This window comes from Onychomys torridus, chromosome 3, assembly GCF_903995425.1.
Source record: "Onychomys torridus chromosome 3, mOncTor1.1, whole genome shotgun sequence".
In the NCBI taxonomy this organism is placed as follows: Eukaryota; Metazoa; Chordata; class Mammalia; order Rodentia; family Cricetidae; genus Onychomys; species Onychomys torridus.
In genome coordinates, this window is record NC_050445.1 from 139,255,213 (window position 1) to 139,368,646 (window position 113,434).

The 113,434-nt window shown below is 50.3% G+C and overlaps 4 protein-coding genes, 1 long non-coding RNA gene and 1 other non-coding gene across 6 annotated transcripts; 3 read left to right on the forward strand and 3 right to left on the reverse strand.

The window, feature by feature from the left end:
* Positions 1-4,265: 4,265 nt before the first annotated feature.
* Ltbr (lymphotoxin beta receptor) lies at positions 4,266-11,298 on the reverse strand. Its single transcript, XM_036181357.1, has 10 exons — positions 10,926-11,298; positions 10,702-10,798; positions 10,310-10,435; positions 10,081-10,233; positions 9,629-9,725; positions 9,383-9,462; positions 7,157-7,264; positions 6,868-6,893; positions 5,975-6,179; positions 4,266-5,170 (listed from the first exon to the last, which is right to left on the reverse strand). Exons 1-10 carry the CDS (start codon positions 11,016-11,018, stop codon positions 4,929-4,931), a joined length of 1,227 nt encoding a protein of 408 aa, XP_036037250.1. The 5' UTR covers positions 11,019-11,298; the 3' UTR covers positions 4,266-4,928.
* A 7,669-nt stretch (positions 11,299-18,967) lies between these two features.
* Positions 18,968-40,552, forward strand: Scnn1a (sodium channel epithelial 1 subunit alpha). The gene is made up of 12 exons (XM_036182573.1): positions 18,968-19,410; positions 27,396-27,669; positions 28,745-28,935; positions 33,727-33,830; positions 34,169-34,332; positions 34,751-34,849; positions 35,047-35,164; positions 38,953-39,031; positions 39,141-39,198; positions 39,379-39,434; positions 39,577-39,652; positions 40,031-40,552. Exons 1-12 carry the CDS (start codon positions 18,995-18,997, stop codon positions 40,412-40,414), a joined length of 2,019 nt encoding a protein of 672 aa, XP_036038466.1. The 5' UTR covers positions 18,968-18,994; the 3' UTR covers positions 40,415-40,552.
* Positions 40,553-45,935: 5,383 nt separating this feature from the next.
* On the forward strand, positions 45,936-60,317 carry Tnfrsf1a (TNF receptor superfamily member 1A). Its single transcript, XM_036182683.1, is given in 11 exon segments — positions 45,936-46,269; positions 53,458-53,611; positions 54,671-54,799; positions 55,066-55,215; positions 55,439-55,517; positions 58,252-58,328; positions 58,448-58,561; positions 58,823-58,851; positions 59,029-59,088; positions 59,090-59,345; positions 59,457-60,317. Coding segments are annotated over 11 exon segments (1,395 nt in total). The 5' UTR covers positions 45,936-46,230; the 3' UTR covers positions 59,765-60,317.
* LOC118580747 lies at positions 54,727-57,127 on the reverse strand. The gene is made up of 2 exons (XR_004944556.1): positions 55,882-57,127; positions 54,727-55,592 (listed from the first exon to the last, which is right to left on the reverse strand). It is a non-coding gene; the product is annotated as an uncharacterized LOC118580747 (long non-coding RNA).
* Positions 60,318-60,494: 177 nt separating the features above from the next.
* Positions 60,495-77,454, reverse strand: Plekhg6 (pleckstrin homology and RhoGEF domain containing G6). The gene is made up of 17 exons (XM_036182480.1): positions 77,300-77,454; positions 76,733-76,950; positions 75,665-75,870; positions 74,327-74,482; positions 72,947-73,111; positions 72,518-72,613; positions 72,243-72,293; positions 71,781-71,930; positions 70,412-70,522; positions 70,126-70,275; positions 69,780-69,917; positions 69,367-69,486; positions 67,600-67,732; positions 67,398-67,513; positions 62,364-62,509; positions 60,836-61,510; positions 60,495-60,706 (listed from the first exon to the last, which is right to left on the reverse strand). The coding sequence occupies exons 3-17, from the start codon at positions 75,800-75,802 to the stop codon at positions 60,697-60,699; spliced, it is 2,355 nt and encodes a 784-aa protein (XP_036038373.1). The 5' UTR covers positions 75,803-75,870; positions 76,733-76,950; positions 77,300-77,454; the 3' UTR covers positions 60,495-60,696.
* Positions 61,689-61,793, forward strand: LOC118580955. Its single transcript, XR_004944605.1, has one exon. It is a non-coding gene; the product is annotated as a U6 spliceosomal RNA (small nuclear RNA).
* Positions 77,455-113,434: the final 35,980 nt, after the last annotated feature.

Here is a 113,434-nt window from a genome sequence, read left to right on the forward strand (position 1 = left end):
CACAAATTTGAAACTAGTCTGGGTATATATTAAATTATTTACTATATAAATTATAATATTAAAACTTTAAAAAATCACTAAGTTAGCGTTGTAACTCAGTGGTAGAATGTTTGTTTAGCATGCACCCTGGATTCCATCCTCAGTGCCAGATGAGGAGAAAAAGTGGACCTCTCTGTGGAATACCCTAGATCCCAGATATCACATGTCTCCTAGAATATAAACTGGGGTTCCAGCAATGAGAGTTACTGAGTGCTGGGGCTGGAGAGACGGCTCAGAAGTTAAGAGCACTGGCTGCTTTTCCAGAGGACCCAGGTTTGGTTCCCAGTACCCATGTCGGGCAGCTCCCAACCACTTGTAGCTCCAACGCAGGGAATCAATCTAATGCCTCTGGCCTAAGTGGGTACCTGCAATTGCATGCACATACTCACATGCAGACACATACACCTACACATAATTAAAAATAATCATGTTTTTTAATCTTAAAAGAATTATTGAGCCAGGTGGTGGTGGCACACACCTTTAATCCCTAAGCAGAGGCAGGCAGATCTCTGTGAGCTTGAGGCCAGCCTGGTCTATGAAGTGAGTTCTAGGACAGCCAGAGCTATTACACAGAAAAACTGTCTTGGGGTTTGGGGGAGGGAATTACTGAGTGTTGGGGGCATGAAATCATATCTTTTAGAATACTTACATGAGTATAACTTTGTAATAGTCTTTATAATTTTTTTACATTAAAACTCTCTGGCCGAGTGGTGGTGGTGCACGCCTTTAATCTCAGCACTCAGGAAGCAGAGGCATGCGGATCCCTGCAAGTTCAAGGATAGCCTGGTCTACAGAGGGAGTTCCAGGATAGGCTCCAAAAGCTACACAGAGAAACCCTGTCTCAAAAAACAAACAAACAAAGAAAATGTATTTTATGAGGGGCTTGAGAAACGGCTCAGCAGCAAAGCGTATACAACAGGGCGAGGTTTGTTTGTTTGTTTGGTTTGTTTGGTTTTTTGTTGTTTGTTTCCCGAGACAGGGTTTCTCTGTGTAGCTTTGTGCCTTTCCTGGAACTTGTTTTGGAGACCAGGCTGGCCTTGAACTCACAGAGATCCACCTGCCTCTGCCTCCCGAGTGCTGGGATTACAGGCGTGTGCCACCACCGCCCGCAGGATGAGTGTTTTAACCACTAAGCTATTATTAGCAGCCATTTGGTCTCTAACTTGAACGTTGGTACACTTTATACATTTTACTGCGTTGGAAAAAAGTTTAGTGGCTTCTGACTGCTCCCAGGGTAAAGTTCCAAATTCTTATTACAGTTTGTATGTCTGAACAACCTGCTTCCTGTTTACCTTTCCTGCATCAGCTCCCTGGAGCCAAGCTCTCCAGCACCAGGCAAATCGTCCCTTCCATCACAGGCCTTTTATAAAGCATGCACAACTCTTCTTCATGTCTCTCCCTGGGGAAACCTTTCATTATTCCTCAGCTTGTGCGATAATGCTCCTCTGGGAGACGTCTCCTGACCTTCAAGCCTCCATCTAATCCCAGTTCTGAGCTTATCTCTGCAGTTATTACACAAGCTCCAGGAAGTCCTGAGCCAAGTTTGTTTTGTTTGCTCTTTTATCTTAAAATGACGGTTACATAGCAAATACTTAATGTTTTCCAAATGTGAACTTTGAAAGTGCAGCCCCGATTAATTTAACAAACCACCAGGCGTGAATGAGAGCTGGGATGCTAGCTCACCAGCATATCCTGCCGACTCACTCTGCACAGACCACCCCTCCCATCCCCTCTCACCATCGCCTGCCCCGTCACTTCTGCCCAGCCTCTCCACTTTCTTCATTTGCTGGCCATCTGATTATCTGGGTTAAATTCCCACTGAATGAGAATATGCGAAATGCAAGGGACAGTAGTGGTGGAACCAACGTGAACAAGGTATGATGTTGTGTGTGTGCTTGCCCTTTTAAAACTATTTTTATTTATGGATATGCTTGAGTCTTGTCTGTGTGTGCCCCGTGTGGGTGCAGTGTCCATGGAGGCCAACAGAAGGCATCCGATCCACTAGAGTCGGAGTGACAAACAGTGTGAGCGGCCCGATGGAGGTGCTTGGAATTAAACCTAGGTTTTCTGCAAGAGTAGCAAGTGTTCTCAACATCAAGCCATCTCTGTAGCCCCAAAGTGTATGCTTTTTGTTTGTTGGTTTTGGTTTATTGTTGTTGTTATTTGTCCCAGTTAGGATTCTGTTGCTTTGATAAAACATCATGAACAAAAGCAAATTGGGGAGGAAAAGGCTTATTTCAGCTCACAGCTCATAAATCCGTCACTGAGGGAAACCAGGGCAGGAACTCAGGGCAGTAGAGGCAGGATCTGAAGCCAGGCCATGGAGGAATGCTGTTTTACTGCCTTGTTTCCACGGCTTGTGCAGCCTGCTTTCTTATCCTCCCTAGGACCACCTACTCAAAGATGGCACCGCCCACGGTGGGTTGGGTCCTCCCACATCAGTTACTAATTAAGAAAATATCACACAGACTTGCCTACAGACCAATCTTATGGAGGCATTTTCTCAATTAAGATTCCCTCTTCCCAAGCCGAGTAGGATGTCGCACATCTTTAATCCCATTACTCAGGAGGCAGAGGCAGGTGGATCTCTGAGTTCGAGGCCAGCCTGGTCTACAGGGTGAGTTACAGGACAGCCAAGGGCTACACAGAGAAACCCTGTCTTGAAAATAAGATAAAACAACGAAAAATTGAATGGTCTCATTTCTATAGCACTTAATAAAGAAGAACACATCTAGGAATAAACTAGATGAGAAAAGGTGAGAAAACGCTGGGGTGCTACTGTTGGATGCAAACAGAAAAGTACCAACAGACAGACCTGCTACCTTTCTGACAGGAAGAGCCAGCACCAGGAGGATGTCAGCTTTCCCTAATTAATCTGTGTACTCAACTCGGATACCAACAGGCGTTTGTTTGGTACTAGTACAGTGCAGGCTGGTGGACACAACCTCAGTTGGAACAGTGTCACACAGGGCTGTGCCTGAACAGTGTGTGTGTGTGTGTGTGTGTGTGTGTGTGTGTGTGTGTGAGAGAGAGAGAGAGAGAGAGAGAGAGAGAGAGAGAGAGAGAGAGAGAGAGAGGGGGGGGGGAGAACGCTCACATATGGAGGTTAGAGAAGTTTCTAGGAGTCAGTTCTCTACTTTTACCACGTGGGTTCTGTAGATCAAAGTCGATTGTCAGGCTTGGCATCCGGTGCTCTTACCTGCTGAGCCATCCTGATGACCCCAGAACACCATTTCTTTGAGTCCCCCCACCCCTTTATTTACTGAACATAATGTAGTAATTAAAACTCTAACACATTGGAATAATTATTAAGGATTCGTGTCATTTGGCTCCAGCCTGACGAAGATTTGTTTTTGTGGAGATGCAACATTACTTTGTGCCCAAGGAAGTTGAATCCAATTTTTATAGTCAACCTTAAATAACCCATCCACTCAGACTTCTGGGATATGTGTTTTCTTGCCATACCGTCTTGATGAAGGCCAGCTACTGAGCTCCTAACACTTGGATCCATAAGAGTTGCCTTTTATGGAAGGAACAGCAAGCCCTGAGCAATCCTTCAAGCTCTGGGTCGCCTCTGCTGGGCAGTATGGTGGATACATGCATGAGCGGCAAACATTTACCAATGAAGGAGCAAGAGACATTTAAAGTGGTTTTTTGTTTTTGTTTTTTTAAATAAAGATAACAACACACACACACACACACACACACACACACACACACACACACACACACTGACTGCTCCTTCTGAGCTGAGAGGATTCAGCTAGCCCAGATTTCTGCTCCCCAATAGTGCTGAATATGGCCTCTCCCATGGTAGGTATTGAGCACCTCACTATTCCTTTCAGTCAACCCTGCTTTCCACTGTGCAGGGCACTTAATGCCTGTAAAGGACAAGAGCCTTGGAAGACATGTATGCAGGGTTAACGGGGCACAGACCCCTTGCCATCTGAAGCTCACTTGAACAAATGACTCGCTCTGTCTGTTCTTTGCTTTGTTGAGAGAGTGTGGGCTTCCTGGGTTGTTGAGAGGACCGAGTCAGTCCATTGCAGGTGTGTTGAATACTTCTCCAGAAATACTTAGATATTGTTGCTTAATACAGACACTGTCTGAACCAATCCTAGGAACCCCTTCCAGGAGGACCTTTGAAGGATTATATTTTTGTGTCTTCACCTTTGCCTTTGATTTTGTCCTAATGGTCTGGTGTTTCTATATAAAACCCAAGAAAATAAAGGATCTCAATCCTGTCTTTATTTGCATATGGTTACAATTTATGAATTCACTTGCTGTGTTTCTTCTGTTCCTACACTCTCCTGGATACCTGGTAACGATACAACCCCGACTCTCACTGTCTCACTACCCTCTCCCCAGGAACAAGGGAGGGACGCTCTTCCATGTGGCTTCAGCTTCACCCAGGGTCTATCTTGGTCCACGTGGTATGAGCCCTCAAGGCCTCTGAAGGTTGGGGATGAGCACCACGAAGCTTTGCAAGGTCCCTGTCATGTCCTTGCAAGTGACCCTGTGACCAGTTCCCTCCTTTGCCATGGTTAGGGTGCACAAAGGCATGGTGGGCAGCAGCTAGGGTCACAAGCCTTGCCCGTGTCTGAGGCTGAATGTGTGCCCTCTGGGGCTGGTGGGTCTGCAACAAGGTCTCGGGCTTGCTCAGACAGCAGTAAGAGTCCTGGGCAGGCACTGTGCCCTGCTAGTGTCCCGCTCTGCTCTGAAGAGTGTCTGAGGCCAGTCTCTTAGGGCTCTGCTTCTCAGAGCCTACCCAGACCCTGTGAGTCCTGGTGGGTAGAGCAGCCTCAAGGAGAAGGTGCTGGACCCTCTTCCCTCCTCGCCTTTCTCAGATACCATCAGGCATCAGGTGGCAAATAAGTCCCTTGGCCTTGTCAGAGGGCATGGCACCCTAGTGTCTCTGTCTCAGCCAGATGCCAAGCTTTGCCATCCTCCTGGTAAGGTGTAGAGAGCACAGAAGGGTCAGGGGCTCCCTCTTCAGGGATGGGGTATGGAGGCTCAGGGGATGCTGGGGGATCTCCAGGGCCCCGTGTCCCCCCTAGCACTGGTCCATTGTATATATAGATATTGCCAGTGACAGTCACAGAGCCTCCGGCCACATGAATGCCATTTGCACCTGCGGGAGAGAAGGCCAGATGAGAGGGGATGCTTCCAGAAGTCTCTTCTTTCCTCCCAGCCCCACCTCTCATTTGCTCTTCCTTAGCCTAGGCTGGCCTAAAACTGCTCTGATATCCTGATCCTCCTGTCTCCAGTTCTGATTACAGGTGCGCCCCCTCTCCCAGCTTCACTAGAGTTTCCTTCCTTTCTCTCTCTCTCTCTCTCTCTCTCTCTCTCTCTCTCTCTCTTTCCTTTCCTTTCCTTTCCTTTCAAGATTTACTTATTTATTATGTATACAGTGTTCTGTCTGCATGTGTCCCTACAGAAGAGGGCACCAGATCTCATTACAGATGGTTGTGAGCCACCATGGGGTTGCTGGGAATTGAACTCAGGACCTCTAGAAGAACAGCCAGTGTTCTTAACCTCTGAGCCGTCTCTCCAGCCCCCACTATAGCTTTCTTAAGTGCTGGGATTACAGGTGTGCCTACACCTCCAGCTTCGCTGATAGCTTTTCTAAGTGCTGAACACACTCCTCTGTTTCTTTCAGACTCGGGATCTTTTTATTTTTTTATTTTTTGAGACAGAGTTCCTCTGTGTAGCTTTGCGCCTTTCCTGGAACTCACTTGGTAGCCCAGGCTGGCCTCGAACTCACAGAGATCTGCCTGGCTCTGCCTCCCGAGTGCTGGGATCAAAGGCATGCGCCACCACCGCCCGACTCGGGATCTTTTTATTTCATCTGGGCCTTATTCTGTCTCCCTCCCAACCTACCCACATCCCTCCCTTCCTCCCGCACCCACTTCTCCCTACGGCCTGCCCAGCTTACCGTGGGCCACCTGGCTGTGCCCCTCTAGCTCCTTGGCCTGGACCAGGGGACTCTGCTGTTGTAGTACCACTTTCTCCAAGACTGGGGTCACTGGGGGTCCAGCAGAGGACGGGGACAAGTCCACAGGCACGGGCAGAAGTGGTTCTGCCAGGTCACGGAAATGTGGGTTGGCTCTTGGAGTGGGGCAGGGGGGAGACTCTTCTCCCTGAGGAGGAGAAATAGAGAGAACCAGCCAATGTCAGAGGCTAGACTTCACCACAACTTAGTTCCCAGGCCCTAGTCCTTGTATCCTGGCAGCTCACTGTCTGTCTCCACACCTCACCATGCTTCCTGCCTCAGGGCCTTTGCACTTGACGCTCCTCTAATTTCCAGAGCACTTTCTTCAAAGAGTTCCCTGCTCACCTGTCACTCACTGTCCACCTCACTTTTATTATGGTTGCCACCTGATATACAATTATTATTTATATACCATTATTGTTGTGGTTTGGCTGTGTTAGAGACAGGCTCTTATTCTAGCCCAGGCTGCTCCGGGTCTCACTACGTAGCCCCAGGCTGGCCACGACTCATGGTGAGGCTTCTGTCTCAGCCTCCCAAGTGCTGGGAAGACAGGATGGAGCCACCGCCCTGGATACAACTTTCCCCCACCCTGTGGCACTGGCAATGGAGCCCAGGTCCTTGTACATGCTAGCTAAGTGCTCTAGCATCCGGGCCTTTGAATTTCATTTCTGTTCCACACTCGTGCAAACTCCAGGACAGGAGGCACTTTCTCAGGCTGTATGTCAGGTACCAAAACGGTGGCTGAACCTGGACACCCAGCAAGCAATCAGCGGAATGCATGGAGGCTAAAGTCTACCTCCCCTGACCTCACAGCCCCACCCCCCTTGCTCCTTTACCTCTGGATGCCTCTTGAGCAGAGTACCTGAAATGAAAAACAAAACGGGGGGGTGAGGCCTCTAGTTCCCAACCTTTCAACCTTCACCCCCACCCCCCCACTATGTGCTGCCAACCTTAGTGTCCCAGAGGAAGACAATACAGTTACCCTTATCCCTCAGAACGAGGGCTGGGAGAAACTGGTATCCAGCACCCTGACAGTCTTGTGCACCACCAGGGTTTGTCCATGACTATCCCCCCCCCACTCCACTGCCACTTCCATGTGCAGGTATGAAGTGGTGTCCTTCCTACCCAGCTTTCTGCAGAGAGAGGGGTGCCTCGTCCAGGTGCAGGCCAGGGTGGTGGTGAAGAGCAGAAGACAGACCAGCGGCAGTAGGGTGGCCAACAGCAGCATTGTCCCTGGCAGGGAGGCAGACAAGAGTGAGGAAACCAAAGGGCGGGCGGGAGGAGCCTCTCCCACAAATCAGCCTTTTCCCCCTTTGGGGCCATTTCCCTTGGGCTGTGGACGAGGGGCTGCGGCTGGCTTTGGGAAGGGTCTCTTGACCACGTGAGAGTCTGCCCTGAGTGGTGATGTCTAGACCTCTTGCAGTCAGTGGGTGAGGGATGCTTTGACAGCTGGTTTTCAAGGCTGGGAGTAGGTGAAAGGCAGCGGGGAGGGGAGGTGGTGTTTGAGCCCCATTTCTGTGACTGGACGTTAGATTGGCCTGTGTGCCTCTGAGAACCTCACTTCTGAGCCTGGTCTATGGCTCTCAGGGAGAGCAGTTGCAAGCTGCCCACCCCCTTGCTCATAGTAGGACTCAGGAAGGAAAGAGGCAGAGAGATGGGCGTTTGGTTTCCCAGGCTTGCCCACACTGGTTCACCACAGCTGTGGCCTTAGGGAGTGAAGCATGCAGGGCATGGGAAGAAACTGGACCAGGAGACTGGACACCCAGGTGCCTGTCTTTATTCGAGCATTGCTTTGTCATATATAAAACAAGCAGGTTAACAGACCTACTGGCTAATGCTAGTTACTAATTATCACTATTGAAATGCTAGTGATAGCTGGTACATAGTTGAAAATTTCTGAGAGGTCATGGGAAAATATTTATGATCCACTGTTAACTGAAAAGCATCTACTCAGCATGTGCCAACACCTCCCCCTCAAAAAGTGTCAAGTTATAAAACACTTTAATCACTTCACTTAAAGTAAAAAGTTTTATGAGTAGAATGCATAAGGATGTATGGAAGAGGCAGACTAAGACAGTAAGAGCAGAAGGTTCTAAGTTCAGTGGGTGAATTTTAGCTAAATTTTTAATCTCTCTTTCCCTTCTCCCTCTCTGAGACAAGGTCTCATGCAGCACAACTTCAAAGTCCTGCCTCCACCTCCCAAATGCAGGGATGACAGACATGTGCCACCATACCCGGTGTAAATTCTTAAAAAGTTCTACAGCATGTGTACCTTACAAGTGGGTCCCCAGTAAGACTTAGATACATACACTAATAACATGATTTACACCCTCCTCCAACCCCCACCCCTGAAAAATCTCAGGTAAATCATGTCTCAGTTTTCTCTTCCCATCGGTGAGGATGAATAACTCCACTTTATAGAATCATTAAGCAGATTAAGTGGGATCTCTGAGGGGTTCAGAGTAGTTCTCAATACTCGGAAGCTGTAATTACAAATATCTGCTCATTCAAAAATGTTACTACATTCTGCCAATTAGTAATGATTATAGTCATCAGAAACAACCTACAGTCAACCACCAGGCTGGAAAGCTGGTGAGTTTCCTAGAAGACAGAAACCAAGAAACCAGAAAACCTAGAAAGAGTCAAATGGAAGAGCATGACTCCAACAGAAGTGTGGGACTGAACAATGAGGTATTCGATGGAAGTGCATCCAAAATCATTATTTGTCTGTTAACCTGCTTGTTTTATATATGACAAAGCAATGCTCGGATAAAGACAGGCACCTGGGTGTCCAGTCTCCTGGTCCAGTTTCTCCCCATCTATGATGGAAGTGCATACAAAATCATTGTAATTCAAAGTCTGTTAGAATTACATCTCAGCACAGGAGCGTTTCCTGGCATAAGGTGTATAATTTTTAAAGCCTGTAAGAATATAGTCTAGGATGTTCTAATTCCCACCCCCTCCTTTGAGATATTCTCAGTCGGTAGCCCAGGCTGGCCTCAAACTCTTGATTCTCATGCCTCAGCCTTCTAAGTGCTGGGGATGACATGGGTATGCCACCACACCCAGCTTTCCAAGATTTTCTTTCTTCTTTTGGTGGTACTTGTTCAAACCCAGGGCCTTGTGCATCCCAGACAAGTACTCTGCTTCTGAACTATATGCCAGCCCCTTCCAATTTCTTTAGAAGGAATGTTTCTTTCTTTTTTTTTTTAAATTTTTTTTCTTTCTTTCTTCCTTCCTTCCTTTCTTTTTTTGGTCTAATCCTGGGAGGAAAGATGCACATGTCTTTGTTTTCTTGTTTTCTGGCATTTCCCCAGATTCTGCCTTGTGAACCTCAGCCCAGCCTCTTACCTGGCTCTGATTGATTTCTACAGACAGTGTCAGAGCTGGCAGTACCTGGAGCTGCCTCCACCAGGCCCTGGTTCTCACATCTGTGGAGGAACAGGAGTGTGAGCTGTTGCTGCTCTCCTTGGTACCTGGTGCTCCAGGAACACATGGTGGGGAATGGCCAGGGGACTACTTGGAGTCAAGGATGAAGGGAATGTCAACTGTTGGGCTTCCTGGAGTTGGGGGAAGTGTGGGGAGGGGCACTCTCACCTGGTATGGGGTTGGCAGCGGGCTGTAGGGGAGGAAGTATTCTGGAAGTATCCTGACTTGCAGGGCACACAGGTGATGTCAGTCTCCATATCTTCATCTGGCAAAGAAAGGGCAGGGCCGGTCAGGGTGAGTGGACAAGTGTGAGCCCAGCTGTGGGCTTCCTTTATGCCTCCTCGCCAATCAGATCTACAGCTGTCACCTTGCCCAGCTTGGTTTTTCAGCCTGCCTTTCCCCCAGGCTTCCCCAGGACTGACAGGAGCCACATTCTAAGCTCCTCACACCTGTCCCAATTCATGTCTTGGCAGACCCCCTCCTGTGAGCCCTTTGCAAGGAATGATGGATATTTTAGGCCCAAAGAGAACTCCAGTGGGGGGCCACCAATGGACGCAGTCCAGTGCTCCTTGCCCTTGACACCAGCCTCCTTTCACCGGCTGCCCTCGGTGACCTCTGACCTGTAACCTCAGCTTCCGTGCCAGGCTTGCATATTACAATTTGCTCGCAGTGCACACACTCATTGTCCAGATACACACAGGCCATCCCTGGCTTGCAGCGGCACTCAGGTTTGCGATCGCTGGCGCAAGGGGCAACCTCCTCGAAGCCCAGCACTGGCAGGGAGAGAAGAGAGTCAGAGAGGAGCTGGGGTCCCAGCAGTACCCCTCCTCCAGGTGGACCCCTTCTCACCAGAGTCACAGGAGCGGCACATCTGGCAGATGGAGAGATGGTTCCAGTGTTCATTGTAGGACCCATCGAGGCAAGGCTTGCAAACGGTGTCTTGGCTCTGGTTGCATACGGCATAGGCGAACTTGCCTGTGAGGCAAGTGGGGCAAGAGGGGTATCAGGAGACAGGAGTCTTCTCCCATCTCCACGGCTTGCTGCATGCACAGAGAGAGCCTCTCCCTGGCCTCTTTGTCTCCATCCTGTCTTCATGGCGACGCGGCTATCTCTTCAAATCTCGGTGGCCGTGGGACAATGGCTAATGCTTCTGGGTCTCTCTCTACCAGCTAGCTTTACCAGCGTTGGTCTGGCTCTGACCTACCCTAGCCACCCAGGCTTCCCGGGGCCACTGTTCTCACCTGGGGGGCAGCGGGAGCAGCAGACCTGATGCTTGGACTCGAAGTATTCCTTGTCCCGGTCCCAGCAAGTTTGGTTTTCTATGCGATATGGGGGCACCTTCCACGGGGAGGCGGAGACAGAGGAGAACAAGGCAGGGTCAGCTCTGGTGGGCAGAAGGGCCGGAGAGAAGCCTGCCCAGGCCCCCCTTTCCCACCTGGCCCACCCCACCTAGCCCCTCCCTCACCAGCTGGAGCTCAGATGCCGTCAGGATCCCGCAGAGTCCCAGCAGAAGTGGCCCCCAGGCCAGGCCGCAGGGAGAGGCCCCAGGCAGGCGCATGGCGGCCTTTCGGGTCTGCTGACCAGACCGGGTGGAGGCCTGGGAGGAAGGTGGGAAGCCCGGACGTCCTGAGCAGCAGCGTTGGCCACGACTTCCCAAGCCTGGCGGCTGGGCCGACGTGCCCCCGGGGGCCGGGAGCGGCCGGGCCTGGCCTCCAGGGCTCCAGCGCCGGGCTCAGGAAGTGGGAGTGGAGAGAGCCGGCCGGGGGCGGGGGCAGGGAGCTCTGGGAGCAGAGGCCGGCCTGTCGCAATCGCGACCGGGGAAGAGGAACAGGCTTGGCGGCCTCGACGCAGGGCGGGAGGGGGTGGCCGGGAAAGCACGTGAGAGCTGCAGGCCCGGAACCGGCCTCCACCTTTCTTCTGAAGCCCGGCCCTCAGAGGGGCTGCGGATCAGGACCACCCGCTGGCGGAAAAGGGGGCGGCAGAGTCAGTAGCTAGCCATCAGTCAAGCTGACCTCCAAGAGCCTGGGGCAGAGCTGACCTGGGTACACATGGATGTTGAGGCAGAGCAGTGGGCAGCCGAGTGCCAGATTTGCAAAGCCGATGCACCAGGAATTGACAGTGCATCCGGCTGAGACACCCAGAGGTGGCTAGCAGATGCAGAGTCTGGCCAGTCACCCCACTTGGCAGAAACTGAGGGCCTGCCTCTGTGACTTTTTAAAGAAATGCTACCACAGTAACAAGCCACAGGCCTCCACCCTGCTGGCCCACCCACGCCACACATTATTGGCCACACCACAAGACACTGGAGAGCATGCAGCTGGCCTTGAACCTGTCCTTCTGTCCTCTAGAGATCTCTCTCAAAGGGAGAGTAGGGGAAGATGTGAAAACCTAGGTTCTGGTGAGTTGGGGACCTCTGGGCTGGGGCTGGGTAGCCCAGTTCCAGCTTGTGTGCCCATAAGCCTGTGACTCTCTTGGAACAGAAGGACCTGAGAGCCCAGCCAGTGTGGGTACGTTATCTCTGGAGCAGACCTGCTCAGGGTGCCAGGCAGAGGAGTCCAAGGCCAAGCTTGTTCAGCCTGGTGGCCCTTTTCTTCCCACCACTGATAAACAGCTCAGATCTGCTTGCATTTGCGTGCCAACCCCTCTTTCCACCTTCCACTGGCTGCCCCCCAAACCCCCTCACCCAAACCACTCTCCAAAGTTTAGTCCATGCCTCCAGGAAGCAGCTACAGAGGCCCCAAGGAAGACCAATGTCTGCTTTGGGCTGCCTGTCTGGTCCCTACTAAGCTGTGGGCTGGCCTATTGCCTGGTTTGGATATTAAGTCTGGGCTCATCCGGCTTATGCCACAGGCCAGGTACACACTGGTGGAATAAACGAAGGCCATCCACACTGCTTAGCCTCTCTGGCAGAGCCGTCTGTTTTTCGGGTCCCAGTTCATGTCAGCATCTGTCCTGCCTTCCCTGTGACTCAGGGGAGCCTCCTTTGGGATGAGGGGAAGTCTTGAGATAGCTCACCTGAGAACTGGCCTTCTTCACGGTGGATCAGATATCCAGACAGGCCTTCCGTGGAGATGTGAAATGCTGCTGCCAGGGCTTAGATATGTCACTCTGTCTCCTCACTGGTGTAGGCCCAGCAGCCACACTCTGCTGGCGACTGTCTGCATCAATAGTCTCAGGCCTGGCAAGGGAAGAGATACTTGAATAGCAGACTAGCTCTGGCTTCTCTTCCTTCTAGGCCCATGGAGTTGGGGCAGGGACTAGACTCACTTGGGTCTCTTAGGAACATAAAGGAATAGGTGTGTTGGCAGCCTAAGATAATTTCCACTCTTCTTTTTGTATTTTTTTTTAAAGATTTATTTATTTATTATGTACACAGAAGAGGGCGCCAGATCTCATTACAGATGGTAGTGAGCCACCATGTGGTTGCTGGGAACTCAGGACCTCTGGAAGAGGAGTCGGTGCTCTTAACCTCTGAGCCAGCCCTTCTTTTTATATTTTATTAGGGAAACTTCACATGTACTATCCCCAAAGAGACAAAATAGTATTGAGATCCACCATGTTGTCACTACCTAGCTTTAACTCGTGGCCAGTCTCTTTTCTTCATATAGTATGTATATCTTAAAGCTTGCCAGTCTTCACATGTAGATTAGTGGATTCTCACTTCATTTTTCTCACTTGTTTATTTGTATATGTATGTAGTATGTGAGTGTGAATACTTTCTCAATCAGGACTCAGGTGAGGAGATGCAACCAACCTCCTGGTAGCCTATAGGGACTGCAGACAGACAACTCTTAATGCAAAAACGGTTATTATAATGGCCCTCCACCCTACTTTATGAGTGTGGAGACTGAGGGGTAAGAAAAATCTTCCAGTTCTTAGTGAGCACTGTATCATCTTTTTTTTTTTCCTCTTGTGCTTTTTTTTTAGCTTCCAGAAACTTTTATCAATGTTCACTGGGCAATACCAGACGGGAAGACTCACAGAAGGTGTGAAGGGCTCTTCTCCCAGGCCTCCTTCAGAGAGGCTTGCTGAAATACCCTCCTCCCTGCAGCCCATGAGTACTCCCCAAAGAGAGTTGGCGTGAGTGGGTCCCTTTAAATCCTGTCTTTTTCCTCATGTTTCCCTTAGCCAGCTGATGGCCTTAGCCAGCCCAACCAGGCTGGTAGACACCGAGAAATGAGCCTATCAGATGAGAAGTGGGCTTCTCCAGTGTTTGGAATGTCACTGGGAATAAAGCCTTACCCAGTTATTCTCAGTCTTGGTTAACTTTGCTCCCCAGAAGACATTTGGCAATATCTTAAGACATTTTAGGTTGCAACTGCTTGGAATTCCCACTGTCGCCTAGTGCACAGCGGCCAGGGATATTGCTATGACCTACAGTGCAAGACAGGCCCAGACAAGGAGGAATTGCCTGGCTGGGAATGCCAGCAGTGCTGAGCTTGTTAAGCCCCGGACTAACCGGAGGACTAAGTCTCTAACAGGGAACTCCTTAGCATCTTTGCAGGTCACTGAGGATGGCAGAGAGAAATCTTCTAGTCCATCAGGTAGATTTATACTACGGAAAGGAACATCAAAGGATGCTGTTTGCATAGTAGGCAGCCCTGTAGGTATCACTAAATCTAAGAGTAAAGGGGTTCATTTAAGTGGGTGACTCATTTTTATCCTAGAAAGCATAAAAGCCGACAAGGGAAGAAGTGAAGGCAATTTCGATAAACGAAGAACATACCACAAATCAACAAATCAACGTGCTGTCTGAGAAGTTAAGATGTCTGATGTGTGTGTGTCCCCCCCCCCCCCCCCCCCCCCCCCCGTGCACACCCCTCTCTGTCAAAGATAAACCTTGGATCTCAGCCAGGACGTGAAATTCTGCTGTCTGCAGAGCGGGTCAGCAAGCAGTGACCATTAAGTTAGGCATGGTGGCATACATTTGCAACTATAGCACTTGGAGGATGAGGCAGGAGGATTGGGAACTTGAGAGCAGTGTGGGCACAGAGTGAGTGTCTCGGAAACAAAAGGAAACAAAAATAATAATTCCTAGTCACTGAAGTCACTGAAATTAGCCTGGCACTTGTCCTCAGAGAACTCATAATAGGATCTACACATATGTAGGCATGTGCATGTAAACACAGGTGCGTGTGTGGGCCAGTTCATTAAGAGTAAAGAGCAGGAGGTGCTGAGGTAGGCTTTCCTTGGGAGTGTGGAGGAGAAAGTGCTTCCTTCCAATCATCTACCTCTGGGATGCAGAGGCAAGAAGACTGTCAGTCCTAACGCTCAGCCCACTGCAAATCCTGAAGGGTTCCTTCTTTCCCGATAGCCACCACACAGTTTACGGCCATACTAACTGTTGGCAGGTGGCTGGTATGGGGCAGGGAAGGCAGGCTCTTATTTAAGCAATGGTTTGGGGCTTTGGGAGAGGCAACAGGAAGCCCTGGGAAGGGGATCTTTCTCGGGCAAGGTAAAAAATGCCCCTGACATGCCATGTAAGACTCTACTATTCTGGAGGGCAGGAAAGCAGCATCAGACTTGGGAAACAGCTCGCCCTAACCCTGGGTGGCCCTGAGGCCTTGGATTCCCTCAGGTACTGAACAAGTGGATAGGTGTAGTCAGCTAGCAGGCCTTTGTCACTAGGCAGCCTGACACGCCACTTCCCGCTCCTTCTTTTTTTCAAATGAGAGCCCTGGGGCCTGCAGAGGTGAAAATGTCCTTCCTTCCGTCCTTCCTTCCTTCCTTCCTTCCTTCCTTCCCTTTTTCTTCTTTTTCCATTTTGAGACAGAGCCTCATTATGTAGCCCTGGCTGCCCTAGCACTCACTTGGTAGACCAGGCTGGCCTTGAACTCATAGAGATCCACCTGCCTCTGCCTCTCAAGTGCTGTGACTAAAGGATGCACCACTATGCTTGGCTTAAAAATGTCTTTTCAAAGACAGTTTAAAAATAAAAATGGAGCTGAGCAGTGGTGGCACAGGCCTTTAATCCCAGCACTTGGGAGGCAGAATCAGGTGGATCTCTGTGAGTTCAAGGCCAGCCTGATCTACAGAGTGAGTTCCAGGACAGCCAGAGCTGTTACACAAAGAAACCTTGTCTAGAAAAAAAAACCAACAACAACAACAACAAAATCAAAAAAACAAAAACAAAAACAATAAATAAACGAAAATGGGAGTCATAGAGTGATACCTATGATATGGTCCCACTTATAATTTTTTCTTTTTTTACTTTTTAGAAATGCATGTGAATTGGCATAGTGTACATATGTGTAATTGTAGTACTGGAGAGGCTGAGGCAGGAGGATCATGAATTCAAGGCCAGCCTGGACTATAAAGCAAGTTTAGGTCAGTTATACACTGAAACCCTGTCTCAATATATAACACCACAAAACATGTAAATATGAAAGACACACAGAAATAGATAGATGAACAAGTCATAGTGGGTCCCTTTGGGCTGTTGGAAGGAGAGAAATAGGAAGCTTTTTGTTGTTTTATGTACTGCATTGCTGGGGAAAATATACTATGACAAAAAATGAGTCTGCAGTCCCAGCACTTGGAAAGCTGAGGCAGGAGCATAACTGTGAGTTCCAGGCCAGCGTGGGCTACAGAAAGATCCCCTGGTTTGGGGGGGCAAGTGTGTGTGTGTGTGTGTAATATTTGAAATGGGGCTCTGGCCAAAGTTCAGAACTCAAATATCTGTTCTCACAACAGGCTTGCACTGGCCCGTTCCGGATCTCTAACACCGTAGTCTCCAGCCAAGCCACTCTTGTACCCTGTCAGGACACGCCAGAGTCACCACACTCTTCAGAGCAGACATTTCTCACGGAGTCCTTGAGATGAAAACTATTTGTCACACTGCCTGAAGCCAGTACTTGGGTTTCAGGCCCAGTTAGCAAACAGAAGAGGCAAGGAGGAGGAGCTGGCTTCTCAGAACCTCACAGATCAAATAGCCGGGGAACCAACCGGGCACCTTGCCTGTGGGACACTAGTTTTAAGGACTCGGTTCAAGGAAGAATGGAGTTTCTAAGGGTGGCTAGGGCTATGGAGGGGTGGGAACAGTTCAAAGTCATACAGCCAAGGAGATATAACTGGAGAGCTGACAAATCCATGGGCTTTGTCTGGGAATGACTAAGCCCCTCCTGGTGGTCTGGTTCTCCAGAGTCTATTGCTGGTCTGTCTCAGAAGGTAGATGGCAACCTCAGAGGAGAAGGTTTCTGAATTCTGTTTATAACTGCTGCTATTTTGCTCTGTGACTTCAGAGAGCTGGCTTGTTGTTTGGGAGAGTCAGTTTCTTCATCTGGAAAATGAAGAAAGAGCCAGCCTCCCTCTTCTGACAGGAGGTTTCAGGAGGGCACCTGTCCAACAACTTAGTCAGCAGGTGGAACCCTGGTGGCCCACAGGCTCTCCTTTTAAGAACGAGGTGAGGGGGGCCCTCTTCTTTACCTGGTAAATGCCAGTCTCCAGGGTGTCACTCCAAATGGGTCCCTCCTCCAGCCTCCCGCAGGCTCCCCCTGGACTTGCTTCTTATCTCTCCAGAATCCTTATCTCACTATATTTCAACTGCTTGTTATGCAGAACTAGTTCTTCCCATGGGCCTCTATGGGTGAGCAGGTCTGTGTCCGCAGGTCTAGGGATACAGAGATCACTTGTGTCCGTTGCTGCTGGAGAGAGCCTGTATGGTAGGAGGAACCAGTGAACATACTGGGGCACTGGGGCTGCCCTCCTCAGGGCTCAAGTGTGGATATCCCGGGCCAACTGTGCAGGGCCTGGGCTGTGTGAATGGAGTTCCTGTGGCTGCTCTTGCCGTCATTTCTGGGTCTGAGCCTCTGAGGCCTCCAAACCTGTATACTCACTACTTGAGCATACATCTCTCTTCTCTTGCTGGGGTGGGTTGAGAGGGAGACTCGGGAGAAGAGCACATCCCTGATGTCAGACATCTTTTCCCTTCTAGGACAGTGTACTCGGCCTCCTTGTCCCAGATACCAGCATGGACACAGTTCTCGTTCTCTCCGAGTGTCTGCCATCCCTGTCGGTCCCTGGGCTCTGGTCTTTGCCCACAGAGCTCTGCCGGGAGGGGGGCCCCCACACTCACATTGCCTCTGATGCCCACATTCCTGCAACCTCGTGATCACAACAGGGGGCATTACACATTCCTGGCCTAGCAGCCAATGGTGTCAAAAAGAACAGAATGTCCTAGGACCTGGCCCAGCCCCCTGCTTCACCTGGGCCCCTCCCAGGTCTGGCCAGAGCCAGGTAGGTGGGGTGAAGAGTTCAGAGGGAAGAGGATGGGGAAGAGGATGGTGGGGCCAGCAGGCGCTCCCAGTTCCTGGAGGACCCTTCTCCTTTTCCTCCAGGGTCCTGGGTGTGAGGCTGACTTGGGATGACCTTGAGGGACCCAATCAGAAGGGACCCTGGTTTCTGGAAGTTCACTTAAGTTTCTTTCCCCTGGCTGTCTGGCCTGACAGGAGAGTCCTTTTGGGGCAGGCTGCCTCCTCTTCCTCCTCCTCCATCCTCCGTCAGCTCTGTGCCCAGTCCTGTCTGTCTCCTCTTTCTGCCTTCCCTGTTCCTGGGTTTCCCCACCTAGTCTCAGTCCCTCCTTCCGCCTTGCCTTCTGGCTTTTGTGTGTAGAATCCTTTCTCCCCGCTCAGGTTCTCCCTCAGGTTCTCCAAGCCTCGCCAATCTTCTGTTCCTAGTCTCCCTGCCGGTCTTTCCCCATCAATCCATCGCTGGCCCAAACTCTTCAGCAGGTACCTGCTTCACCTGCCCCGGCCAGCCCTCCTCACTGGGGAGCAACCGGACCAGACTCCTCCTTTGACCCTCCCCCTGCACGCTCACCTTTAATTGAGATGCTAATGAGGCTCCTGTGGCTCCCATCCCCAGGCCCTGCACCTGTCAGGTGAGAGGGTGGAGAGGCTCCGCTGCCAGCTTCAACTGGAAAGGAACCAGTCACTGCCCAGCCACACCTGGGAGCTGGAGTCAGGAGGCAGCTCAGGTCTCCTGCAGCCCTGCGGTTCCTGAGGGAGAGGAGGAGATAGCAGGGGGCCCGAGGCCAGGGCTCCAGCCCAGAGAAGAGGGCCCAGGAGGAGACAGGGAAGGCAGGGGAGGAAGTGAGGCAGGATCAGAGAGCCTGGCACAGACGGGGAGACCCAAAGAGAAGCAGGAGGCTGCTGGGCCAAGAGGGCGTGAAAGCTGGAGCCGGTCACACCGTCAGGGAGGAAAAGGGCAAGAAGGGGAGGCTGTTAAGTAAGGCACAGTATCTGCTGTGGAGAACCAGGAGGCGCTAGCGGGCAGGTGAAGGTGGCTGGGAAGCTCTGTGGCTACTCCAGAGAAGCTCAGTGCTGCCTGGCTGGCCCCCCAACTCCAGAAGGTCAGCTGGCTCCTGGAAAGCAGGAGGAGGGTGGGAGGACAGGGGGAGAGTGGACTCAGCCTAGGATGCGGGCACGGTCAGGGGCAGCCCCGTTCTGCCTTCATGCTGATGATGCCGGAGCGCACCAGGGCCCCGAGCTCAACCTTGACCTAGACCCTCACCTCTCCAACTCACCTAAGGGCTCCATGAAGGGCGGCAAGTTCAAGGAACAAGACCCTTGTCCTCCTCAGCCCATGCAAAGGCTGGCGAAGGGAGACAAGCGAGAAGAGCAGGGGCTGGGTCCCGAACCCTCAGTGCCCCCGCAGCCCACCGAGGAGGAGGAGGCGCTGATCGAGTTCCACCGCTCCTACCGAGAGCTCTTCCAGTTCTTCTGCAACAACACCACCATCCACGGCGCCATCCGCCTGGTATGCTCCAAGCACAACCGCATGAAGACGGCCTTCTGGGCCGTGCTGTGGCTCTGCACCTTCGGCGTGATGTACTGGCAGTTCGCCTTGCTGTTCCAAGAGTACTTCAGCTACCCTGTCAGCCTCAACATCAACCTCAACTCAGACAAGCTGGTCTTCCCTGCGGTCACTGTCTGCACCCTTAATCCCTACAGGTCAGTCAGTCCTGTGCTGTTTCCCAGGTGTGTGTGTGTGTGTGTGTGTGTGTGTGTGTGTGTGTAGGGGTGGCTCAGTGGTATAGCATGTGCTTAGCATGCTCGAGGCATGCTCGAGGCCCAGAGTTCCACCCTCAGCAAAAGCAAGCAAGCCCCAAAGTAAACAAGTGTGGGGATGGAGCTGTGAGGCCAGTGAGCTGGTTGAGGTCAAGGCCTTGCAGGTGCTGTGGAGGTAGATAAGATCTTTGTACAGAAGGGAAGTTGGCTGTGCTGTGGAAGAGGTAACACGGGGTTGGGGGGGGTGGGGGGGGATGCAGGGTAGGAGAGTGGGGTGGGAGAGTCTCCTTGTCACATGTCCCCAAAGTCCCAGGCTGATGCGTGCAGGTGAGCCAGACGGCTGCCTTAATCACCTGCCCTTGCCACCTGCCCAGGTCGCTGACCCTTGAGGGCTTTGGTGTGTTCTGAGGTTTTGGGTTTCATCAGTGCTCTTGGGCAGTTTGGGTCTGGAAACTGAACTGTTGCTATGGAGAAGAGAGGAGGGCAGGGCTGGGTGTTTGTACACAGCATTTGTCTTCAGTCAGTTAACCAGACACAGTAGTGCTAGGCACCCAGCAGAAGAGGCTGGTTGATAATCCAGCGGCCTTTATCGAGGGCCAGGTGCTTTACTAGGTACTGGATGGAAAGGCTAAAACAGGGTGGGAGAGGTAGGCGTGTAAACAAATACTGTAGCATACCGTGATTAGTACAATAAAAACCGAGCTGGTCTGCCTTCAAGGAGTGTGAGGTCTCTTATGAGTGTTTGAATGAGGGCGAATGTGTGAGTACACGCATCAGGAATGCAGGCAATTATGGAAGGCTGGGGTTGGTCATACACTGCGGGCGGAGGTTCCCTCAGGTAGCCTGTCAGGTCCAAAGATGTGTCATGGATTAACAAAGGTTGGGAAGTCCTGTCCTGGAAAGGAAAACCTGCCCCCCCCCTCAATGAACACAGCAGGAGTCACTAAGCTGAACACAAGAGGCTCCTAGAAGTCCTCTACAGTTGCCTTGTGTCGTTCTCAAAGACGTGGGACATGGGACCAGTGGTATCCTCATTTTACATATAGGAAAACGAGGCCAAGGGAGACAAGTCAACAGTCATCCATTCTAACCGAATCCTGATTCATCCTGTTTGTTTGGTCCCCAAACTCGGCCTTGCTTTATACTCAAGAGATGGGACTTGAGATAAGTGAAGTTTCCAATCACTGGTTTACCTTCATTTCAAGGCCTGGGCTGTTCCCTTCCTTAGCCTCATTTTTCCCAGCAGGCTTTCTTAGCTCTTTTTCACCTTAGGCCAGGCAGGGTGGGGGACATAACAGGCAGAGAGTGCTGGAGGGGAGGGGCCAGGGCCTGGAAGTAGGTTGTAGACACTCAATAAATATTTGTGGTCACAAAGAGGAGGAGATATGGGGAAGGCTGGGGTGAGTGTGTTGAGGCCTGCATGTTTTCTAAGGTTCTACTGGGTGCATGGCCCTGGACAGGCCAGGCTAGAACCCCCGGGAGTGGACACCACACTGCCCCCAGCAGGGAGCAGCTGCCCACACAGGAACTCTCCCTCTTCCTGGAATATGACTGCGGGCTGGGGAGGTGGGGGGGGGGGAGAGGAACACACAGAGGGGAGGGAGGGCAGAGGGAGGAGGGCAGGGGGGAAGGGGGAGGGAGGGCAGGGGGGGCAGGGGGAGGGCTCCCAAACACAGGAGGGAACCGAAGTGCATTTGACTTGGTGTTGGTGGTCGTAAACACTGCTCCTCAACCCTGCAGTCTGGGGAGTGGGCATTTTATGGATTTACTTTGCTGTTTTCTTTCTTTCTTTTTTTTTTAAAGACAGGATCTCAGTGCAGCCCAGGTTGGCCTTGAACTCCTGGGATATTAGGGCACTTGCTACCACATCTGTGTTATTTCCAGTTTTCAGATTAAGATAATTGATGTTCAACAAGATGAAATAATTAGACCCAAAGCTGTATAGCTAATAATGAAGAAAAATAACAGTAAAAATACTGTTAATACATATTTACGTCCCAGATGGTTTTCCAGATGAACTAAATCTGAATGAATATTATAAATGGGCCAGGTGTGGCAGCTTATGCCTTTATCCCCAACACTCTGGAGGCAGAGGCGGCCAGATCTCTGTGAGCTACAGACCAACCTAGTCAACATAGTCCCAGGCCAGCCAGAGCTACATAGTGTTGTTCGCTGTCCCTAAAGACCCAGCCTGAATGTATGTAGTGATTCTAGCTCAGCTGCCCTGTCACCTGCCCAGGTGTCTGACCTTTAAGAAAAGAAATATTATGAAATGATTTCATCCTCACAACAGACTTGGGAAATATGTAGCATTGTTCCATCCGTTTTATAGATGAGGAAACACAGTTATACTCAGACAGACAGGCAAGCGGTGAAACCAGAATGAAAGAAAAAAAATCACTCCCATCTAGAGCTAGTGCCTCTCCGGCTAGCAGTCAAGTCCCAGGTCAAGTGTGACTTCAAAGCCCCTCTCCATGACAGCAAGGCTTCCCAAGGTGGGGCAGCTGGGAGGATCCCAGGAGGAAGAGCAGCCGAAAGAAGGGGACTCCTGGCTAGGAGTGCAGGGGAGGGGAGCCAGGGCCTGAGAGGGAGGCAGAGGCAGCAGATAGGCTGGGGCAGCCTGGTGGCGCTGATCTGAGTGTGAATCATGGCTGTTGGCAGAGGGAGGGACTTGACCTGGGGTGAGAGGAGAATAGGATGGAGGAACCAGTTGCCGAGGAGAGCCTGGAGTGGAGCAGAGTCACACTGGGTGTCCACCTGCTGAGGGACACCCCGGCAGAGGATTTAAGAAGGTGCCCTGGCTGCAGCGCTGTGCTGGTTTTACAATTTCTAGTCACTGGAAAGAGAGTGTTCATCATCTCCGCATCCATGGGCAACAGAGCCACAAACATATGGAACTTAGGGCTGGACCTAAGGAAGAATTTATCCAAGCCTGATGGCACATGCCGGTAATTCTGGCCCTTGGGAAACACAGACAGGAGAATCGGGAGTTCGAGGTTAGCTTTGGGTACAACTTTTTAGTTTGAGGCTGGATAGGTTACGTGTGACCCTGTGCCAACAACCACAGAATACAACCAAGGCAGAGCTTGGAGCTTGGGACAGTTAAGACCATGGACTTTCTCTTGGGCAGATGGCAGGGCTTGGCATGGAGTGGCCCAAGAGAGGGGCATTTCCTCAGAGAGCCACAGAAGGAGGTGGACTCTGAACTGGAAAGCCACCCTTGACCTGCACTCTCTTCTCAGTGTAGATGCCAGCCTTTCCTCAGTGTCTGGCAGGGAGAGCCCCGACTGAGGACCGAGACCCTGGGCTGGCCAGTGGTCAGATCCTTCTCTGTCGGGCACTCTGGTGCCGGGGCCAGAGTTGTTCAGCACAAGAATTTATATAGGCAGAGCTGTGTGTGCATGTGCATGGGTGGGTGCTCATGTGTCCTGGTGCCAGTAAAGGGTCTCTCCTTTTCACCTGGGTTTAACTGGGTTCTGTGCTGGGGGCTGAACTCGGGTTGCTCCGCTTGTCAGCAAGCCATCTCACTGGCTCCTGTGACGCTTCCTGAATAAGAAGGGCAGATGGGAAAATTGAGGCTCCAAGAACCCAAAAGTAAAAAGAAACTAAAAGCCACCAGCTGTTGGGAGGAGTAAGAATGGGAATCTGGGTCTTTAGTACTCATTTGGTACTGTCGTTACAATCAAGAGGTCACATGGTAGGTGAGTGGCAGCCGTTCTCCCGTAATGGCATTTATCTCTGATAACGACTACCCCTGGCAATAAAACGCCAACCGCAGTGCATAGTACCCACTCTACCGAGAGTGATGCTTAGTCATTTTCATATGTTATTAGCCCACTGGGAGGCAGGACCTCTTTGCCACCTATGTGGGGTTCATACTTTAGTGACAAGGCGAACACCTCGTTGTATTGCTGAGGAAAAAGTTTTATGGGGACTGGCTATCCATAAAAGATGGCTTAGGTCGCCAGGGGTCAGATTCTACGTGACCTGAGCCAGCTCATTAAAATGTGGAATTCTACACAGCATCATCCTGACAGCCTAAGGGAGACTGCAGCTGGGGTTTGTGATGGCCAACTCTTCCTAAAGGAATAATGGGTCCTGCTTAGCAGCAACAGAGGTTGCCCTAAGCCCAGCTTGTCTAGAGGCAACAACAGTCCTGTTGTGAGCCAGAGAGCTTTGCATAACCATCTGTCTCAGCATGACATCCACACTCACCACACTGGCCGTCCTTCCTTTCAACAGCTCCTGAGACCCTTTTGTCCTTAGATTGCCATCACTCTATGTGTGATCTCAAAGCTCAGAACCCACTCAAGAGAGAGGAGGGCTACCAGTTGGGCATCTACACGTGAATGTACAGTGATACAAGCTGAGTCTGTGAGTGTGCCCCCTTAGCACTGTTCGGATCTGCTTGGGAAAGTGATCAGAGGAGGTCAAGACTTCCCTGGATGAAGCAGAGAGTTAGGGCTAAGCACACGGGTACACACCGCCAAGGAAGGAGACGGGCTTGTCCCTCATCCTCAGTTTTGCCAAGTATTCCAGAATGCTGGCTGAGAATGCTCTGGAGGGTCCCTGGGTGGGTGTTTTGGAGCCCATCAAATAGATCAGGGATGGAGGAATAGACACAGATGGGAAGAGGTGTGTCAGCCCCAGACCTCTTAGGATTCCTGAATCCTGCCAGACTGTGCTTTACAGAGGAGAGTCAGGGGGGAGGCTAGCTTCAGAGAAAGGAGATGCCGAGTCTGAACACTCGTTAGCCTGGAGTAGTGGAAAAACCAGGGACTGGGGAGTCCAGCAAGCCTGGGTTCGAAGCTTAGCATCAGTATTTCCCTGATGAGTGACCCGAAGGTAGTTGCCTATGGATGGGTTTCGGTGTCCTGAGTTATGGAATGAAGAGAGTAAGGTCTGATGGAAATGGACTGGGAGCAGGGGGTTCACCCACCTCCCACAGGTGGGTTGTCTGACAAACAGGCACTGAGCATGGCCCAGGAAGGAAGTCAAGGCCAGCTGGGCGGACCATCTTGCAAGCATCCCAATGAACGAGTCTTGACTCCTCTGTCTAGCCCTGGTCCCAGGACAAGCACTGAGTGTATACTGTGCCTAATGGTCAGTTCAGCACTGGTGCCAACCAAAGGCTCTGAGTCCTGTCAGACCAATGCTTAGTGACGGGACGTTAGGAAGGTGACACGGGGACACTGTCTGACATCAAAAAAGAAGAGAAGTGTCCTTGAGGAGGGAGCCATCTCTGCATGGAATTCAACACAGGTGCAGGATCAAGGGTTGGGAGACCAGACTGTTGTGGGGTGTGTTCATTGGCACTCAGTCCAGAAGAGGGAGGGAGCTGAATGCCGGGACTGTCACTGACTTTGGCTCAGGGGTGACATGGGCTCAGGTGGAGACAGAGAAGTGACAATACAGTGATGAGGAAAAGGGAGATGAAGGTGGTGACCTGTGTCATAGAAATAATTCCAGCAGAACCGGGAACCTGGATTCTTCCTGTTTGACTTTGAAAAAGTGAAGAGACACTTGCTCAGCTGGATTCCTTACCCAACATTACATAGCTGGGGCACCAGAGTGCCCTTCCAGCAGGGGGCAGTGTGTGTGTGCATGTGAGTACTCTAGTGGTCTTTCTGGGGCAGAATAGAGGATACCAAAGGTTGGAACACATTCTGACTCATGTCCTGGCCATTTTATGTTGGAAAAGGGCATCACAATATGAGCCCAGATCACTGAGTAGTATATGTAATGGATGTGCTGGCTCCTCAGAAGTGATCACAGTAGCTGACATGGCTATTCTTGGAATCATCAATGCCGAATCAGGCTCTCAGAAGGCCTTGGACACACACCTTGGACCTGAGCTCTGTTTTCTCTGAGAAGGGATGAGGGACTGGGAACAAAGAAGAGGATGCCAAGGGTCCAGCCAGCTGGACTTTCAGGGTGAGAACAGCCCAAAGGGGAGGACTGGGAAGCTTTGAACTGGACGGTGGTACATGAGGGCCATGGATAAGATTTTAAATGGCCTTGGGCTGCAGGTGATGCCCAGTGGTGGAGGGTGGATGGAGTGCCCAGCATTTATGAGGCCCTGGATTTGACCCTGGGGACCACAAAACAAAACAAAACGCTATTTGCGTCAGACCCCAAATGCACAATCCCATATCTCTGGCTCATTTCACCAGTGCTGTAAGTTTGTTTTCTTCCTTTCTTTATTTCTTCTTCTTCCTCTTCTTCCTTTTTTCCCCCCATAGTTTCTCTTTGTAGCCCTGCCTGCCCTGGAACTCACTCTGTAGACCAGGCTGGCCTCAAACTCAGAGATCTCTGCCTCCCAAGTGCTGGGATTAAAGGAGTTAATTGCTCTTGAATTTTTCTTGAAGTGATATTTAACATTCAAGATATTGGACATTTCTAGTCAATTACTCTTTTACGTATATTACATATGTTGCTTTTTGGAGACAAGGTCTCACTATGTAGCTCTGGCTGACCCACTATGTACACCAGGTTGGTTGACCTAGAACTCACAGATCTGCCTGCTGCTATCTCCCCAATGCTGGGATTAAAGATGGGTACTGAGAATTGAACCGGGGTCCTCTGCAAGAGCAGCCAGTGCTCTTGGCCTCTTAAGACACTTTCCAGCCCCTTTACAGTACATATTTCCAGGAGTATAAATCCTCCAGCTTTTTCCTTTTCCACAGTTGTTTTGACCACAGCAGGTTCTTTGCAAACAGGCATTGTGACAGGTACCTGCAAGCGCAGCTGCTCATGAGGCTACGGCAGGAAGATTCCAGATTTGAGGCCAGCCTGAGCTTTATAGAGACTCTTTGCATTTTCCATAGAAATCTCAGAATCACCTGCCTGCCACTTACTTTTAACCTGTTTGCTGAATTTGGGGTCTGGATTGTACGGAGTGTAAAAATCAAGTTGGGGGACGTGGTGACAGCTTGGTCTTCAGCAGGGTTTCAGTGTGCTCTTCAGTGTAAGAAATCAGCTTCTCTTTTATCAGACTTACTCCTAAACTTATCAGATTTATTTAAGATGTCATTTTTTAGTATTTATTTTTACGCACAGGCATATGTCTGTGAGCGTATGCCACATGTGTGAGTGTGGCTGGACCAGAAGAGGGAGTCAGATTTTCCTGGAACTGGAGTTACAGGGGTTGTGAGCACTCAAATGTGGGTGCTGAGAACTGAACTCGGGTTCTGGAAGAGCAGGTTCTTAAATGCAGGGCCATCTCCCCAGCCCCGGTGTGGTGTTATTTTCATTCTCTATTTCTTTGTTGCTAGTATTTAGAAATACAATAAATATTTGTGCATTTGTTTTGCCTCTCGCGGCCTGGTTTAATTTACCATCTCTACTTTGTTTCATAGACTGTAATTCTTAGTCCAGCTATGTGGATGTCCATCATGCAGACAGTAATACTGCCAGTACTAACTGAGGAATGTAAGGACTTATATGGAACAGTGTTTGGGTCCTTCCCAAATCTCATTAAAGGGAAGCCTCTGCAGAAGGGAAGGGTGGGTACTACATCTGGTATTTTTTTTTTTACAGCAGTTTAGGGAGATTCTGAAAGTGCATTTGCTGAGAAGTCTTGAAGACAGGGTTGACAGGCACTCCCAAAGGCCACCCCCCCCAAAGGGGATGGGGGCAAGACCAGAGCTGCCAGGCCATGGGAGTGAAGAACCCCCCACCCCCACCCCCAATCCCAGGCAAACAGGTAGCAATAAAGGAAGTCCTGGCCTAGGCTTCCACTGAGAACACATCTGCTTACACCCCTACCCCCAGACAGTTCTGGAGCCACACATCTGCTTACACCCTTATCCCCAGACAGTTCTGGAGCCATTAGAGCGGTCACTGATCCCCTCCGTTTATGGAGAAAACCATGGCTCAACGGCGGCAGGCCACCCCTAGACCGATCTCCTCCCCATTGGCCGTTTCAGATACACTGAAATTAAAGAGGAGCTGGAAGAGCTGGACCGCATCACGGAACAGACGCTCTTTGACCTATACAAATACAACTCCTCCTACACTGTCAAGGCTGGGGCCCACCGCCGCCGCACCCGCAACCTCGGGAGGGCTCTTCCGCACCCCCTGCAGCGCCTGCACGCTCCGCCTCCGCCCTACCCAGCCCGCGCGGCTCGCAGCTCGTCTTCCAGTGTGCGGGACAACAACCCCCAAGTGGACCGGAAGGACTGGACCATCGGCTTCCAACTGGTAAGCCCCGCCCTCGGTCCAGGGCCCGCCCACGCGCTCGCCCCGTCAATGGCCCCGCCCACTCCTTTAGACTGAGGGGCCGAGTAACACAAAGAAGTAAATAAATAAATAGATAAACGCAAAAACAAAACAAAAACAAACAAACAAAACCCAAACAAACCTTAGAGTACCCTGTGCCACTTTGCTGGCAGCTTATGTGGCAGGGGATAAGTGGCGGGAAATAAAATCTGTTGCTGAAAATACACATTTCTGGAGGAGGTGGAGGGAGGGGGAGGGGGCGGTGGTGGTGCACGCCTTTAATCCCAGCACTAGGGAGGCAGAGGCAGGCGGATCTCTGTGAGTTCGAGGCCAGCCTGGTCTATAGAGTGAGATCCAGGACAGGCTCCAAAGCTACACAGAGAAACCCTGTCTTGAAAAACCAAAACAAAAACAAAAGAGAGAGAGAGAGAGAAAGAAAATATACATTTCTGAATTCTAGTCCTTATTGATGGGACTCAGTTGAGACCCTCCTGTGACAGAACGGAGATCTGAGGTTCTTCAAGCCTGTAACAGAGGGCAAGTAAATTAGACACATAGATAGTAAAATCAGATACATACATGCATGTGTGTGTAACCCAGGTCTTTGCCTGTGCTTGGCAAGGGCTCTTCCTCTGAGCTCTATCCCTAGTCCCTAAATGTGTAGACTAAAAGAGGAGATGGGGGAGAGTTAGCTAATGAAGGAGAAAGGGAGGCCCTGAAGAGATGGGCCATACCACCAGCACACTGGAGTTCTAGGCCCATCTCTATTGTGGGAACAAGCCTTTTGATTGCTGTTTTCACACCAGTGGAAGGGGAAGAATTCTTGTATCTCTTCCCACCTGGTTGTGTAAGTAAACTACACCGAGGAGAAACTGCCTACCACTGCCTCAATCCTGTGCTTCCCTGGCCAACTCTCCAAGGGGCTGTGTTTCTCTGCTCTGTTCTACCTACACCCTGTCCCCCACACCTGCTCACCAGCCCTCAGAACACCTCACCTCTCAATCTTTGACCTTGGTGGCTCCCTGATGGGCACTGACATTCTGATCTCTATGCACAGTGCAACCAGAACAAATCAGACTGCTTCTACCAGACGTACTCATCTGGGGTGGACGCAGTGCGGGAGTGGTACCGCTTCCACTACATCAACATCCTGTCCAGACTGCCCGACACCTCACCATCTCTGGAGGAAGAAGCCTTGGGCAGCTTCATCTTCACCTGCCGCTTCAATCAGGCCCCCTGCAACCAGGCGTGAGTAGCCCCACCCACTGGCTCAACTGTTCCTCAAGAGTCTCCTTCCTGAGTCTCCTGGAGGCTCAGGAGATGCTCGTTGTTTAGGCGAGGGAATGCCCAAGTGGGTAATGCAGAAACACTAGCCTGAGGCCCAAGTCTGTCCCTGGCCTGTAGACGGCAGTGTGCTGGGATCCTTGGACTGAGGTCTCAACTGTGGCTCTGTCTCTCCTCGGCCTGGTAACTCTTTTTTTTCTCACACCATCCTTCAGAGCCTTACACACAACCTCTTACTCAAGTGTGAGGACAGTGATGCTAATATCTATTTTAAGAGTAACGCCAAGTGTGTGAGACGGCAGATGTGAGGGTGCTTTATACACTCCGGGGCGTGATGGGGGACAGCCCTCTTGCACCCAGACAAGTTAAGTGACATGCCCAGAGGCCCAGGCTGGTCTAAGGACCCTTCACATCCCACTGCCCTCAGGGATAATTTCTGTTAGGACCCCTGTCATAGTGACCTCTGTAGAGGTCACAGCTGCTATTCAAGCTCTCTGAGAGCTGGTAGCAGGTGGAGGTGAGGGGCTCCCTCTGCAGCCCCTGCCTCCTGCTCTGACTTTGTCCTCTGCCTCTGTCCCTGGGTGTTCAAGGGCTGTCTCCTGCCTGGGGGAGGAAGGTGCTGAAGTAATAGCTCCACTCTGCAGGGGGCCCTCCCTCCCCTGTCACAGAGTGGCAGCAGCGGGGCCAGGTGTCACCTGCTTCTGCTCCCACTTCTCACTCCGTGCTCACATGCTCCCCATCACACAGCTGTGTACCTGTCTGCACTTTTTCTTTGTTTAAGGATGAAAGCTAGCAGCTGGGCAGTGAGGCGGCTAAGCCTGGGCCAGCCACACCTGTCGCCACTGAGCCTCTCTGTCGCCTTCCACCTGGAAGTCTCTGTCCCCATCCTCTCCCTTTGTCCACTCCAAGCTCTTGCCTCCCTTCCCGGCAAGTCCACAGTTCATCTCAGTTTTGGTGTGCAGGTTTCTTCTTCCTCGGCTCAGAGTTTTAGTCTCTCTCACCAGGACTGTTGAAACAACCCTGTAAGCTGTCTAACTTTCGGCTTCCAAGCCCTCACTTCATTCTTCACAGGAAGTCTTTGTCCGTTTCTGTTGCTAGAACAGAATACTACAGACCGGGTAATTTGTGAAGAAAGCAGTTCATTTCTTACAACGCTGGAGGTTGGGAAGCCTGAGAGCCTGGTGCCGGAACCTCCTGAGGGCTCCCGTTACATAACACAGCTGAAAGGGGAAGGGAAAAGGAGCGTGTGAAAGAGAAAGCAGGAAGGGCTGGCCTGAACACACAGTAGCCCTCTCTTACAGTAGCTAACCTCTCTGGAACTCGGTGTTACGTAATGCTATGGATCCATTCGTGAGGATTTGTCCCGTGACCCTATCTCTTCCTATTGATCCCATCTCCAATACATTGGGAAGTAATTTTCTGACACAAGAGTCGAGAGGCACATTTGAAACATGGAGGGAGCTTTACTTTGTTATATTAACTATTATAGTCAGTCCTGTAAAAAAATCCTCCGAAGTAGGGGCTGGAGGGATGACTCCACAATTAAGAATGCTGTCTGCTTTGGCAGAGGACCGGTTCTGTTTCTAGCACCCACATGCAGTGCACAGCTGTCCATAACTCTGGTTCCATGGGATCCGACACCCTCTCCTGGCCTCTGCAGGCACCAGGCATGCATGTGGTACATGGACATACAAGCAGGCAAAGCATTCATATACATACACTCAATGCAATGGAACCCTCTGCAGGCCCTCGGGGCCTTCAGAATCTAGGTGATCTTCCTTAGTGTGGCCTTCTGGGACTTCTCTGTCTCCCTCTCTTTTGGTTTTCTTTTTCCTTCTGTTTTTTGTTCTGAAGATCAAACCCCGAGCCCTCACAACATGCAGGCAAGCACTCTATATCACTGAGCTATATCCTCAAGACACATTTTCCCCCTTATAAGGTGTAGTAAAAGTCTTCCTTTTCATATGTACAGTTTAGTGGTTTTAAAATATATTTAGAGTTGTTTTATATATGTACATATTTGTTATATCTCTAAATAAAATATATTTAGAGATACTATTGCTACTATCTGATTTTAGAACATTTTCCTCACCCATCCCCAAGAAACCCATTTACCCATTAGAAGTTCCCTATTCCATCTCTTTCAAGCCCTGGGAACCACCAATCTGTTTCCTGTTTCCATGGATTGCTCTTTGTGGAGATTTCATACAAGGGAGAGGGATATAGTTCAGGGCTAGATTGACTGACTGCCTAGCATGTACTAGGTTTTGATATCTATCTATCTATCTATCTATGGCATCTTTTGTGACTTGTGGTGTCTTTCACTTAGCCTATGGTTACCATCTATCCTTAGCATGTGTCAGAACTCGTGTATGAGCAAATAATACTGTGTTGTGTATACATATCCCAGCCGTGTGATAGGGGCATGCCTGCTCTTTGGCCTTTATGAGTGACACTGAAGTAAATGTGCCTGAGTAGGGTTTCACACTGATAAGGTTTTAGTTTCCCTTGGATGCACGTAGGAGTGGTGTTTTCGGGTCACACCACTGTTTAACATTTGGAGGCATGGCTGGACTGTGTACAGGGACATACCTCTTTATAGTCCCAGCAGCAATCCTCAGGGATCGAAGTTCTCCACATCTTCCACCTGTTACTGTCCATCTTAAAACAACAACAACAACAAACTGCCTTTAGTTATTTGTATACATGCATGTGTGTGGGCAGAGGATGGTTTTCTGGAGTTGGTTTTCTCAACCTTAGGGCGGCAGCTTGGCAGCAAGCACCTTTCTTTGCCGGCTGAGCCATCTTGCCAGCCCGTTTGTCTTTTTTTACTTTAGGCAACTGAATGAGTCACTGCCACCTTGGTGGGAAGGCAAAAACAGTTCTTACCAGTGTCAATATTTAACTTAGCCCTCAGTGCGCTACCCTAGCTGTTTCTGTGATCTTCATTTGACAGAGGAGGAGATTAAGAAACTTGTTAGAGCCAGACCTGGTGGCACACGCCTTTAATCCCAGGCAGAGGCAGGTGAATCTCCCTGAGATCGAGGCCAGCCTGGTCTGCAGAGTGAGTTCCAGGATGGTCAGGGATACCCAGAGAAACCCTGTCTCAGAAAACTCAAAAAGGAAAGAAAGAAAGTTGTTTGGCCTCCTTTCTAATGTTTCTTAGAGTTAGTTCAAATAGAAGGAGTTGAACTTCTGTGCCTTTTTTTTTTTTTTTTTTTTTTTTTTTTTTTTGACAAGGTCTCACTCTTATTCCAGGCTGATCTGGAATTCACTATGTAGCATGTAGCTCCAGCTAGCCTCATGCTGGCAGAGAGCCTCTGAATCACCCTCCCAAGTGCTGGGATTACAGGAGTGTACTGCCACACCTGCATGGGGCTTTGTTCTTTAAATTTTTTTTTAGTGTGTGTGTGTGCGCGCGCGTGCGCGTGTGTGATTAAGATGATGTCTGTGGGAAACATGGCTCACTCAGGGCCACATGACCAGAGCCACACTTACTTCTGGTCAGTGTCCCCTCTCACTTCTCTACTGGTCACAGACCAGAGCCTCATTTTCCTCTTGTCCTGTTCCCAGATAGCAGGACGTAGAACACAGGGTTCCCCTCTCCTCACACAGCTCACACTACCTGGGGTCTGCTATCGGTCTGTGTTTCTACTGCACCAGCATGGCCTGTGTGATTTTCCTCTTTATTCCCAAGCCTGTTATAGAGCAGCGCTGGACCTGTGAATCTGAGATCTGCAGGTACACAGAGGCCTCTGGAAAACGCGGCTTTCATTTCCTCTGTGTTCTGAATGTCTTCCCCTCTGGGCCATGCTTACTGAGGGTTTTACTCCCTCTAATGCTGTTTTCCTCCATCTCTCCATTTCCCTCATCGATGCATTCAAGAGCTACTTATTAGTGAACTCCTGTGTTGTCTGTGTGCCAGGAACCACGTATCTGACACCACAATAAGACAAAGATGAATGAGGTGTGGTTTCTGTCCTCAAAGATGTCACCAAGAATGGAGAACCAAGATTTAGATGCTGAGAAGTTAGGGGCATCATAGATGTCTTAATATAACATAAGAGGACACAAGGAACCAAGCAGTGAGGTCAGAGCTGGGCTGGCAAGGGGATGCCCGAGTCTGACCCCAGGCTGATCATCCCTGTCTATGTGGCCTTGGGATCCCCACTCAGTGGGAGGGAAGAAGGGCACAACGTGGTGGATTCACATCCTGGATGACATGCAGCGGGCAGAATCAGCAGATCTGATGGGGTATCATGGGTGGAATACAGAGCTTAGGAAACCTTTGTTTTGTTTTTTAGAAAAAGATAAAATAAGTTCTGTAATGCACAAGATCACTTACATATATTTTTAAAGATTTATTTATTTATTACAAATACAGTGTTCTGCCTGCATGCCAGAAGAAGGCACCAGATCTCATTATAGATGGTTGTGAGCCACCATGTGGTTGCTGGGGATTGAACTCAGGACCTCTGGAAGAACAGCCAGTGCTCTTAACCTCTGAGCCATCTCTCCAGCCCAATCTCGTATATATTGCTATCTGTGTGGCCTGTCTTGTGTCATGTAGAATGTGGCTGTTGGCTGGAGTGACAGAGAGCACAGCCTCCCAGTGTTGTGTGGACACAGGGGTGGCAGGAAACAGGTGCTCCCCGAGGCTTGGAGGGAACAATTTCTTTTGGCTTACCTCATAGTCCACTCACCGCCTGGACTCCCCTCTCTGACCCCATTGTCCTTGCTCTCTTACCTACTAAGGAATTATTCTCAGTTCCACCACCCCATGTATGGGAACTGCTATACTTTCAACAACAAGAACAACTCCAATCTCTGGATGTCTTCCATGCCTGGAGTCAACAATGGTGAGCAGCTCCTGTCCTCCTTATACCCTTCCTGCTGACCTGCCTCACCCACGTTTACTCACCTTGTGTATGTTCTAGAGATGCTGGGCACCTTCTGGGCCCTACCTTGATATGCCCCCTCGTTATTCTGGAAGGGTCTGTTCTGTCCTTCCTCCCCCAAAGGTCCCCTATAGCCCATTCTAGGCATGGAAGGAATTCAGTGCTTTAAACCTGGCCCAGAATCCAGCTCTGGGTTACCAAGTCCACCTGAGGAGCTTTGTTCCACCAGAAGATGAAGGACTCTGCAGGGGTGAGGGGGTGGGTCTCCATCCCCAGCTCTTCTCCTGCTGCATCCTCAGGTCTGTCTCTGACACTGCGCACAGAACAGAATGACTTCATCCCCCTGCTGTCCACAGTGACGGGGGCCAGGGTGATGGTGCACGGGCAGGATGAGCCTGCCTTTATGGATGATGGCGGCTTCAACTTGCGACCTGGCGTGGAGACTTCCATCAGCATGAGGAAGGCAAGGATGCTCTGACTGGGAACCCGGGAGGAGAGCCCCTTGGGATGGAGGAAGATGGGAAATGAGAGGTGGACTTGGCAGCTAGGAGGTTGAAGGGAGGTCATGTTAGGAGCTTTCAGGATGCGGAGGTTGTTTTCAGGACTGGAACTGGATAGAGGGGCTAGCCAAGGGGGCCTGGGAAGCAAGGCTTTAAGGAGACCTCCATTGCTAAGAAGGGTTCAGGACACCCTTGGGATTCAGAGGATGCTCTGGACCCATGCACAGGCTTGAAAGTGGTACGAGGAGGATGTTGGGGGTACTGGGACACGTTTTGAGATGGGTTGTGGCAGGGATTGAGGGAAGACTGAAGAGCCAGGGTGAAGCTGGGTCACTCGCTGCGCCCCTCGCCTGTGATCCCTTGATGTGTGTGGGTTCACAGGAAGCCCTGGACAGCCTTGGAGGCAACTACGGTGACTGTACTGAGAATGGCAGTGATGTGCCTGTCAAGAACCTGTACCCATCCAAGTATACCCAGCAGGTACACAGAGCCGCTGCAGACATCCGGGACTGCAGATTGGTCAGCTGGGCGGAGGGATGAAGGAGGGAATGTGTTGGGAGCAGTAGAAAGGACCAGGTGGTCCAGTGGTTAGAAGGGCCCAGCCTTCCTGTACTTGGGGCTCCCAGGGGTGGGGGTGGGCCAGGCCTGAAGCCCCTTGCCTCTTCCTTCCCCTCCAGGTGTGCATTCACTCCTGCTTCCAGGAGAACATGATCAAGAAGTGTGGCTGTGCCTACATCTTCTACCCTAAGCCCAAGGGCGTCGAGTTCTGTGACTACCGAAAGCAGAGCTCATGGGGTGAGCCGGGGAGCCCCTGCACTGTCCACAGCTCACCCCCACTTCCCTAGGTGTCTGGCTCCCAGAGCTCTTGTCTGCGACGGCTCCCTCCTACGCCCTAGTCTCTGGCTCCTGTTTGCTTTTCTGCCCATTGGCTCTGCCTCGGTTTCCCTCTCTCCTTCTCTTCCGGTCTTTGTCTGTTGTGAGTCTGTGAAGGAATTGTCCTTTTTAAAAATAACCTGCCGCAGAAGGAAGGAAGTGTGTGTGCCTAATGAGCTCTCCTGCTGTAGTTTCAGTGTGCCTGCTCATTCTTGGGAGGCTCAGCAGGGCTGGCTGGCTGAGGGTGGGGGTGACGTTAGGTACAGCACCCAACATCTGCCTGGGGCCCAGGAAGAAATTATTAGGAGTCATGTGTTTCTGTCTCATCTCTTTGTGTGTTAGAAACTATGTGCTACATCCTTTCAGCATCTCAGGGATGCAATTTGTGAGCTTAAAAAAAAATTAACCTTCCTTTTTCCTTCCTTTGTGTGTGTGCTTGTGTGTGTGTAGGTGTATGTATGTGTATGTGTTTATGTTTGTGTGTGTGTGTGTGTGTGTGTATGTAGGTGTATGTTTGTGTGTGTATGTAGGTGTATGTGTGTGTGTGTGTGTATGTAGGTGTATGTGTGTGTATGTGTTTGTTTGTGTGTGTGTATGTAGGTGTATATGTGTGTGTGTGTGTTTATGTGTGTGTGTGTGTGTGTGTGTGTGTGTGTATGTAGGTTGTGTGTGTGTGTGTGTGTGTGTGTGCGCGCGCGCGTGCGCGCGCGCGGGCACAGGTGTGCTGCACCACGTGGATCACAGGTTCACCTCTGATCTTCAGGTTCAGGAGCTTTACCCACTAAGCCATCTCTCCCCCAGGGATGTAATTTGTAAATCAAATGCACATTCGTTTGCTAGAGAATGTTTTTACCCGGAGCAGGGCACCGCCAAACAAGTTGGAGAGCCCTGGCATGTCCTGCTTATCCGGCCATTGTCTTGGACACACCCTTTTCCTTTCCACTGTGGCAGAGCTATCCTAGAATGCCGGGAGAAGGATGCCCTAACAGGAAACTATGGGATGGCAGAATCCCTCTGAGCTGCATGCTCTCATCTGCAGGGGGACCCCTCCGATCCCTCCTCCCAGAGATGTACATGCCCACCTCTCTAGCAGTGTGAGAAAGGGAGGAAGTGGGCGGGGCCATTGCTGGAGAGGACAAGACACCAGACACCAGGGACACAGAGAAAGCTCTGTGGAATTGTTTCACCTCTGTCCTAGTCCCACCTGTGTGTGGTATCTGCCTCCTTTCTTGCCTGGGACCCCCTTCTGACAGGACTTTTCCTAGTCACTTCTCTGGTCAGGGTAGCTTCCTGCCCCCTGCCTCTTACCCCCTGCCTCCTGCCCCTGCCCCCTGCCCCTGCCCTGCCCCCTGCCCCTGCCCCCGCCTCCTGCCCTCTGCCCTGCCCCCTGCCCCTGCCTCCTGCCTCCTGCCCCTGCCCCCTGCCTTGCCCCTACCCCTTGCCCCTGCCTCCTGCCCCCTGCCCCTGCCCACTGCCCTTGTCCCCTGCCTCCTGCCCCTTGCCCCTGCTTCCTGCCCCTTGCCCCTGCCTCTTGCCTCCTGTCCCTGCCTCTGCCCCCTGCCACTGCCCCCTGCCTTGGAGGATCACTGATAGAACTGAAGGGAACTCAGAGGCCACTTGGTATCACCTTCTTTTTCAGACAGGTAGACAGAAGCCTGGAGGGCATACATCCCCACTATGAACAGGGCAGTAGGTGCCGGCTTGGTGGGCCCTCCTCTGTTCCTCTCCCTGCTTTCCAACACTTTCTAAGTTCTTTGTTTTATTTTTGTTAAGACAGGGTTTCTATGAAGCCCTGGCTATCTTGGACCTCACTATGTAGACCAGGCTGGCCTTGAACTCACAGAGATCCACTAGCCTCTTAAGTGCTGGATTAAAGGTGTAGTGATATATTGTGTACCCTAATAAACTTGCCTGGGGATTGGAGGACAGAGCCCAGCCACTAAATTAGACACAGAGGTCAGGCAGTTTTAATCCTATCACTCGGGAGGCAGAGAACTGTCTGCATCTCTGTGAGTTTAAGTCCATACTGGGCTACGTAAGAGAAACAGAACCAGGCAGTGGAGACACACACCTTTAATCCCAGGAAGTTAGATGGCAGGACACAGAAAGGTATATAAGGCCTGAGGAAACAGGAACTCAGTCTCTTGAGGCTGAGGATTTTGTAGAGGTGAGCTAGTGGCTGGCTGTTCTGCATCTCTGATCTTTCAGCTTTCACCCTAATATCTGGCTCTGTTTTTTTTTTTTATTTTTTATTATAAGACCTTTTAAGATTTGTGTTACATAAAGGTGTGCACCGCCACCACTGCTGCCACGACCACCAGCCTAAGTTCTTTTTTTGTATTTATTTATTTACCGAGACAGGGTCTTGATACATAGGTCTGGCTGTCTTAGAACTCACTATGTTGGTCAGGCTGGTCTCGAGTTCACAGAGTTCCACCTGCCTCTGCCTTCCAATGTTGGGATTAGAAAGTGTGTTCCATCACCGTCTGGCTCAATAATTCTTTTAAGATTTAAAAAAATACATTTTTTTAAAGTTTCCTTAGAGCTCCTCAATGCCATTGGCGGGACCCTAGACCCCTCTCTTCTCTTTTCCATCTTGTTTTACTGAGGTGATTTGCATCTTACAGAGTCACTCACTATATAGTTTTAGTTAAATATGGTTATAATTTTTGATGTTGGGCTTTTATTCTGGTCTCATGATCACCCTCAATTTGAGAATTTTTGAAATCACTCCCAGAGAAACTATGAAACCCCAAGTTTCCTACCCCCATACTGCCAGCTACTGGGAAACCACCAGCCCCTGTGTTAGACATTTTGTGTAGATGGAGTCATGAACATATGGCCTTTGCCACTGGCTTCTTTCACTTAACAGTGTTTCCAGGGTCCATCCATGTTATAACATGCATCAACACTTTCTTCCTTGTGTCTTTTGTTTGTGGAGACAGAATCTCATACTGCAGCCCAGGCTGGCTTCAGCTTTATAGCAGTCCTCCTGCCTGAGGGTTATGAGTGCTGGAATTACCATCGTATACCACCGTTCCTAGCTCGTTGTACATTTTGTTTATTCACTTAACTGGCTGATGGATATTTCGGTTGTTTCTAATTTGGGGTTTTGTGACTAATGCTGCTGTGAACATTTGTGTACATGTCCTCATGTGGATTTATGTTTTCAGTTTTCTCCTCATGAACCTAGGAGAATAGCTGGGTTCATGGTAATTGTTTAGCCTTTCTGAGGGACTGCCATACTTTTGGAGATGGCTGCACCGTCTCACATTCCCAGCAGGAGCAAATGATGGTCTCAGCAGTCCTTGTTGGTGGTTTTTGCTTTTTAAGCCACCATGTGGTTGCTGGGAATTGAACTCAGGACCTCTGGAAGAGCTGCCAATGCTCTTAACCTCTGAGCCACATCTCTAGCCCCCAACAGTTTTCCTAGTGATTATAAAATTGTATCTCACTGTGGTTTAACCCCTTTATTATGCAATCATTGTTCCCATTTCCTCTTTTAATTTTTTGTGCCTTTTGAACACATGTTTACATGGCTATTCCCTGTCCCCAGCTTACTTAATTTCTTAAACCGTTTTGTTGTGGTTGCCAATCTTGAGGTGCCATTGAATGCTCTTGTAAAGTGGGTGCCCAGGCAGTGTGGAAGGCTCTGTGTGTGGAAAAGGGGAAGATGCCCTCAGAAAACAGGCCCTTCTCTGCACCCACAGGCTACTGCTACTATAAGCTGCAGGGTGCCTTCTCCCTGGACAGCCTGGGCTGTTTCTCCAAGTGTCGGAAGCCATGCAGGTAAGAGTCCTTCCCCAGGTGTGGGCTGGGCAGCAGCTGCTTGGCTGGGTGGGATGGAGGTAGCTAATAGAACCCTACTCCATCACTGAGCACTTTTATCTGTCTGCAGTGTGACCAACTACAAGCTCTCTGCTGGCTACTCACGATGGCCATCTGTGAAGTCCCAGGTAAAGGAGGAGAGGAGGGATGGATGTGCATGTGAACACAGTTGCACACATGTGCAAGTGTGCATAACACAGTGGTCCTCTGAGTATTGTACATGTTGATATATGTGACTGACACCATCCATCCTGTCAACCTGAGGAATACAGGGGTCACCTTGTTCCCCCCACCCCATTTTTCCCCAGGATTGGATCTTTGAGATGCTGTCCTTGCAGAACAATTACACAATCAACAACAAAAGGTCAGGCCTGCTCCTGAGCTCCTGGGCAGGATCCTTTGGGAGGAAAGGAGGTCTGGGAAGAGGTTCTGATGGGGGTATTGGGAAGAGGGTCTTTGGAGTTCACCCTCCAACATTTCTTCCTACTCTCTCCCCGTCCCCACAGAAATGGAGTTGCTAAACTCAACATCTTCTTCAAGGAGCTGAACTATAAAACTAATTCGGAGTCTCCCTCTGTCACGGTAGGGCCTGTCCTAGTCAGGGAGCCTGTGGTCTCCTGGGGCCTTGGCAGGGTGACTGTGAGGGAGGATGAGGGCTCACATTTGGGGGCCAGAAGGCTTGTGCCCCAGAGGTAGAAGATAAGGAAAAAGAAGTGGAGTCCAGGATAAACTGAGAGCATTGAGGAGGGAGGTGAGTGTGTGTGTGTGTGTGTGTGTGTGTGTGTGTGTGTGTGTGTGACAGACAGCAGGGAGAGGCCCTTGAGATGCACCCCAGTTTTTGCTGGTCTCATGACCATTTTTCTGTGGGGGATGATGAGTCGAAGCTGCCCCTGCATGGTGGGCCCCAGCTGCAAAGGGAGCTGGCTTGGTAAGCGGGTGGGTGCTTCATTCTCTCCACAGATGGTCAGCCTCCTGTCCAACCTGGGCAGCCAGTGGAGCCTGTGGTTCGGTTCGTCGGTGCTGTCTGTGGTGGAAATGGCGGAGCTCATCTTTGACCTTCTGGTCATCACAGTCCTCATGCTGTTGCACAGGTTCCGAAGCCGGTATTGGTCACCAGGACGAGGGGCCAGGGGTTCGAGGGAAGTGGCCTCCACTCCAGCTTCCTCCTTCCCCTCCCGCTTCTGTCCCCACCCTACATCCCCACCACCTTCTTTGCCCCAGCAGGGCACAACCCCTTCCCTGGTCCCGGCCCCTCCGCCTGCCTATGCCACCCTAGGCCCCTGTGCCCATCCGCTGGACTCCACAGTGCCTGGCCCTTCTGCCTGTGCTCTGGGGGGGCACTGAGAGTGGAGAGTGCCCCCTCACCCATCTTCAGCAGCACCTTCCACAGCTGCCCAGCTGTCTTTGGTGTGCCCGAGGGAGTAGACTAAATAAGGGGCCCAGGAAATGGTCCAGAGAACAGTGGCTGATGAGCTGCTCGGAGCCGCCCCATTCCTGCTTCTGAACACGGCTTTCCACACAAGCTCAGACAAGTCTCCTTTTCCCTTGGATCAGCCAAGCCAGACTTGGAGCTTTGACAAAGAACTTTCCTGGGGAAACGACCAATGGACAAATATAAACAGGGTGCAGGGAAGCAGCCACAGGTTTCCCACCCCATGACCAGAGATTGGCCTGGCCACATTGCCTTCAGAGACACAGATGTCTGCGCCCCTTCTTGAACTTGGGTGGGGAACCCCACCCAAAAGCCCCCTTTGTTAGTTCTTTGGCAGTTCCCATTCCCTGACTCCCCAGGGTGGGGGCTCGGGTAAGATGAGTATGGCAAAGGTCTGGCCACTCTCCTTCATTTCCAAGGCTCTCCTCTCATTTGATACACTGTAGCTCCGTGCCTCGGCGCTGTGCCCTTCCTGCTTGTCTTCGCTGTTTTCTCAGCCTAGAAGCTTCCTCTACCATCTCCTAGAGAGCTTCTGTGCGCCCCCAGGACCCCTGTTGAAAAGCACCATTACTTTTGTGAATGCTTTTGCCCTATCCTGTCTCCCCCAGAATTATCCCCCTCCCCTCATTCCCACAGTGCACTATGTTATATGTTCACATTCTTTTGTATCTGTCTCTGAGTAGACTGTGAAATCCTTGGGGTCAGGGCTGCGTTTTGCTCATTTTTATATCCTTCAGGTCTAGCCCAGTTTCCCACTTGGAGCAGGTAGGCAGGTACCCAATAAATGCTTGTTACGTAAAACGGTGTCTGCAGAGCTGGATGGGGCCCCATGAAACGGGTAGGGAGTGGATGCAAGTCCCAGAGGCACTGCCTACGTTTCTTGGGAGGCCCTGGAGTGGAGGGGAGGGCACAGGCAGCCAGGCCAAACTTGTCACTTATACATCATCAAGTATGCTCTTCTTCAGACCCCACCCAGCTGTGATGAAACCTCTGCCACCCTCTTGCCCATCACACCCTAGTGGTTCCAGACTCCACCCAGCTGTGATGTACCCTCTGCCACCCTCCTCCTCCTCGTCACTGCCCTGGTGGTGGAGGAGGGTGAGACTCAGACCAGTTCTTCCAGAATTTCGGAGCCTTGGGGAGTCTTATCCACAGTTGACAGGGGCACAGGGAACTCTCCTGACTTCAGTAAAGGAGAAACTGGGGAATGTCTGAGTGGAACCCCACTTTTCTCATGTACAGTTCCTCTGCCCACTCCAGTCATCAGACCTGGGACCCAGAAGCCATCCTGTCTTGTTGTGTTGTGGGAATAAGACTTGGGATTGTTCCTGTTTTTCTCATTCATCACAATGTCTGTCGTTAGGAGCCAGAGGGGAAGGGGGTCTTTTTTTTTTTTTTTTTTTCTCCTTCAGGGAACCCACTCTGCAGACCAGGCTGGCCTTGAACTCACAGAGTGCTGGGATCAAAAGTGTGAGGGAGAATGGGGATCTTGTAGAAAGAGGGAAGGAACAGGGCCTTCGGTCATGCGTGCGATGTGAAGGCCTTGACTTCCCTTTCCTAGACTCATGTCAATGTCAGGAAATGGTGCTGTTTCAACATTGTCCTGCCAGAGCCTCAGGTGTGGCTGCTCTGGCCTTCTCTCCATCTCTGTTTGGTCCCTGCCTTGCCCTTCTCTTCCCTGTCTGCATCTGTTATGGAGGCTGCAGTCCCCTCATCCCCCAGCTCCAGGTCGCTTTGGTCCACCTGTGTTAACACCCTGCGGTCTGTCCTCACCTTCTTCTTGTCCGAAGACCGCTCCTTGGAGGTGGGATCAGAGTGTTAGAGGAAAAAAGGGCCCACTTCTCCTCATTTGCCTTATCAGCCTTAGAGGTGATTACGCTGGATTAGAGCTCTCACGGAGCCGCCTGGAACCAGGCCCTCCTCACTGATTCATCTGGCCCGTCTGTAAGGTGGGGTATGGACTGCGGCCAGGGCCCGCGTCACAGGGACTTGGAGCCCAGTGCCCTTTGGAATCAGTGTACACATCCATGTGTGAGGCATGCCATGTGTCATTGGGGGTGGGGAGTGTTACCTGAGGCTCATTCCTTCATCCTTTCGTCTGCCTTCTCTACTCACCAGCTCTGGTTCCCTGTTCTGCACACTATCACATTTTCTTTCCTTCCTTCCTTCCTTTTTTTTTTTTTTAAGTAGGGTGTTTTTCTTTTTCTTTTTCTTTTTTAATTCATGTATATGCGTGTTTTGCCTGAATGGATGAATAAATGCTACATGCATGCCTGTTGCCCACAGAGGTCAGAAGAGGACTCCAGATCCCCTGGAACTGGAGTTATGGGTGGTTGTAAGCCACTTTGTGGGTTCTGGGAACTGAACCTTGGTCCTCTACAAAACAACAATTTCTCTTGACCACTGAGTCATCTCTCCAGCTCCATATATATATATATAATTTATTATTATTATTATTATTATTATTATTATTATTATAAGATTTACTGGTTTTGGCCAGGCAGTGGTGGTGCACACCTTTAAATTCCAGCACTCCGAGGCAGAAGCAGGAGAATCTCTGTAAGTTCGAGGCCAGCCTGGTCTACAGAGTGAGTTCCAGGACAGACCCCAAAGCTACACAGAGAAACCCTGTCCAGAAAAACCAAAGATTTACTATTTTTATTTTGCGTGTATAGCTGTTTTGCCTGTTTGTATGTCTGTGCACTCCATGCATGCCTGAGGCCAGAAAAGGGCATCTGATCCCTTGGAATTAGAGTCACTGACAGTTTTAACCAGCTGTGTAGGTGCCGGGAACCCAACTCGGATCCTCTGTGAGAGCAGCAAGTGCTTTTCACTGTGGCCTCTCCAGCCCCAGCCGCCACCTTTTCCATCCCTGTGCTCATAGTCTTGTTGGTTTGTTTTTCTGAGCGAGACAGGGTTCTCTATGTAACAGCTCTGGCTGTCCTGGAACTTGCTCTGTAGATCAGGTTGGCCTCGAACCTGCCTCTGTCTCTGCCTCCCAAGTGCTGGGATTATAGGTATTCGATGCCACCATCTGGCTTCGTGGTCATTTTCTTATCATTCTCCCGTAAACCTAGCTGGCTTTTCTCACCCTCAGGTTCACGGGTTCTTACCCATTTCTCTGGAACTGAGCTGGAGGGAGCATTTTAGTACTGCATTGTCTCAAAACTCCAAACGTACTGAGAAAAAGCAGCATTTATCCTAAGCCATGAAGGAAATTCCCCGCTTGTGACAGGCTCTGAGTAATAATGGCTTTGGCAGTTTGCACAGACAATTAAAAATTCCTTGTAATGTTAAACATGGGACCTTGAAGTTGTTATGCATTATTAATACAAATTATTGATATTGTATGATACTTAGCATGTGGCAACACTTGCTAATATTCCATATGAATCTAACCACCAAACCAGCCCTGGAGATGTGTCAGTGTGTTTCTTGTCTAATGTAGTGTGTGTGTGTGTGTGTGTGTGTGTGTATGAACATGTATGCTGGGGAAAGTTTAGGGCCTCACTTACGCTAGGGAAGCACTCTGCCACTGAATTATACCTTGAGGCACCCCTCCCATTTATTTATCCTAGCTTGTTCACATTGAAAACTGGCTAGTCTGATGGAGGGTGAAAAGTTTCTGTACCCCATAAGCCTCTTTGCTGATGCAGCAATCCAAATCAGGCCAAATCAGACCGAATTAGAAAAAGCCCTGGTTTAATGAATAAAGCATTCCTGGGTGATTCTCCGGGCCTGTGGAGAGGAGATGGGAGAGACCAAAAAACCATGTGTCTGTTTTCTGGGGTGCAGTTTAAATACACTGTGGGAGTGGTCTTGAGCATCTCTGGGAAAGAAGCCATGTTTGGAAGGGCTTTCTGAAGAGCAGGGTCTGGGCAGAGAGGTGGAGCTTCCACTAGAACATTCCAGACTCTGGGTATATGGATGCCAGGGTGTCAAGAGCTTCCACCAGAACAGAGGGAAGCCAGCCTCAGCACAGGGGCTTTGCCTTGGGGATTACAAAGGAGGGGAGGGGAGGGGAGGGGAGGGGAGGGGAGGGGAGGGGAGAGGAGAGGAGAGGAGAGGAGAGGAGAGGAGAGGTCAGAGTGGGCATGCTGGAGGCTTAAGGTCAGCCGTGGCTCACAGGGAGAAGGGCCAGGAGCTCTGGTTTCAAGCCCCCAACCCCTAGGCCCCCATTCCTGCATTCTCCTTGTACATCTCCTTGTACAAGTATCAGCTGCTGGAGGACCTCAGGCTGAACTGCGTACATAAAGAAGGTCACTAGATCTCAAGGCACTTGAGTGAATACTACCCCAGTGCTGATGTGTTCACCTGGGAGAAGACCTGCACAAATGGGGATTGCAGAAGGTATCCACCCCTAATAAAGGGTGGCAGTCAAAAGGTGAGGTCTCACTCAAAGGAGGAGGGGACAGTGTGGCCTTATAACGGGAACCAGGAATCTGGGTTCTTTGTGCTCTGCCTCCCAGCATGCAGTGTCCTGTGGCTTTTTCCTTAGCTGCAGAATGTGCCAGCTCTGGGTCAGTCCCAATGGATGCATCCAAATATCTAGAGCTGGGTGTGGTGGGGCACACCTGTAATCCCAGCATGTAGGAGGCGGGAGGATCAGAAGTACCAGGCCAGCCTCAGCTAATGAGTTTGAGGCCAGCCTGGGCTCGATGAAACCCTATTTCAACCAAGACAAAATAGCGTGTTTGGGAAAAGGACCCTGGGAACCCTTCACAACCGGAAGCATCTTTACAGACATGTCTACTGAATCTTCATGCTACCTCTTCCCTATGTGAGGGCAAGCATTTTCACTCCCATTGAATAACTGGGGAGCCAACCAAGGCACGCACAGGGGGGGGGGGGGGGGGGGGGGTCATACACACACACACACACACACACACACACACACACACACTGTTGGTGGCAGAGCCATGGTGGGCAGCTGGGGAACCGTCAGGAAGGGACCAGATGAAAGTCAGTGTGTGTGTGTGGGTGGTGGTGGTAGAACACTAGATTTGGTTTTCTTTCCCGGTTTGGGCTGGATGGGTAAACGTGCCAGACAGTGAGATTGAGGGAACCCTGGAGTGCAGGGAGCACCGCTGAGGGACACAGAGTGCTCACCATGCCCCAGGTACTGCCCCTCCCTCAGTAACTCCTGCCTACCATCCCATGAGATAGACTACCTTCATTCTGTGAGTTTGAGAACAGGCTCGGAGGGCTTAGTCCACGGGTCTAAGCTCACCCACCTAAGAGCAGAGGCGTCTGAACTGGAATTCGGTGAATTTAACTCTCAAACTCTTGGTGGTCCCAGTTGATTTTAAGTGGGTTTGGGGCGCCAGGCTGTGGGACCCAGGCTACAAAGCGTTAAAAGAACCTTGGCCTCTCCTCTCTCCTTCTGGTTCCCTCCTCCTTCGCCTCTCCCCGGGCTCTTCCGGTCCCCGCTCTTGCAACACCACCCCCGCCACCCTGCCTCCCCCTCCTACCTCCTCTCTCCTCTCAGCTTTAATTGACTCCGAGTTTTCCGAACTCTGGCTCCTGATCGGGCCTCCTGGGTTCGACGACGTCCTGGAGGAGCGTACCCTGATCCGCACCTGCCCTCGACTTTCAGCTTCTCTAACCTGAGGCCCCGGTTGCCATTGCCGGGACCACCTGGCCCGATCGGCTTCATTCATCAGCCTTGCCAATTGCTACACTGTCCCCAGCCCCAATGGGGGAGTGAGAGGCCACTGCCGGCCGGGACATGGGTCTCCCCACCGTGCCTGGCCTGCTGCTGTCACTGGTGAGACGGGGGACAGAAGGGAAGGGTGGGTTGCTGGCTGGCGAGGCGAGGCCCGGCAGGAGTGGCATGTTCCAGGGTAGGGGTTGGAGGGTGGAGGACGTCTCCGCTTCAGTTTGCCTAGGCTTGCTGAGCCTCACCGGGGCTGCGGGTTGAGGCCGAAGGAAAAATGACAGAAATCAGAGAGGCAGAGAGTTACCACAAGCCAAGCCCCCAAGGCCTGAGGTGGCTCGCTGGTCACCGAGTGTGTTGGGCTGCAGGGGGGCCAGCTGAGAGGCCAGTGGAATTAGGCAGAGCAGCCCAGTTTCTCTGGCAGTAGTTGAACAGCGTGGGTCAGGATGTTGGAAGACTGCGTCGGAGGAGGGGGATCGGTTGGTGGGGACAAGTTTGGGATCGCGTGCTTGGGAGTGAACCAGGAAACTGGATAAAGCTGGGCAGCTGGCCCGGACTTCTTCCCTGAGACAGCCTTTGCCTTTCTGCTCCCAGACAAGAGGTCTCCGTTGACCTAACCCTCCTTTATCTAGGCAGTGTGTCCTCCAGCCCCCTCCCCACAGACCTAAAAGACAATCTCATGGTTTCTAATTCCACAGTTCAGATTGGGGAAGTTGGTGGCAGGTTTGTTGTCGTCACTGGAAAAACGTCCTCTTCTCTGACTTGGGCCTTGTTTTCAAGTTTCCTTGGCTTCTGTCTATGTGCTTATCATCATTCTGTGGAGATCCTCAGAGCTGGGGCTCCCTGGGTGTCTGTCTGTCCTACCTGGACGGTGTCTCTGAGCCCAGCCTCCTTCACCGTGCCTCTTCTTTCTCCATTTTTCCTTTCCTGGCAGTCTCCAGAGCCGCCTCATAGAGCTAGCTCCTTCTTGTCCAGTCCCTCCACTCTTCCTCTGGTTCCAGTCGAACCCAGTGTTTCCAGGACTCCTCTAGTCTGCGTGGTCTCACGTCTTTTCATCCTCGCCTCCTGTCTCCCAGCCTCAGCTCGTGACCCTGGTCAAGACTGCTCCTTCTGGGTCTGCACCCATCAGCCAGCTGCCCCATCCACTTATCTCTGTTCTCTTTGGGGCTGGATCACCTGGATTTAAGGCTCAGTTCAGCACCCTGACCTGCATGAACTCAGTCATGTGATGTGACTCCCCTATGCCTTTGTTTCTCTGTTTCCAAAATGGCCATAACGATCACCACCTCATACTTGTTATTTTAAGGTTGACTAGATGGACGCATGTTAACTATTCAGTGTGTTAATCTCTTACTCCATGTTAGGCCCTATTTCAGCTGCTAGGATTAGAGGTGAATGAAGTCCCTGAGGTCAGGTTGATCGTCCTGAAGAGGAATATCACGCTACAAGTAGGAAGGATTTAGTGAGTGCTCAGTGTCTACTTTCTCATCGCCAGAAGTATTAGTAGTCACTACTCAATGGCTGCCAGGGTTTGAGGAAGTGAAAATAGCAGAGGAGAGCTCCTGATCCAGTTGTGGAGGCCCAGGTAGGGATAGGGCGCTATGAACAGAAGAAGAGCCTGAAGACAAGGGACGACAGAAGGCAGGTGAGGTCTACATAGGGCTGTCCACTGCCTCGTCAGTACCGAGCACAGCACCTATGAGGTGTCTGAGTGATGAGGAGGTGCTGGGGTCATGAGAGAGCAATGTATATGGCAGGGCTGTGACTACGGTCAACATGACCTTGTTACTCTCAAAGAGTTTAAATATAGGAGTCAAAATGACTTTAGAACAGGCTGGAGAAAAAGATGCACCAAGGCCTTGTGAAGTGGTGTCCTGGAGGTGGAACTGGGGGTGGGGGGTGGGTTGGGCCCCAGGCCAGCTGTCTTTTCTTGCTTAATGGCCTTTGCCTGTCTGCTGGGCTGAGCTTGCCTGATCTTTGGCTCACTGAGAGCTCTTGAGAGCATGAGCTTTGTCCCACGCATCCTGGCATTGCCAGCACCCTTGAGGATCCTGGAACGGAGGCCTTGACACTTGCCTGATTGCTGAATCAATTAAGGAGCAAGAGATTGGTCAGATGGGACCAGGGAGGGAGTGCTGCATAGAAATGAAGACTTGGAGCTGGCATCTGAAGCCAGAAGGAGGGAGGGCAGAGGAGTTGGGAGACTGGCTTCGGGAAATGGAGAGTCGGGATTTCATGTTGAAGGAAGTCATTACAGGATCTGAACACGTCAGCTGGGGGTGGAGTAGCCAAGGTGAGGAACGTGACAACGTGACACTGGGCACTCTGGAGTGTGTGAAGAAGAACCCTGAGCCAGTCATGATGGCGCATGCCTGACATCCTAGAATGGGGAGATGGAGGTGGGAGATCAGTTCAAGGCCAGCCTGGACCACATGAGACTACGTTGTAAAAACATAACCAAAAAGAGGGTTGGGGATTTAGCTCAGTGGTAGAGCGCTTAGGCAAGCGCAAGGCCCTGGGTTCGATCCTCAGCTCAAAAAAAAAAACAAAAAACCAAAAAACAAAAAACCCACCACTATCACCAAAACAAACAAACAAACAAACAAACAAACAAACCGAAAAGAAAAAAATATTGTGCATAAGGACCCAGGTGGAGGCCTGCTTCCCTCCCTCCCCCACCCCTCGTTTCCTTAGCTAGTCTCCCAGCATCCATTCTGTCCAGACTGTGTTCCAAATAGCAGTGAGGGGGCTGGAGAGATGGCTCAGAGGTTAAGAGCACTGATTGTTCTTCCAGAGGGACCCAGGTTTAGTTCCCAAATAGCAGTGAGTTATCTCGGACACGTGTGCCCAGGGAAAGCGTTGTCCATGGAAATCATGTTTGAAGCCAGGCCCTGCAGGTGCAGAGGAGATGCACACCCCAGTGGTGCAAGTTGGAGCTTGAATGCAAATAAGAAAGTCTGTAGGTAGCTTCGGCCCCAGTAGAGGCTTGAGGTAGGTAGGTGCATCACTGAGCCAGAGGGTTGATGCCAGCCTGGGTAACATCGTGAGACCCTGAGACCCTGATGTGGAGTAGACAGTCTCAATGGTCCAGGTGTGGGACAACCAGAGGACAGAGAGGGTCGGGAGATTGCAGGGGAAGGGTCTGGGTGACTCAGGGCTTTGGCAGTTTTCAGCGTTGGAACCTGGAAGTTGGTGGTATGACATGTGTCTAGGCAAGGAGACTGTGAGTTCTGTCGGGGCTGGGGGGTTAGGGAGGCAGGTTAAGTAGGTCAGTGACTAGCCGAGTGGAAGTACGGTTGGACTGACGGGAGCAGTTCTCAGCTTTTCTTCTGGCTGCTTCCAGCTGCACTGGCTCGTCAGCTGGGCGCAGGAAAGAGGAGCACATGGCAGAATCGTGCACAAAAAGACCTGTGCACAAAAGGACCTGTGCATGAATGCATGTGTGTGGAAGTGAGCGGACCGTTTCGACAGTGTCTCTCAGAGACAAGTGTGTCTCTGTGGCAGGAGGGATCCTGCTTCCCTCCATCCTTGAAGGTATCACTGGCTCCATCTGGGATGGAAGGCACCTCAGTCTGTCCCTCTAGTTCTGCAGGTCTGGACCTGGGTGATGAGACCAAGACCTTGTCTGATCTCTTAGCTCAGAGGGTTTGTGGTCTGTTTGGAGAGATCATATCTCTTCATTTGAAATAACCAGCTTCTGATAAGAGCCCAGAGTAGATATGGGCAGTTCATGATATTCAACACCAACAGGTGACTGGGTATCCAAAGAGCTTGGGTGGGGAAACGTGAGTCATTAGTGGGGGTGCTTCGTGGGTGGCTGGGAGGTAGAATTTTGACAGAGCTCTCAGGAAAGGCCACGCCAATGAGTTCTTCACCCCACAGGTCTTGACATATGGAACAAACACATTTTAGCGTAATGAACACGTGAATGCGGGGGACAAGCCTAGCGAGTGGGTCCCCAAAAGGTGGCTGGGTCAAAGATTGACCACAGGGTCCACCTCGGCTTTTCAGCCCTATTCGGCAGCCCTAGCACAGGAAGTCACACCTTAAAGCCTCCCAGGCGGAAGCTGAGGAGTACTTAGAGAGACTGCAGTACCACTCTTAGGCACCTCTCTACAGGCACCCTCAGCTTCCTGCCCCTCCTCTGCTCCAGGCAAAGGCCTTTCGGGTTTAGGTTAGGACTTAGGACTTGGCTCCCCCACTCTGCGGTTTGCCTCACAGTGCAACCGCTAGTAGCTAGTAAGGCTGCTGGGTGCTTACACATGGTGCCTAATTCAGAGAACCCGAGGGCCCTGGACTCCCAGGTCATGTAGGATACGGTATCCGTTCTATGCTTCTCTCTTGTTTGCTCGCTTGTTTTTGTTCTTTGAGACAGGGTTTCTCTGCGCAGCCCTGGCTGTCCTGGAACTCTGTCGCTCTGTAGACCAGGCGGGCCGCTCGGTGCTGGGATTAAGGCCAGACTCTCTCCATCTCTTCTAGCCTTAAGAGGGCTACTAGGTTATGAAGCCTTAGAGCTGGCCCTGTTTCTTAAAGATGGTCTCCAGAGCCCCCAAACCCAACGCAACTGTCCAGAAGCAGGCAGGCTGTGGGAATGTGGTGAACAAGGGTGGGAGGGCGGCCTGGTTTTGTTTCTTGCTGGCACTGGGGAATGTCAGGGGGCTGGCAGGAAAGCCCGGGGAGCCAGGGAGCAGGCATCCTGGGACAGGGTGTATCTACTGAAGACTTGTTTAATTTCGACAAGGGATCAGGGCAGGTCCCAATCTAAAGGAAGGATGTCGGGGAGTCGGGGGGGGGGGGGGGCGTCCTCTGGGAGGAGCTTACTGACCTGATGGGGAAGCCAGGGGTCAGGAAGACTTCCCTTTGGGATGAAATGGAAAAAAGGAAGCATTTCCCCGAAATCTGTGGGCCCAGTGGGACAGGGGTCAGTTGCCTGGCTCTTTTTAAGGGAAAAAGGATAAAGGGGGTGGGGGGGTGGGAAACAGAGACTGCTCACGGTGAAGGGAGGAGGTGGGGTTCTACTTGCCAGCTGGGCTTTTCTTTCTGCTGACTCACAGCCCTCGAAGAGCTGGGGAAGCTGCAGTTCCCTGTCCACTGTCCTAGGTCCCCCTCCCTCCCTGGCCTGAGTCATGGGGCGGAGCTGCTGGGAACCGATATCCCTTTCCCGGATTTGCCTTAACCCCCAGAGTTCTGGAAAGGCAGGGACACATGACCAGAGAAACTGGGCTCCTTTTCTGGAGGCTCATCCGTCCATCACTGGTGGAGCTGTCCCTCCAAGGCTGTTCTTGGCCTGGAACCCACCTCTGTCTCTTCCTGATGCTACCTTGGCCAGTTGGCTTTGCTTCAAGTCCTCTGCTGGGATTGGAGGTGCCATTGACCCTAGGTGCTCCAAACATTTCTTCTTCGGGGAAAGGAACCACACTTTCACAATTGGGAAGTTCTTATCACAACTAACCCTTCCTGTCACTCTGGAAGCCTTTGCGCTCTATGTGTGTGGGGTACACCCCTGCCTGAGAGATTGCCTGGTGTGCTGTGTGTGGCTTCTCGGGTCAATCTCTGGCTGAGGCCCAGGCTTCCTGACCCGTGCAGCTGCAGCTGCTGCAGTAGCACTTGGAGTAACAGCAGCTGCCAGGCTGCACCTCCTTCCAAAAGAGCTGTGGAGGCTGCAGGGCCTTGAAGGTGGCTGTGAGTCTAGACAGCTAGGGAGGCTAGTGCTCCTGTCCTGAATGGGATCTGATTGGTCCATTGCTCCTGCATCTGTGACATGTCTTGATGACATCCTCTCCCTTTGCATGACGTGGCTCATAGCAGGGGGTGGGGTGGGAAGGAAGAAAGCATGAAGGTTGAGGGAAACCCAAATTGGGAGAGATCGAAGAGCAAGGTCTCAACTGAAGCGGAGATGTCTTCTGGCTTCGCTGTCTCCACGCTGAAGTTCTTTACATACAGGAAAACTGTTTAGCTGCTGTGAGCTTTGCCAAGGTTATTAAACCAACTGTCCTGCAGGCTTTGGAACTCCTGGCATATCTTTGAGTCAGATGACCAGCCTCTGGCCAACTCTAGTACACGACCCACTTGTCTTTGCTCATCCCTAAACCTTCTCGCCCTGCCTTTCCTCTCCATTTATCTTTGCCAGCCCGAGCTGCAGTGTCAAGTTTAGCTGTGGGAGGCATGGGCTGCGAGGGCAGGCTGCTGAGCAAGATTTAAAACAAATATCTAGATTTCGTGACTGAGTGTGTGGCTCAGGGCGGGTGTGAGGTTCTTGGCTTCATCCCCACCAGCTGCCCCCCCCCCCCCCCCCCACCAGGAACATACCCACACATGCATGCACGTGATCGTGCACAGAGCTCTTCCATTTGTGTCTGTCCACTCCCAGGAATGGTGCTTGCAAGAACATCATCCACCTGTGTCCCCATCTGATTTTGTGTATGTGTGCGTACAGGTATGGGTTTATATCCCGGTGTGTCTATGTGCACGAAGGTCAGAGGTCAACTTCAGGTGTTTTCCTCAGATACCATTCACCTTGTTTTTGAGACAGGATCTCTCACTGGAACCGGGGCTCACTGATTCAGCTAGGCTAGACTGCCCAGAGAGCTTCGGGGATCTGCTTGTTTCCTCTCCATTGCTGGGATTACAAGCCCATTCTACTGTGCCTGACTTTATGTGGGTGATGGGGCTTGATCTCAGCTCCTCATGTTTGCACAGCAGACACTTTCCTGAAGCATCTCCATGGCAGCCCTCCCTACAACTTGATCCCCCCTGCCCATACAGCACTTTTTATTAGTGCAATGAAATCCAGAAAGCTTTGCAAATCCCAATGACTCATCTCTGAAGTGTCCACAAATGGGCACACTGTGACATCCGCACCCAGATATAGAAATGTCAAATGAACTTTAGGACTGTGTGTTGGAAGACAGACAGGCTACAACTGAAACAGCCTGCTAGTTCTGGGTGAAGACATTCCCTGGTAGGGCAGGGGTTATCTCTGAGGTTCTATCTGAGACCCCCCAAGTTCCACCTCTAGCCCTGCAAACAATACTAACAGCTAAACATTTCCTTCACAGTTTTCCTGTGATTAGCACTGTGAACTCCAGAGTAAAATACAGTTAGTGGGGAGGGGGCGGAGCCGTTGTTGCCCAGGGTTCTGGAAACAAACGCTAGCATACAGAACCAGAGATCAAGGAAATCCTAGACTGCACAGTGGACACAGTTTGAGGGAGAATGTTCCTCGGGGGGAAGGCCATCAATCTGCTGCCTCTATGGCCCCACCCTGATGGCATTTCCACCTTCTGATTCTTTCCCCAGGTGCTCCTGGCTCTGCTGGTGGGGATATATCCCTCAGGGGTCACTGGACTGGTCCCTTCCCTTGGGGAGAGGGAGAAGAGGGATAGTTCGTGTCCCCATGGAAAGTATGCCCACCCTCTGAACCATTCCATCTGTTGTTACAAGTGCCACAAAGGTAAGGGGCGGGAGCAGTCATCCTCTGCTTCCTTCCGCCTCTGCTTCCTTCCCCTCTGCTTCCTTCTCCCTCTGCTTCCTTCTCCCCCTCTGCTTCCTTCTCCCCCTCTGCTTCCTTCTCCCTCTCTGCTTCCTTCTCCCCCTCTGCTTCCTTCTCCCCCCTCTGCTTCCTTCCCCCTCTGGCTTTCTTCTCCCTCTTCCTTCTCCCTCTGCTTCCTTCTCCCTCTGCTTCCTTCTCCCCCTCTGCTTCCTTCCGCCTCTGCTTCCTTCCCCCTCTGCTTCCTTCTCTCCCTCTGCTTCCTTCTCTCCCTCTGCTTCCTTCTCCCTCTGCTTCCTTCTCCCTCTGCTTCCTTCTCCCCCTCTGCTTCCTTCTCCCTCTGCTTCCTTCTCCCTCTGCTTCCTTCTCTTCCTCTGCTTCCTTCTCCCTCTGCTTCCTTCTCCCCCTCTGCTTCCTTCCGCCTCTGCTTCCTTCCCCTCTGCTTCCTTCTCTCCCTCTGCTTCCTTCTCCCCCTCTGCTTCCTTCTCCCCCTCTGCTTCCTTCTCCCTCTGCTTCCTTCCCCCTCTGCTTCCTTCTCTCCCTCTGCTTCCTTTTCTTCCTCTGCTTCCTTCCCCTCTGCTTCCTTCTCTCCCTCTGCTTCCTTCTCCCCCTCTGCTTCCTTCTCTTCCTCTGCTTCCTTCTCCCTCTGCTTCCTTCTCCCCCTCTGCTTCCTTCTCCTTTTGCTTCCTTCTCCCTCTGCTTCCTTCTCCCCCCTCTGCTTCCTTCTCCCTCTGCTTCCTTCTCCCCCTCTGCTTCCTTCTCTCCCTCTGCTTCCTTCTCCCCCTCTGCTTCCTTCTCTTCCTCTGCTTCCTTCCCCCTCTGCTTCCTTCTCCCTCTGCTTCCTTCTCCCCCTCTGCTTCCTTCTCTTCCTCTGCTTCCTTCTCCCTCTGCTTCCTTCTCCCCCTCTGCTTCCTTCTCAGGTTCTGGAGCCTTGTTCGCTGGGACTCCCTTTGCTGCCTCCCCTGGGCTTGGGTTTTGTCCCTCAGCAGTCCACTGCAGCCCTAATCCTGACCCCACTCACAGGAACCTACTTGGTGAGCGACTGTCCAGAGTCAGGGAAAGAACCAGTCTGCAACAAGTGTCATAATGGCACCTTTACTGCTTCCGAGAACCACATCAGACAGTGCCTCAGCTGCAAGACATGTCGGGAAGGCAAGCCTTGGGAGTGGGGAAGGGCTCAAGAGGGAGCAGTCTGAGAAGACTTGTGAACAGGCATGTGTGTACATGGATGTTTGCAAGGGGTTAGGAGTCGAATCTGCTCGGGGGTATGGTGGGAGCATGCGTGCACATGCCAGCCTGGGTCTGTGTGCACAGGAGTGTTTGTTACAGAGATGGAGGCACACATGGTGAAGAGGGGGAGTCAGGATCTGTATGGGAAAAGAGATGAGAGACTCATGACCATTTCCTTCCCTCTTCAGAAATGTCCCAGGTGGAGATTTCTCCTTGCAGAGCAGACAAGGACACTGTGTGTGGCTGTAGGAAGAACCAATTCCAGAACTACTTGGGTGGGAGCCTCTTCAAGTGCATGAACTGCAGCTCCTGCTTCAACGGCACTGTGGCTATCCCCTGTGAGTACCACTCACCCAAGTCCAGGCCCTCTCCCCTCCTCAGGAGTATCCTGCCTTTCAGGCAGAGGTTCCCTTCTGTCCCCACTACCCACGAGGCAGCATCTTTCTTTATTCTCTGGTCTGCGGGTCTGAGCTCCTATGTGGTGCCTTCACCGTGCCCTTCTTCCTCCCTCTGGTCCCCAGATTGCAGGCACAGCTCCTCAGTCCTTCTCTCTTTTCTCAGGTAAGGAGAAGCAGGACACCGTGTGCAACTGCCACTTAGGATTCTACCGACATGAAAATCAGTGTGTCCCTTGCAGTCAGTGAGTATCTGCCAAGTGGCTGGGGGGCTGGGATGGATGAGCAGCTGTAGCCGGATGAAAGGAGGCATCCTACAACTGGATGAGAGAAAGGCGCTGCATCAAGACATCAGATAGTCCTTTCTCTTTCTCCAGTACGTTAGGGGGTAGGCAAGGTGGCTTAGCAGGCGAAGCGCATGCAGCAGACGTCTGACAACCTGAGTTCAATCCCTGGAACCCAGGTGAAAGGAGAGCACATCAGTTCCAGAGTCACCCTCTGGCTCCGCACGTGCCCTAGCACACATGCCTCGCCAGTGCCGTGCAGTTGGATGCGAGCACCACCATGCTTTTTCCTCCACTATTCGGTGTGTCTTACTATTGACAATACCTTGGGTTTGATGCACAGGCCACACCCCTGTGGTGGTTCCTTCCCAGTCTCCTTGGCAGACTTCCTCATTCCTATGACTCCACTTGGGCTGTTCTTATACCTTTGCTTCCAGAGAAGTAACTCCGAGACTCTCATAGTTGAACTGACCTGGGGTTAAGTCCCAGTCTACCCATTTCCTGGCTGTGCAACCTTGGGCAAGTTAGTACATCTCCACACCTTACGTTTCTTAACCTTTAGAGTAAGGAGGTGGGGCGGGTGTAAGTGTGGTTCAGTGGTAGAGCACTGGCCTAGCATATCTGAGGCTCTGGGTTGGATCCCAGCATCAAAAACCCCAAAACAAAAAACTAGACCAGCAACGCATGAAACTGTCTGAACCAAAGCTATTTTCTTTTTTCCACTCAGTTTCGTTTCAAAAGAGCTCATATTCCCAATCCCGTGTGTTTTCACCCTGACCTCGTGAGGTAGACAAAAAAGCCTTTCCCTGTTTTCGGATTTCTGCTGAGAACTCACAATCTCACATCCCTCCGCTCTGCTCCCCAGTGTGGTTTTCTCACCCCTCCCCTCCCCGTGACAGCTCTCACTGGAGGGCTCTCTGGCTGCCCCAGAGACAGGCGTTCTAAATCCGCCCCTGCCTGTGTGACCTGTCATCTCCAAAGTCAAGCGCTGTAAGCTGTGATGTCATCAGGGACCAGGCCTTTAGCTTCTTGTCTGAGTCATCTTTCTGGGCCTGTGGCTTAACCAGCTTAAAGCAAAGGAAGGTCTATTGCCTGTGCTAAGGTAGAGCATCATGATTAGAGCACACTGTGGAGCAAAGCTGCTCATCTTGTAGCAGCTGAGAGGCAGAAAGGGTGTGGAGTGGGGTCAGGAGCAAGACCCCAGGGACCTAACTTTTACTAGGCCCCATGTCCCAATATGCTGGAGACTGAGCCTTCAACACATGGACCTGGCGGGATATTCCAGATCCAAACCGTAGGCCTCTCTGTGCTACAATCCCATCAGCAAACACAATGAGAGTTCACTGATAGATTGCCATCTGTCTAGCACACACCCTGTCAGGGATCAGTACTTACCCTTAATCCCAAGAGCTAAGTAAGAGGTGGCACCATCTCTGTGAGACACTGGGCCATAAAAGTGAAACGGCTTGTCTGTGCCGTGTTACTAGTCAATGACTGGAATGGATTTTATGTTCTGACTGTAACTGCCCTTTAAAATTTATTTATTTTTGGTTTTTTTTTTTGAGACAGGGTTTCTCTGTGGTGTTTTGGTGCCTGTCCTGGATCTCACTCTGTAGCCCAGAACTCACAGAGATCTGCCTGGCTCTGCCTCCTGAGTGCTGGGATTAAAGGCGTGCGCCACCACCGCCCAGCTTTTTTTTTTTTTTTTCAATTTATTTTAAAAATATTGATTGGTTGTGGAATCCAGGCTCTTGAATGATATTCAAGTGCTCTACAATGGAGACACAATAACCTCAGCCCTATCAACAATTTTATTTTATTATTTACAAAGTTCTTTTGTTTTGTTTTTGATTCAGGGTTTCACTGTACAGCTCTGGCTGTCCTGGGACTCACTATGTAGACCAGGTTGGCTTTGAACTCACAGAGATCTGCCTGCCTCAACCTCCTGAGTGCTGGAATGTGCCACCATGCCTGGCATTTAAAAATACTTTGTGAAAATATTATTTATTTTCATTTTATGTATATGAGTGTCTTGCCAGCATGTATGTCTGTGCACCATGTACATGCCTGTTACCCTCTGAGGCCAGAAGAGGGCGTCAGATCCACTGGAACTGGAGTTACAGACGGTTGTGAGCTGCCATGCGGGACTATGACTACTTTAAACACAGCCTACTTGCCCGTCCTCTCCCACTCCCGCTTTCCTCTCTCGATTCTCGTTTTTCTTTCTTTTTTTTTCTTTTCTTTTTTTCTTTTTTGGTTTTTCGAGACAGGGTTTCTCTGTAGCTTTGGAGGCTGTCCTGGAACTCGCTTTGTAGACCAGGCTGGCCTCGAACTCACAGAGGTCCACCTTCTGTCTCCCGAGTGCTGGGATTACAGGCGTGCGCCACCACTGTCCGGCTTCGATTCTTGTTCTTGACGGGCTCTCCTGTTGCCCAGGCTGACCCTGACCTTGCTATGTAGCTAAGAGTGACCTTGAACTGTCCTCCTTGCCACTATTGCCCAAGTGCTGAGGCTACGTGCATACCCTAGCACTCCTTTAACTTGGAAAATGAAATGGCTGCATGAGGAGCTCTTCCATTCTTCCGCATCAGTCCCCAAGGCAGGTTAAGTCCCACTGCACTAAGAGATAGCAAAAGCAATCGCAGGAAAGAGCTCCGGCAGCCTTTCTACTCACCAGTATTGTCTCTTCGCTCAGATGCAAGAAAAATCAGGACTGTGTGAAGTTGTGCCCACTATCTTCACTTCGACCTGACCCCAACACCCAGGACTCAGGTGAGGCGGAATGGCCTGGTACGCATGCTCACGGGCTGGCGGGCTGACCCCCCTACCCCCTACCTCCTCCCTAGTCTCTGCTGCTCCCTCACCCTGAGCATCTTCTACTTTGTCTGCAGGTACTGCAGTGCTGCTGCCCCTGGTCATCTTCCTTGGGCTTTGCCTTTTATCCTTCATCTTCATCAGTTTACTGTGCCGCTACCCCCGCTGGAAGCCCAAGGTCTACTCCATCAGTGAGTGTGGCCCGCGCGGGTAAAGGTGTGGGTGGAGCTTCGGGAGCTCGTGCAGGCAAGATGGGCGGACATGAGGGGTGGCCCCTTTGCTCATAGCTAACGGTCCTGGATGGTGGGAGGGAAGCCATACTATATCAGTAATTCTCTTGTCCCTGGGGCCACATAGACCCTGAGGCATGACACCACAAGTCCCCAAGGCCAGGGTGCCAGGGTGGAAAGGGAAGTGAAATTCATGATGCTTTCTTTCTTTTTTCTTCTCAGTTTGTGGGAATTCGGCGCTTGTCAAAGAGGTGAGAGGAAAAGTATTTCAACTTCCTGACTATTCCTTTCCAATTCCTGATACCCAAATTACTTGGACTGGGGGTGGTGGGCTCCTTTAGTTCCTCCACCCCCACCCCCACAAAGAATAAAGAGCCCGAAGGGGTTCATTTTCTTCCCCCACTAATGCGATGCCTTCTCTTTTTCAGACGGAGGTCCAAGGAATTGTTACTAGGCCCCCAACTCCAGCCTCTGCCCCCGGCTTCAGCCCCCCCCACCCCCGGCTTCAGCCCCATCCCCGGCTTCAGCCCCACCCCAGGCTTCAGCCCTGTTTCCAATACCCCCATCCCCTCCAGCCCCACCTTCGACCCTAGTAACTGGCCTAACTTCAGAGTCTTGTCACCTCTAAGGGAGGTGGACTCAAACCAGGGTGCTGACCCTCTCCTCTACCCATCTCCCCACTCCGGGCCAGTCCCCACCCCTGTTCAGAAATGGAAAGACTGCGCCCACCGGCAGCGACCTGACAGTGAGTCTGGGCTCTCGGCGGCGGCGGGGGCATTACTCCTGGAGGGAGTCGGGCAGGGCGGAGGCCGAGACGGCAGGGCTGCCGCTGGAAGCGCACGGTCCTTGTCCCCAGCTGCAGACCCCCTGACGCTTTATACGGTGGTGGACGAGGTGCCTCCGTCGCGCTGGAAGGAGTTCATGCGGTTCCTGGGGCTGAGAGATCACGAGATCGAGCGGCTGGAGCTGCAGAACGGGCGCTTCCGGCGCGAGACTCAGTACAGCATGCTGGAAGCCTGGCTGCAGCGCACGCCACGCCACGAGGCCACGCTGGACGTGCTGGTCAGCGTGCTTTGCGACGACATGAACCTGGCTGGCTGCGCGGAGAACATCCTGGAGGCGCTGAGAAGCCCCGCCTCCTCATCCGCGCCCCGCCTCCTGTGATGAGGCCCCACCCCCGCCTCAAGGGAGGGACTTAAAGGACCGTCCTGGCAAGAAGCCCCGCTGCCCTGTGGGCCTCTTCTTTGGATGAAAAGGAGGGAAGAGCCTTGAAGGGGCAGGCTTGAGCTGGCAGCCGCTTCCTTGGTGCTACCCAGTTGGTGTACATAGCTTTTCTCAGTTAACAAGGACTACCCCAGAGTCAGCCACTTGTGCGTGGCAGCATATGTGGCATCTGTCTGCTCCCAGCAGGCTGAGGGTGCCAAAAGTCAGAACATGTGATTGTAGAGGAAAGGGACGCTATATATCATTCCCACTTGGGATGCACAGAGCCCAAGCAAGGCTTCTTGGGGCTTCCCCAGTTGGTCCCTGGGCCTTTTTCACAGTAGGTAAGCAATAATTTTTATCAATTATATCACACTAATGGAAATTTGGCCTCTCTTTGCTCCCTGCCTGGAAGAACACAGCTGAACTGTCTAAGGTAGGGGCAAGCACAGAACAATGGGGTCTCCAGTTGGAGCCGTGGACTCTTGTAAATACACTAAAAGTCTAAAAATGACCTCTGACTCTGGAAAGAGTGGTCTGTGGATAGGAGAGGCTGGGCAGAGCCCAGAACCTGTAAAGTAGCATGGGAAGCCCCGCCATCCTGCTAGCTAACAGACTGCAACACGACCCCATGGGGTGCCCATGTTTCCCTCCTCCCACCGTGTCGACCAAGCGTGGTTGACCAAACAGCCATGTTTCTTGGGCACTTTTATGTAGGGCTCAGAGATGTGTCTGTGAGACACCAATGTACAGTTCTCAGAGCAGGAGGCGGGTGCCTGGGTCAGGCTTGGATTGAAGTGGGTCCTTGAGGTAGAGTCCAGGGGGAGGGTGGTGACCAGCACTCTTGGGGAGACGGTTCCTCTAGGAGATGTGCCAAAGGACCTCGGCATTCCTCACACTTCTCTGTAAAGGAAGGAGATAGCTCCATTAGGTCGAGGCCAAGCAACAGGAGTGGGGACAGTTACAGCTGAGTGCCCTTCCCTGTGTTGGTCCCTGCCCTCTTGTCCCATAGTAGTTCCCTCCTGCACTTACGATGTGGACAGAGGGGTGTCCAGCTGTATGATGTGGGTCCCTCTCATTCTCTGCAACTGGGCTCGAGTCAGCTTCCGGGGCTTGCCATCCCCAGGTTCCGAGGCTCCCTCGATCCTTTGGGTGGCCAGCTCCTCCCTTATCTCCCTGAGCATATCCTCAGCCCGCATGGGGCGGGGGCGGAGTCCAGGGCATAGAGGTCCCTCTTCTTCATCTGAGGACTCCCAGGGGCTTTCCTCAGCAGAGTCAGTATGGGTGGGAGAGTGGGGGAGCGGGCTGCGCCGTTGTGCCCTGTTCAGGGTTTCTGCCACCACATTCTGTGTGGTCAAAGTCTCATCTTCCTCCTCAGACCAGGCTGGGGGGGCTCTCCTGGGGAGACTGCCTCCTCTCGGGATCCCTTCAGGCAATTCTGGGGCACTTCGTCGCTGGGGAGCTTGGGGGTCAGGAGGCTGGGGCCGCAAAGGAACATCTCGGAGTTCCAGGGTGGAGAAGGTAAGACGAGGGTCCCTACGAAGAGCTTTGGACCGGAGCCTGTTCAGCGGGGAGTGAGAGTTCTTGGGGGAGCTTGTAATCAAGGTGCCATAGCCAGAGTCCGAGGTGTCATCAGGCACAGAGGGGGCATCTTCATCCGTGTCTTCTGTCACCACTAGGCGGGGGACGATGCTGAGCTCCAAAGTCCTATGGTTAACAGCAGAAAGTCAGACCGAGATAATGAGGATCAAATTGAAGCCCAGGAAGTCTTACCCATTACTCCACTCAGAAATCTCCCCTTCTCCAATGCCGTCCTGTCTCTTCACATGACACTGATTGTTTTCGCCACCTCCCTGGCTAGAACTGTGCTCTATGAAAGACCTGGGTACTTACTTCTTTTACTCAGTACATCTACTGAAATTGGAATTACACACAGAAGATTACAGTCCCTGTGCAAGGTCATGCAATTTACGAAGAGTTCCATATTTTAAAAAGAAAAAGATGAGACTCTGAGCTAAGCTGGGTGTGGTTGCTCAGGAGGAATGTCATGAGTTCAAGATCAGCCCGAGCTACATGTCTTAAAAACAAAAACAAAAAGAGCTTGGGCTGCCTCTGAGCTATTCTATCCACAGCACCTGGTTCAGACCTCACATCAAGCAACTGGTCTCATATTTGCTGACTGAGTCCAGTGGGGGGGGGGGTCCTTTTCTCTAAAAGCATGTTGCTAAGCAGCTGTATCATCCTGGATGAACCTCTTACACTCTGGGGATTTGAACTTGCTGTGTCCTGGAAGTGTTGATAGTCTGAGAATCCATATCCACCTTCACTGCTGAGCCTGCTCCTCACAGGGAGCTCACACGCCATGTTTCTGCTTCCTTTGCCCTGTGCCCACCCTGCCCCACACATCCCTTCACATGATGGCTACCCACCTGTTCCACTCAGAGCTGCTGCTGGCGTTCCTGTACCCACACCAGGTCCCCCAAGGCTGTACTGACTCATCTCGGGCCTTTTAAATTTCTCCCCCCTCCTCCCCACCTGCGGCCCCCTCCTTGAGTCTTACCTCCCGTCTGCAATGCTCTGAGAGTCCTCTGGGGAAGGAGTGGAGGGTCTGGTGCTGGGGGACTCCCTGCCCTGGTTGCGATAGATGGCCAGGAGCCCCCTCTTCTGTTGAACATACTCCTCAGCTTTCAGCTTCTGCAGAGTGGCCTGGGGAGGAACTTCCATTACCGTGAGCTCTCATTTATTGAGCACTTGCTGTGTGCTGGACACTGTACTAAGGGCTTTACCAATGGTATCTTTACTTTTCCCAACACTCCTCTGAGGCACAGGTGTTTACACTTCCTTTCCTACCAAGAAAGGAGAACCAGAAGGCTAGTGATCACTTTAGGAGTATTCTTACAGGAAGGGAGCACAGTGGTGCCAAGACGTGGTGGCATCAAGCTGCAGAGCTGGTGCTGGAGGCAACTGGGGAGGACAGAAAGTCCCTTTCCTCCCCTATCATGTGCCTGCTTTTCCTGCCTCCAGGGATGCTCCTTGTCTCTTAGGAAGCTCTCCATGCCTGGGATGAGGTGCTGCGATGGCTCTGAACCATACTGGTCCTCAGGTTGCTCTTTGGGGCACATTCCTCTCCTATTGTCTTGGCCTCTATCCTGAAGGTAGGAGGAGCAGGGATATGCCTGTCCTATGCTGAGGGCTCTTCTCTCCCTTAGACGGGTGTAAAAGCAAAGCTGTCCCAAGATGGAAGAGAAGATGACACATGTCTGTGTTCCTTCTTCGGAGTTTTCATACAGAATAAAGCAGTGACAGCTGAGAGATGGCTTGCAAAGTACCTCCACATGCATGGGATGCTTTGTCACACACCATCACCCTACAGTGTGGAAAGCATGGCCATGAGCTCAGTTTACAGCTGCCAAGACTGGCTTTAGATGCAGCTCCTGGCCAAGGAGGCAAGTGGAGAGGAGAGCTGAGTGAGGATGCTCTGTAATTCCTAGTTCAGTGACTGCAAGCTCCACAAAGGCAGCCTTGATGGGCCACGAGTCACCACAGGAGGATTGTGTAGGGGGAGACAGCAGAGCCTGAGGACACACACACAGAGTAGGTGGTAGGGGGAGGCTTGGCATGAGGCTAGAGGTGGCTGCTATGGGCAGAATGGGCATCAGTATTCATAGGTGTGGCTAAGAAAATACTGAAGGACTGGAGAGATGGCTCAGAGGTTAAGAGCACTGGCTGTTCTTCCTAAGGTCCTGATTTCAATTCCCAGCAACCACATGGTGGCTCACAACCATCAATAATGAGATCTGGTGCCCTCTTCTGGCTTGTAGGTATACATGCAGACAGAACATTGTATACATAATAAATAAATGAATCTTTAAAAAAAAGACTGCTAAAAAACAAAACAAAACAAAAAAAAACCAACAACAACCCAAAACAAAATATTGAAGTGCTTCGTAGCTGGTAAAGAAATGGCCATAGGCTGGGCATGATCCCAGCATTTGGATCACAGTGGATCCACCTGAAGCAGGTGGATCTCTGAGTTTGAGGCCAGCCTAGTCTACATAGAGAGTTCCAGGTCAGCCAGAACTATACAGTGAAACCCCATCTCAGAAAGTAAGCAAGCAGGAAGGAAGGAAGGAAGGAAGGAAGGAAGGAAGGAAGGAAGGAAGGAAGTCTTGTAGCTGGAGTCTTCTATCTCCTTTCCCTGGCATCCCCATCACAGCAGCTACTAAGGGGCTGCATCTGGCATAGAGTAGGGACCTCAAGTGTCCACCCCAACCCCATACAATGCTCTGTTCTGACTGATGCTAGGCTAGCCTGGTGGCTCCATATTTGTACTTTCTTGTTAGCTAAGGGAATGTGAGCCAGAAGCCCTGGGGCTCCTAGGCTTCTGCAAAGCTCTGTAGGAGCATGGGGCGGCTGGGTTAGGACAAGACATATTGGAGGAGGGTTCAGCAGGCATAGGAAAGTTATATCAAGTGGACAGTTCCGATTGTCCTTCCCCTGGCTTCCCAGTCACTGAACAGAGGAGAGACCTGGAGGCAGGAAGCTAGCATGTTGGGCCAGTTCCCATGTCCCTCTTCATCAGGCGTCATCTTTCAGCTCAGTGTGAAGCGGAGAAAAAGATGGCGATGGGCTGCACAGCCAGTTGGTTGCAGGGAGATGCCCTTTGCCCCACAGGCCCCAAGTTTGAGTTTGTGATGGGGTGTGATGGGATGCCCAGGACAGGGCTGTGGTGTGGAAGGAAAGAATGAGAAGAAACAAAGGAGTCTTTGAGGCATAGCTGGGGGCAGCATCTCCACTGAGCTTGTCCCTGTCCCTCCCCAGGAAGAGCAGAGTGGGGGATCCTAGGCTGCAGAGCACAGGGCTTCCAGCTGCCTCAAAGCCTCCCCAGTGGGAGTCTTCTTGGCTATAGGTGGGTGGTATAGGAGAGAAAGAGCTAGAGTGTGGTGCCCCCCAGTGAAGAAAGAGGGGGCTCCAGAGCAAGAGTCCTGTGGAGAATTCCCAAGATAGAATGCTTCTGCTCTTTGCAGGTCCTTGGGCATACCACATTCTCCCAGCATTGGGTAGCAAGGGATCTGTAAGTGGTGTCCCTTGCCTCTCTCGGCCACCACACCAGTGCCTTCTTCCAGCCCCACACCTCCTCCCACGCCTTTCTCCTCCTCCTCCTTCCTCTTCTTTGTTTTGTGAGACTAGGTCTTTCTATGCAACTCAGATCCAGAACTTGCTGTGTAGCCCAGGCTAGCCCGGAACTCATGACCCTCCTGCTTCAGCTTTCTAGGTGCTGGGATTATAGTTCTCAGCTAGTTCACCCCTTTCCCATAAGCAGAACAATGACACACACTTGTGGAACACCACCAAGCGCGGGGCCTCAGGCCAAGACACTGGCTTGCTGGCTGTCACTGTCCCCTCCCAGGTGGCAGGCCAGGCTTAAAAGGGGAAGTAACTTGCCAAGAACACAGGGTGGGCTCTGGGTTCTCCTCTAAGTCTTCTTCTTGGCTTCAATTGGCTCCACTTTCATTTCTTGGCCTGTACCTCCGAGGGCTCTTTTTTTTCCCTCATCAGTTCCTTTTCCTCTTCCCAGCCACTAAGTCTCCCCACCCCCACCGGGCAAGCTCATTTTCTGTTAAAGCATGAGCAACCTCTGTAACCTCAAGGGAGATACCTCACTGACATTTCTGCAAGGAAAGAAGAAAAAAATCTGAGCCCTGGGTATAAGTTTGGTCACAGAGCGGAACTGACGCTCTGTCACCCTGCAGAGACTATCAGGGGCTGTCATTCTGCATATGAACACCAGTAAGTTTCCAAAAGGAGAATGTGGGAGAAAGGTTGTTCTAAGATTGGGAACCAAAGGAAGGGAGAAATTTCAGAAAACTGGGTGGTAAAAGACCAATTACAGATGTAGTGATGTAAATACAGCTGTGCACATACATGCACCCACCCACCCACACAAGTACATACATGTACATAGTACTCCCTGTGGCTGGGGATGGAGCTCAAGGTCAAGTCCTGTCATGGTATAGGAAAGACCCAGGGTTTGAGCCCCAGCTCTGCCAACAAACAAGACAAAACTAGCCTAACTCAAATCTCCATCTCTCCTTGCCATTCCTCTCTCACAGTGGGTTGACTGACAGCCTGGAGAAAGCTAGGTCTGCAACCTAACCCCCAGAAGCCACAGATGTGCCCGCCTTTGGTTAGGAAAAGGGTCTTTCAAGATGTGAAAGTACCCGAGGTGGTAATCTCAGATGGTGCACTCTGAAGTGGGCGTTGGCCGTCTTCATAAGAAAGGGAGGAAATTTGGACACCAGTATACCAAGGGGAAAGCCAGAGATGGGTGGTGGGGGTTGCTCCTCCAAGTCCAGGGCACTGAAGCCACCAATAGTTGGGAAGAGTCACAGACTCTCCCCTAGAACCTGGGCAGGAAACCAGTTCTGTCAACACCTTGATTTTGAACTTGTGGCCTCCAGAATTGTGAGGGACTCTGTTTCTGGACTACTTGTTTTGTGTGGATCCGTGGCTCCATCTGTGCCAGGGTCTTATTCATGCTAACCATATGCTCTCCCATGGAGCGACACTCTAGCTCAGTTTCAGCCGTGAAATGTGTAGAAACTATCACAGTTTTACTGATGGCTCTCTTTTTTACTGAACTCCTGCTTTTATCATATAAATTTGCTTCCATCACTGTTTAAAACCTCCACTGGCTCCATGTCGTCTGTGGGACAAAGTTCAGGCTCTAGGCAGGGCCTTAGAGATGGGCACAATCCTGTGGCATAATCTCCTAGACCCACATTTATATGTCACACCCCGGCATTGTCAAGCAGTCATCCTGCTCTGTCCTGCACATACACACGGTGGTGCACCCACCCACACACCCACATAGTTATATGCATACACCACACACATAATACATGACAGACAGACAGACAGACACACACACACACAGCAGCGATGGGAGAAAGTGTGTCAGGGTAAGAGGACATGACATGGTCCCGGCTGAGCTCTAGAGTTTGTATGGCCTTGGGCCAACCCTGTCCCCTGCCTATAAAGTGAGAGATGGGACCAACTTGATGCTCTCCTAGCTCAGTGGTTCTCTCCACACACCAGACTGTGACTTATTTCTGGATTTTTGTATTTGGCATATTCTGATGCCATGGCTCCTCCCCTAATCTCCCTCAGCACAGGCTTTTCCAGCAGAGAGGTGGGGCAGAAGGCACGGCCCCTTTCTCTCTTGCTGTCTTCTGGGTATTTGCTCTGTTATTTGTTCTCTGATTACCCTAATGAGCTGCAGCCCAGATTCCTGCAGGGCAGGAATGCTGTGTTCATTCCTTCTGATTCCCTGGCACCCATCCCTAGCATCTGTCCCCAGAAAGCGTCCCCCGGGGTGTCTGATAAAGTTTAGAAATTCATTGTTTCTGTGTGGACATTAGGGTGTACCCCGTCTTGGGCTGGGTCAGTAGCTGGCTATAGGCTTCCTTAGACTCTGTCCTCCTCTGGAAGGCACCCAAGTCTGGTCAAGTCAGCCCAGCCTCTCTGCCCTCCTTCGCCCTTCTGAGCTCCAGGGGTGTGTGCTCACCCCTCTCCGAGCCTGACTGCCCCCTACCTGAGCCTTCAGGGTCTTCTCCAGCCACCGTGCACGATCTGCTGAGCTGGGACAGTGCACAGTGAGGGCACTGGAGACACACTGGAATTCAGTGAGGTGGATCAGCAGGAAGCTGTCTGCACGGAGAAGAAGCTCTGCTTTAAGGACTGGGCCTTATCGGACCCCAATCCCGACCCTTCCTCCTCTGGTAGGAGAGACATACAGGGGTCTCGTAGTGGTCGGCACACAAGTTTCTCCAGCATGAGAGGGGGACGGATGACCTTGGCCTTGTCTGCCTTGCGTTGAGGCTTGGTTACCAGGAGCACGTCAGAGAAGAGGAACAGGTACACATCCAGCTGCGGGAGAAAGAGGCAGGGTCAGCCAGAGCCAGGGGAGGGCTGGGCCGGGACCCTGGCAGTGCTATGGGGTGCTGGGAGGGTATAGACTTGGTCCCATCTCTTGATTTATAGGTAGACAACAGGTCTGGCTCAAGGTCACTCACACAACTGGTGTTCAGGCAGGCCCAGAACCATGTCCTTTTGCCCAGCCCACCACACTTTGTTCTATTGCTACCTTGGGCGTGTTGTGTATTACGAGTGTAGTATATGTAAGTGCCTGTGTGGGTGTTTGCAACAGTGTACCCACATGCAGGAGAGAACAGGATGCTGGGTGTCTTGCTCTATCATTCCCACCTTATTGCTTTGAGATGAGGTTGCCTGGCCAGGGAGCTCTTGGGATCTGCTTGTTCTAATCAACCATCTTGGGGCTATAGATGCAAGCAGCCATGCCCAGCTTTTTCTTTCTTTCTTTCTTTCTTTCTTTCTTTCTTTCTTTCTTTCTTTCTTTCTTTCTTTCTTTCTTTCTTTCTTTCTTTCTTTCTTTCTTCCTTCCTTCCTTCCTTCCTTTCTCTTTCTCTCTCTCTCTCTTTTTAAAAAAGATTTATTTATTTGTTTGTTTATTATGTACAAGTGTTCTGCTTGCATGTATGACTGCAGGCCAGAAGAGGGCTCCAGATCTCACTACAGATGGTTGTGAGCCACCATGTGGTTGCTGGGAATTGAACTTAGGACCTCTGGAAGAGCAGTCGGTGCTCTTAACCTCTGAGCCATCTTTCTAGCCCCTCTTTCTTTCTTTTTTAAACACTTGTTTTATTTTAGTAATGGGTGTTTCCTAGCATTCGGGAGGCAGACCCAGGTGGATCTCTGTGAGTTTGAGGCCAGCCTGGTCTACAAAGTGAGATCCAGGACAGGCTCCAAAGCTACACAAAGAAACCCTGTCTCGAAAAACAAAAACAAACAAACAAACAAAAAAAAAGTGCTTGCAGAAAACCTGAGTCCTACTGCCAGGGCCCACACAGAGACTCACAACCATCTATAACTCCAGCTCCGGAGGATCTGACACCCTCTGGTGGTCCCTGCAGGCAGCAGGCATGTGCAGGTTTACACTCATAGATACAATTGTTTTTTTTTAAATGTGTTTGTTTCTTTTTTTTTTTTTTTTTTTGTTTTTTGTTTTTTTGAGACAGGGTTTCACTATGGTAGCCCTGGCTGTCTTAGATCTCACTCTGTAGCCCAGGCTGGCCTCAAACTCAGAGAGATCCACCCGCCTCTGCCTCCCGAGTACTGGGATTAAAGGCGTGCGCCACCACCGCCCAGCTGAAAGATCTCTATTTTTTTATTTGATGTGTATGTGTATTTTGCCTTCATGTATGTGTCTGCACACCACATGTATGCAGTGCCTAGGGAGGTCAGAAGAGGTGTCAGATGCTTGAGCTAGAGTTATAGACTGTGGGGAGCTGCCGTGTAGGTGCTGGGAACTGAATCTGGGTCCGCTGCAAGAGCAGCCAGTGACCTCAACTGCTCAGTCATCTCCCCATGCCCGGGTCCTCAGGCCTGAAGAGCAAATGCTCCCACCCAGCCACCTCTCCCAGCCCTGTGTCCAGCTTGCTGGCCTCTCATCCGGGTCCTTCCACGCCCTGCTCCACCCTCACCTTCCCTTCTCGCCCTTCCTTCACGCGCACGGGTCCTTCCAGCAGCAGCTGCCTGGTGTGCTCCTGGGCAACCCCCAACATAGGGGTCATGAGATCCAGGGTAGAAAACGGACGCAGGTTCTGAGGGAACAGAGGAAGCAGGAAAGGGATCAGGGCGCCACATCCATGTGCCTCTCCATCTCAACCCAGGGTGGCTCCTTGTGCAGCCACCAGCCCATCCTTTCTGTACCTGGAGCCACAGCAAACACCCCGGGGTCCCCTCTTCAGTCTTCTCATTTGCCCTTTGGGCACCTCCCACAGGAAGGAATCATGGGCACACCCAGCTGTGGCACTCAGGTACAGAGTGTGTTAGCCTCTGTCCTCTCCCGGCCAGGCTTCTCCTTTATCTGCTTTCCTGGAGCCCCATTCCTCACCTTCTCCACCTCCTCGTTGGAGGGCTCTAGCACCTCATAGGGTCCTATGCGCTGAGCCGCAGCCACCAAGCTCTCCTGCTCTTCACCCTGGCGGACCTGTCCATTTATATGTCGCAGGAAGGACTCCACAGCTGCAATCTTGGGATGTGAGGAGCAGAAGAAGCCTAGCTGAGCCCAGCCTATCCCACCCAACGGCAGCTACAGCACTCTAAAATAGGCCTCGTGCGTCAGTACTGTGTGAGGAATGAGAACCCAGGGATCTCTGGAGATAGTCTTAACCCCTCACCCACCAGTACCCCCCCCCCACACACACACACAAGGGCCGTAGCCTCACCTGAGTACCTACCATGGCGTTCAGGGCCTCTTGGGCTCGGGGCTCGGGGCTTCTCTTGAGTACAGCCTGCAGCAACAGTGGGTACTTGGTGATGCGCTGGTGGGGTTTGATGAGCAAGTCACCCAGCGTCTGCCTTCCTGAGCGTTTGTGTTTCTCACACCACTGTAGGGGAGGTGGGTGGAGCTCAGGAGTCTGCAGGGACCCTCCTCCTGCCTCAGCCTTGCACCCCAACTGCAGCCTGGCATGACCTGGCTGTGCAGTTGAACCCCTCCAGCCTCTATGTTCCACGGCACCCCACCTGCACGAAAGTGTGGAATGATGGGTTCGTGTCTTGCTGCTCCCGGGCATAAGCCATGGTCTGCTTCACTCGTAGGCAGTACTGAACATACGGCAGGAACCGCTGGCCAAACTGGAGAGACAGATACAGGGCAGACCGAAGAGGGTGGTGAATAGACTGGCCGTAGAAGATGGCTGCAGGCTGAGGAGAGAGCCTCACACAGCCCCCAATGAAGCCCCAGCCAGCCTCTACCTCCCGGGATGTCCCCCAGAGCCAGGACCCCTCATTTTGTGCTCCAGAGGAGAAAAGACACCCCGAGAGTCAGGCCCTGGCTACCCCTGGAGTTCACTCTGTCTGCGGCACTGGCTGTGCCTGCTCCTTAGGACTTGCTCTCTTCCTATCAATAATTCAACTCGACTGTTTTTGGGACACTGGGGCTCCTATTTCTATGACCTAAAAGTTATCTTCAGAAGCCCTGCTCAGAAGGAAGTGGGGGGGGGGGCTCCCAGGAAACTGCCCTCACCCCCTGGCTTTATCCCAGTGTTTTCTGCCAGCCTAGAAACACTATAGAAAAAGTCTAGACCCAGCTGTTCTTTTTCTCTTACCACTCCATACTCAGTGCCCCTGTGGCCTTTTATCAACCCCTCCGGCCCCAACTAAGTCCTCCCAGGAATCTTCTTGCTTAGACATCATTCTTTAAGAGACAGTTTTAAAAATGTTATTTTATGTGTTTGAGTGTTTCGTCTGCATGCACACTCGCATATGCACACGCATCGTGTGTGTGTGTGTGTGTGTGTGTGTGTGTGTGTGTGTGTGTGTGCCCGCGCGTTTGCATGTCTAGTTCTCTTAGAGGTTAGGTCAGGTCCCCTTGAACTAGAGTTACAGGTGGTTGTGAGCTAGCACGTAGGTGCTGGGAAACAAACCCAGGTCCTCTGCATGAGCAGCCAGTGTTCTTAACTGCCGAGCCGTCTCTCCAGCCCTTTAGGCCTCATTCTTGCACTTAGTTATTTGCTGATGGGTCTCAAAGGAATAATTAATATTTTATAGCTGCCAAATAGTGCACACTTGTTATTACAGCACTTGGGAAGCTAAGGAAGGAAGATTTTGAATTTGAGGCTAGCCTGGGCAACATTGCCAGATCCTGTCTTGAGAGAGAGAGAGAGAGAGAGAGAGAGAGAGAGAGAGAGAGAGAGAAAGTAAAACAAATGCACGATTGTACAGCTGGTGAGAACACACCCTCGTCCGACCCCAAGGTAAGGACATTTTCATTTCATGAGGGATTCGGTCACACTCGTGGGATGGAATGGAGGAGGCTATATTTTAGAGTTGTGCCCCCTGGATCCTTTTGGGCTGACCTCATCCTGCTCTTTTTGGGTCTCCCCACACTCACTGTCAGGAAGCCATTTTGTAAGCTGACAGGGTCCAGAGGCTGGCCAGAGGTTCGAGTCTCTTCCAGGATGGGCTGCATCACCTCTTCCCAAAAGCTCCGGTGGGCTCTAATCAGGTTGGGAATATTTCCAAACAGGGTCTCAGCTGACACCTGGAGGAGCGGGCAGGACTTATACTAGACCTTTGTGGGGTCACAGCCAGGAAGGGACAGGTAAGGACTTTTAGCTTCAGTGACAGGGCTGGGGAGGAAGCATAGACCCTGGCAGTGGCCTGGAAGACCCTCTACCCCTGTGGCACCAGGGGAACCAGGGGCCTGCGGCCTGCTGGGGGGGGCGGGGTCTAATGCAAACGGGAAGTGCAGGGAAGTCAGGGGTGTCCCAGAAAATGGGGCAGTGGGAATTTGGCCTGCACAGCCTGGAGGGCTGGCTGTGGCCCCGGCCCCGGCCGAGGCGTTTCCACTCACTTCCATCAGCAGCCCCACTCTCTGCAAATTCAGCAGACCAGCTGCCAGGAGCTAGAGGCAGGGCGGAAGACAGGGCTCAGCACCTGATCTCCCTCCTCCAGGGTCTCCCCAAGCCCACTGTCTTCAGTCTTCTCTTCCCGAGCCTGAGCAGGTCTGAAATCATGGCCTGGAATCTTGCCCTCCAGCCCCCAGCCCAGCCCTTCTGCTCCGGGCCTGGAGATCATTCTAAGGACCCAGGGAGGGAGGAGATGAGGTTGAGGCTGAGGGTGGCTCACGTCAGTCATGATCTTGAGCTTCCTCAAGTAGCTCAGCTCGGTGGTCAGGAGCTCCCACAGGGCTTCCTGCTGGTGGCAAAACTCTCGGCTCATCTCCTGAGGAGGACAGTGCTGGTTCACTTGGGGAACGCTGGTAAGAGCAGGTCCTTCAACACAGGACTGTTTCATCCTAACCAACCCTCTAGTTTGTAGGTATCACCACCCCCATTTTCCATATGAAGCAAGTGAGGCGTGGAGAGGTCCTCCATTGCAACCCAGGCCTCACAAGTTGGTGTCAGAGCTGGGATTTGAACAAGATCTCCAAAGGCTTTCCCCTCTAGATGCCATATCCCGAGGCTTTGCCTTTCCCAGGGCAGAAGTGAGATGCACATATGCATGTGTGGAGGAGGGTCTGATGCATTATGGGGACACAGACCATGTCAAGCCCACCTTGTGTCCAAGCACCAGCTCCTTCCAGGACTTTTCCATGGTCAGGCCACTGTCACCTCCCTCTCCTATCTCCCAGTGTCTCCGGTCCTCAGGTGGCAGACGGGGCATCCCAAACATACTGAATGTGTGTAGTCTCACCTCCAGCTCATGGGCCTTGGTGACTTCCTGGGAGAGCAGAGAAGGGGATCAGTCTGACACATCCCCAACATCTGGTGCCCAGGCTCTGGAAAGGCTGTGTGTGTACATGCATGCATACACGCGTGTGCCTGGCACAGCATGAATAGGGTTGTTATTACCCAGGAAATGAAGTTACACTTCTGTCTGCAGAAAGATCCCTAGGGAGAGGGGTTTGAGGGGATCCCCCTGACCGGAACGATGCCTTCTTGAGGTTTCCTCACTCAGAACAGGGTGAGGGGCAGAGGCAGGGTTTTCAGAGTGGTTTTTAAGAATTGATTTTCTTTACTTAAAAAACAAACAAACAAAAAACCTGTCTTGGGTCATGCTATAAATTGAACCCAAGGCCTTCTGCATGCTAGGCAAGCCCTCTACTACTGAGATATACACACCAGACTAAGAAATCTTCAAGTAAAGACCAGGACTAGACTTAAGAAAGCACTATCTCAGTTAATGATGACATGAAATGTACCATTTTTGTTTGTTTTTAGATGGAGACTTACTATGCAGCTCAGCCTCCTGTGTGCTGAGACTATAAATGTGCATCATCATCGTGCTTGACCTAAGTGGAGATCTTTATGAAGCATCACATCTTAAAATTTATAACTGTTTTTGGTACCAAATGATGTGGGAAACAAATAATTAATTCTAAGCCCCACTCTACCCTTAATGTGATGTGGGAGGACATGGCAGGCTCATAGCTGGGGTGAAGGTTGGTGGGGGAAGTAGGGATGAGTAGATTGTCCCTGGCTCGCACATAACTTGGTACTTTCCAAAAGCTAGGAGTTCAATATTAATAGTTTAGCTTAGCTGGGTGGTGGTGACACACACCTTTAATCCCAGCACTCGGGGAGTGGGGAGGGGGCAGAGGCAGGCGGATCTCTGTGAGTTCCAGGTCAGCCTGGTCTATAGAATAAGTTCCAGGACAGCCAAGGCCATTACACAATGAAACCCTGTCTTGAAAAATAAAACAGAACAAACAAACAAAAACGTTTAGGTTCATGGGGTCCAGCACATGGGCCACATTGAGAGCTGTTCCTGAGAGGGCTTCTGCACAGAACTGTGCCTGTCTGAATTCTCCAAGGTGTTTGCAATCAGAGGTTCCCTGACAGTGATCAGTTCATGGAGTTTCTGGGCTAGGCTGTCCCTGGAGGCCATCATGGCTGGGGTTGTGAACAGTGAGACAGAAGTAATGGGAATCCTTACCTTGAGTTTGGGGGAGTGAGGTGGGCCAACCCCAAAATGGCCTCCATGCCTCTTCTCTGGCTCTGGTTCCCGAGGCATCAGAGGAGGCAGGCCTCGAGAGTGGCCAGAGCCCTTGGCAAAAGGGACATGGTGCTGGACGCGTCGGCGACTAGGGTCCTGAGGAAAGAGAAGACAGGGCCGGTTCTGGGAGTGCCAGAACTACTGGAGAGGTAGAAGGGGCTGAGCTTGGCTCTGGACATTATCCCTCACTCCTGCAAGTTGGGCTGGCTTGCTTCTCTCATCAAACCAGTTTGGTGTGAGTTGTCGCTGCTTTGAGTCACAGTGGTTGCTGCCGCCAGGGAGGGCAAGTTCAGCTGGGCAGGGGCATGCCTGCCTGCTTCCTCAGGGAACCCGGAGGCAGAAGCTGATCCTCTTACAGAGCAGGTGCACAGGCACCCACATGCCTGGGCTCTGCAGCTTCAGCCCACCCAGCTGTACGCATACCCTCTGTGCCAAGGGCTCCCGGGAACTGTGAACGCTACATGCTGTGTTCTGATTTCATTCTTTTGTGGACAGCTAGCCTCCCTCACACGTGGGAATGAGAGCTCACAAAGGTGCAGCCTCCTCCCTAGGGGCTGCAGCTAGTGTCCTATGCCACTGGGAGTTGCTGTCCTTCTGTGTTAGAGGTTGGATGAAGCCTTAGCCACAAGTCTCCTCCCAAGGCAGGCCTGGTCACATTCCTTGTCTGCCTTGGCCTGAATTACCCCACATACTTCCTAGTGTCCCTTTCTGCCCTCTGCCTGGATAGTTTCCGTCTCCAGGGGTGGAATCCTTCAGGCAGGCAGGGAATGCCCCCAGCCAGAAGTAGACCTGCTCTTAAGGAAGCACCAGGGCAGGAGCAGCCTAGGCCCTGGCTTCCACACCCCTTTCCTCTACTAGGCTTGGAAGTGGGCCAGGCAAATGGAGCCCGGGGCGGGACCAAGACAATTCCCTCCACACCCCGCTCCCCGGTGAGAAGGGGGCACCCCAGAACCTTTGCTCTTCTTCAGTCCCGACTCAGGAAGCTTTTGACTCCTCCCAACTCGTCACAAGCAGAGACTGAGAGCTGTCTTTCCCACCGTACCTTGCCGAACTGCACTAGTAACTCAGAAATGCCTTCCAACCCCTTCTCTGTGGGTGTGGCTCCACTGTGTTCCCTGACCCTGCCACGGCCCTCCTCTCCCAGCAACCCCGGAAAGCAGAGGAGGTTAAGGGACAAGAATAGAGCAGCCTGTGAAACTTTAAGGGGACAGACTTCAAAGCTTTGGTGTCCTCCCTCATGCCCCACCCAGGTCACCTTCCGGGCACAGGCAGACTCACCAATACAGGGCCTCCTCTGGGATAGATATTCCCAGCAGTGCTCTGGGCAGAAGTCAAATGACGGCCCCCATAAGTCTCAATTCGGGAAGCAACCAGGCCTTGGAGGGGGCCCTCATTTGGAGGATCAAAGGCTTGCATTACTTCTATCCTGGGTCACCCCTAGAGGATCATAACGCCAATGTCCAGGAGAAAGGGGGTTCCCTTTTCTGCAAGACAGAAAGTCCAGGCTGGATTAGTGAGGAATGTCTCTGCAGGTCAGAGAACAAGCAAAGACAAGGAAGGGGTCAGAGCGGGGAAGAAGAGGGCGGCTGGTGCTCACTTGGGGGGAGGTGGGGAGTGCGTTATCTATAAGTTGGTGGGGGGAGGGCAGGTCCAGGTGCATGCTGGGTAGGAACATCTGCCTTACGTTTAGGAAACATTCCCACTTTGGCCTCAAAGGATGTTGTAGTCTCAAGAGCAGCTGGGAGCAAGGGTCACAGAAAATCTCTAGCACTCTAAATAGCCCCAGGTGGAAGGCGTCCTATTGTACCTAGAGATACAGTCTGCTTTCCTGTGCTGCCTTTGACAACACGGCAGGACCTCCGTGGACAGGAGAGGTGAGGCTAAGGACAGCCAACTGGGTCTCCCATGTTGGAACAGACTATGGGCTCAGAATGGCTTTTATTTTCTTTCCTGGTTTGAGACAGGAGGGTCTCATAAAGTAACGCAAGTTGGCCTGGAACACACAGTAACTCAGGCTAGGCTGCCTTTCAACTCTGGATTCCCCTGCCTCAGCTTCTAGAGTGCTGCGATCACAGACATATTCCATCATGCTTGGCAACTTTTAGATTTTTTTTTTAATAGTTAAAAAAAAAAAAGCAAAAAGAAAAATGTTTGGGGAAAGTGAATACACACAACTCTCATCCCATGAGTTACAGCTAGTTTTTAACCACAGTACAGCCGCCACCTTTATGTGGCTTGCTGTCCATGGCTACTTTTCTGTTAGTTGCAGCTGAGACCCATCTGAGGTCAGAGAACTTACAATACGTTTTTCCTGTCCCTTTACTGAAAAGTCTGCACACTCCTTACCTGGACCCCCACGGCCACGCTCGAGCTGGTAAAGTTGGGATAGCTGTGAGACAGGGTCGTTACAGATGTGCCTAGCAGAAGCAGCGCTCTGGTCTCCCACTAACTTCAGTCTTTCCCAGCCTCTGAGGACACCACCATGGAGCTGGAAGTCAGATGCAGGACTCCACCTCTCCTTCCTAAACCGGGATGGAAGACCCATCCCTTCCAGTAGGCAGGGCCTGGAAGGAAGAGGCCCTTAATGGGCGTTGGGTTCAAGAACACTACACAGGGACAGGTTTCCCACCAAGTGGGCCTTTGGCTCCTCTCTCCCCCAAGTTTCTCTGACTTAGGCAAAGAGGAGGTTGCTCTTTCTGTCTCCCGCCCCCCTGCTCCCCGCAGCCAACAGTCCTGCCCCTGAGGTCAGCCCCCACCCCTCCGCCCCTTTAATATCCCTGCCATCCTTTCTCAACCCCAGCTTTTCTCTCTCCCTCTTTCCCTGCCTCTTCCCCTCCTCCTTCTTAGGCCCTGCGACCCTAAACCAAGTTCCCGGTTCCCTGCCCGCCGGGCACCCGCCCTCCCAGCGCTCACCTGTGCACGCAGGTGTCCCGGCTTCCGTTGTCCTCAATGCCTGCTGGGGCCGGTGGGACTCGGGGTCGTTGTCAGCCTCCTGGGTGATGGCAGCCCCTCTATCCCAGCCTGGGACTGGGACCGAGCGGCCCGCGGGACCGGGCTGCACGGGGCCGGGAGGAGAGGCGAAGGTGGAGGCAGAGGGGCGGGACACGGGCTGGCACCTCCCTCTCCCTGCGGCCGGTGCTGCGCCGCTGTCGTGGTCACCTAGGCGGGGAGGACAGGGAGCCGGACTCCCGGACACAGCCACCAACCATCCCCGGGCCAAGAGCTCTCACTCCGTGGTGTGCGCCCTCTCCTTTTCTGTTGCTCCTGAACTAGCCAGCCATGCGCCACCTGGTCGGGGCTTGGGGCTGGAACCTCTTCCACCCGCGGGTCACCAGCGCGTCCTCCCTTCCCGGCCAGACCCCTGCCAGGCGCCAGCGTAATGAGGGGTAAATGAGAGGTTGGGTGCCGCTAGGCGGAGGTGGTGAGGGTAATGACCAAGTGACTTGTGGCAGGTACCCTTCCCTATGCACTCTGGTCCTTCTTGCCTGTCCTAGACCGTTAACCAGAGAGGAGAGCCAGCCTGGAATCAGGAAGGGCCTGGGGATCCTCAGCACCGTCGCTGTCCTCTGGCCATGAAGTCCAAAGTGTGTAGTAGCCCTTATCTCCAATGGACCTGCCGGCCTGCCCTGGCAACGGGTGTAAGGTTCTGTGGACTTTGCTTCTGATTCAGGGAGGGGTCAGGGGCCAGCCTGAGCCCAGACCCAACAATGCTCTCATTACCTAAGCCTGGAGGGAAGGGGAATACCAGGTGGGGGCCTCCTCCCTCCGCACTGCTTGTGGGCCGGTGTGGCCTTCCTAAGGGCTACACAGACCCAACAGTCTCTCGAAAGTGGTCCTGCATTGGCTGGGCCAACGGGAAAGGCCTTTTCACATTCCCAAGTCATGCCACCCGGTCTGAAGGAAGTACTGGGTATTTGAAATAAGAGGTATCCCGTGGCCCTGTAGGGGGCATGGGCAGGTCGGAGGCCCACTTTGGCATCTTCCTTCTGTCAATCGACTGGACTAAGCTGACACAAAAGCACGCAAAGCATCCCCAAGTCCATGAAACCCTTTCAGAAGTCATTTCCGTGTTCAGAGCAAAAAGCGCTGGCTCTCATTCTCACTGGCTCCCACGGCTACTTTCGGTCTGGAGGGGCATCTTTACCATTGGTTGTTTGAATCCGTGATCCTGTTCTCAGCATAGATTTGCCCTCCAGGCTTCTTCTTCAGATTATGATGTTGTGAGGTCTCAGTGTTACAGATTTGCCCTCTGGACCGATGGTTGCCTCCATCCTGTCTCCCGCCACCCAGCTGAACTAGAGGGTCAGCGGTGTGCATTGGGGTTGGATGTGACTAGAACTGGTGTTTGTCTGTTCCCAGCATTCTCACTGTGTGTGTGTGGGGGGGGGGGGCAGGAAGCGGAGGAGGGGGAAGAGGAAGACATATCCAGGCCTGACAAGAGTAGTCATGAGTTAATGAACCAGTTGGTGATGATTACCGGCCATATTAAATGACACCCCAGAGACGTGGATGATGAGGGCTCCCAGCTTCTTCTCCCACTGTTTCCCAGATGGAGACGGGAGGAGGAGGAAGAGGGACATCAGACTCAAGAAGGTACCAGAGAGTCCTGGGCTTGCATCTCCCTGGGGTGAGCTGCTGATTCCTCCCACAGATCCAGGGAGAGTTAACTCTTTCCTGTCCCTCAAGGCTGAGGTCCCACCTCCACCTACCAGTGCCCCAGGGCCTGTATCTAACCTCCCTGGGAGGAGAGGTTCCCAGACACAGCTAAAGACAGAGGTGTGGCCAGCCCCAGGTGTGTGGGCAGGTGGACTCTCTGGCTCTCTTGTTCCATTCCTTCTATTCCGGCTCTGTTTGGCTGTTCTTTCTACAATTGCCCCCTTTAACAAGCTCTTCTGGGCTGCGGGGATAGACTCGGGAGGCAGGCTGAGAAGGGAACACAACCCGAGAACTGAAGACTGGGATGCCAGAGGCTGGCCTCTCCCGGGAGGGGTTGGGGGGGCACTGGTCTGAACAGAGGGGAACTCATGAATTCTTTTCCTTTTCAGTTTCCTTAGTAGTCCCTGGTATCCATAACATGAATCACGTGCCTTTACCATGCCTCAGTTTCTCCTCTGGGCCAGATACTCTTCATCAGGCCCCCAGCTTGACCCCACAGCTGATGAGGTGTCTTTCTAGGATCCAAGCTTGGAGAACTGAATGGCTCCTTCCTAACGGTAACTTTTAGGCCTGGTGGAGGTCTTGTGGGGGTTGGCCTAAAGACTCAAGAGGCAGGATGGCCCGGAAGATGAGCTTGAGTCCTACCCAGTCCACACCTCTAGGGAGCGGCAGGATATCTGAGTTAACGATGTGCTAGAAGTTACTAGCAACAGGAGGCAGTCAATGGGAGCTTATGTCTTCTCTGAGGAGTAGGGGACAGACTAGGGACTTGAGCAGGAGGTGGCAGATCATGGCAGACAACACCTACGATGTGACCAGGACACTGTGTCAGCTGCCGCTGCCTTACATCAACATTGGGTCCTCCTGCCTGTTTGCCTCCTGATCACGGGGGCAGGGTGTAACAAAGTCAGAGATAAACGAGAGAATGCCAGACTCAAGGGGAGACGGATAGGCAGCTAGAACATTGATAAAGGTAGACATAGAAGTCATGGGCCAGGAACTGTGCACACACATTAGAGAGACCAGTTCCTACCCAGGGGAGACAAGGAAGGCTTCCTGGAGGAATTGATCTCTGTGATGAGACCAGTGTGCTGGGTACAAAGTGTGCTGCTGGTGGGGCCACAGGGGGGATTGTGCAGCACAGTGAGACCCTCCACAAAAACAAGCAAACAAGGGAAATGAGATGGCTTGGGGAACAACAGCGGTTGTTGACAAGTCCAACGGCCTGAGTTTGATCCCCAGGACCCACTTAATGGAAGGAAAGACTCCAACACACATAATATAAATATAAAAAAGAAGAGAAAAGGGCCAGTGGGTGGTGGCGCACACCTGTAATCCCAGCACTCGGGAGGCAGAGGCAGGTGGATCTCAGTGAGTTCAAGGTCAGCCTGGTCTACAGAGGCCAGCCTGGTCTACAGAGTGAGTTCCAGGACAGCCAGGGCTACACAGAGAAACCCTGTCACAAAAACAAAACAAAACAAAACAAAAACAGAAAGAAAAACGGAAATAAGCACACAGGGCCAGGGGTGTGGCCCGGTTGGTAGAATGCTTGCCCGGCATGCACGAGGCACCTGTACAAACTGGGCATGGCGGCATATGGCTCTTATGGCACTGGGAAAGCAGAAGCAGGAGTATCAGAGGTTCAACATTATCCTGGGCTACCAGAGGCTTATGTCCAAACAAACAAACAAACAAACAAACAAACAAACACACACACACACAGGAATATGGAAAGGAAAGGCTTTCTAAAGACTCCAGAGAACCAGGCGGTGGTGGCGCACGCCTTTAATCCCAGCACTCGGGAGGCAGAGGCAGGCGGATCTCTGAGTTCGAGGCCAGCCTGGGCTACAGAGTGAGTTCCAGGAAAGGCTCCAAAGCTACACAGGGGAACCCTGTCTCAAAAAACAAAAACAAACAAACAAAAAGACTCTGGAGAGTCAGCTTTGGTCGCTCCCTGGGGACATCCCACCTTCCAAGCCCACCATCTCTGGGTGGTGCTGACTTGAGGGAGCAAGCTTCCTTTCTTCTGGGGTTCAAAGGCCTCCTTGTTGGATCCCAGTTACAATTTCCATTTTTCTCCTGCTCCTCCCCGTGTGTCAACTTCCCTGATTGTGCCTCAGCTTTCCTGACGCTTTTGCTCAAGTCCTCTCCTGAGTGTTACTCAAAATGTCCGCCATGGACACTCACATCCTTCAGATCCCTCTCGGGCCTAGCACCCACTTCTCCCACCGCTGCTGACACTTGCTCCTGGTCACGGTGTTTCTTCAAAAGCTGGTTTCTTACTCTAACACCATAGCTAGATGTAAATGTGTCTCGGCCCTTCACAAGACACCCCTGAAGCAGGACAGCCCCTTGCATGAAGCTCGGAGCTAGCCTGGCATCAGCAATTGGTGAGTGGACTGAACTGACTTGCTGCAAGACCCAGAACATTCCATTTGGGGGACACTTGCCTACACGGTCACCTCTCTGTCCCTGCCTGTTTGTTAGATAGCTGGTGTTTGAATGATTGCATAGTGTCACTCTTGATTTAGTACTGTCCCTACAGCCGTGGGCTGAGCAGGGTTCTGTGGATCGGGGTGGCTCAGCAGGAAAGGGGTTAAGGCTTTTTTTGCTGTGTGAGAAGATGTTTGTCAGTTCTAGTACTGAAGGAAGTCTGGGGCACTGTGGGAATGTGAGGCATCTGCTGAGGGCACAAGGTAATAGAGGAAGTAAGAGGAGGAACAGGGGGCCTCAGAGGCAGGGTGGCTGTGGGGTTTCCCCAGGGCTGACCGTGGAGGCGGGTATCTGATGTTCAGGCCTGTTCTCTGACTGGCCCTTCCTCTGCTTTTGACCTGTAGCCCCCAGAAGTCTCCAAAACTTTCACCCAGACTAGTAGGGCCTTTGTGTCTCAGGGTCCCAGTAAGTCCTCAGCAGTAAAGCTCAGGTGTCTTCCCAAAACCTGTGGGATGCTCCCCACCTCTCTCTCTCTGCTTCCAGTGAGGGTGCTTCAGACGTGGGAAAACAAACAAACAAACAAACAAAACAAACAACAGCAACAAACCCAAAGAGCGTCAATAGTGGATTCTCTGTGGTTGTTGCTCTGTGCTTTCTCTCTGCCCCATCTCATCAGGGGGCCACCAGGCTGCCCCTAGTGGCGTCTCCTGGAAATGACAATTGATTTGTTCTGGTTCTGAAGGACAGGAGTGGAGTGGACAAGCCATAAGCCTGTTTTTTAGAGGAGGCCCACAAGGTATGCTGGGGGTGGGGTGGGGTGCTGACATCCTTGAAGAGGGTCCCTGACTTGACTTAACCACCTTCGAGGCTTCTCCCAGCCTGTCCTGGGAGATACATGGGTGAGATCTGGCATGCATAGATCACCTCTTTCAGGCCCCTTCCTCCAAGTGTTCTGCTCTGTGCTGACTCTGGGTCTCCTGGGTTTCTGTAGCCTTAGGGCATCCCCAGAGCCCATGTGAGTGGGCAGTTTAAGATTCCAGGTTAGTCCTTGCAAAAGTTTTCATAGCTAGGGCAGCTTTTCCCCAACCACAGCCAATTTCTGTCAGCCCTAGCCCTTGTCACTTAGTCAGAGGTCACAGACCTGGCTCCTGGTGTGTGTGTCTCGGGCCCACCTGCCAGGGAAGCTGCCTGTCCCAACCCTTCTCATTATATGCCACGCCTTGTTCAGCCCAGGAACACAACAGCTCTAAATCATGATGTCCAATTTAATTGGACAACCCTGAATTTCAGGAAGTTCTTTCTCATCTCTGCCCGACATTTGTCCGGCTTAAGCTTAATGTCCTCATGATCTGGGGAGTCCCTTCTCATTAGAGGCTTTCCTATGAGTAAGCCAAGACATAGGTCATTTTCATGAGCTCTGATTCTCTAGAAAGTTCTTACACCTTCCTTCAGAGACCTAGTCCTCAGTGGAATACATGTGGGCTGGCAATGAGGTCCCAGGCACCACCCTATGTGTCGAGAACTGTTGTTGACGACTCAGAAATGAGCATTTCATCCTCTCCTCACCCTCCCTAGTGAGGCCGGAGCTGCTGGTCTTATCCCATTCAGCAGATGCCAGACTGAGCTTCAGGCATGAACTGACCCGGCTGAAGTCAGGAAGCCAGAATGGGAAACACAATGGATCAGTCCTTATACCTAACAAGGTGTCAGTGTGGGCAAGGGGTCTGCCCCCAGGCTCCTAACAGGGGAACACAGTGAATGTGTGGGACCCGGCTTCCTCTCAGCATGCTAAGCTGACCTGGCCTCCTCTCCAAGGCTGTGTTAACCCTCTTCAGCTGCCTAAATGTCCCTCTCTTACAATCCTTGCTGTTCATGTATTCACTGGTTTGTTGTTTTCAGAGTTCAGAAGGCCAGGTGTGGTGGGATGCCCGCTAAGGAGATAGGGTTGATTGAGTCCGGGAATTCAAGACTGTTGTACCTAGAGTGCCCCAAAGACCATCAAGAGACCAAATCCAATGCAAAAGTAGAGCCTTTTTACTATTGTGAGTTAACCCGGGCCTCTCCGTCTGTCTGATGCAGCAGCAGAGCAGGAGAGCCCCTTAGTAGCAAGGGGGCAGAGTATTTATAGGGAGTAAAGGAAGGGGGGTCTTGGAGTCTGCAGACTACATAGGAACAGACTCAGAATTGGTTTATGCAAGTAGCAATCATGTTAGTGACTTTTAATTGGTTAGGGTTAGTTGGGGCTTACAGTTACTCATTTTGGGGCAGGCTTGGACAAGTCCCAGGGTTTGTCCTTGAGCTGCTTTGGAGGCTGGCTGGCTTAGCACATACTAACTGTGGGGGCTGGCTCAGTGGCCCAGGCTTGGTGCATCCTATCTCCCCGTCCCCAAATTACTTGTTCACGGCCCTCCCAGAAATTGCTTGCTCAGTCTCAGGAAACTGAAATTGAGGGCTGATCACTGAGAGAAGACTGGGAAGCCTGTTATGGCAGCTGCTCGGTCCTTTCAAAGACCAGCCTGTTGTCTGGGCAGCATAACAAGCCCTCATCTTGAGGAAGATGAGGGAGAAGAGGAGGAGGAAGGAGAAGCCGCTGCCACAGATGTGGTGGTGAGTGCCCATAATTCCCGAGCACTTGAGAGGTGGAAGTAGGAAGGTTAGCAATTCAAGGTCACACTCGGCTGCATAATGCATTCGAGGTATGCCTGGGTTAGAGAGCCTGTCTCAAAAGAAAACAGTACAACATAAAACATAAGAGTGCATGTGTGCTGTGCACACAGCCCCAGAGGCTTAGTGTGGCTGCTGGCCTGTGTCAGGGTGTCAGCATCTCCACTTGGTAGGAGGGTCTCTCTCTCTCTCTCTCTCTCTCTCTCTCTCTCTCTCTCTCTCTCTCTCTCTCTGATTTATTTACTTATTATATATACAGAAGAGGGCACCAGATCTCATTTTGGTTGTGAGCCACCATGTGGGTGCTAGGAATTGAACTCAGGACCTCTGGAAGAGCAGTCAGTGCTCTTAACCTCTGAGCCATCTCTCTAGCCCCCTTTTCTCTTTTTTTGTGGTGCTGGGTGTTAAACCCAGGGCTTTGTGCATGTAAAATAACTTATCACTGAACCCCATTCCCAGTTCAGGAGTTCAGGAAGCCCTTCATAGACACTTTATTTGTTTTGGTTTGGTTTTTGAATACACACACACACACACACACACACACACACACACACACACACACACACACACACATAGAGCATAGAGGTACAGGGTCTTTTTTACATAGCCCTGGCTGTCCTGGAACTCACTGTGTAGACCAGGCTAGCCTTGAACTCACAGAGATCCGCCAGCAGCTCCACCAGCCTCTGTCTCCTGAGTGCTGGGATTAAAGATGTGTACCACCACCACCCAGCCTCATAGACACATGGTCTAACTTGCCTATCTTTATATGTAAGATGAAGATTATAACAACTAGATTTTAGGATGTTTATAATAACAATGGCTAATTTTAAAATAAAGTGATTATGGTACCCAAGGCACATGCTTTATTTCATATCATCCTCACTAAAACCTTAGGAGGGACTGTGGACATAGCTCAGTTGATAGAACACTTGCTTGAGATGTGTGAAGCTAGATAGACGGTCTCTGATCTCTCATGATTCTGGGCTACTTGGTAGCTTCCTCCCATACCAACTCTGGTTTGAGCTTGTGGTTTGCTTGAACCAATTGTTATTTATTTGGTGACATTATTTACCAGGTGCGAGAAAACACGAGGTACAATGGAACCCACAATAAGAGTTTTTATTAGGGAAGGGGAAGGGTGGAGGTAGGTAGGCCTACAGAAAAGAAAGGTGCAGGAGTGTGTGTGGGGGGGTGTGCACTACCTCTGGCAAGAGGAGAGAGAGCAGGGAGTGGGTAGAGCCTGCTTATATAGGTCACCCTGTGCACGCATATATGGGCTTTTGTAATTATGCCACACATGTGCATAGATTACGTGATCACACTGAACAAAGATTATGTAGGACATAAGGCCCTGGAGTGACTAAGCATTTTGCCTGACTGCTGACAGTGTGTGCATGGTCATGTGACTCCAGAAGTGGCTAGGAATAATAACACTGTTGTTCGAATCTTAGATGGTCTTTTAATAAATAAAACAAAAAACAAACAAACAAACAAACAAACAACAACAACAACAAAAACCAGAGCCAGATATCAGGGTGAAAGCTGAAAGATCAGAGAAGCACAACAGCCAGCCACTAGTTCTTACTTTTATGAAATCCTCATCCTAAAGATAGCAAGTTCCTGTTTCCTCACACCTTATATACCTTTCATTGCCCTGCCATGTTACTTCCTGGAATTAAAGGCATGTGTGCTGCCCAAGCAAAGGCATGAGATCTCAAGTGCTCGGATTAAAGGTGTGTGCCACCACTGCCTGGCCTCTATGTCTAATCTAGTGGCTGGCTCTGTCCTCTGATCCTCAGGCAAGTTTATTAGGGTACACAGTATATCACCATATACCACCAATAATGTGTCATGGAGTAGGAATGTACTGATTTCAACCTGAAGGCTGGAAAGCTTTTGTGTGGCTAGATGCAATGGTGATCTACACTTACAATTACTACCCCAGCACTTGGGAGACCGAGGCAGGAAGATCATGAATTTGAGAAAAGCTTGGGCTATACAGTGAGACTCCTCCTTCTCAAATAAACCAAACCAAACAAAACCCAAACCAAATCAAAACAAAAACCACTGGCTTTGTGCTTTTTCCTTGCCCCTCAAAAGTCTTCCCACCAGCATGAGGAACAAGTCAGGAGCACCTGATGCAGGGTGAGAGACTTTGTGCCATGAGCTCTGTCCTGCTGAGCCCATCCCAGATGTCTCAGTCATTGTTCTATTGCTGTGAAGTGACACCATGACCAGGGTGAGTCTTACAAAAGAATTTTGTGGGATAGTCTTTTTATACACTGTGAAGATGTGTCTGTTTTACCTCATCTGCCTAAAGCACCTTCTGATTGGTTTAATAAAGAGCTGAATGGCCAATAGCTAAGTGAGAGACAGACTCCTTTAAGAGACCCTGCTGTGCAGTTGAGCACTTGAGTGGGGTCTGTGAGAAGCTGGCGTGCTACAAGGTAGAAAAGCCTGCCTCAGTGCAGATCCAGCAACTTCCCAGAGCTGGAGCGGCTAGGTGTGGCTTTTTGCCAGTGCCTACAGGCATGTGGCTAGGCTCTCAGAAAAAACCTAATAGCTGCTGCTGCCCAGAACCAGTAGGGTAGCTTTCTGGACCCACCTGAGGGAGGAGGAGCCAACTGCCAGCACCATGTGCTAAGCAGAGGTGCAAAAGGAGCCTGCAGATGCACAGAGGTGGCCTGGCCCTTTAAGGCTTGGCTCATGCTGCTGGTACTCAGAAAGTCATGTCCAGACTAGAAAAAACAAAACCTCTGAACAGGTACAGTATGTTTGAAAATGTGCTTAGGTGCTGAAGAAAGAGAAGAAAATGGATACAGATAGTCATAGAAAAAAAAAGTTTGAAAATAATAAAGTGAAGTCTTTAAAGAGAGAATAAAGTAATATAAAAAGAATCAGCCATGTAAAGATGGGCAATATCATAATACAGGATGTTTGGATCCCATACAGTGCTTTATTAACTTTAAGTTTTTTAAATGCAAACGAACAACAACAACAGCAACAACAACAAACAACAGCTACGGAGAGATGGTGGTAGTAGAAAAAAAGAAACTACTGAGTTAAACTAGCCAATATATTTTAAGGATGTCTTAACATTAGAATGGAAGTCAGGAAATGTGTTGTGTTGGGGGAGAGGTTTGTTTCCACAGAAAACAAAAAGTTATGGATTTCTTCAAAATGAATAAAGATCAGATTTGACTGGGAGGAGACTGCCTGAAAAATCTTGGCTGCAGACATGAAGAATGAAACCAAGAAAAACTACAAGATAGGCGTTGTATATGCTGATGCCTCTACTATGGGAATAGTTCTAGACTGGAGGAGACAAAATCTTGTTGACTACAGAGTCCTCATGACTTATTATTACATGCCATCCTTTCATATGGCATAGATGGATGTTTATATTACAGTTTGGTTATGCAGTCTAAACAGACTTATAAAGTTGAAAGATACATTTTACCCACTCAAACACAGAACAGAGACTCCTCTGCACATTTCATACTTGTGTTAATACAGACATGTGTGTTGCCTTTAAAAGTTTGTGTGTTTAAAAAAAAAAAAAAAAAGGACCAGATGCCAATTAAGAAAAGTAGCCCAGGCGGTCCAGCCTCTCAGAGTGCCTCTGTTGCAGTTTCCTCAAAATCTACATCCAGAACAACTTCAAAGCTAGCTAAGATGGTCCAGTCTCACAGACTACTCCAATCAGGACTTCAGCTAATCCCTACACTTTCCCATCACATACAGACTGGACAAGAAGTGGCAGAGCTAGCTCTCCCAGGACTTGGCCATTATCCCAGGATCCCCTAAAGATGTCATCACCCCCAGATAGCAGAAAGTAATTTTAGGAGCACAATGCCTACATTCCTGAGAGGTGGGTAGAGTGGGTAGGTTTTGGTCATTTGGTGGGCTATGGATGTTTGTCATTGTTTAAGGGGTTGGTTGCAAGTTATTGTTGGTCATGGTCAGGAAGGAAACTAACAAAGGAGGTTGATTAAAGGATTTCTTTCTTTCTTTTTTACTTACTCTCTTTTTTCCTTTTCTCTATCCTTCTTTCTCTCTTATATATAAAAAAGGAGGATACAGGAATGATAGGATAAAAGGGCAGATTATTGAATCTACTTTTAAACTAAAAAGCAACTACTAGTCTCAAATATTTTACATTGCTATGGATTTTTGTAAAATGATACAACTTTAAGGTTATTTTAGGTATAACATATAAAAACAACATATTTTTGTTGTATAACATATAACATATTATAGATTTAATACTGTAGGCATTGAATCTATGCAACTCATTCGAAATTGTAATGTAAAGTTCTAGTCCTTTAAAGCTACTCTTTTTTTTTTTGTTTGTTTGTTTTTTTGAGACAGGGTTTCTCTGTGTAGCTTTGTGCCTTTCCTGGAACTCACTCTGTAGTCCAGGCTGGCCTTGAACTCACAGAGATCTGCCTGCCTCTGCCTCCCGAGTGCTGAGATTAAAGGTATACACCACTACCACAAACTGTTTAGGATAATTAGGATAAAAATCAAACTTGTAGTAAGGGTTTAGATGTACACATAAATAAGCCTTATTTAGCCTCATGTATTTTATATAGATAGGTGGTCTTCAAACACTTCAGAGGTCTATAGAAGCATTTAAGATGTTTTAATAACATCAGGCTTTTCATGACAGTGAAATATGTCTGCTCCTGGCAGCACTAATCTACTTCAGAAAAGATAATGGACATTGAAGAGCCTCTATGTGAAGTTTGCTTTCAATGTGGCAAAGCTAGCCACTGGGCAAGAAACTGCCCTTGCCTCAACTGCTGATGGTATGCTGTCCAAATTGGACAAGCAGGACACACAGGAAAGCAACTGCCAAACTTTGCCAAGACAACATAGGCCAGTCCTTCAATGTTCCTGCTTCACAGAAAAGTCTGTCAGATATTCTGGACCTGTAAGCCACAGATGGATGCTCCAATGTTGTGGAAGAGCCTTGGGTGGCTGTCCAGGCAGTCAGCTGTCTCTGTCATTTCTATAGTTTTAGATGTTGCTTGCTCTGCACTTCCTGATTACTTAGGTAACACTTTACCCTACTCAAGTCTTTGATGTGGTTGAAGACTAGATAGTTATAGTTTTACAGTTTTCCTTGTTACCAGATTCAGAAACAAAACTTACAAAAGAGATGTAAAGTTTATGAGGTTGAGAGACTTAAAAGCCTAAGTTGTTTATCTAAGAAAATGTTTTAAAATCTAAAAAGATATTTTTAGGTTGGTAATACAAGTTATGATAGAAAGTGGAGCTCACTTGGTAGCCCAGGCTGGCCTCGAACTTACAGAGATCCTCCTGGTTCTGCCTCCCGAGTGCTGGGATTAAAGGCGTGTGCCACCACCACCCGGTGATAATCATTCTTATTATAGATAATTTTACTGTATTATAGTTAAAACCTTTCCTTTTTATTTAGACAAAAAGGGGGAAATGTGGGATAATCTTTTTGTACATTGTGAAGATATGTCTGTTTTACCTCATCTGCCTAAGGCACTTTCTCGTTGGTTTAATAAAGAGCTGAATGGCCAATAGCTAGGCAGGAGAGGATAGGTGGGACTTCCAAGGAGAGAGAGGAACTCAGGGGAAGAATCTGAGAGGTGTGGATTTGCCAGTGAGACACAGAGGAAGTTGGATGTACAGTATGGAGGAGAGGTAACAAGCAGATGTAGATTAATATAAACAGGTTAATTTAAGTTATAAGTTTGGAACAAATCTAAGTCCAAGTTTCATAATTATGGGAGCTGGAGGTTCAAAGAAAGACCCCCTACAAAAAGAAAGCACTTAACTGGGGCTTGCTTACAATTTTGAGGTTTAGTCCATTATCATCATGGCAGGGAGCATGGTGGCATGCAGGCAGATGCTAGAGCAGTAGCCAAGAACTACATTCTGATTCTCAGGCAGAGAGAGATTCTGGGCTTGGCATGGGCTTTTGAAACCTCAAAAATCCCACTCCCAATGACATACTTTCTCCAATAAGGCCACACACCTCCTAATTCTTCTAATTTTTCAAATAGTGCCATTCCCTGATGGCTAAATATTTAAATATATGAACCTATGGGGGACATTTTTATTTTATTTTAATTAATTAATTAATTAATTAATTAATTAATTAGTTTGGTTGTGGTGGGTATTGTGTTCCCTGAAATATTGTGTGTTCCCCGAAATAAACATATCTGGAGTCAGAGAACAGACAGCCACTAGAACAGAGCCAGAAATGGTGGCTAGAAAATGGGAAGAGTAAGCTATAGCAGAAGTTGGGCAGTGGTGGTACAGACCTTTAATCCCAGCACTTGGGAGGCAGAGCTAGCTGGATCTCTGAGTTCAAGGTCACTTTAGAAACAGCTAAGTATGGTGACCCACACCTTTAATCCCAGAAACATAACCTTTAACCCCAGGGAGTGGGGGCAGAAAGAGAAAGGTATATAAGGCGTGAGGGCCAGGAACTAAAGAGGAAAAAGCATGTAGTTAGTTCAGGCTTTGGAGCAGCACAGTTCAGCTGAGAGCCATTGGAAGGAGGACTCAGAAGCTTCCAGTCGGACGAAACAAAACCAGCTGAGGGACTGGCGAGGTGAGGAAACTGTGGCTTGTTCTGTGTCTCTGATCTTCCAGCAATCACCCCAATAACTGGCCTCAGGTTTGAGTTTCATTAATAAGAACTCTTTAAGATTCCTACTACATTTGGTTTTTGGTTTTTCGAGACAGGGTTTCTCTGTGTAGCTTTGTGCCTTTCCTGGAACTCACTCTGTAGCCCAGGCTGGTCTCGAACTCACAGAGATCCGCCTGCCTCTGCCTCCCGAGGTGTGTGCCACCACCAACCGGCTGGGGGAACATTTTTATTCAAACTATTACCCAAAGCAGAACGAAGGTGACCCAAATCAGCAGAATGACACAGCATGGATCCAGACTGGCACAGAGGTTAATGCTTCCCATTATGAGAAGTTTTGTGGATGCCTGTTGGTAGTTTCAGTTGATTCTCCTGATTTATTTTCAGCTGAAGAAGTGCCAACCCACTCTGCTCCATCCATGGGGCACCTGCTTACAATGACAGGCTGGTTTGACAGAATAAAAATCTGACCCCCTTTTTCAGATGGGAGACAATTGTGCAGGGGCCTGAGGTGTGAACCACAATCTCTGAGCCTTGATGCGTCTCCCTTAGCCCTTTATAGAGATTGAATCCAAGAGAAGATCCAGATATGCTGTTCTCCACAGAGGCTGCTTTCCTGGAACAGCTGGTAGGGGCTTGTGTGTCACCATAACAAAGACCCAAGATAATGAGCTTAAAAAGAAGAAAGGTTCATTTTGGCTCACAGGTTTGTAGGGCTCACAGTCTTTTAGGTTCGAATGTACTGGTTGCCCCTGTTGCTTTGGGACTTGTGGTGGTGACCTAGCACACCATGGTGATAGGGGATCAAACCAGTCACTTCACAGCAGGGAAACAAAAGAGAAATTTTGTTCACACATCATAAGAGTGCCCTTCAGGGACCCAAAGACTAGACCCACCTCTGAAAGTTTCCATCCCTCCCAATAGCACCAAGTGCTGTGTTTGGTGGTTCTACTCTATTCTTCAGGGAATAATGATGAGAAAAAAGTCTGTCCCTGCTTGGTCAGTGCGGTTCTCTTGCTAATATACTCCATCTGGGATTGAGTGTGAGGATGTGGCAGCTGCTGATAACAAAAGGAGATGGACAGAGACCTCACTGCCCTAGGCTTTAACACTTTTCCTGGAGAAGGAACCCATGCAGTGATTTATCTTATGTGTGATGCCAGGCCGTCTGTTTAGAGGTGGGAATCTGCTATTTCAAAGGAAATCTAATCTCTCTTGTGCTGGTTAATTTTTTTTGTCACCTTGACACAAGCTCAGGTCATCTGGGAAGGCAGAATTTCAGTTGAGAAAATGCCACTATAAGATTGGCCTGGGGCTGGAGAGATGGCTCAGAGGTTAAGAGCACTGACTGCTCTTCCAGAGGTCCTGAGTTCAATTCCCAGCAACCTCATGGTGGCTCACAACCATCTGTAATGAGATCTGGTGCCCTCTTCTGTGTACATAATAAATAAATAAATCTTTAAAAAAAAAAAAAAAAAAAGGTTGGCCTGTAGGCAAGACTTTGGGGGAATTTTCTTGATTAATGATTGATGCAGGAGGGTCCAGCCCACTGTGGTTGGTCCCAACTTTGGGAAGGTGGTCCTAAGGTGTATAAGAAAGGTAGCTGAGCAAGCCAATAAGCAGCATTATTCCATGGTCTCTGCTTCAGTTTCTGTCCCTTCATGATGGACCTTAAGTTGTAAGGTGAAATAAACCTCTCTCTTCCCAGTTGCTTTGGGCCATGGTGTTTATCACAGCAATGGAAAGAAAACTAGGATATCTCTGCACCTCCATATCTTCAAAGCAATAGTGTTGACTTGCACAATTACAGCCGGAGCCAGATGAGTTAGGGCTGTGAAGCCTTTAGAATGTTACCCCATGCATACACAACTCAGTTGATGATCATGATTTGAACTGGATACATTCATGAACGTTATTGACAAACTTCTTACAAAAAAAGAACAAAGCAATTGTGAAACCCTTCACTTCCTCCTTCTTGAAGTCACAAAAGTTATGCAAATGGCCGAGCCAGACAGGGGGCAGAAGTGGGAAATGCTGGCCTGGTGCTTTCTTTATCACTAGAAAGTTGCCTAGGGACGGCTAGAGAGTGCATAGTAGTGGATCAGCATGACCAGGTTGCTCTTTTGTTTTGGTTTGTTTTTCAAAATAGGGTTTCTTTGTGTAGCTTTGGAGCCTGTCCTGGAACTTGCTCCGTAGACTAAGCTAGTCTCAAACTCACAGAGATCCCCCTGCCTCTGCCTCTCAAGTGCTGGGATTAAAAGGTATGTGCCACAACTACCAGGCCTACCAGGTTGCTTTTTTAAGAATCATGAATATCTTTATTAGTAGTAGTATTTTTTTACATCCTGACCACAGTTTCTGCTCCCTTCTCTCATCCCAGTCCCTCCCCTCCATCTCCTCTCTGCCTCCATCCATTCCTCCTCTGTTCCTTTCCATAAAAGAGCAAGCCTCCCATGGATATCTACCAAACATGGTAGACTGTAGAGTGCTCTGCCAGTATAGGTACCTCACCTGAGTATGACAAGGTGCCACCACCTTCCTCATGCCCTTGCCTTGTACTCAAGCATTCTTGGACAGTTTAGGAGATAAGGAGATTAATGTCATCATCACTTCTGCTGGCCCATCTGTGTGAATCCAGGTCTTGCAATGTGGGCCTGAACAGCTTCTTTTTTTACACTTTATTCCTTAAGCAGGAAATATAATTGTCATACCATGGTGGCATATACCTGTATTCCCAATACTCAGGAGGCTGAGGCTAGAAGATCTCACTGCACATGTGCCCCAAACCAATTCAGGTCTGATCAGGCCTTCTAATTTTCATATATGTATACATGAGAAATATACTTAATAGAAACTATCTAAATTTGAGTGTTATAGCCAGCTGTGGTAATAAATACTTTTGACCCCAGCACTTGGAGGCAGAGGCAGGTGGATCTCTGAGATCAAGGCTAACTTGGTTTACAGAGCTAGTTCCAGGACAGCAGAGCTACATAGAGAAACCCTGTCTTGAAAAACCAAGATATATATAGTTACTGGGAGCAGAGACATCTATATTATTGTTCAGAGATAGGAGTCACATGTACTTTGGTACTAGTGGAAGCTTGAGGTTTCTAGGTGCAAGAGAGGTATGTGCATAACCAAAACCAAATAGGGTCTCATTGAGTTATTTCACATGCTTGCTCACCTTGGTAGTGCTCATCTGTATCCCAGCTTCAGTGAGGCAGAGGCAGGAGGCCTACTGAAAATTCAAAGCCAGTCTGAGTTACATAAGAGTTGCCGGTTGACCAGGGCTACATTACAAGACCTTGTGTCAAAAAGACACTCCCCAACAGACAGACAGACAGACAGACAGACAGTCTCTCTCTCTCTCTCTCTCTCTCTCTCTCTCTCTCTCTCTCTCTCTCTCTCAGAAACAACGCAACTGTCAGTTTCAAAGGAAACTCCATTTCCCCAAATCCCCAAAAGCAGAAGGGACAAATGACTATCTGTGGTGCCTATTAGCATACCAAAGAGTGTGCTGGCCTCCAGCCTCCCTCAGTACCACAAGTACTGGTTACACATTTCAAAGTTCTTCAGCTTCCACCCTCAACTTCCCCAGCTTCCCTTCTCCCAAGCTACTCATTCACCTTATAACCCTGCTATTTCAGCTATGCTCTCCCTGGGTCCTTCTCTCCTCTCCTCTCTCTCTCTCTCTCTCTCTCTCTCTCTCTCTCTCTCTCTCTCTGCTCTGACCCTTCCTGACCCCTCTCAAGGCCATGTCTAGTCTACTGGTCATGTTCAGTTTCCTACTTTATCTGCTCAGGACTCTTCCAGATGCTTCTGGTTGTCTCTCCCTCACATCTACAATAAAAACCTTCCCCTTAACCATATCATGGTCATATTGTTAGTTTATATAGCAACTTTTGTTATTGTCTTAAAAACAAAACAAAAAACAAAAAACCTCTTTTGCCGGGCGGTGGTGGTGCACACCTTTAATCCCAGCACTCGGGAGGCAGAGGCAGGTGGGTCACTGTGAGTTCAAGGCCAGCCTGGTCTACAGAGTGAGTTCCAGGACAGCTAGGACTGTTTCACAGAGAAACCCTGCCTCAAAAAACCAAAACCCAAAACAAAACAAAACCCTCTTTTTAAGGTTTTAAAAACAGTGTTAATCATTTTTTCTTATTATTATAGTGTAATACCCAGGACAGACCAACTTTATAAAGAAATTTACCTTAGCATCGGTACTGGAGTTGCAGACTGGTTAGTTTCTGTCAGCTTGCTACAAACTACAGCCATCTGGGAAGACCTCAACTGAGGACCTGCCTCCGTCAGACTGGCCTGTCTCTGGGGCATTTTCTTGATTACTAATTGGTGTGGAGGACCCAGCCCATAGTGGTCAGTACTACTCCAAGGCTGGCGGGGCCTGTGCTATGTAAGAAAAGAAGCTGAGCAAGCCAGAGGAAGCAGGCTAGTGAGCAGCCCCAGATCTCTTGCTTCAGTTCCTCTCTTGAGGGGGTAGAGAGACGGCTCAATGGTTAAGAGCACTGACTGCTCTTCCAGAGGACCTGGGTTCAAGTCTCATCACCCAGCATGGCAGCTCACAACTGTCTGTAACTCCAGTTCCAGGGGATCCAGTGCCTTCACACAGACAAAACACCAGCACACACAAAATAAAATTAAATTAACAAAACAAAACAATGCAATCAGTTCCTGTCCTGACCCCCTCAGTGATGAGCTACTGTCTGGAAGGAGATGAAACAAACCCTCCCTCCCCCAGTTGCTCTTGGCCATGGTGTGATCACAGCAACAAACAGCAAAGCAGGCTCAAGGTGGAGGGGTGATTCCCGCTGGCAGAGCCCGAAGACGGCTTGAACAACCTAAGCCAAGAGGCACGGAGCATATGTGCCTCGCCTTCACCACTGAAGTCACAGGAAGGCCACTGAGATATCCAGTTCCACAGGACTGTGGATGCTGACTGGGCCAAAGGGAGCTGGGATGATGCAGAAGGAAGCCTTCACAGTGTTGGGAATAACACATACAGCTGAGTCAAGACACCCCAGTACACTGGAGTTTTCAGAATTGTGATGAGTGTTGAATGTGTTTAAAGCCTAAGTTATACACACACACACACATACACACACACACACACATACACACACACACACATACACATACACACACCCCTTTCTGATTTGAAATTTGCATGTCACTGAAGCTCAGTGGTCATTACATTTTGACTTAGAGCAGGATGAGGAACTGGGTTTAGCAATAGACTGTTTGGCCCGCTAGACTGCTTGGCCCGCTGTGTACAAGGCCTTGGGTTTAATCAATCAAAACAAAACAAAAAACAAGCCAGCAAATCCAACAAAAGGCCCCTGCTGAACCGCACCAAAGCACACAGAAAACAAGGCCTGGAGTGATAACGCATGCCTGGAGTCGCAGCACTCAGGAGGTAGAGGCAGGAGGATCATTGCAAATCGGAGGCCAGACTGATGTGTGTAGGAAGTTTCAGGCCAGTCCGGGGTACACACCTGCCTCGAAAACAAAGAAACAAACCAACCTCTTAGACTGACAAAATTCATTCTCAGTGTGAAGCACTGTGTTCCTGCCATTGACTGGGATAGTGGGCTGAGGTGATACAAAGAAGAGCTGGTAAGTAGACAATGAGTGAAGAGACCCTCAGAACGGTGTGGAATATTTGCCAGCCATACATCTGACAGAGGAAAAATACCCTGAATATACGAAGAACTAAAACCAAAACAAACAGTTAAGGAAACAAATGACTCAATTAAAATTCAGGCTAGGGATCTAAACAGAGAGCTCTAATGGAAGAGATAAAAATGGCCGAGAAATATCTTAAGAAGTGTTCTTCAGTGTGGTGGTTGATTGAAAATGGCCATCGGCTCAAATGTTTGAATGCTCGGTCCTCAGCTAGTGGGAACCTTTGGGAAGGATTAGGAGGTGTGGCCATGTTGAAGAACATGTGACCTTGCTGGTGGAGGTGTATCACTGAGGGTCGGCTTCGAGGTTTCAAACGCCCACACCAGGCCCAGTGTCTCTCTGCCTGCCTGCTGCCTGTGGATCAGGAGGTAAGTTCTCAGCCCCACATTCCCTGCCAAAATGATCATTGGCTCATCCTTTGAAACAGTAAGCAAGGCCCCAACTAAATGCTTTCTTTTATAAGAGTTGCCATGGTCATGGTGTCTGTCCACAGGAACAGAACAGTGACTAAGACAATCTTCCTTAGTAGTCAGGGTGATGAAGAGGAAAATAGCTTTGGGATTTCCTCTTATCCCAGTCAGAATGGCTAAGAGCAACACAACAGGGGACCACAAACCCTGGTGAGGCTGTGGGGAAAGGGAAACCCTCATTCAGTGTTGGTGGGAATGGAGACTGGTGCAGCGGAGCACTCTGGAAAGCAGTGTAGAGAACTCTCAAAGCATTAAAAGGAAATTTACTGACGAAGGAATTTACTGACTAAAAGTAAATGTATGACTCAGCTGTGGCACTGCTTGGCATATCCCCAAAGGGGTTGACACCCTAATCCATAGATACTTGCTCAGCACATAGCCACCCTATTCATAGCTAGGAAACGGAAACAATCTGTATTTTTCAACAGATGAATGGGTAATAAAAATGAGAAACATGCACAAAATGGAAATCTATTCAGCTACAAAGAAAAATGAAATCATGAAATTTGTAGGTAAATGAACAGACCTAGAAAAGATTATATTGAGTTAGATAGCCCAGACTCAGAAAGACAAACCCTACACGGTCTCATCTGTGGTTCCTAGCTCCAAATCATCAGGTATGAGTATACGTGAGGTAACCTCAGAAACCAGGGAGTTATAAAGGGACCCTTAAATGGGGGTGGGGCTTGAGAAGGGACTAGCAGGATCCAAGAGATATTAAGTGGTAAATGGAAAAATGGAAGGGCGTTTCAACTGGGAATGGGAGGTCAATACAGAAGGAGGAGGTGGGATGAGGGATGAATAACACCAATATCTATCTATCTATCTATCTATCTATCTATCTATCTATCTATCTATCAACCATATATATATATATATGGTTATATATATATATATATATTTAGGTTATCTCACTTGGGTTAACAATGCTTCTCACAAAAATCATAGACAAACAAAAACCCCTAGTATCAGGCACAAGAAATATCCTTTTGAATGGTGGTCAGGGTAGTCCAAGTGACTCCCAAGACAATAGAGTTGAGCTTGGTTGCCTCTCAGAGTTTGAAGGTAAGCCCCTACTGCTGGAGACACGACACACTTATGACATAGGACTCAGATTATGTGAGCTGGATCTTACCCGAAAGCCTTCTTTCTCTGGTCTAACTTTTATACTACCAGAAAGGGCTGTGCAAGCTACCAAGGGAGGGAAGCAACTGATAGTCCTACTCAGCTGTGACATCTATAAACCACAATAATGACCAGCAAGGCAAGATAGCTGTAAAGGTGTAATAGTGGCACTCATGTGTTGGTGGTAACTAACTGCTGTCTCATTGGACTTAAGGACCACTCAGCAAGAAGGTACTCTTCTCTGGTACTAGAAACCTAGACAGCTTCCCAGAGTTAATAGGGTCATTGATCTTAGAAGAGACTCTACTATTGACACATTGCTAGATCAGCATAAATCCTAACTACGTTGTAAATCTTATTCTTATACCCACAGGTAAATCTAAGTAGCACCCCTCATCAAAGAAGTTTCTCTTTACAGCAAATAGAGACCATCACAGAAAACCACACTGGACACAGTGTAGAAATTAAGGGCTCACAGTCTTAGTTTTTCTATTGCTGTGATGAAACACCATGACCAAAAAGCAAGTTGGGGACCAAAGGGTTTATTGGGCTTACACTTCAGCATCACTGTTCATCACTGAAGGAAGTCAGGACAGGAACTCAAGCAGGGCAGGATCCTGAGGGCAGGAGCTGACGCAGAGGTCATGGAGGGGAGCTGCTTACTGACTTGCTTTCCATGGCTTGCTCAGCCTGCTTTCTTAGAGAACCCAGGACCAGCAGCCCAGGGATGGCACCACCATGAGCTGGGCCCTCTCCCATTGATCTCTAATTGAGAAAATGCCTTACAGCTGGATCTCATGGAGGCATTTCCTCAACTGAGACTCCGTCCTCTGATGACTCTAGCTTGCATCAAGCTGACACACAAACCAGTCAGCACAGGAGCCCAGCTCCAATGGATACATCTGCATCATAGCTCCTGTATCTATGGATCAGGGAATATGAGGAAGAGGAGGGAGAAAGATTGTTCGAGTCAGAACACCAGCATGCCTACTGCAAAAGTCTCACGAAGGAAAAGCTGTGGCAACATTATCTGAATAATGGTGATATACACAGGCTACCATAGAAGGGTGTGACTCATATGGCCTTCCCTGAACCAAGAGCTACAGAAGACAAATAGCTACAGAGAAACGGATAATTGGCTTCTGCCAGGGATGAGCCCCCTAATTGGTTGTCTAATACAAAGGGGTTAGCCTTGAAACCGTGTACACAAAAACAGACTCAGCAGGTCACATTTATACACTTATAAATACATACACAAACATATGTATGTCATGATAATCAGCAAAGAAAAAAGTCTATTTTTTAAAAAGATTTATTTATTTATTTTATATATACAGAAGAGGGTGCCAGATCTCGTTACAGATGGTTGTGAGCCTCAGGGAATTGAACTCAGGACCTCTGGAAGAGCAGTCAGTGCTCTTAACCTCTGAGCCAGCTCTCCAGCCTGAAAAAAAGGCTGTTAAAGAGTGAAGGGGATATGGAGGGACTTGCATGGAGGGACTGAAGAGAGGAAAGGGAAGGGGGAAATGGTTCAATTACATTTAATTTAAAATGCATAAAAATAAAAAAAAAACAACAAAACAAAGAGCAGCCCACTTCTTGCAGGCCACCACTTGTGGGAGAGCTGGCCCTGTCCCTCTCAGAGTAGGGGTGGGTGGGGGGAAAGCAGGGCTGACCAACTCAGCTACCACCCAGGCCCAGATGCAGGGATCTGAGTTGGCCCACCACAACATCTACCCTCTATGAGCTGTTGGAGCTCCTGAAGATACGGGTGCTGCAGATCTGTAGCCACAGGATCTCCATGACTCAGAGCAACAGCAGGACATTCAGAGGAGTCCCGGTAGGGATTCATAAGGCAGCCAGCAGAAGGCATCTCTGCTCCTCCCGGAATCTCATTCGGTCCCTGTCTCCATCCAGCCTGATCTTTGGACCGGTCCATCCATCCATCCTTGACCACAAGGCTGAGGGACTGGGCTTATGGCTGGTAGGATGAGTCTGGGAGTCTGGGAGCTCCACAGAGAGAAGTCTGCTGTTCCAGATTGTGTGTGGAAATAAGGTTCCGTGTTTTATAACATTTCTGGCACTTCAGAGGGTCAGTGAAGGCCTTGCCATCTGAGCAAAGATGGAAAGTATGGATAGGTTATGTGAGTCAGGAGCCGGCAAGGGAGTCCAGGATGTGAGCGGTGCAGGAGAAAGAAACCAAGAATTCAAGAGCTGGAGGATAGGCTCAGATAACACAGAGCCCGGGGTTTCTAGAAAAAAGCCCAGAGGGCTGGACCTCTGCAAGTCATTCACCTGACTTATTTCCGTGACCTAAGACCCAGACCTGGGAGCTGGGGGGATCGGGGGACGGGGTATAGGGCGTAAGGTAGGGGTGCCTGCCTGGAGGTTCTCTAAACCAAGAAACGCAGGGTCTTATCTTCACAGGGTTGCCCGGGGAAACTTCTGTTAGTAAAGAATCCTGTTATTGCGGTCTGACGCACCATCACCTGCGGTTTCCATGGTTCCCACCAACAATGCAGCACAAACTGATTTCCAGAGGGCCGGTCTGCAGGGTGGGGCATCTCTCTCTTCTCTGGCTCTTAACTCTGCTGTTTGTCCGCTCATTGCAGGGTGATGTGGGGAGGGGAAGGTGTGGATCTCCGGCCTGGGTTTCCTTGGGAGGTGAGGCAGAGGCTTGCTCTCTGTGACTGGGACTGATTGGGAAACTCTAAACTGAAGCCTCACTCCCTCCACCTAGTTAGGGAGGAGTTCAGAAATGCAGACACAGAGAACTCCCAGCAATGAAGTTAGAGCAGTTTATGAGCTCTGGTCACTTAGAGGTGTTGTCCAAGCCAGTGGCAGGGGTGGGGTGGTGGTGGGATGGTGAGGTGGTGGGGTGGGAGGTGATGGGCCGTCTATAAATGTGTAGCTCCAGGACAGGTTGTTCAGAGCCAAAGAAAGGGAAACAAAAGCAGTAGATGGCTGGCTTGTTTTTTTGTGTGTTTTGTTTTTTTCCCCTTAGAGGCAAGGTTTTCCTACTATTCCAGGCTTACCTAGAACTCACTGTGTACTCCACGCTTGTTATCCTTCTGCCTCAGCCCCATGAGAGCCTGGATCACAGATGTATACAATCTCACCTATGGTATCTTTGATGCACAGTTTTGGAGACCGCAACCCCTTTTTATGGCCACGTTTTCATTTGCTTTGTGCAGAACATGGTGAAGACTCTAAGCCAAGGAATATCAATCCATTCTACAAGGACTAAACTAAATCTTTTTTTGGGATAGGGTCTCACTATGAAGCCTTGACTGGCTTGGAGCTTGCTATTTAGACCAGGCTTGAACTTATAGAAATCTGTCTGCTTCTACCTCCTGAGTTCTAAGATTAAAGGCCTATGCCACCACACCCAGCACAGTACAATGATTAGTCCTCAAGTTACTTAACATAATCAAGGTGGCTGAGTGTGGCGGCAATGCTCATCTGTAATTCCAGCACTCAGGAGGGGAGGCACAAGGACCTAGGAAGAGGTCTTCTGTGTGGAGACCTCAATGTGAGCTTTAGACAGCCTAGGCTATGTAATGAGCTCTCTCTCAAAAAGAAAAAGAAAAGAAAAGAAAAAGCAAACAAGGCTAGATGTTGGTGTTGAAGAGTCCCAGGCCAGTCAAGGCTGCAATAATAGTCACACAGTCACACAGCCACACAGTCACACGGTCACACTGTCACACCGTCACACCATCACATAGCCAGGCCTCGTCTCAAGAACAAACAAAAACTAGCCAAACTTGAGAGCAGAATCTGAACATTCCAGTTTCTGACTCACTGCTCATTCTGCTAAATCAGTGTTTCTCTGTAGCCCAGGCTGGCCTCCAACTTTCAGTTCTTTGGCCTTAGAATCCTAAGTAGCACGGATTATAGGGCTGCGCTTCCAAGTTTGGCTTACTCAGTGTTCCTCAAATGTGGGCATCCTTGGTCCTTGTCATTTTAATAGGTGTCATAGACACACAAGTTACCAACACTGAAAAAGTTATAGCCAGATGGTGGTACACACCTATAACCCCAGCACTTGAGGAGGATTCCTGTGAGTCCCAAGACAGCTTGATCTACATGGCAGAATGTAGATTAGTATAAATGGGTTACTTTAAGTTTAAGAGCTGGTTGGGAATAAGCCTAAGCTAAGGCCAGGCTTTCATAATTAAAAGAAGTCTCTGTGTCATCATCTGGGAGCTGGAGGTCCAAAGACAGACCTGCTACAACATTCAATACAGAGCCTATGCCACAAGCCACAAGCTCAGCCTTGAGTTGATTCTGTGTGAATTACAGCTCAGCAAAACTGTCAAAGCCGAACAAATGAACTCTTGTGAGCACTTTACCCTCGGGATGAGCAGCTTCAAGGGCAGAGGGCGGAAGCAGCTCCCGGTTCATGTCCCCGTGTCTTTGTGAACACGCTAACGGGAATGTCTCTTTAATGCCTGTTGTTTGAATCACGGGCAGTTTCCTTTTTATTTCCTTCAACACTTCCTTGGCCTCAGGAGGCTCACCAGGGACTATTAGTGGTTTTCAGTGAATTAAATAGAGTTAAACTGGCATTCCTGTGACAGTGATAAGAATAATAGCTAGTATTTATTGAATTTTAAAGTATTTTATTTGGGGCTGGGAACTGCCTCAGTGGTTTAGAACATTTGTTGTTTTTGCAAGAGCTGGGTTCGATTCCCAGCACCCACATGGCAGCTCACAACCATCTGTGACTATAGTTCTGGTGATCCAGCCCCTTCTGTGGGGCGAGGCATGCATACATATGTCCATACATGCAGGCAAACATTCATACCTATAAAATAAATGAATCTAAATTTTAAAAAGTATTTGCCAGGCGGTGGGGGTGCACACCTTTAATCCCAGCACTCGGAAGGCAGAGGCAGGCAGATCTCTCTGAGTTGGAGGCGAGTCTGGTCTACAGAGCGAGTTCCAAGACAGCCAAGGCTACACAATGAAACGCTATCTCAAAAAAACCCAAAAGAAAAAAAAAAACAACAACAAAACAATACACATTTAAAAAAAAATTCTATCTATATGAGTGTAAACCTACACATGCCTGCTGCCTGCAGGGACCACCAGAGGGTGTCAGATCCTCCGGAGCTGGAGTTATAGATGGTGTGAGTCTCGGTGTGGGTCCTGGCAATTGGACTCAGGTTTTCTGCAAGCACTTTTTTTTTTTTTTTTTTCCAGACAGGGTTTCTCTGTAGCTTTGAGCCTGTCCTGGATCTCACTCTGTATCCCAGGCTGGCCTCGAACTCACAGAGATCCGCCTGCCTCTGCCTCCCGAGTGCTGGAATGAAAGCACCCGGCACAAGCACTGTTAATGGCTAGGCCATTTCTGCGGCCTTTATTGAGTAATTGTATACATTATTATATATTGTATATACCAGATGGGCCTTGAACTTGCAAACTTCCTGCCTCAGCTTCTCCGGTAGCTGGGACAATTACCTCGTCCCCTTGTGGCAATGACTGTAATCTGGGAGTGTGTCTCAGTGGTAGAGCATGTAGTTAGCACATGTGAGACCCTGGGTTCGACTCCCAAAGAGAGAGGACAACTATTAAGGGCATAAAGGTAGTTGCGTGACAGTCAATGTCCCGTTCATTTCCCAATTGTGGCAATCAGAGGGGCAGAACCGACACATTCAGTCTCTCCGAGAGATGTCAGACTCCGAGGGATGGCTGTGGAGAACATGGTGGAAGGACAGCTGGGGAGCGGTCCCATTTGAAGACACTCAGGGACACTCGGGATTTAGAAGTATTTTCCCAGTGATGCATTTCCGCCCACCAGGCAGGCCTGTGCTGCAGAGTGACTGGAGTCTACCAGCAGAGGGCATTGTGGACCTAGAGATTCTGGCCTTGGACCGCTTGGGTGGTGCTGTCTTGGGCTCCCGGCTCTTCACAAGTTTACCTACCGTGCCTCTCAGCTCTTTCATCAGATTAATTTTGTTTCTTTCTGTATACATGCCTGAATTTACCATCCTCCTGCCCCAGTCTCCAGGGATTACAGGCAAGAGTCACCGCAGCAGCGGGTCTGGTGTTTGTTGTTGTTGTTGTTACTGTGTATTTTCTTTTTTCTTATTTTCCAAGACAGGGTTTCTCTCTGTAGCCCAGGCTGGCCTAGAACTCAGAGATCCACCTGCCTCTGCCCTGGGATTAAAGATGTGTGCCACTACTGCCTGGCTGCACCACTACCTGGCTAGGCCTGGTTTTATAGTTTTGATCAAACTCTCAAAAGGATTTGTGACATCGCCCTCCCTCCAAAGTCAAGAACTGGGCCTCAGAAGGCCCTGATTATCTACTAAGGATCAAACTTAATATGTGTAACTTAACTGTAATCCTCAAAACGGGGCAAACAGGAAGATCCCCAAGTTGAGAAGGATAAACATACTTTGTCTTTAGTCACAAGGCCTGGAAGTGGCGAAGCTGGGATTTAATCGTTCAGGACTGTCTGTTAGTCCTACCTCCTGCTGTAGTGGACTTTGGCATCTGGAGGAGTGTGGTGGCCCTGAGGTCCTGTCCAGGGGACAAACATGGCGCAGGAACTTGGAAAGAGGAGGTGAACAGGAGCAGAGGGTATCCGATGGGGATCATACTGTGAAAGCCCAGCAGACTGTGACAAAGTAGCTGGCCGGCTCAGAATAAAGCATGGAGTCCTGGAGGCGCAGCTGGCAGAGTTTGCCACGTGCTGGGTTCGGTATTCAGCTCAGCTGTGGTGGGGGTGCAGGTCTGTAACCAGCAGATGGAAGCAAGACCTGAAGTTCAACATCATCCTTGGCTAGATGGTGAGTTTGAGGTCAGCCTGGGCTACATGAGATCCTGTCTGAGCAAGCAAGCAAGTTGGGGGCGGTGGGGGGGGGGGGAGACAAGGCTGCTGCCTGGGTGTTCTGTGGTGGAGCTGGGCAGAGAACTGAGGCTGACATTAATTCCTAGGCCACTTGAGGAACTCAGATATTATTTTGAGCAAAATGGAAAACTATTGTAAACTCTAGGCAGAGAAAGGAAATACCTACTAATTTGTCTTTCTTAATTGTAGTCACAAAAACACAACATAAAACTTAGCTAGCTTGACTTGACTTGGGGTGTGGTAGTGCACCTCTTTAATTCCAGTGTTTGGAGACAGAGGCTGGTAGATTTCTATGAGTTTGTGGCTAGTCTGGTCCACATAGAAAGTTTCGGGTTAGCCAGGGCTACCTAGTGAGACCTTGTCTAAAAACAAACAGGACAGCTTAACTATCTGTGTGTGCAGCATGTGCATCTTGGTAGGGGGCAGAGGGCAGAGGTCAACCTCAGGAGGTAATGTCCCCCTTGTTTTTTGAGACAGGGTCTCTCTCACCAACCTGGGGTTCCTCAGCAAGGTTAGAGTAGAAAGCCCCAGAGAAGCCATGGTGCTGGTTTTTATTGTGTACATCCTGGGAGTGGAACTCAGGTCCCCACGCTTTCAAGGCAAGTGCCTCTGGCTGAGAGGTCCCACCAACCCCCAGGCATAACTTCAGGGAAACTGTTCTTCTGTTATTATTGACAATTTCCGTAATTGTAAACAATGCACTGGTGTCATATTTATACCTCAGAACCCTCTCTCATCCCTTCCCAGTCTGCCAATCCTTGTCTTCCAAACTAGTGCCCTCCTACCCTCACATCCTCCCTCCCTCCTTTCCTCCTTCCTTCCCTCCCTCCCCTCCTCCTCATCTTTTCCTTTTTCTGCAGGCCTTGTGCGTGTGGCTGCAGCTGCCCCATGTCATGATTGCATCCACTGTGTCATGGCCAGAAGATTGTATACTCACTTTCCTTCATTCCCTGCCCTCCCTCTGGCTCCCACAGTTCCTCATCCTTCCTCCGTGTTGCTCCCTGGGATTTAGGAAGGGTGACACAGATGTCCTGTTTTGGCTGAGCCTCAGACACTCATTCTTGGCATTGGACCAGTTATGAGTCCTTCGACCCTTGCCCACAGCTGAGAGAGGCTTTTGTGACCGAAGGCGAGAGCTGTATTGGTCTATGGATATAAACGTAAATATTTAGAAGGCAGTTTGACTACATGTCTGTTTACATAGGACCCACAGGGACATATGCTTTTGACCATGAAAACCAGGAATGTATTCCCTCCCATGGATCAGGTCTCAAATCAAATCAGAAATTGGTTTGTAACTGTACTGGCTGGTTTCGTGTGTCAGCTTGACACAGCTAGAGTCATCAGAGAAGGAGCCTCAGCTGAGGAAATGCTTCCTTGAGATCCAGCTGAAGGCATTTTCTCAATCAGTGATCAATGGGGGAGGGCCCAGGCTGTGGTGGGTAGTGCCGTCCCTGGGCCGGTGGTCCTGGGTTCTATAAGAAAGCAGGCTGAGCAAGCCATGGGCAGCAAGCCAGTAAGCAGCACCCTTCCATGGCCTCTGTATCAGCCCCTGCTTCCAGGGTCCTGTCCTGTTTTGAGTTCCTGTCCTGACTTCCTTCAGTGATGAACAGCAATGCTGAAGTATAAGCCCAATAAACCCTTTCCTCCCCAACATGCTCTTTGGTCATGGTGTTTCATCACAGCAATAGAGACCTCCAGTAACCTCCATTTATTCACACCACTATTACAGAAGTGGGCATGTCTTACCGGGCAGTTCAGTGTGGTTTGTGGGGTCCACAGCTGGGTTGGATAGTTCATCACTTTGCTCCTTAGCAGCCTCCGTAGCACCTTCTGGCATGGTGCATGCTAGCTGGCAGAAAGGAGCTTCCAATTCCATTCCAGCCTGAGTCCCCTGTTTCCTAGATCAAGAGTGTATGGTGTCTTCAGCAATAAGGTCTAACTATCTAGTTCTGGTATCCAAAAGCTGTGGCAATAGCCTGTATTATATGGGGGGGGGGGGCTCTGGGGACTCCCTACCCAACATCTCATGGTGTATCTAGTATGTGGCAATGAGATTTTAGTTAGAAAATCTAAGACTTCTTGGAGCCAGCTTTAATTATTCCTAAGTATATACTCTCTGGCTGTGGTGACACAGGCCTGTAATCCCAGCACTGAGGGGACTGAGGCCGGTGTATCGTGAGTTCGAGGTCATTCTGAGCTATATAGTAACCACACTGGGTCTCAAAACCAAAATGAAGCCAATAACAATACTTTAAAGACTTTCTCATGGTTATGCAGTTTCTAAGAATCTTGTCATCCTATGAAGTACTGTTCTCGAAAACTATGAACCGAAATAAACCCTTCTGAAGTTGCATTTTCAGATTTGTGTTGTGGCAAGGAGAACAGTGCCCAGTACACTGCCTAAAGCCTAAAATGAAGGCTACCAAATGCCAGTGAGTTCTTCACAGAAACAGAAAAAAGTCCCCTGCAGTCATAGGGAATTATGGAAGACCCCAAATAGTTAATAGCATGGGGGTGTGTGTGTGTGTGTGTGTGTGTGTGTGTGTGTGTGTGTGTGTGTGTGTGTAAGCAAAACTGGAAACCTCTTTAAAATTGTAGTACGGCGGTGTAGTGGTTGCTGTTCTTAGGGCACTGAGGGGACACAAGGGAGAGAGAGAAGACGGAACTTCCAGTAGGTGGTACTGAGATCTCCGCTCACGAAGGAACGAAACGACCCTGACATCACACACGCAATTCAGCTCAAAGTGATTACATGCACAAGGACCTGAGCTTGATCCTCAGCACCAGGAGAGTTTGTAATCCCCGCCCTGGGGAGGCAGAGACAAGAAGGTCCTCGAGGCTCATGGCCAGGCAGTCTAGCCTAATGGGTGTGCTCTCAACCAATAAAAGAGCCTGTGTCAAAGGAGGTGCTCCCAGGATGTCCACTGGCTTCTACAATTACATGTACATACCGATCCCAACCCCCCAAACACCTGCGTACCTGTACACACATACAGCAACATACACACAAATATACAAGAGCATGTTGGGGAACTTGGGGAGTTCAGTGGGAAAACACAAATTAGAAATCAAGAGTACACTGGGCGGTGGTGGCACACACCGGTAATCCCAGCACTCGGGAGGCAGAGGCAGGTGGATCTCTGTGAGTTTCCAGGCCAGCCTGGGCTACAGAGCAAGTTCCAGGACAGGCTCCAAAGCTACACAGAGAAACCCTGTCTCGAGAAAAAAAAAAAAAGTACAAGGCTGTGACTTCAATCCCTAGGGTGAAAAGAAGTTTCCAGTTTTGCTTACACACACACACACACACACACACACACACACACACACACACCACAAACAAGAGTCCAAAACACATGTCAACAGGTTATTCTGGCGCTGAAGGGAAGAGCTTGTGGGACAGGAATTGAGGAGGCAGTGAGCAGAATGAGGGAGCTGTGGGCCAAGAGAAAGGATGGGAGCCAGCACCTGTGGACCAACAGACTTGCAGGGACAGATCCTTTGTAGGAAGAGGTAGGGGGAGGAGAAGGCTGGGTTGTGGGTGGGTGGCTTTGGCTACAGGAAGTCCAGAGAGTTCTTAATCCATGGCTCTAGGTTCCCAAGAAAGGGAGGAGACATTCAGGGAGGGACTGAGAGAGATTCCAGGCCGCAGGAGACCGTGTGGTCACCAGGGTGGGAAGTAGGGAGCGAATGTACTGCACAAACCTCTTGGACGTTTTTGTTTTGCTGAATGGTCATGTTGTCAAACTGCCTTTGAAACATGTGTGCTTATACTGCTAATTCCACTGGTCGAGAATAAGATCACTACCACAGTTTAAAGTCAAATTTGAAGCAAGTTTTAATGAAATACTGTCCAGGTTGAGGGACTCTCTGGTCAGATTCATCTCTGGTTTCCCAGAAAATGGCCCCCGAGTCACGGTTTGCAGGGGTTAGAAGGCAAAACCCATAATTCACTGCATTTCCCATGAGATCCAATCAGGGGCAAGCATACATCCTGATGTACTTCCTGCCTACATACCTCCCACCCACATGTGATCAAGCACATCAGTGCAGATGGGGCAAGCAAACTTGTTTAGGGGAGTGAAAACATGAGACTTGTTATCCCCCATAAACAATGGCCTTCAGCATTTTGGGAACTCTTTGTCCCTGGGCAAGGGGCTTGCAGATCAGAGACATGTTTGTCTCATGGATCACTTAGGCATAGTAAATAAAACTTAAAATGTAACTTTAGCTTACACATTACACATCAACCTGTGCTGCTCCCAGCCTTTGCCAGAGGAGTGTCTTTTTGCAGTGGGCATGAGTTAATGCAGACTCCATGTGCTGAGAACAAATGACTGTCCAGTTCTGGGTGCACAAGACTGGCACAAGCCTCCATTTACCCGTTCTCCTCTGCTTCCTGCTGATGAGGTGAACATCTTTGTGCCATCAAGTGCCACAGCCATGATGCACTGATGACCACAGATATAAAATATATGGGCCATTCATTCATGAACCAGGTCTGCAAGATTTCCAGCTATTAAGGAAGCAACCCATTACTGGACCTTTGTAGATTGTCAGCCTAACAGTTTGTGACCCTCCCCTAGTACGTATGGACCAATTGCACCCCATTTCCACCTATGGAAGCTTTGCCTGTCTTTGAGAGCAGTGGGACCCTGTTTTGAGTTTTACTAGCACCTTGTGTGAGGCATGCCTGTGGTTTACAGTTGGGGTGGATGTTTCCAAGCAAGTTAGGAACTTTTTATTACTATTTTTTTTCTTGGCTTCAAACTCATTATGTAGCTGAGGCTGGCTTTCAACTCCTGATCCTCCTGCCTCTGCCATCCTCCAAGGGTTCTTTTTTTGGGGGGGATAACCATCCTTTGTAGCCTGGGCTGGCCTCTAGTGGCCTTTCAGAAAAGGCAAGCATCTCAGACTTCCCTGCTAAGGGGAAAGTGCTCCCCACTGCCACTGCTTCTGTGGTTTGAGCTCTGTGACTCACAACCATTGAAATTCGATGGTGTGATGCAGAGATAGCCTTTTCCTGTTTGTTTTGAAGGCAGTCTCCCCTGGGTTTCACTCACATGACTGGCTCCCTGTCTGGACCAAGCAGGAAGAGAAAACTGGGGAAGGATTGGGGGGGGGGAGTGAATTCCCGCCTTCAGGCTTGGCCCTGATGACAGGTCACCATGGTTGCCAAGGCAGTGGTCCAAAAAGCTCTTTGCTTTCTTGCACCCCCACCCATGGATTCAGGGCTTGTTGTAACTTTTCTTCGAATCACCTCAGGTCTTGTCTGCTGTGGAGTACACTTTTCCCTGTTTGTGCCTTGGTTTCCCAGTTTGACCAGGGAAACAAGTAAGGAAGACCGGGATAAGCAGCAGGCCAAACACCACTCCATGCCCACTATCCACCCTTCTCTGTTTCTGCGGGCCCTTGCAGATGGGCTCCAGGAACTTTTCTGCAGGCTCCCCTTATCTTCTAGTGTCCACCAGGCAGTGGGAGCCCCAGCAAGATTGGCAGGCTTGGTGGTACACACCTTTAATCCCAGCACTGGGGAGGCAGAGCCAGGCGGATCTCTGTAAGTTCGAGTCCAGCCTGAGCTACAGAGTGAAATCCAGGACAGGAACCAAAAATTACATGGAGAAACCCTGTCTCAGAAAACAAACAAACAAACAAACAAACAAGGCTGGCAGGCTTGAGGAGAGTGAGGTGGGGCGTTGATGCTCATTCCTCTGGCACACTGACTTCATTGCAGGCTCCTCCTGCTCCTGTCCCTCACTTCCTCTGCCCCGGAGTTGCAGTGCCTCCCTGGCTTTGTCAGCCTCCAGGTCCCTTGCCATTCCCATTGCTTTCTCTGAACTCTGCCCTCCCCTTTTTCCAGCTCTCCTCAGAGCTGTTCCTTAGTTGTCAGGGTAGAGACGGAGCCCAGGGCCTCAGATGTGCTAAGCCGACCCTGCCACTGAGTTCCAGGCCCAGCTAAAGGCCTAGCCTTTCAGTACTTTCTGTGTGCTGCTGCATAATGACTGCTATAGAGAATGTCTCACTGTAGCCAGACACAGTGGAGCTGGTTTGTAATTCTAGCACTTCTGAGGTGGAGGCTGGAAGACCAAGAGTTCAAGACCAGCCTGAGCCATATAGCCTCAGGGCTTGCTTTATGGTTAGGGCTTTGCTAGTCTCCCCAGACCTCTTCCTCCCTCCCTCCCTCCCCCCCTCCCTCCCTCCCCCTCTTCTCTTTTTGATGAGCCCCCCCCCCCATGTGTGTGTATGCTCCCTGGTATAATCCAAGATCTGTGAGTTTCTTTGTCCAGAGACATGCAGATCTAAATCCTGAAGAGATTGAAAACCTTCTCTGTGAAGCACTAATTCCCCAAGTAGGAGGGTGGTTGGTATACTCACTTATTTCTCAACCTTCTTTGTTTTCCTGTGGTGAGAGGCCTAGCAGAGCCAAAGCAGTGGGAAGCCTATGTCTGAGTTGTGGGCGTTCCTGTCACGGGCCTGTCACAGAGCAGGCTTCTCTCTTTGGTTTTTTTGTTTTGTTTTTTTAGCCGAGGATTGAACCCAGGGCCTTGTGCTTGCTAGGCAAACGCTCTACCACTGAGCTAAATCCCCAACCCCTCTCTTTGTTTTTGAGACAGGGTCTTTCTACTTGGCCGTCCTGAAATTCACTGCGTAGAACTCGGGGGGATCTGCTTGCCTCTGCCTCCCGGGAACCGGGATCAAAGGTGTGCAGAGTAGATTCGATGAAAGTCAATTGGATAGGTTCTTTTCCAATTGACTAACTAGTGAGTTAATCAATTTTGTGTGATATGCACTATGTTATGTGTGTTAGTGCAGGCACGGTATGCTGTGGCACATATGTACAACTGTGGAGGTCAGAGGACCACTTTTGGGAATTGGTCCTCTCCTTCTACCATGGATTCCTAGGGTTGATCAAATGCAGGTAGTCAGACTTCTACCTTTGCCCGCTGCACTGTCTTGCCAGTGTTAATCCCACCAGTTGAGAATAAGATCACCACCACAATTTAAAGCCAAACTTGAAGCAACCTTTAGTTAAATTCTGGCCAGGTGGATGGGCTCTGGCCAGGTCCATCTCTGGGTTCCCAAAAAAATGGCCCTCAGTCACAGTTTAGAGCAGCTTAAGTATTTCCATCAGGTCCAATTAGGGGCCAGCATACATCCTGATGTACCTCCAGCCTACATCCAATCAGGGGCAAGCATACATCCTGAAGCATTTCCTACCTGTGAACCTCCCACCAACATGTGATCAAGCACATCCGATGCAGATGGGGCAAACAAACTTGTTTATGGGAGTGAAAACATGTGGCTTGTTATCTCCCATAAACAATAACAGTCTCCAGCATTTCAGGAACTATCTGTCTTTGAGCAAGAGGTGTGCAAATCAGAGACATTTTTTGTTTCAGGGATCTCTTAGGCATGGTAATTAAAACTTAAAATGTAACTGGCTCTCACACCAGCCCTTGTACAATTATGAAAATCGCTTAGCTTTCCCCCCTGTTTTGAGACAGGGTCTTGCTAAATGTCCTAGGCTGTAGGGTCCTGGCCCCCGTTTTGGTAGCTGGTGCCTTGCTTGCTGACCTTGACTTTGATGTTCTCCCTATGCTGATTCCCTGCCAGTCTCCATGAATGCTTAAGGGAAGTTCCTTGTTCATGTATCCTGCATCTTGGGCGTTAACAGCTTAGATGCAAGATTGTAAACATCAGAAGTCAACTTCTGCCCTCTGGGGTTCTCCCATTGTGCTGTAAGCCTGTATTTAAGGCTTCCTCCCTCTTTCAATAAACTCTGCTGAGGCGAATGACCCGCTGTCTCTTGTCTCTGTTTTTCAATCCACAGCCCCTCTCGGACACGGTGAACGGGTGGTGGTAGCGCTGACCTTGTTCTTACTCTAGCCCGGGTAGCCCTTGACGTTGTCTCTCTCCTGCTAAGCCTCCAAAGTAGCTGGAAGGACCACAGGCATCACCATCAATCAGACCTAGCTGTTGGATAAATCTATTCACCACTCCAGAAATGTTTCTTGAGGGCCTGCTATGTTCCAGGCACTGTCCCCCACTATTGGAAGGCAGTAGTCGTTAGGATTCGGCTGTGCTCCAGGTGCATGACCAAACACAAGCAGTTCAGGAGCTAGGCAAGGGGTCTTACGTCATCACTGTGCGCTGGTAATTACGTATGCACGGCATGGTCACGCAATCTGCGCATGCGTGGCATAGCTCTGTAAGCCCACCTGCACCTTAAAGAGCCATGACTCAGACCCCGCCCTCTCTCTCTCTGTTCTGTTCCCTCTTCCCCACACCGTCTTGCTCTCTCAGCATGTGCTGCTTCCCGGGCCTGGTTCTCTTGTTCCCTCCCCACCCCTCTTCCTACTAATAAAGCTCTGGTACTGATACTGGTACTGATACTGGTACTGATACTGGTACTGATACTGGTACTGATACTGATACTGATACTGGGTTCTGTTGTTACCACGACCTTCCCAAGTGGTAACAGTAGTCATTAATAAAAGCAATGCACA

What these genes read in the sequence shown, in the direction of transcription:
- Scnn1a (XM_036182573.1), top strand. Translation starts at nt 18,995, where the DNA reads ATGAAGGGCGGCAAGTTCAAGGAACAAGACCCTTGTCCTCCTCAGCCC. An exon ending in GGACCATCGGCTTCCAACTG is followed by an intron (nt 27,670 to 28,744) that starts GTAAGCCCCGCC and finishes CTCTATGCACAG; the next exon opens with TGCAACCAGAACAAATCAGA. An exon ending in CAGGCCCCCTGCAACCAGGC is followed by an intron (nt 28,936 to 33,726) that starts GTGAGTAGCCCC and finishes TTACCTACTAAG; the next exon opens with GAATTATTCTCAGTTCCACC.
- Plekhg6 (XM_036182480.1), bottom strand. Translation starts at nt 75,802, where the DNA reads ATGCAAGCCTTTGATCCTCCAAATGAGGGCCCCCTCCAAGGCCTGGTT. An exon ending in CCAGAGGAGGCCCTGTATTG is followed by an intron (nt 74,483 to 75,664) that starts GTGAGTCTGCCT and finishes CTCTTTCCTCAG; the next exon opens with GACCCTAGTCGCCGACGCGT. An exon ending in AGGAAGGGCGAGAAGGGAAG is followed by an intron (nt 67,733 to 69,366) that starts GTGAGGGTGGAG and finishes TTTCTCCCGCAG; the next exon opens with CTGGATGTGTACCTGTTCCT.
- Ltbr (XM_036181357.1), bottom strand. Translation starts at nt 11,018, where the DNA reads ATGCGCCTGCCTGGGGCCTCTCCCTGCGGCCTGGCCTGGGGGCCACTT. An exon ending in TAGAAATCAATCAGAGCCAG is followed by an intron (nt 7,265 to 9,382) that starts GTAAGAGGCTGG and finishes CCTCCCTGCCAG; the next exon opens with GGACAATGCTGCTGTTGGCC. An exon ending in TGCTCAAGAGGCATCCAGAG is followed by an intron (nt 6,180 to 6,867) that starts GTAAAGGAGCAA and finishes TCTCCTCCTCAG; the next exon opens with GGAGAAGAGTCTCCCCCCTG.